Source organism: Triticum urartu, chromosome 1A (assembly GCF_056163025.1).
Source record: "Triticum urartu cultivar PI428250 chromosome 1A, HENAU_Tu73, whole genome shotgun sequence".
NCBI lineage: Eukaryota > Viridiplantae > Streptophyta > Magnoliopsida > Poales > Poaceae > Triticum > Triticum urartu.
The window spans coordinates 193,892,641-194,036,819 of NC_141873.1; the positions used below are offsets into that span (position 1 = coordinate 193,892,641).

The window sequence follows — 144,179 nt, forward strand, 5'->3', positions numbered from 1 at the left end:
AGGTAAGTCTTACCGGATCGAAGTGCTTCCCGTGTCTAGATCGTGTCCATATCGGTGTCCCTGTGCTATGGAGTTCCGCTTCGTCATCGTTCCGCTGCCACGTAGTTATCATGATCGAGGCCCCTTCATGTTCATTAAATAATGTACATATTGTTCAGCCGCACCGTGTGTGCCGCTTGGCCTCGCTACTTGATGTAATATCGAACCTATGTTTCTGCTAGCATCAATAAAGCGGTTGTTTTTTGTACCAAGTTATTGTGTGTTGCCAGAACACTTGATCTTTGGGCTGGCAATGCAAGGTAAACCGGTTGCTCTGAGCCGGGGTGCCACAAGCTTCCCGAGGAGGTTCAGGCTTTGGCTCCTGGTGCATAGAAGAAATGGATATCATTCGCGTAGTGTTTGGTTGTCTTGTCAACTATGTAATAACCGGTATACTTCATGATGTTTTAAGTGTGGCACAACATTTTACAAACTTTTTTCCATGATGAGAATGTGGTTGAACAGCTGTTTCACTTGTGTATGTTTTATCGGGAATTTGTTTTGGTTAAGTTTTATTTTTGCACTGAAGTCTTATACACTAGTTGAACTGGAACACTTTTTTCCAAGTGCATTACGAGTTGTTGCTGAAAAGGTGATATTTATTTTATTTTCATCTGTCCCAACCTATGTTGGACCTTTGTAGTTTCTGTAACCTCTTTTCTTGTACTTATGGTATAGTTATGTGAGTACTGAATTGTAATTTCATACAACATAAGGCCTTTAAAATTTGGTGTCACAATAGTATTTGTGGATCCAGCATGAGTGGAGTGACGCTTCCTTGTTATGTAGAACTGATGCCATAAAATGTATTAGAACTGAAGTTTTTTTGGGATTGAAATTATTTATGACGAAATTGCTACATGATCTCTAGCCAGATTTTATATAAATATAAGAAATTTAGCAAAATTGAGAGCCAAATATTTGTTTGAACTTCTTGCATTTTAGTAGTTGAACTTCATAGTGAAAGTTAAAGCACTGGTTTAAATTAGCTACATTTAACAGATAGCCCTATTAAGTTCATAATTATTCTTGTAGCATACATAGTTGAACTTCAAAGTATCATTGTTTTTGTAGAATATTTTTAATCCTTTTATCTGTGCTGAAGTGGTAAATTTATTTTATTTTTATATTTGAATTTAGAATCATTTTGCCTGCAAACATGTATTTGAACGTTCCTATATTCAGTTTTCGAACTTTTTGTATTAGTTTTTATTTTCTTTGCCACTCGCTATGGTTTATTCAGCGGGCCTTATGGGGTGGGGTGAGGAGACTTTGGAGAGGAGGGAGTAGCAGTCATATTGGGCCCTTTTCCAGCCCAAATGGCCCGTGCGTGCGACTATGGACTATTGGTTGTGCGTGCGCTCTGAGTTTAGTCCCACCTCGCTAGCCGAGGGGGCTCTTGACCGGTTTATAAGCATTGTCGTGCCTTACCTGTCGAACTCCTCTGTATACTGACCTAGGCGCTTATACACGGTGCTCGCTCTCTATTCCATGACCTGTGGGCCCTTGACGGCTGGCCCGCACAGTCTCAATTACTATGGATTCGCCAATGGTTCTGCCGTGGGCTCGAGTCCAAGTGTATCCTCCTGCGCATGGTTGGCCTATCCATGGGCGGTCATCATTTTTTTAGTTGTTTGAACCTAGCACCTCACTGGTCAATGTGGACTTATGCTTCTATGTTTGTTCTTGTGAATTTTTGTCCTTGGTTGAACTGTAATCTTTCTGATTGAGTCTTGGCCTTCTTTTTCAAGGAATTGTTTGGTATCATCATAGTACTTGCCGTATAAACTAAGTTGTACTAAGATTTCAATTGTACTAGCACTGTGATCATTTTGTTTTCTATTGTTAGAAACTAGTACCTCATTGGTCAATTTGGAATGGTGCTTCTGTTGTGGTTCTTGTGTTTTTTCTCCTTGGTCGAATTGATATCTTTTTGATTTAGTTTTGGCCTTCTTTTTTCTAGGTTGTGGTTATTCTCAAGGCATTATTTGGTATCATCATAGTACTTGCTGTATAAACTAGGTTGTACTGAGATTTCAATTGTACTAGCACTATAATTCTTAGTGTGTCACTATTTTAGGGAATGCGAACTAACGCTTCCCGTTCCTTCTTATTTTTGTAGAATGGATGTACTATGTGTTCAAGTGTACCAGTACTTTCACTCCTACTATGCTAGTGACTATGAAATACGTACTGATGGTTCTTGGTTTTTCCTGTTGCAGTACTTAGTAATTTTCTAACGATTATAAGCATGATATTGTTAGTACTGAATGTTGTCCTCGGGTGCAACTTAGTCTTTTTAGTGTTCTTCTGAAACTAAAAACTAATTTTTAGTGTGATAGTACTACCGTACAGGACAAAGCTGTACTGAGCGTCCAAGGCTACTATATGTTGTTGTTCTTAGCCTGCCACTATTTTGTGAAAATATCCATGTGTGATTTGTTGTTCCATGACTAGTGCTGCATAGCAGCCACAAAGTTTCATTCATAACCTACTTCAACTTCAAATGATGGATAAACAAAATAGGAAGCTAGAAAACTTGTTCGACGACACAAGTGAACGATGTACTTGATGACATAAGCAAACTTGTTCAACCCTAACACACATGACATAAGCAAGCTAGTTCAACCAAACAAAAGCAAACTACAAATTTGAAACAACAAGATAAAGGACAAGCACAAGCGCAAGCAACATGAAGGCAGACTTTGATGTCTCTTCATCCCGTGTAGTGGCAGTGGTAGTAGGGGTCGGCCTCCTACTCTTTTGAAATTTTCCAACATGTTATGATGTTGTCGATTATCTTCCATGACTTGTACGTGGCGTACGCATCTATTCATGCGTACTCGATGAGCTTGTCTAGCAGCGGGCTGATCCCCCATAGTTTGTGGTCTTCCTCCTTGTCGATCTTCTTCTTCATGCTTTTGTAGAATGGGTGGATGACGGTGGCTGCAACATCAGCCAATGAGTCGTACGCTTTTCCGGTGCCTAGAACTCTCCAGTTGCGCTGAATGTCGGTGAAGTTCTTGGGGTTGATCTCCAAACCAAACATCTTCAGCTTCTCTTTGTCACCTTCAATGCTGAAACTGGCAAATGTGTACAATTCCTGCTCCCGCAGGAACTCTTTGAGGCGCTTGGGCCTGCAAGGGGAGACACAGATTGAAGATTAGTGTTCTTTTTTGAAGATAATTCTTCTATTTTTTGGTTTACAAGTGATAATCCATGAGGTATATGCTTATATAGTATAAGTCATGGATGAATGTAGTTCAGAAACTTGTACACAAAGTTCTGTAATTAATTCAAGTACACCATGTTATTTTTCTTTTTTGGTATCTTCAGTGCTTCACCAAGTTCAAGAACCTATAACTAGAGTAAATGATCTATGTGTTGCTTACTTCAAGTTTAGTTTTCTTTTTGTTGAATAAAAGACCTATAGCAGTGCTTTACCAAGTTCTTACTTTATTTGTTGCTGCTGAAAATAACATCGGACCAGGTTCAGAAAATACTTTTGTACATCAAGTTTAGAAACATATTTTAATACATCAACTCTATAAACTACACTAGTGCATCAAGATAAGAAACTATGCTAGCACATCAAGTTTAGAAATTAATCTAGTGAAACAATTTCAGATGCTAATCCAGTGCATCAGTTTCAAAATATATTATAGTGCATCTACTTGAGAAACATGTACTCGTGCATCCACTTCACAAACTACAGTTGTTCATCTAGTTGGGAAACAAGTTTAATGAAATTTTTAGGGAGTAGTACTAATAGAACAGATGAATGAAGAGTAGTATGGATCACCATTTTGTGGCCGCTGCAATGTGGTACACCAAGCAGAGTTCCTCCACGCATAACTGCAGGACTGCTGCCATCTGGGGAGGTTCATCTTTTCTGGTAAACTCCACATCAACTCCGATGAAGCTAGAATACAAGCCACCGCCCTTCATCCTAAGCCTGCTCATCATCTCGTCAGCCTTGTCTGGTTCGCTGGTGCAGACGATCTCCGGCGTCTCCTTGCCGTGAAGCTCAACCCCTGTGAGGGTTCGGGTGTACTCGTGCTTCTTGTCGGGGACATGAACGTCGTCGAGGTTGCTGCTCTGGTCGGACGTCTCGCCACGATGATGCTTGGCAGACGGTTCCTCCGCCATTGCCCTCCTGGCGACTATGGGCTCGGAATAGAGATGTTTGTGGGTTGTTTGTAGTGTAGATGGAAGCGGCAATGGTGGTTTTTGGAGATGTGGCAGGGATGGACTCGATTTGGGGCTTTTGGAGGGCGTGGTTTGGGACGTGGGGGAGGCGGTTTTTCCCGGTTGTGGGGGTACTGGTCGTGGGGTCACCGTTGTAGTCCGTTGTGGCAACCGCCCGGTGGGTGGCATGGGTGGTGGCCTAGAAGAACCAACTGTCCAAGCCAAGGGTTTTTTACTGTGCACTGATCCGTCTTGTCAAGCTGTACTTATCAGCTGCTTATCCCACTTGCATGTCTCAGGGTCAGTGATGATGGCATTTTGTATTGTTTAAGTGACGTATACTTTGTTATGTTTTTAGTGTGGAGGATAAGTCTTATTTTTGCACTGAAGTCTTATACACTAGTTGATCTCAAAACTTTTTTCAGTGCACTACGAGTTGTTGCTCAAAACTGGGACTTATTTTATTTCCATCTGTCCAACCGAAGTTAGGCCTTTATAATTTTTGTACTCTCTTTTTAGTGTACTTATGGTTTAGTGTTGTGGGTACTGAATTGTAATGTCATACAGCGTAAGGTTTTGAAAATTGGTGTCATAGTGGTCTTCCGCTGCTCTCCGACTCCAGCCATGGCCATCCCACCTCCTCTGCCAGCTCCTCCGCTGTTCCGCCACCAGGCACCAACCCCCCCCCCCACACACACACACACCTATCTGCGCCATGCCGCCGCTCCTCACCCCTGCGGCGCTCGCGCAGGGCACCCTCCTTGCTCGCCATGACTCCGAGGTGAGCTCTTCCATCTCCCCGTCACCTCTGGCCAGCGTGTTCATCAACCAACACGTCCCCGTCGTGCTCTCCCTCAACCCGCCAAACTTCTCCCAATGGCGCACCCTCTTCAAGGTGCAGTTTCGGAAGTCCGGCGTCGTCGACCATATCACCGGGCCGCCGCGCCCCTCGGACGCTGCCTGGCTCTAGGACGACGCTCATGTCATCTCGTAGCTCTACAACCGCATCATCCCCGAGGTCTTCGGGTTGGTTCATCAGCGCGGTGCCACGACGGCCGCCGTGTGGGAGTCGATCTGCGCGCTGTTCCTCGAGAACCGTGAACACCAGCTGGTACTTCTCACCACGGAGTTTCACCAGATCAAGTAGGGTTCCTCATCCATCCTCTCCTACTTCGCCGGGCTCAAGGAGTGTGCAGATCGTCTCTCCGACCTCAGCGAGCGCGTCACCGACCATGACCAGGTTCTGAACATGATCCGTGGCCTCCACCCCCGCTATCGATATGCGGTTCCCATCCTCACCCTGCTCCAGTGCCGCGCCTTCCTTCTTCTTGAAGAGAGCCGCAACACTGAAGAGACACAGCCCGACATCGCCCTCCACGTCGGGCGTGCGCCCACACCTACACCCGCGGGCGGTGGCGGCTCCGGCGATCACAGCAACCGCTCCAACGGGGGCGGGCACGGAGGTGGCCGCTACAGAGGAAGGGGGAGGGGCACCAGCTCCGGTGGTGGCCAGCCGTCCAAACACGGCAGGGGCAGTACGCCCCCTCGCCCTGCTGCTCCAAGCTTGATGCCCTGGACGGGCATGGTCCATGCCTGGCCCATGCCGTGGCGCCCACATGCTCCCGGTGCCAGCATCCTCGGCCCGCGCCCTGGAGGTGTTGCACCTTTTGTGGGCATGGCGGCTCATCCTTGGAACCCACCCCGCCTGCTCGTGCGCCTCCGGCCTACTGGCAGCCCGGTGTCGTTCCTCCCCTCCCGCTCTACGGTGCCACAAACGCGCCCAGTGGCATCCAGGCACCAGCGTGGGATCAAGCAACTCTCGTCCATGCCCTCAACAACATGAGCCTACGGCAGGGCCAAGCCTCCACCTCCGGCGGGGAATGGGTCCTTGACTCCGGCGCTTCCTCCCACGTGGCTGCTTCTCCGAGTATGCTTTCCTCATCTCGTCGTTGTTCTTTACTTGACATTGTAGTTGGCAATGGTGGCACTATGGCGGTCACGCACACTGGTCGTCTCCATCTACCCACCGCAACCCAACCCCTCACTCTCAACAACGTTCTAGTCTCCCCACATCTCATCAAAAATCTCATCTCCGTTAAGACCCTAGCCCGTGAAAACCCAGTTAATGTTGAATTTGCCGATTGTGGTTTCTCTATCAAGGACCGAAGAATGAAGGAGGTGATCCTCCGCTCTGACTCGCCGGATGACATGTACCCACTGCACCCATCCCCGCCGACCCGTCATCACCAAGCCTTCACTGCCACATCGCGCGACGTCTAGCATCGTCGCCTCGGCCACCTTGGCGATGACGCTCTGGACACCACTCTCCGGCGTGCGTCCATCACCTTGGATGCTGCTCATACTACCTGCACTGCATGTCATCTAGGCAAAAGCCATAGACTACCTTTTAGTTCTTCGGATCATGTTTCATATTCTCCCTTTCAGCTTGTACATTGTGACATGTGGACCTCTCCTGTACTCAGTATTTCTGGATATCAGTACTATCTCGTGGTTGTGGATGATTACAGTCATTTTATGTTGACATTCCCGCTTAAACACAAAAATGAGGTCCTGCCCAGACTACGCCAGTTCATCACATTAGTGTGCCGCCACTTCAGCCTGCCCGTCCTCACCATACAAACTAATAATGGCTGTGAATTTGATAACAATGCCTCTCGCCAACTCTTCTCATCCCTGGGCATCGTTCTCCGCATGTCTTGCCCATACACCTCACCCCAAAATGGTCAAGCCGAGCGTGCTCTATGGACACTTAACGACATCTCACACTCTCTCCTCATACATGCATCCATGCCCTACCCGTACTGGCCAGAGGCTCTCCAAACCGCCACTTTTCTGCTCAATCGTCGACCCTGCCGGCCGCGGCACAACCAGCCGCCATTCTTCTTGCTCTATGGCATCCATCCGGACTACTCCGCTTTGCGATTCTTCGGATGCCTGTGCTTCCCAAACCTCACGGCCACCTCGTCACACAAACTAGCCCCCTGATCTGCTCCTTATGTTTTCCTTGGTTATTCACAGGACCACAAGGGCTACCGGTGCCTGAATCATGTCACCGGACGCGTGGTCATCTCGCGCCATGTTGCGTTCAACGAGTCCACCTTCCTGTTCCAACAGCAAAACATGATCGATACCACCCCCCAATCCCACCCTGATTTGGTCGATCTCATGCCCCCCGTCGAAATCCCTCGTCGAGCGCACAGTAGCCGACCCCGGAAGCCCATGATGAACCACATCCCAACACCTTCCTTGGTCCCTGATGCGGCATCCACTTCCACGCCTGACCAACCTGTCCCGGCAGCCCTGACGCCTACCAGCAGCCCAACCCCGACCATCGCTCCCACACACGCGCAACCCGTCGTCGCAGCCGACCCTACGGCCTCACTTGATGACGCGCCCTCTTCCCAGCCACCAGCGGCCGCTCGCTGCCAGGCACCACCACCCCTTCCCACCCACCAGATGATCACACACGCCCAAGCAGGGCACTTCTTCCCAAACCCTAAATATCACCAATCTCTTCTCGCGGCCACGGACACCTCTGTCTCCCCCGTCCCCAAGACTGTGTGTGCTACCTTACGTGATCTGAATTGGCTAGCTGCAATGCAGGTTGAGTATGTGGCGCTAATGCAGAACCGGACATGGAGTCTCGTTCCTCGATCGCGTGGCGCCAACATTGTCACTGGGAAGTGGCTCTTCCGTCACAAGTTCAAAGCAGATGGGAGCCTGGAACACTACAAGGCGAGATGGGTGGTCCGTGGGTTCTCTCAACGCCCCGGGGTGGACTTCGATGAGACCTTCTCGCCGGTGGTCAAGGCGGCCACCATTCGCATCGTCCTATCCATCGCTGCCGCGCACAACTAGCTGGTGCACCATATGGACGTGAACAACGCATTCCAGCATGGTCACCGCACCAAGCGCGTCTACTGCCAGCAGCCCATTGGGTTCGTCAACGCCAGCCACCCCGACCATGTCTGCCTCCTTGAAAAATTTCTCTATGGCATCAAGCAAGCGCCGCGGGCCTGGTTCGCGTGGTTCGTCGCCTTCGTCCGCACCATCGGCTTTCGCGACTGCCGCTCTAACCCATCGCTATTCGTCCTACACAGTGGCGATGGCGTGGCCTACCCGCTCCTGTACATCGATGACATCGTCCTCGCGGCTTCCTCATCAACGCTCCTTCATCACCTCCAACAGCAGCTGTCCGCGGAGTTCTCCATGAAAGACCTTGGGCCATTGCACTACTTCCTGGGCATCGCCGTGACCAGGGACGCTCGTGGCTTCTTCCTCTCACAGCGAGGCTACACCGAGGAGCTTCTGGAGTGCGCCAACATGCTCACAAGCAAGCATGTATCGACCCCCGTCGACACGCACTCCAAGCTCTCAGCCACAGCCGGCTCGCCAGTGACCGATGCGTCGGAGTATCGCAGTCTTGTGGGTGCACTGCAATACCTCACGATGATGCGGGAAGACATCGCCTACGCCGTTCAGCAGTGCTGCCCCATCATGCATGATCCACGCGCCGCCCACCTTGCTCTGGTGAAGCGCATGCTCCGTTACCTCCGCGGCACCACCGACCACGGGCTACACCTGCATCGCTCGCCGTCGCTCGACCTGGTCGCATACTCGGATGCCGACTGGGCCGGCTGCCCCGACATGCGGCGCTCCACTTCCGGCTACGCCGTGTTCCTCGGTGACTCCCTGGTCTCCTGGTCGAGCAAACGCCAGGCCATAGTCTCACGCTCCAGCGCGGAAGCCGAGTACCACGCCATCGCCAATGCGGTCGCGAAGTGCTGCTGGCTCTGGCAACTCCTCGGTGAGCTACGCGTCCCGTTACCCAAGGCCACGATGGTTTTCTGCGACAACATCTCCTCCGTGTACATGGCGGCCAACCCCATTCATCACCGGCGCACGAAACACATCGAACTCGACATCCACTTTGTCCGTGAAAAGGTGGCGTTGGGCAAGTTCCGTGTTCTCCACGTCCCAACCAAGCAGCAGTTCACCGACGTCCTGACAAAGGGACTCCCCACGCTAGCGTTTCAAGACTTCAAGTCCAGCTTGTGCATCCGGTGGACAGCTTCGGCTGGGTGTTGACAGTCTCTTAGCGCTCTACGTGCATGCCCACGTCTCATCCATGCATGGGCACGTACCTGCCCACGTTCTCCCTCTCTGCGCACATCGTACCTCTCCTCTCTCTGTCCAACTGCGCCATTGCGCACGGCTGTAGCCTGTAGTTATATACAGAGGAATAGCATATTGACACTTGTGGTACCTTGTCGTATCTCTCTCACTCACAACCACCACCTCAGATCCAGCCACCACCGCCTGCCCCGCAAGCTGCCACCGAGGATCCGGTAACCACTGCTACCTCCGTGCGGTGCCGGCGAGGATCTGGTAACCACGACCGTCGACGCACGCGGATCTGCCTAGGGCCGGCAAGCCCCACTCTCCCAATCCCCTGTCCACGCTCCCTACAGTGGTCTCTGCTTCACAGCACTATGACTTCTCTGCGCTAACGCCGCCAGTGGCTCAACGCCATATTGCTCGGCCTCCTGTTCTCCACCACTAGCTACCGGCATCCTGCCGGCCCCAATCCACGTTGGTGCACCAATCCTGAAGGACGCCCGTCCTCCTGGGATTTGTCTAGTGTAGCTTCGAGCACCAAGGCGGCCCATGCACCATCCAACAGTGACCTTCGTGCAGTCCAACCTCGTCTCCGCGTGCAGTGCCTCCTCGTCCACTCGCTCGTGTAGATCTTTCGCAGGACACCGGTTGCGTGCTACTCGGCTCTACACCGGCTGCGGGACACCGCAAAGATTTTTTCTACACTGCCTCCCCTACCGACGACCTCTTCCCACACCAGAAACGGTGAACCCTCTCCGGCTAAGTGCTCTCTCTCCCATAAAACAAGAAGTTCATGTAAAAATGTTGCAAAGGTTCAGGTACACCAAAGAATATAGAAAAAATGTTTAACCATATATGGGACTTGATGCTCTTCCTGTATGTGCATATAGATGAGTTCTCAGGTACATCAGACGTGCTCCTACATGTGGATGTGTTTCTCATGTGAAAATGTGCTAACTGAATTTAACAATCTTGATAAAACTGCAGGGGTGTGCATGTGTGTGTGTGTGTCTAATTTACTGTAAAATTTCTCATTTTCCCCTTTACAACCATTCAGATGTTCATAGATGTTGCATGAAGTTCTACAACAACTATACGCCAAAGTCCTACTACGGCTATGCACTTTTCTTCATGGTGGTTTGCATTCCTTGTTGTTGCTGGATACTGGACGTGTGTGCTTATGGGCTTGCTGGACGTGTGCTGGCTAGCGTCATGCTCTAGAGAGCAGAACAAAGTTGACCTTCCATGCCAAGAATTTAAATATGTTCTACTATTGCCATTCATCTACAGTAGTTCATGTCCCACATGTATGGTTTTCGTTTGCTGAATCTACACAAGAGATGTTGAGTATTCTTGCTTTAATATTGCTAATTCCATGAATCCTTACTTAATCTTTATACTAAATCTGAAAGAATTACTGCCTGAAGCAAAACAAACACTTTCAGTTCAGAATTATGTATCCCTTGTTGCCCAGCACACACAACTTGCTTCCCAAACCTGAATTCTCGATCACACATATTCAAAGCTCAATGTGGTTATTTCCAAAAAATATCAATTTGTTACTTGAAAAAATATGTGAGTTGGGACACCGTTTGTGTACTGTAAAAACAAAAATAAAAAATGAACAAAAACATGGTTGAGGAGAAGTTCATAATGAAGGAAATATGCCCTAGAGGCAATAATAAAGTTATTATTTATTTCCTTATATCATGATAAATGTTTATTATTCATGCTAGAATTGTATTAACCGGAAACATAATACTTGTGTAAATACATAGACAAACAAAGTGTCACTAGTATGCCTCTACTTGACTAGCTCGTTAATCGAAGATGGTTATGTTTCCTAACCATAAACAAAAGAGTTGTTATTTGATTAACGGGATCACATCATTAGGAGAATGATGTGATTGACATGACCCATTCCATTAGCTTAGCACCCGATCGTTTAGTATGTTGCTATTGCTTTCTTCATGACTTATACATGTTCCTATGACTATGAGATTATGCAACTCCCGTTTGCCAGAGGAACACTTTGTGTGCTACCAAACGTCACAACGTAACTGGGTGATTATAAAGGAGCTCTAAAGGTGTATCCAAAGGTACATGTTGGGTTTGCGTATTTCGAGATTAGGATTTGTCACTCCGATTGTCGGAGAGGTATCTCTGGGCCCTCTCGGTAATGCACATCACATAAGCCTTGCAAGCATTGCAACTAATGAGTTAGTTGTGAGATGATGTATTACGGAACGAGTAAAGAGACTTGCCGGTAACGAGATTGAACTAGGTATGGGATACCGACGATCGAATCTCGGGCAAGTAACATACCGATGACAAAGGGAACAACGTATGTTGTTATGCGATCTGACCGATAAAGATCTTCGTAGAATATGTAGGAGCCAATATGGGCATCCAGGTCCCGCTATTGGTTATTGACCGGAGATGTGTCTCGGTCATGTCTACATTGTTCTCGAACTGTAGGGTCCGCACACTTAAGGTTTCGATGATAGTTATATTATGAGTTTATGAGTTTTGATGTACCGAAGGAGTTCGGAGTCCCGGATGAGATCGGGGACATGACGAGGAGTCTCGAAATGGTCGAGATGTAAAGATCGATATATTGGACGACTATATTCGGACTTCGGAAAGGTTCCGAGTGATTCGGGTATTTTTCGGAGTACCGGAGAGTTACGGGAATTCGCCGGGAGAAGTATTGGGCCTTATTGGGCCATACGAGAAAGAGAGAGGGGCTGCCTAGGGCAGGCCACGCGCGCCCCCAAGGCCTAGTCCGAATTGGACTAGGGGGAGGGGCGCAGCCCCTTCCTTGTTTCCTACTCCTACTACATGGAAGGACTCCTAGTTGGACTAGGAAAGGGGAATCCTACTCCCGGTGGGAGTAGGACTCCCCTAGGCGCGCCATAGAGAGGGTCGGCCCTCCCCTCCTCCACTCCTTTATATACGGGGGCAGGGGGCACCCCATAGACACACAAGTTGATCTTCGTGATTGTTCCTTAGCCGTGTGCGGTGCCCCCTCCACCATATTCCACCTCGGTCATATTGTAGCGGTGCTTAGGCGAAGCCCTGCGACGATAGAAGATCAAGATCGTCACCACGCCATCGTGCTGACGGAACTCCTCCCCGACGCTTTGTTGGATCGGAGCCCGGGGATCGTCATCGAGCTGAACGTGTGCCAAGAACTCGGAGGTGCCGGAGTAACGGTGCTTGGATCGGTCGGATCGTGAAGACGTACGACTACATCAACCGCGTTGTCACAACGCTTCCGCTGTCGGTCTACAAGGGTACGTAGATCACACTCTCCCCTCTCGTTGCTATGCATCACCATGATCTTGCGTGTGTGTAGGAAATTTTTTGAAATTACTACGTTCCCCAACACATAATGTGTGTTGTGCGTTGTTCAAAATGTTCATTTTGGAAAAAACACTAATCTAGGAGAAGTTTATACTTCTATACTACGACTATTGCTTGCTTCCCTAGCAAAAAAACATTGCAAAATTTTGCATTGTTCCATAGAGGGCTTGGGGCGTACACCAACGACTTCATATGCTTGTTCAATTTTGGTAAAATTTCACACATCGCATCCTTCATGTATATTATCTACAGAACGATCATATGTACATGCAAAAAAACTATTCTTATAAGTCCTTGATGCGAAACTTTTTTTCTGGAAAAAGCAACACAATCAACTCTTGGAATTTTATATATATAAAAACACAAATGACTTTAAGAAAATAAACAATTGACAAGTTTACAAAAAACTACACAACTTTACAAAAACAAAATAACCAACCCCAACCCCCCCCCCCAATTTAAAAAAATAAAACAAGAAGTTCAAGTTGAAACGACAACATGATTCAAAGTTTATTAAAAAAATCGTTTCTAAAAAACTAAAACTAAGAAGTTCAAATTGAAATACCAAGAAAGTCCAAAATTTAAAAATACACAAGTTCACTATTAATCAAAAACATAAAAAAAATCATTTCCACAAAAAACCTTGAATTTCAAATTAAAAACGGAGTGGCTCAATGTTTATTAAAAAACTAGGATTTTTCCATCACTAAAAGAAATAAAACTAAGAATTCCAAAATAAAAAAAGAGGATCAGGTCAATGATTATACAAAATTCAGATTTCCTCATTATTAAAAAATGTGATAAGAAGTTCAAAATAAAAAATGTAGTAGTCTGATATTATATTTTAAAACTCGAATTTTTCCGGTTACTAAAGAATAAAACCAATAAGTTCAATTCAAAATAACAAAGAAATTCAATTGGAAAAAGCATAGTAGTTTGATATTTATTTAAATACTCAGTTTTTTTTGATTACTAAAGAAAAAAACCAACAAGTTCAATTCAAAATAACGAAGAAGTTCGATGTTTCTACCAAAACTATAATTTTCACATTTCTAAAAAATGCACAAATAAGTTCAAATAAGAAAGTTAGAGTGGTTCGATGTCTATAAAAAACTCTACTTTTTTCGTTACTAAAGCGAAATAGAGAGAAGTTCAAATTAATCGTAGCCAGAAGTTCATGTACTACATGGTGTACATTTCGTATGAGAAAAAAATAAAAAGGCAAAGTCTAATTTTTTTTGCTAGAATTTCAAGTGGTCGGCCCAAGAAAATTCAAAAATTCTTGTGAGGGAGGTTGAACAAAAATACGTAACAGAAGTTTAAGGTGAAAAAAGTGGGAAGTTCAACTACTACACGGAATGCGTTTCAGAAAAGAATATAAGAACAGAAAACAAAAATCATAAAAAGGTTTGTTGCAAGAAGCTCACGTGCTCCTCCTAGCATAGTCAAAATTCATGTGCGAGACATCCATCATTCATTTACATGTTGAAAAAAGGCAAAAAAAACAATGTTGTATTGCCATTTTAAAAACTCCTCTCAAACCGCAACGAATTTATAACACATGTTTACATGAAAAACTTACTGCTATTCATAAGCTTTCCACCGGGTATATTATGTGCTACATTTCGATGAACGGTTTAAAATTTTCATGTATACCGTTAAAACACGCTTTTATGTATTAAAAAAATCTTATGTGTTGAAATAAGTTCATAGTGAAAACAACAAGAAGTTGAAGTACTCTAAGGAATGCATTTCCGGCGAGAATAAAAGTATAGAAAAATAAAAGCTTAAAAGGTTTGTTGAAAGAAGTTCAAGTGCTTTGTCCGAGGAAGTTCAAAAATTCTTGTGAGAGAGGTTCACCTTGTATTTCCATGTTTGAAAACACACACAAAATTGTTTTTTTTGTTTTAAAATAATTTTCTCAATCCATAAAGAAGTTCAGTTATTATTTGGAAGCAATTTGATTTCAAAAAGAAAATAAATCAAATTAAATGGAAAAAGTTCATGTACTACATGGTGTGTGTTCATGAGAAAAATGAATTAAAAGGCAAGGTCCAATTTTGTTGTTGTTATAAGTTCAAGTCCTCGGTTGGAGAAAGTTAAAAAAATATTGTGAGGTAGGTTTCTATAAAAGGAATATTATTTGTGTAACACTGGAGAATGGATGAGAAAAGTGCAAACAAAAATACGTCACAGAAGTTCAATGTGAAAACAGCAGGAAGTTCCACTACTACACTGAATGAATTTTAGATGAAAAACTTTTAACACCGTCACGAGTATGAAAAAATGATCACCACAAGAAAGTTGCGTGTTTACAACAGCTTTCCATCAGTATATCACTTGCTCAATTCCAGTGAGTGAATGGAGAGCTACGAGAAAAAAACCATGTGAAAAACAGAGTGAAGTTCAAGTAGACATGCTGAGAAGTCCAAGTTCTTCACGCGGTGCATTTTCGAAGAATCTGTTTTGCGATAAAGGTAGAACGCATGATCTCGCTGTTTTTAAAATTACTTGAAAACAGCTAGGAATCAGAGAAAACCATCAACATGAAAAAGTTTCGCATTTTCCGTAGCTTTTCAACAGTATATTATTTGCCCCATTCCGATAATGTTTGTAGAAATTACGGCCAAAATACATTTGTAGCCAGTTTCAAAATTGACTAAAAATCATAAGGAATTGTTAGAAACAATATATACCAAAACAATTGTATTTCCTCAAGCTTTCCAACTCCATATCATTTGTTGCATTCAGACGTACTGTTAAAACATTAGCTCGAACATACGAACTCGGTTGAACTTGTACCATTTTCTAAATTACTCTTAAACTGTTCAAATTTAGAAAACAAATTCAACATGAAAAAGTAGCGCATTTTCATAAGCTTTCCAACACCATATCATTTGCCTCAATTGGATTAGCCGTTTAGAAATGACATCAAAAATACAAACTCGGTTGTTCGGTTTGCAAAATTTTACGATTTTCCAAATTACTCTGTAACCATAGGGAATTAGAGAAATTTTCAACATGTGGAAGAAGTGTTTTTGCGGCAGCTTTCCAACGCCATATTATTTGCCTCATTCCGATAAACGGTTTAGAAATACGATCGAAAATACGATTCACGTTTTTTGTATGAAGAAAAAACGGTTTTCAAAACTGCTCTTAAACCGCTTACATTTTGCCAAAAATTTAACTTGGGTCATGATACTCGTGTCCATAGCTTTCCAACAGTATATCGCAAGCCCCATTTGGGCAATGTTTGCGGAAGTTCAACCTAGCACTGGGGGAAGTTCAACGTACTACTGCCAGGGCAGGTCAGGTTGTGATCAGAATAATATTCTCTTCCCATGATCAGAGTAGTGTTTATATATATACATATATATATAGGTCCGCTAAACTAAGCATGCGCGCAGGATAATCTTAGCGTACGGTCCGGCCAACTGTGCAAGCACGCCTAATTAGCGCGACTCAACCAACCTCTCCGCTCGTCACTCTCCCACTCCCAGAGATCGCTTAATCAATCGTAATAATTGATCATAATGTAGTAAAAACAAAATCAGATGTGTTGCCCTTCATAGTAATATAAATTATTCTATTACCATCGTAGTGTAATAAGTTTACGATGCTACGTTCGAACCACAACCAATTCACTGGTCGGTAATGCAAATTATTTTGTTACCATATCCTAAACCAATTTTACTACCAAAATTTAGGGAGTGTAGGTGGTAACGCAAATTCTATTTACCATATCCTCAACCCATTTTACTACCAACAATTACAGAGCGTAGTTGGTAACACAAGTAATTGTTTTATCATATCCCCAACCTGTTTTATTATAAACAATTAGGCAGCATAGTTGGTAATAAAAATTATTCTATTATCACATACTCAACCCGTCTTACTACCAACAATTAGAAAGCGTAGTCCCACAAGAAAACAATTAGAAAGCATAGTTGGTAACGTAATTTACCCTATTACCATATCCTCAACCTGTTTTACTACCACCAATTAGGAAGTGTAGTTGCGGGACGTAGGTGTGCCTGTGGGATGGTAATGAAATAAATTGCATTACTATTTCTGCAGTTAGTTTTACCCTCATTCTTTAACGGGAGAGGAGACCTATTCGTGCGGAGCGACCGCGCCTAATTAGGACCAGCGCGCGGGATAAAGAATTCTACACTCTCGCTCAGTTTAGCGCTATATCTGATGCATGTCTTCTCTTTTTTCATCTAGAACTTATGCATCTACATTAGAAGTACTCCTAGTTTCTGTATCATTGAACTTACTGTGTAACAAGTTGATATTTTTTTCAACAACAGTCTTTTACTCGTTTGAACTGACGCAACTACACGACATGTACTATTAGAAATAACAACAAACAACTTGCAGTGGTAGCTGAACCTTATTTAAAGCGTAGTAGCTACTTGGACTGATGCATAAGTGTATGTTTTTTGACTAGAACTGAAGCTAGTATATTAGAGGTACTGACAGTAACCTCGACATCCAAATCGTGCATAAAGTGGCAGGTGTGTAATGAATTGATGCAAGCATTTGCAATTACTATCAGCTTCTACATCATAGGAAAATGTGTCACTGATGCAGCACATATGTAGTACTAATGAATCAAATAGTCTAACATGTAGGCAGGGCATAGTGTGTGCAATTTTTAAATTGAATCTTTTGCATAGCAGGAACTGATGAATTGACACAGACGTGGTATTTTTCTTCAGGCAAACCCAGATCTAAAAACATTCTTCGAACTGATCGTTTGTGCTTCAGTAGCAATCAGGCAGATTAAATTTTGAGGAAAATTAGTGTGGGAAGGAGACATCACCTGCAGTGGCATGTTCTTGGATCTGACGTGTTCTTCTTCCTCTCGTTCGCGGCGTACTGGCATAATCTTGGAAGGCGGCGCCATTGATGCAGGCAAGGAGCTTGGGGAGACGATGGCGCTCCTGCTTGTGGTGGAGCTCCGGCGACGAGGTCCGGAGAGGCAGCGACTGGTGGCGGAGATCACGGATCCGTCGAAGGAGCTCCTGCGAGGGGGGAGGCTGGTGGCGGAGATCATGGATCCGTCGAAGGAGCTTCGGCGAGGGGGGGCGGGGATCATGGCACCGTCGAAGGAGCTCCGGCAAGGGGGAGGCGAGGATCACAGCCCCGGTGAGGCCTTGTTTGGCACACTGGGATCAAAGGGGTTTTTAGTGGATTTTCCCCGTTGGGCTTAAAATCCCCTAAAAGCCCAAGAGTACCGTTTGGCGCACTTGGCTTCAACCGGGTCAGCCTCGAATATCCCATCTGTTCCCCCGATCCACGGGGCTTCCAGCATCGAGGGGTACCTCGCGGCTCGCACGCCTGATGCGAAAGAGAGACAAGACGCGGCCGCGGTCACAAGAGACGGCGAGAACTGCGCGAGCCGCCGTCGCCGCTAACGCCGTCGGATGCCTGCTTCCTCTTCTTCCTAGGGAAAGTTGGCCTTCTCCCCCGAGGTACACCCCCCCCCCCCCCCCTCCATATTCGTCTAGGGTTTCTCAATATGGCCGTCGGCGTCCGCCATTCGCCTCGTCCTCCCCGGCGAGCTTGCCAAGCACACCATCCCCGAGAGCTACCACCAGCTCCTCTCCCCTTTCCAGCACAATCGCTGTGAGAGACCCTCCCTGTTGTTCCTCTGCCTGCTTCCCCATCACATTCCACCTCCCCCTATTTGAAGTTAGTTGCTGCTAGATCTGGACTACTATTCAAGACAACTCCAACCCTTTTTTGATGTCATTTATCTATGCCTTAAAATTATACATGTAGATGCTCAAGTAGGATCTCTACCTTTCTGTACTGATTTTATACTCCATAGTAAAAAAAATCCCATTATTATTAGCATATAGTACATATCTGATAACAAAGTAACAAAATACAGCCAACCATTTTGTATTAGATATTGACAATTGGATGTAGTGCAGAAATGTGAGTAGAGAATCATTTTGCTGCACATAAGTTTCATTGGTATAACATCAATCTGATTAATTTTGGCACTATGTGCTAAAAATATATCTACATTGTCCTGTGTTAGATGTTGATGAAATTCAAAACTGGTCGAAGTTAACTGTTACTGGTGTGATTTGCTAAGATGAGTAAAATACATGCAGACAAGAGCTAGAAATCAATTTCTCATCTGAGATGACTAGTTGTAGTATATTTATGTGGTTGCTAACTGAGCATATGCATGCACATGTCTGAACTGAGAATATAATTAAGCTCTTATTCCTGATTAGCTTAGAACAAACATTTATGATGCTCTTTGTTATAATGTAATAGCGAGCTCTTTGTTATCTTACATGTTCATCAAACTTCAAGAAGAGAGTGCGGTCATGTGGCTTTGGAGCGAAATGGATGAGTTGCCTACCTAGAAGAGGTATTTTGATCTGGTTCATAATGTTCTTGCTTGCTTGGTCTTGTTCTTAAGCTCATATTCCTGATTAGCTAGAAATCAATTTCTCATCTCCGAACTGAGAATATACATAAGCTCCTATTCCTGATTAGCTTGGAACAAACATGTTTTTCTTGTGAATGAATGCTTTGTATGCATACTAATTTGAATAAAGGGCAAATAGTAGGAAGAAACTAAACCATAATGTTGGGCAATCAGCAAGAAAGTAATTGTAGTGTTTTTGTTAGAGAAATAGATACACTTTGGTACTGAACAATCATACTAAATCAAAATTTGTAGTTGTATATATGATCTATACATATAAATTTTTAGTTTTGAGATGTACATAGATATGATCTGTACATATATATGATCCGCAGTGTATATGCAAAGAGTTTCTGTCAACCTTCTGTAGTGTATATATGGTATGTACGTATAAATTTTTAGTTGTGAGTTTCCAGTGCTAGTACTCGATGTGAGATATCTATGTGACCTGATGCTAGAGCTTGCTTTTCTCTGTTTGCATCAAGTTAAATCTGGCTCAAGTACATCACATATAAATTTTGTTATACTTTTTGACAAAGGAGAGTGAGTCCATCTGTTTTAGATCATGAAGTATAAGAAACGGGCTCCATGCCATATTTCCCCCCTGTTACTTTTCTTTCTTGAGAAAGTATTTGAAGTACTCTTGTAGCTGTGAATTGTTTGACTGGTATGTCTAATGTTTTGATTGAGTTGCTACTTTCAGGGATGCGATGGAACTGAAGTGATGCATGCCTGTCGTTGCGAAACTGAAACTATGCTGGGAAGCAGAAACCGAATTTAAGTGATGTTTGTGTTGCACCCTAGGTGTCGTTGGTACATGCTGATGCATGCCTGTGTTTGACATATGATGTTTAAACTATGATCTGATCGTGTTGTATGGCCTTTGATGTTCTTAGTTTAGATGCCATTGATCTTAAAGATTATGATTTGTTGCTTTTAGTAGTACTTGATGATATGGCCACTGATGCTTCAGCCTGTTCAATAGTAAAGATCGGATTTTTACCAGTGTGTTGTTGAAGTTCATGTTTAAAATGGACCAAATTTGTCCCTACATGCCAAACACTCATATATGGATAGATGGGGAAGGGGCTTGGGAGGCGGAAGTGGATTTGAGGGGATTTGGTGCGGGGAGGGGTTCACCAAATCCCCAATAATCCCCAGCCCCATTGGGGCTTGAAAACCCTTCCTGCCTAACAAGGCATGAGGCCTTGTTTGGCACATTGCGATCACAGGGGTTTTTAGTGGATTTCCCCGTCAGGCTTAAAGCCCCTAAAAGCCCAAGAGTACCGTTTGGCACACTGGGTTTCAACTGGGTTAGCCCTGAATATCCCATCCGTTCCTCCGCGGTCCACGAGGCTTTCCAGCATCGAGGGGTACCTCGCGGCTCGCACGCCTCGTGCGAAAGAGAGACGAGACGCGGCCATGGGTTTCGTAGTGTGGGTCCAGTCTACTACCTCCGCAGAGTGTTTATTAAATCTATCGATAGCCGCATCCTCAGTTATGGACACAGCTCGTAAGTAGATCACACCATGGATCAACATGATTAAGTAATCTTGCACACTAAACTTATATGCTTGGCACTGATTATGTGATGGGATTTGTGAGACCATGAAGATGGTCGTTATCGTCGGAACCAAAGTGTTGGTTCGTCTGTGATCCGGGAGTGATCACCGTATGATGATCTTGGTTACGAGGTAACCCGTTTGGTAAGAGAGTCCGAGGGACTCGGTGCACAAGTTTTATTCACTACATCAGTAGTATGTTATTGCATTCCATTTAAATTGATTAATTGGCATGATATTGTTTGCCATTATGCTTATGCTTGTTGTGAGCTTGCAAGTACATTCAATGTACTGACCTGGCGTGTCATGCCAGATTTCAGGAAAGTCTTACCGGATCGAAGTGCTTCCCGTGTCTAGATCGTGTCCACATCGGTGTCCCTGTGCTATGGAGTTCCGCTTCGTCATCGTTCCGCTGTCGCGTAGTTATCGTGATCGAGGCCCCTTCATGTTCATTAAATAATGTACATATTGTTCAGCCGCACCGTGTGTGCTGCTTGGCCTCGCTACTTGATGTAATATTGAACCTATGTTTCTGCTAGCATCAATAAAGTGGTTGTTTTTTGTACCAAGTTGTTGTGTGTTGCCAGAAGACTTGATCTCTGGGCTGGCAATGCAAGGTAAACTGGTTGCTCTAAGCCGGGGTGCCACAAGCTTCCCGAGGAGGTTCAAGCTTTGGCTCTTGGTGCATAGAAGAAATGGTTATCATTTGCATAGTGAATGGGATACTTGTGTGATTTATGTCTTGAAAGCATTGTAGGCTTTGTATGTAGTGTTTGGGTGTCTTGTCAACTATGTAATAACCGGTATACTTTGTGATGTTTTTAAGTGTGGCACAACGTTTTACAAACTTTTTTCCATGATGAGAATGTGGTTGAACAGCTGTTTCACTTGTGTATGTTTTATCGGGAATTTGTTTTGGTTAAGTTTTATTTTTGCACTGAAGTCTTATATACTAGTTGAACTGAAACACTTTTTTCCAAGTGCATTACGAGTTGTTGCTGAAAAGGTGACATTTATTTTATTTTCATCGGTCCCAACCTAAGTTGGACCTTTATAGTTTATGTACCCTCTTTTCTTGTACTTATGGTATAGTTCTGTGAGTACCAAATTGTAATTTCATACAGCATAAGGCTTTTAAAATTTGGTGTCACAATAGTATTTGTGGATCTAGCATGAGTGGAGTGATGCTTCCTTGTATAAGAAATTTAGCAAAATTGAGAGCTAAATATTTGTTTGAACTTCTTGCATTCTAGTAGTTCAACTTCATAGTAAAAGTTAAAGCACTGGTTAAATTAGCTACATTTAACAGATAGCCCTATTAAGTTCATAATTATTTTTGTAGCATATATAGTTGAACTTCAAAGTATATTTGTTTTTGTAGCATATTTTTAATCCTTTTATCTGTGCTGAAGAGGTAAATTTATTTTATTTTTGTATTTGAATTTAGAATTATTTTGCGTGCAAACATGTATTTGAGCGTTTCTATATTAAGTTTTTGAACTTTTTTGTACTAGTTTATATTTTCTTTGGCACACGCTCTGGTTTATTCAGCGGGCCTTATGGGGTGGGGCGAGGAGAGTTTGGAGAGGAGGGAGTAGTAGTCGTATTGGGCCCTTTTTTGCCCAAATAGCCCGTGCACATGACTGTGGACTGCTGGCTGTGCAAGTGCTCTAAGTTTAGTCCCACCTCGCTAGCCGAGGGGGCTCTCGACCGGTTTATAAGCATTGTTGTTCCTTGCCTGTTGAACTCCTCTATATACTAACCTGGGCGCTTATACACGGCGCTCGCTCTCTATTCCATGACCTGTTGGCCCTTGACGGCTGGCCCGCATAGTCTCGATTACTATGGATTCGCCAATGGTTCCGTCATGGGCTTGAGTCCAAGTGTATCCTCCTGTGCATGGTTGGCCTGTCCATGGGTGGTCATCATTTTTTTGGTTGTTTGAAACTAGTACCTCACTGGTTAATGTGGACTGATGCTTCTGTTGTTTGTTCTTGTGATTTTTTGTCCTTGATTGAACTGTAATCTTTTTGATTGAGTCTTGGCCTTCTTTTTCAAGGCATTATTTGGTATCATCATAGCACTTACCATATAAACTAAGTTGTACTGAGATTTCAATTGTACTAGCACCGTGATCATTTTGTTTTGTATTGTTTGAAACTAGTACCTCATTGGTCAATTTGGACTGGTTCTTCTGTTGTGGTTCTTGTGTTTTTTCTCCTTGGTCGAACTAATTTCTTTTTGATTTAGTTTTGGCCTTCTTTTTTCTAGGTTGTGGTTATTCTCAAGGCATTATTTGGTATCATCATAGTACTTGTCGTATAAACTAGGTTGTACTGAGATTTCAATTGTACTAGCACTATTATTCTTAGTGTGTCACTGTTTTAGGGAATGCGAACTGACACTTCCCGTTCCTTTTTATTTTTGTAAAATGGATGTACTATGTGTTCAAGTGTACCAGTACTTCCACACCTAGTATGCTAGTGACTATGAAATACGTACTGATGGTTCTTGGTTTTTCCTGTTGTAGTACTTAGTAATTTTCTAATGACTATAAGCATGATGCTGTTAGTACTGAATGTTGTCCTCGGCTGCAACTTAGTATTTTTAGTGTTCTTCTGAAACTAAAAACTAATTTTTAGTGTGATAGTACTACCATATAGGACAAAGTTGCACTGAGCGTCCAAGGCTACTATTTGTTGTTGTTTTTAGTCTGCCACTATTTTGTGAAAATATCCATCTGTGATTTGTTGCTCCATGACTAGTGTTGCATAGCAGCCACAAAGTTTCATTCACAACTTACTTCAACTTCAAATGATGGATAAACAAAATAGAAAGCTATCAAACTTGTTCAATGACACAAGCGAACGATGTACTTGATTACATAAGCAAACTTGTTCAACCCTGACACACATGACATAAGAAAGCTGGTTCAACCTAACAAAAGCAAACTACAAATTTGAAACAACAAGTTAAAGGACAAGCATAAGCGCAAGCAACACGAAGGCAGACTTTGATGTCTCTTCATCTCGCGTAGTGGCAGTGGTAGTATGGGTCAGCCTCCTCCTCTTTTGAAATTTCCCAACCTGTTATGATGTTGTCAATTATCTTCCATGACTTGTATGTGGCGTACACTTCTATTCCTGTGTACTCGATGAGCTTGTATGGGAGCGGGCTGATCCCCCACAGTTTGTGGTCTTCCTCCTTATCTATCTTCTTCTTCATGCTTTTGTAGAATGGGTGGATGCCACTGGCTGCTGTTGGGGAACGTAGTAATTTCAAAAAAATTCCTACGCACACGCAAGATCATGGTGATGCATAGCAACGAGGGGAGAGTGTGATCTACGTACCCTTGTAGATCGACAACGGAAGCGTTTAGTTGATGTAGTCGTACGTCTCCACGGCCCGACCAATCAAGCACCGAAACTACGGCACCTCCGAGTTCTAGCACACGTTCAGCTCGATGACGATCCCCGGACTCCGATCCAGCAAAGTGTCGGGGAAGAGTTCCGTCAGCACGACGGCGTGGTGACGATCTTGATGCACTACCGTCGCAGGGCTTCGCCTAAGCACCGCTACAATATTATCGAGGACTATGGTGGAAGGGGGCACCGCACACGGCTAAGAGTATGATCACATGGATCAACTTGTGTGTCTCTGGGGTGCCCCTGCCTCCGTATATAAAGGACCAAGGGGGGGAGGCCGGCCTGCCATCATAGGGCGCGCCAGGAGGAGTCCTACTCCCTCCGGGAGTAGGACTTCTCCCCCAATCCTAGTTGGAATAGGATTCGCGAGGTGGGAAAAGAGAGAGAGAGAAGGAAGGGGGCGCCGGCCACCTCTCTCCTTGTCCTATTCGGACTAGGGGGGAGGGGCGCGCGGCCCAGCTCTGGCCGCCTCTCCTCTTCTTCCACTAAGGCCCATTAAGGCCCATGTACCTCCCGGGGGGTTCCGGTAACCTCCCGGTACTCCGGTAAAATCCCGATTTCACCCGGAACACTTCTGATATCCAAATATAGGCTTCCAATATATCAATCTTTATGTCTCGACCATTTCGAGACTCCTCGTCATGTCCGTGATCACATCCGGGACTCCGAACAAACTTCGGTACATCAAAATGCATAAACTCATAATATAACTGTCATCGTAACCTTAAGCGTGCGGACCCTACGGGTTCGAGAACAATGTAGACATGACCGAGACACGTCTCCGGTCAATAACCAATAGCGGAACCTGGATGCTCATATTGGCTCCTACATATTCTACGAAGATCTTTATCGGTCAGACTGCATAACAACATACGTTGTTCCCTTTGTCATCGGTATGTTACTTGCCCGAGATTCGATCGTCGGTATTCCAATACCTAGTTCAATCTCGTTACCGACAAGTCTCTTTACTCGTTCTGTAATACATCATCCCGCAACTAACTCATTAGTTGCAATGCTTGCAAGGCTTAAGTGATGTGCATTACCGAGAGGGCCCAGAGATACCTCTCCGACAATCGGAGTGACAAATCCTAATCTCGAAATACGCCAACCCAACATGTACCTTTGGAGACACCTGTAGAGCTCCTTTATAATCACCCAGTTACGTCGTGACGTTTGGTAGCACACAAAGTGTTCCTCTGGTAAACGGGAGTTGCATAATCTCATAGTCATAGGAACATGTATAAGTCATGAAGAAAGGAATAGCAACATACTAAACGATCGGGTGCTAAGCTAATGGAATGGGTCATGTCAATTAGATCATTCACTTAATGATGTGATCCCATTAATCAAATAACAACTCCTTGTTCATGGTTAGGAAACATAACCATCTTTGATTAACGAGCTAGTCAAGTAGAGGCATACTAGTGACACTTTGTTTGTCTATGTATTCACACATGTATTATGTTTCCGGTTAATACAATTCTAGCATGAATAATAAACATTTATCATGATATAAGGAAATAAATAATAACTTTATTATTGCCTCTAGGGCATATTTCCTTAAGTCTCCCACTTGCACTAGAGTCAATAATCTAGATCACATCGCCATGTGATTTAACATCAATAGTTCACATCTTTATGTGATTGGTTCACATCTCCATGTGACTAACACCCAAAGGGTTTACTAGATTCAATAATCTAGTTCATATCGCTATGTGATTAAGACCAAAAAAGTGATCATGTTTTGCTTGTGAGAGAAGTTTAGTCAACGGGTCTGCCACATTCAGATCCGCATGTATTTTGCAAATTTTTATGTCAACAATGCTCTGCATGGATCTACTCTAGCTAATTGCTCCCACTTTCAATATGTATCCAGATTGAGACTTAGAGTCATCTGGATCAGTGTCAAAACTTGCATCGACGTAACCCTTTACGACAAACCTTTTGTCACCTCCGTAATCGAGAAACATATCCTTATTCTAGTAAGGATAATTTTGACCGCTGTCCATTGATCTACTCCTAGATCACTATTGTACTCCCTCTCTTAACACAGTGTATGGTATACAATAGATCTGGTACACAGCATGGCATACTTTATAGAACCTATGACTGAGGCATAGGGAATGATTTTCATTCTCTTTCTATCTTCTGCCGTGGTCGGGCTTTGAGTCTTACTCAACTTCACACCTTGTAACACAGGCAAGAAACCTTTTCTTTGACTGTTCCATTTTGAACTACTTCAAAATCTTGTCAAGGTATGTACTCATTGAAAAAACTTATCAAGCATCTTGATCTATCTCTATAGATCTTGATACTCAATATGTAAGCAGCTTCACCGAGGTCTTTCTTTGAAAAACTCCTTTCAAACATTCCTTTATGCTTTGCAGAATAATTCTACATTATATCCGATCAACAATATGTCTTTCACATATACTTTATCAGAAATGTTGTAGTGCTCCCACTCACTTTCTTGTAAATACAGGCTTCACCGCAAGTCTGTATAAAACTATATGCTTTGATCAACTTATCAAAGCGTATATTCCAACTCCGAGATGTTTGCACCAGTCCATAGATGAATCGCTGGAGCTTGCACATTTTGTTAGCTCCCCTTGGATCGACAAAACCTTCCGGTTGCATCATATACAACTCTTCTTTAATAAATCCATTAAGGAATGCAGTTTTGTTTATCCATTTGCCGGATTTCATAAAATGCGGCAATTGCTAACATGATTCGGACAGACTTAAGCATAGATACGAGTGAGAAACTCTCATCGTAGTCAACACCTCGAACTTGTCGAAAACCTTTTTGCGACAATTCTAGCTTTGTAGATAGTAACACTACTATCAGCGTCCGTCTTTCTCTTGAAGATCCATTTATTTTCTATGGCTTGCCGATCATCGGGCAAATCCATCAAAGTCCATACTTTGTTCTCATACATGGATCATATCTCAGATTTCATGGCCTCAAACCATTTCGCCGAATCTGGGCTCATCATCGCTTCCTCATAGTTCGCAAGTTCGTCATGGTCAAGTAACATGACCTCCAGAATAGGATTACCGTACCACTCTGGTGCGGATCTCACTCTGGTTTACGTACGAGATTAGATAGTAACTTGATCTGAAGTTACATGATCATCATCATTAGCTTCCTCACTAATTGGTGTAGTAGTCACAGGAACAGATTTCTGTGATGAACTACTTTCCAATAAGGGAGCAGGTACAGTTACCTCATCAAGTTCTCTACTTTCCTCCCACTCACTTCTTTCGAGAGAAGCTCCTTCTCTAGAAAGGATCCATTCTTAGCAACAAATGTCTTGCCTTCGGATCTGTGATAGAAGGTGTACCCAACTTTCTCCTTTGGGTATCCTATGAAGACATATTTCTCCGATTTGAGTTTGAGCTTATCGAGATGAAACTTTTTCACATAAGCATCGCAACTCCAAACTTTAAGAAACGACAGCTTAGGTTTCTTGCCAAACCATAGTTCACATGGTGTCGTCTCAACGGATTTAGATGGTGCCCTATTTAACGTGAATGCAGCTGTCTCTAATGCATAACCCCAAAACGATAGTGGTAGATCGGTAAGAGACATCATAGATTGCACTATATCTAATAAAGTACGGTTATGACGTTCGGACACACCATTACACTATGGTGTTCCAGGTGGCGTGAGTAGTGAAACTATTTCACATTGTTTTAATTGAAGGCCAAACTCGTAACTCAAATATTTTACCTCTGCGATCATATCATAGAAACTTTTATTTTCTTGTCACGATGATTTTCCACTTCACTCTGAAATTCTTTGAACTTTTCAAATGTTTCAGACTTATGTTTCATCAAGTAGATATACCCATATCTGCTCAAATCATCTATGAAGATTAGAAAATAATGATACCTGCCACGAGCCTATTCATCGGACCACATACATCAGTATGTATGATTTCCAACAAATCTGTCGCTCGCTCCATTATTCCGGAGAACGGAGTCTTAGTCATCTTTGCCCATGAGGCATGGTTCGTAAGCATCAACTGATTCATAATCAAGTGATTCCAAAATCCCATCAGCATGGAGTTTCTTCATGCGCTTTACACCAATATGACCTAAACGGCAGTGCCACAAATAAGTTGCACTATCATTATTAACTTTGCTTCTTTTGGCTTCAATATCATGAATATGTGTATTACTACGATCGAGATCCAATGAACCATTTTCATTGGGTGTGTAACCATATAAGGTTTTATTCATGTAAACAGAACAACAATTTATTCTCTTACTTAAATGAATAACCATATTGCAATAAACATGATCAAATCATATTTATGCTCAACACAAACACCAAATAACACTTATTTAGGTTCAACACTAATCCCGAAAGTATAGGGAGTGTGCGATGATGATCATGTCAATCTTGGAACCACTTCCAACACACATCGTCACTTCACCCTTAACTAGTCTCTGTTTATTCTGCAACTCCCGTTTCGAGTTACTAATCTTAGCAACTGAACTAGTATCAAATACTGAGGGGTTTCTATAAACACTAGTAAAGTACACATCAATAACATTTATATCAAATATACTTATGTTCACTTTGCCATCCTTCTTATCCGCCAATCACTTGGGGTAGTTCCGCTTCCAGTGACCAGTCCCTTTGCAGTAGAAGCACTTAGTCTCAGGCTTAGGATCAGACTTGGGCTTCTTCACTTGAGCAGCAACTTGCTTGCTGTTCTTTTTGAAGTTCCCCTTCTTCCCTCTGCCCTTTTCTTGAAACTAGTGGTCTTGTCTACCTTCAACACTTGATGTTTTTCTCGATTTCTACCTTCATCAATTTCCGCATTACGAAGAGCTTGGGAATCGTTTCCGTTATCCCTTGCATATCATAGTTCATCACGAAGTTATACTAACTTGGTGATGGTGACTAGAGAATTCTGTCAATCACTATCTTATCTGGAAGATTAACTCCCACTTGATTCAAGCGATTGTAGTACTCAGACAATCTGGGCACATGCTCACTAGTTGAGCGATTCTCCTCCATCTTTTAGCTATAGAACTTGTTGGAGACTTCATATCTCTCAACTCGGGTATTTGCTTGAAATATTAACTTCAACTCCTGGAACATCTCATATGGTCCATGACGTTCAAAACGTCTTTGAAGTCCCGATTCTAAGTTGTTAAGCATGGTGCACTAAACTATCAAGTAGTCATCATATTGAGCTAGCCAAACGTTCATAACGTCTGCATCTGCTCCTGCAATAGGCCCGTCACCTAGCGGTGCATCAAGGACATAATTCTTCTGTGCAGCAATGAGGATAAACCTCAGATCATGGATCCAATCCGTATCATTGCTACTAACATCTTTCAACACAATTTTCTCTAGGAACATATCAAAATAAACACAGGGAAGCAACAACGCGAGCTATTGATCTACAACATGATTTGCAAAATACTACCAGGACTAAGTTCATGATAAATTTAAGTTCAATTAATCATATTACTTAAGAACTCCCACTTAGATAGACATCCCTCTAATCCTCTAAGTGATTACGTGATCCAAATCAACTAAACCATGTCCGATCATCACGTGAGATGGAGTAGTTTCATTGGTGAACATCACTATGTTGATCATATCTACTATACGATTCACGCTCGACCTTTCGGTCTCTGTGTTTCGAGGCCATATCTGTATATGCTTGGCTCGTCAAGTATAACCTGAGTATTCCGCGTGTGCAACTGTTTTGCACCCGTTGTATTTGAACGTAGAGCCTATCACACCCGATCATCACGTGGTGTCTCAGCACGAAGAACTTTCGCAACAGTGCATACTCAGGGAGAACACTTCTTGATAATTAGTGAGAGATCATCTTATAATGCTACCGTCAATCAAAGCAAGATAAGATGCATAAAAGATAAACATCACATGCAATCAATATAAGTGATATGATATGGCCATCATCTTGTGCTTGTGATCTCCATCTCCGAAGCACCGTCGTGATCACCATCGTCACCGGCGCGACACCTTGATCTCCATCGTAGCATCGTTGTCGTCTCGCCAATCTTTTGCTTCCACGACTATCGCTACCGCTTAGTGATAAAGTAAAGCATTACAGCGCGATTGCATTGCATACAATAAAGCGACAACCATATGGCTCCTGGCAGTTGCCGATAACACGGTTACAAAACATGATCATCTCATACAATAAAATTTAGCATCATGTCTTGACCATATCACATCACAACATGCCCTGCAAAAACAAGTTAGACGTCCTCTACTTTGTTGTTGCAAGTTTTACGTGGCTGCTACGGGCTTAAGCAAGAACCAATCTTACCTACGCATCAAAACCACAACGATAGTTTGTCAAGTTGGTGCTGTTTTAACCTTCGCAAGGACCGGGCGTAGCCACACTCGGTTCAACTAAAGTTGGAGAAACTGTCACCCGCAAGCCACCTATGTGCAAAGCACGTCGGGAGAACCGGTCTCGCGTAAGCGTACGCGTAATGTCGGTCCGGGCCGCTTCGTCCAACAATACCGCCGAACCAAAGTATGACATGCTGGTAAGCAGTATGACTTATATTGCCCACAACTCGCTTGTGTTCTACTTGTGCATATAACATCAACACATAAAACCTAGGCTCGGATGCCACTGTTGGGGAACGTAGTAATTTCAAAAAATTTCTTACGCACACGCAAGATCATGGTGATGCATAGCAATGAGGGGAGAGTGTGATCTACGTACCCTTGTAGATCGACAACGGAAGCGTTTAGTTGATGTAGTCGTACGTCTCCACGGCCCGACCGATCAAGCACCGAAACTACGGCACCTCCGAGTTCTAGCACACGTTCAGCTCGATGACGATCCCCGGACTCCGATCCAGCAAAGTGTCGGGGAAGAGTTCCGTCAGCACGACGGCGTGGTGACGATCTTGATGCACTACCGTCGCAGGGCTTCGCCTAAGCACCGCTACAATATTATCGAGGACTATGGTGGAAGGGGGCACCGCACACGGCTAAGAGTATGATCACGTGGATCAACTTGTGTGTCTCTGGGGTGCCCGTGCCTTCGTATATAAAGGACCAAGGGGGGAGGCCGGCCGGCCATCATAGGGCGCGCCAGGAGGAGTCCTACTCCCTCCGGGAGTAGGACTTCTCCCCCAATCCTAGTTGGAATAGGATTCGCGATGTGGGAAAAGAGAGAGAGAGAAGGAAGGGGGCGCCGGCCACCTCTCTCCTTGTCCTATTCGGACTAGGGGGAGGGGCGCGCGGCCCAGCTCTGGCCGCCTCTCCTCTTCTTCCACTAAGGCCCATTAAGGCCCATGTACCTCCCGGGGGTTCCGGTAACCTCCCGGTACTCCGGTAAAATCCCGATTTCACCCGGAACACTTCCGATATCCAAATATAGGCTTCCAATATATCAATCTTTATGTCTCGACCATTTCGAGACTCCTCGTCATGTCCGTGATCACATCCGGGACTCCGAACAAACTTTGGTACATCAAAATGCATAAACTCATAATATAACTGTCATCGTAACCTTAAGTGTGCGGACCCTATGGGTTCGAGAACAATGTAGACATGACCGAGACACGTCTCCGGTCAATAACCAATAGCGGAACCTGGATGCTCATATTGGCTCCTACATATTCTACGAAGGTCTTTATCGGTCAGACCGCATAACAACATACGTTGTTCCCTTTGTCATCGGTATGTTACTTGCCCGAGATTCGATCGTCGGTATTCCAATACCTAGTTCAATCTCGTTACCAGCAAGTCTCTTTACTCGTTCTATAATACATCATCCCGCAACTAACTCATTAGTTGCAATGTTTGCAAGGCTTAAGTGATGTGCATTACCGAGAGGGCCCAGAGATACCTCTCCGACAATCGGAGTGACAAATCCTAATCTCGAAATACGCCAACCCAACATGTACCTTTGGAGACACCTGCAGAGCTCCTTTATAATCACCCAGTTACGTTGTGACGTTTGGTAGCACACAAAGTGTTCCTCCGGCACACGGGAGTTGCATAATCTCATAGTCATAGGAACATGTATAAGTCATGAAGAAAGCAATAGCAACATACTAAACGATCGGGTGCTAAGCTAATGGAATGGGTCATGTCAATCAGATCATTCAACTAATGATGTGATCCCGTTAATCAAATAACAACTCTTTGTCCATGGTTAGGAAACATAACCATCTTTGATTAATGAGCTAGTCAAGTAGAGGCATACTAGTGACACTCTGTTTGTCTATGTATTCACACATGTATTATGTTTCCGGTTAATACAACTCTAGCATGAATAATAAACATTTATCATGATATAAGGAAATAAATAATAACTTTATTATTGTCTCTAGGGCATATTTCCTTCAGCTGCAACATTAGCCAAGGAGTCGTACTCTTTTCCGATGCGTAGAATTCTCCAGTTGCGCTGAATGTCGGTGAAGTTCTTGGGGTTGATCTCCAAACCAGACATCTTCAACTTCTCTTTTGTCACCTTCAATGCTGAAATCGGCAAATGTGTACAATTTCTACTCCTGCAGGAATTCTTTGAGGCACTTGGGCCTGCAAGGGGGAGACACATATTGAAGATTAGTGCTCTTTTTTGAAGATTTAATCCTTCTGTTTTTTGGTTTACAAGTTATAATCCATGAGGTAGATGCTTATATAGTATAAGTCATGGATGAATGTAGTTCAGAAACTAGTACACAAAGTTTTGAAATTAAATTCAAGTACATCATGTTATTTTTCTTTTTTGGTATCTTCAGTGCTTCACCAAATGCTTCACCAATTTCAAGAACCTATAACCAGAGTAAATGATCTATGTGCTGCTTACTTCAAGTTTAGTTTTCTTTTTTTTGAATAAAAGACCTATACCAGTGCTTGACCAAGTTCTTACTTTACTTTTTGCTGCTGAAAATAACATCAGACCAGGTTCAGAAAATACTTTTGTACATCAAGTTTAGAAACATCTTTTAATAGATCAACTATATAAACTACACTAGTGCATCAAGCTTAGAAACTATGCTAGTACATCAAGTTCAGAAATTAATCTGGTGAAACAATTTCAGATGCTAATCCAGTGCATCAGTTTCAAATTATATTATAGCGCATCTACTTGAGAAACATGTACTCGTGCATCCAGTTCACAAACTACAGTAGTTCATCTAGTTGGGAAACAAGTTTAATGAAATTTTTAGGGAGTAGTACTAATAAAACATATGAATGAAGAGTAGTATGGATCACCATTTTGTGGCCGCTGCAATGTGGTACACCAAGCAGAGTTCCTCCACGCATAACTGCAGGACTGCTGCCATCTGGGGAGGTTCATATTTTTTGGTAAACTCCACATCAATTTCGATGAAGCTAGGATACAAGCCGTCGCGCTTCATCCTGAGCCTGCTCATCTTCTCGTCAGCCTTGTCTGGTTCACTGGTGCAGACGATCTCCGGTGTCTCCTTGCCGTGGAGCTCAACCCCTGTGTGGGTCCGGGTGTACTCGCGCTTCTTGTCGGGGACGTGAACGTCGTCGAGGTTGCTGCTCTGGTCGGACGTCTTGCCACGATGACGCTTGGCAGACGGTTCCTCCGCCATTGCCCTCCTGGCGACTGTGGGCTCGGAACAGAAGTTTGTAGTGGAGATGGAAGCAGCAATGGTGGTTTTTGGAGATGTGGCAGGGATGGAGTCGATTTGGGGCTTTTGGAGGGCGTGGTTTGGGACGTGGGGGAGGCGGTTCTTCCCGGTCATGGGGGTACTGGTCGTGGGGTCACCGTTGTAGTTCGTCGTGGCAACTGCCCAGTGGGTGGCGCGGGTGGTAGCCTGGAAGAACCAACTGTCCAAGCCAAGGGTTTTTTACTGTCGCACTGATCCGTGTTGTTAAGCTATACTTATCAGGTGTTTATCCCACTTGCATGTCTCAGGGTCAGTGATGATGGCATTTTGTATTGTTTAAGTGACATATACTTTGTTATGTTTTTAGTGTGGAGGATAAGTCTTATTTTTGCACTGTAGTCTTATACACTAGTTGATATCAAAACTTTTTTTACTGCACTGTGAGTTATTGCTCAAAACTAGGACTTATTTTATTTTCATCTGTCCCAACCTAAGTTAGGCCTTTATAGTTTTTGTACTCTCTTTTTAGTGTACTTATGGTTTAGTGCTGTGGGTACTGAATTGTAATTTCATACAGCGTAAGGTTTTGAAAATTGGTGTCACAATGGTGTGTGGATGTAGCGTGAGTGGCCTGACCCTTCCTGGTTTTGTAGTACTGATGTCATATGTATGTTTGAACTGAGTTTTTTTGGGATGTAGATTATTTACGACAAAATCGTTAGTTGAGCTCTAGTCAGATTTTATATAAATAAGAAATTTAGCATAATTGACAAACAATATCTATTTGAACTTCTTGCATTTTAGTAGTTGAACTTGAAAGCAATATTTAATTCGCTGGTTTAAATTATGTACATTTAACAGATAGCCTATTAAGTTCTCCGCTTTTCAAAGTTTTGTTGTTTTTATATCATATTTTTTCCATTTTTATCATCTATGGTGCAGAGCTAAAATTATTTTTATTTTTGTATTTAAAGTTATTTCCTGCGAACAAGTATTTGAACCTTTTTATTTCCAGTTTTCGAACATTTTTTTGTAGTTTATATTTCTTTGCCTCGCGCTCTGCTTTATTCAATTGGCCTTATGGGTGGGGTGTTTGGAGAAGATGGAGGCTATTGGGCCCTTTTTCGGCCCAAATGGCCCGTGCGGGCGATTTGAGGACTGTTGGATGTGCGTGTGCTCTGGGTTTAGTCCCACCTCGCTAAGCGAGGGGGCTCTCGATCTGTTTATAAGCGCTGTGGAGTCTTACTGGTCGAACTCCTCTGGATACTTACCTGAGCGCTTATACACGACGCTCGCTCCCTCTCATGACCTGTGAGCCCTGGTTGGTTGGCCCTGTGTTGTGCCGATTACTAGGGATTCGCCAACGGTTCCGTTGTGGGCTCGAGCTCAAGTATCTAGCTGTGTCAGGGCTTGCCTGTCTTCGGGCGGTCAATTTTTAATTTTTTTTGGGTTTGAATCTAATACTTGACTCCACCAGTAATGTGGACTGATACTTTTTGTTGTAGTTCTTGTGAGTTTTGTGGAAGTGTTATCTTTCCATTGAGTTTTTGCCTTCTTTTTGTGTTTGTTTTTGTGATTATTCTCAAGGGTCTTCTGGTATCATTTTTAGCACTATAGTACTTGCATGTAAACTAAGTTGTACTGAGAGTTCATTCATAGTAGCACTTATGTGCTTAGTCTGACATTTATTTCCTTGAGGGATTGCGAACTAATGCTTCTTTGTACTTTTTATTGTAGTAAATATGTACTATCCGTTCAAGTGTACTAGTACTATCATTCTTAGTCTGCAAGTGACCAATATAAGTGTGTGCTGATGCTTCTTAACTTTTTCTGTTGTAGTACTTGTTAATTTTCTAGCAGCTACATATGGATGAGAATAGTACATGAAGTACTAAGATTTTTTGCTTCAACTTTTGAAGCGTTGTTAAGCAACTCAAATTGTACTGATTGTTTTCAAATACTGATCTACAATAAGAGTTTAAATTTTCTTTAACAAATTTTTGCTGAGTTACTGGTTGATAGTAGTGTTGACGTTACATAAATCCAGATCAATTTTTTCAAATATATTTGTGACTGCATTCAAAAGGTTTATCAAATGGTTTATGTAATAATGTCACTGGTCCAGCAGGCACAAATCACAAATTATATCTTAACTATAGTACTGATCGAGAAATCGATGATAAAGCTAAATAAGTTTTGGTAACGATAGTGTTTCTGATATGATTCCTCATTGTGTACCGAGGCAACCAAGAGTACAAGCTTATTTTTGAGTTGATGCAACAGCATAACCACTATGGATTCTTCAATCTTGAGCTCCTTCTAACTGGCCCCGAATGTTGTCCCTTGTTGGCGTCCTTTCCTGCTTGAGCCTTGGCAGCTTCATCGTCAGTTTCATTTTCCTCGTCCCTGATACTGTCATCTTCATTGTCTTCATCTGATTGGTTGTCATTCTTGTCAAACTCTTCTTCCTCATACTCTTCTTTTGATTTCTTGGAACTTTGGACCTTGCCCTATTTCTGTTCAGCGCCACTGACCTCCTTGCCCACTTTGCATGTGCAGGCATTATGTCTGTCGGTCCCCCACACTTGCTGCAAGTGTAGCTGTTACGTGAGTCGTCTCCATTGGTAGAAACCTGGGCGGCTCCAATCTACTTCTACAGCTTTTGCTTGTTGATAGTGGCATATGTGTGCTATGGGCATGTGTGGTAATTATGATTGGTCACCACGTTGCCGAATCCGCATGCCCTTATCCCGAGAGGTTTGCCATTCGGGCTGAATTCCACGCGTCTGATGGGGCGTGGCGGCTTTTTGGCTGCTGCTTTTGCTGCTTTCGCTGCTTGCGTCTTATTATCCCCCCCTTGTGTTTGAGAATATGGGTGGTTTAATTACCCTTTCCTGCTGCTGCTGGTAGGATGTCCTGTTTTCATGTCGTTCGCCTACAGCACCGTCAAGCTCATGATCTTGCACGTGAGCATGTTGTTGCTCTTGAGTGTGCACATGGGCAAGCTCTGGTTGCTGTTGCTCCTCTTCCTCGTTGTCGTATGGGTCAATAGCTCCCAGATGGTTCATCTCGGATAAGATTGTAGCAATATCCTGCTCAATGGCTTCGTTGTCCGCGACATTGTCATTTTCAGCAGAATGCATGGCGTCGAGTTCTTGGTCAAGTCTTTCCATGATGACATGTGTCCTCGCCATTTTCTCATGGCTTCTCAAGCTTTTTCTGTGCACCCTCATGTTCAGCTGCAGCAGTGCGCTTTCAATGCTGTATTGGGAGGCCTTGTTTGACGCTACTGTCCTCAAGTCATTTCTGTTGAATGTTGGCTGGATGTTCGGGTGTTTGGTGTATCTCCTGAGGATGTATTTCTCTGGAACACTGTCAGCCTTAATTATATGCATCATGCATAGGACATGCAGGCAGAAAATACCTATTTTTTGAAAGAGGTGCATGTTTTCTGTCATTTCATTCGAACAAAAACTTTGCAAAAATAAGTACTACAGTATGTAACATCTTTTTTAGACCTCGCCTTTGTGGTCCCACAGCTTGCACTTGCAGTCAAATATTTCTCCCACGGGGTCTGCAACCACCTGGAACGCGTGCTGAGACCACGCAAACAGTTTTTGCGGTTTGTTGTAGCGCACAAGGTACTTTCTGGGCTCTTCCGTCTCTGTCACCGTGAAGAGGGTGCTCAGTTTTAGCCTTTTTCTGATCTTGCTGTACACAGCTCATGAGTAAAGCTTTGCCATCTGACTGTCAAACCCATAGAAGGTCAGCGTGTTTTGTTCCTTCTGCGCAAGCAAGAGTCATGAACAAATTATTAGTTTTCTCACAGCAAAAACTTGTCTAACTAAGAAAGATTTACTTTAGTAAGCACGTTATTTTGTCTTACGACAGGTGATAGAGCTATACCCGGTTACCTATTGTCTCCTAGTTCTCTGTCTGCCTCCTGGTTTTGACGCAGGAGTTTACCTGGCTGACAAACCGGTGCAGGTTTTGTCTCTCACTTACGAAGTTCTTCTTGAACACATAGTTCATGCTCTCACTCCGTTGTGTGGATGTCATTTTGGCACAGAAAATTTCTTTGAAGTAAGCCGATATCCATTTCTCGTGCTCGTTCCACATTGCCACCATCGTGGCATCATCATGGAGGTTGTACTTATCCATGAGTGCTTTCCAGGCAGCCTCAAACTCAGTTGGCATGAGGGGCTAGTTGAGGATTGCTGTGAATTCATCGTTAAACTCTTCGTGGAGGTTGTATAGGTATGCGAGGTGTTCCCTGTACTTCTTCATAATGTGCCAGCGGCATAGCTTATGTACCGTGTCCCCGAAAGCATCTGGGATCGCCAAAGCCATTGCCGGGCACTGGTCTTGTAATGAGAAAAGAGACGTGGAGTGGTCAGCGGATGGTAGTGCATATATACAAATAGAACCGACACAATAATTTTACTATGTTATTTTCCTTTGGGGGTGGCGGTTGTACCTATGAGGATGCATGAAGGAGCCTTCCCTCTCATGCACCTTCAAAATGCTTTTGAACAACCATGTGAATGAATCTGCATCCTCATCTATTATCAGGGCGAAAGCAAAGAATGTAGTCTGTAAGTGGTTGTTAGTACCCACAAACACCCCAAGTGCCATATGGTACTTGTTGGTCTTATATGTGGTTTCAAACGTTACGCAGTCACCAAAGTCTTGATATGCCCCTCGGCAACTTGCGTTCGCCCAGAATATGTTCTTCACTCTGTCGGACTCATCAAGTTGTATGTCGCAGAAGAATTCCTTGTTTATCGCTTTCATCTCCCTAAATAAGTTGACAGTCTTTAGGACATCGTCCACATCATCCATCCTTGAATTCTTTGCTTTGTTGCATATTAAAAGTAAACAGTCATTCAAAAATGCATGTTGAACTGGCATTAGGTCATGCGTTGCGTAATATGTTTGTACTGACAGAGGAAAAAAGATGGAGGGGGTTTATGGGAGGAGAACAAGTTTGTACTTACATGTTAATCAAGTCTTTGGCATTCATTTCGGGGAAGTAGCTACCGGGGTCATCGCCGCGCAGTATGCTCATGATTTGCGCGTGTTCAGTGCCTTTGAGCCACGGGTACTTGATGTACTCCAAGATTGTTTTGTCAAAGTTTTTGTGGGAGTGCAAGAAGACAAGCATTTGGGGGAGAGCTGTAGCCTGTGGTTGTGTTCCCAGATTATCTCTTTTACGACAAGTGTTCCATCATTTTCCCTCTTCAGCCTCATTTTAGCCCCGCAATTAGTCCTGGTTGTGGTCTTGTTCCGCTGTCTATTTGCTTCTGACACCTTCGATTCATAGACTCCATAGCACGTGCAATAAAGGTAGACTTGGTGTTAACCTTGGAGTCTTCCCTGACAACAAACCCGCGTGCTTTGCATAGACGTTGTAGAAGTTCTTTGCTTCTTTGAAAGTTTCAAAGGGCATCTCTAGCCTTGGCAGAACGTAAGCTTCAATGTTAGGTGGCTGCACGCAACAGTGAGCAAACAAAAACACAGTGATGAAAATGTTAGATGGGGTGGTCACAGTACTAGGGTATGGACTGTGGTTGTATGTTTTTTCTGAATGGATACTTACATGTGTATAGCTCCGCGCTACATCCGGTGTTTGCTGTTCACCCTGGTGTATGGGCGCGGGTGGTGTCACCCTCGGCACATGCAGCAATGTTGATGAAGCTCTCCGTCTCTCATTGTACGGTCGTCTTCCCTGAGATTCACTAGTAGGTTGCTCCTGTCTATATGGCTCATATCTTCTACTTTGCACCCTGCTAGAGTGGCAAACATTCCTGTCTCTTTGGCCTCGTCTTCCCGTCGCAACCGCTTTTGTAGCACAGATGATTGATGTTGATGGAGCGACGGGTGGAAGCCTGAGTGTCCTTGCCTTTCTGCTTGCGCTAGGGAAGGAAAATATTTGTTGTTGGGGACATTGTTGACCTTGTTGCACCCCAGCAGTGGCAAAGCTTGTATTCCTAGATATTGGTGTCTGCTGCATAGAAGAACCAGTCTGTGCTTCTCATGATTCTGGTGTAGCTTGAAATCTGCATGTATTGTTGAAGTATCCAGGTGCTATTTCTGGTGTTACCCAGCCAGGCGGTGCCTCATATCTTCTTGGCTCATCAAACCCTCCCTACGTGTGCCACCTTGCATGTTTCTGGAATGACATTCAATAGTTTTGGGATTAATCTTTTCTGCATTTTCTCATATACATGATATGGGTAACATGTCATGCACTGAAGGTAACGTACAAGTTGAACTTGCATCGCTAGGCGTTATTAAACTTTGTTGTCTATTTTGTATCTGATATAGTTTCAGTCGAACTGATGAATGGACATGTTCAGCACTGATGCATCTGTTATGCACAGGTTTTTTTAATCTTTTTTTCCTATAACTGATGCATAAACATTTGGTGCACTGCTTGTAAACTGAACATTGAACTTCGGAACAGTATGCATAGTTATATATATATAATAGCACTATTCTAATCCTAGGATTAGAATAGTTATTTGGATCACAGCTCCCTATAAGGGCCCGGCAGGGTTCCTCCGAAAATCGCTGAAACAAAAAGAAAAGGCCGATTCTAAAACTACCACCCCATCCCCGATCCCCCACCCCCTGCACCACCCAGGCACCCACCCCCAACTGTCGAGGCGCCAACATCCCGCCCCTAACCAGAGACGCCCTCGTGGCCCCGCCACCGCCCGTCGCCAACACCACCCCGCCACTGACCGCCGCCGCCACCGCCCCGCCACCGACCGCTTCCGTCGCCGCCGCCCCATCCCCAACAAGAGACGCCGTCGCCAGCTACCCAACTCGCCACCACCTCGGATCCAGCCACCATCGCCTGCCCCGCAAGCCGCCACCGAGGATCCGGTAACCACTGCTACCTTCGTGTGGCGCCGGCGAGGATCCGGTAACCACGACCATCGACGCGCGTGGATCCGCCTAGGGCCGATGAGCCCCACTCTCCCAATCCCTTGTCCACACTCCCTACAGTGGCCTCTGCTTCACAACACTATGTCTTCTCCGCACTAACGCCGCCAGTGGCTCAACGCCATCTTGTCCGGCCTCCTGTTCTCCAGCGTCCTGTCGGCCCCAATCCACGTTGTTGCACCAGTCCTGCATGACGCTCGTCCTCCTGGGCTTTGTCTAGTGCAGCTTCGAGCGCCGAGGCGGCCCATGCACCGTCCAATACCGACCATCGTGCAGTCCAACCTCGTCTCCGCGTGCAGTGCCTCCTCGCCTGCTCGCTCATATAGATCCTTCGCAGGACACCGGCTGCGTGCTACTCGGCTCTACACCGGCTGTGGGACACCACAAAGATTTTTTCTACACTGCCTCCCCTACCGATGACCTCTTCTGGCATTAGAAACGGTGAACCCTCTCCGGCTAAGTGCTCTCTCTCCCATAAAACAAGAAGTTTATGTAAAAATGTTGCAAAGGTTCAGGTACACCAAAGAATATAGAAAAAATGTTTAACCGTATATGAGACTTGATGCTCTTCCTGTAGGTGCATATATATGAGTTCTCAGGTACATCAGACGTGCTCCTACATGTGGATGTGTTGCTCATGTGAAAATGTGCTAACTGAATTTAACAATCTTGATAAAACTGCAGGGGTGTGCATGTGTGTGTCTAATTTACTGGAAAATTTCTCATTTTCCCCTTTACAACCATTCAGATGTTCATAGACGTTGCATGAAGTTCTACAACAACTATACGCCAAAGTCCTACTACAGCTATGCACTTTTCTTCGCGGTGGTTTGCATTCCTTGCTGTTGCTGGATACTAGACATGTGTGCTTATGGGCTTGTTGGACGTGTGTTGGCTAGCGTCACGCTCTGGAGAGTAGAACAAAGTTGACCTTCCATGCCAAGAATTTAAATATGTTCTACTATTGTCATTCATCTACGGTAGTTCAAGTCCCACATGTATGGTTTTCGTTGGCTGAATCTACACAAGCGATGTTGAGTATTCTTGCTTTAATATTGCTAATTCCATGAATCCTTACTGAATCTTTATACTAAATCTGAAAGAAATATTGCCTAAAGCAAAACAAACACTTTCGGTTCAGAATTATGTATCCCTTGTTGCCCAACACACACAACTTGCTTCCCAAACCTGAATTTTCGATCAGACATATTCATAGCTCAATGTGGTTCTTTCCAAAAATATCAATTTGTCACTTGAAAAAATATATGAGTTGGGACACCGTTTGTGTACTGTAAAAACAAAAATAAAAAATGAACAAAAAGATGGTTGAGGAGAAGTTCATAATGCGTGTTGTGAGTTGTTCAAAATGTTCATTTTGGAAAAAACACTAATATGGGAGAAGCTTATACTTCAATATTACGACTATTGCTTGCTTCCCTAGAAAAAAAAACATTGCAAAATTTTGCATTGTTCCATAGAGTGCTTGGGGCGTACACCAACGACTTCATATGCTCGTTCAATTTTGGTAAAATTTCACACATCGCATCCTTCATGTATATTATCTACAGAACGATCATATGTGCATTCAAAAAACTATTCTTATATATCCTTGATGCGATTTTTTTTGGAAAAAGCAACAAAATCAACTCTTGGAAGTTAATATATAAAAAAGCAAAAACGACTTTAACAAAAATAAACAATTGAAAAGTTTACAAAAAAACAACACAACTTTACAAAAACAAAATAACCAACCCCACCCCTCAATTAAAAAAATAAAACAAGAAGTTCAAATTGAAACGACGACGTGATTCGAAGTTTATTAAAAAAATGTTTCTAAAAAACTAAAAACTAAGAAGTTCAAATTGAAATACCAAGAAAGTCCAAAATTTAAAAATACACAAGTTCACTATTAATCAAAAATAGATTTTTTTTCATTTCCACAAAAAGCCTTGAATTTCAAATTAAAAAAACAGAGTGGCTCGATGTTTATTTAAAAACTAGGATTTTTTTCCATCACTAAAAGAAATAAAACTAAGAAGTCCAAAATAAAAAAGAGGATGAGGTCGATGGTTATACAAAATTCAGATTTCCTCATTATTAAAAAATGGGACAAGAAGTTCAAAATAAAAAAATGTAGTAGTTTGATATTATATTTGAGAACTCAGATTTTTCTGGTTACTAAAGAATAAAACCAATAAGTTCAATTCAAAATAACGAAGAAATTCAATTGGAAAAAGCATAGCAGTTTGATATTTATTCAAATACTCAGTTTTTTCTGATTACTAAATAAAAAAAACCAATAATTTCAATTTGAAGTAACGAAGAAGTTCAATGTTTCTAACAAAACTATAATTTTCACATTTCTAAAAAATACACAAAGAAGTTAAAGTAAGAAAGTTAGAGTGGTTCGTTGTCTATAAAAAACTCTACTTTTTCCGTTACTAAAGCGAAATAGAGAGAAGTTCAAATTGATAGTAGCCAGAAGTTCATGTACTTCATGGTGCGCATTCCGTATGAGAAAAAAATAAAAAGGAAAAGTCTAATTTTTTTGCTAGAAGTTCAAGTGGTCGGCCCGAGAAAATTCAAAAATTCTTGTGAGGGAGGTTGAATAAAAATACGTAACAGAAGTTTAAGGTGAAAACAGCGGGAAGTTCAACTACTGCATGGAATGCGTTTCAGATAAGAATATAAGAATAGAAAACAAAAATCATAAAAAGGTTGGTTGCAAGAAGTTCACGTGCTCCTCCTAGCATAGTCAAAATTCATGTGTGAGACGATTGTCGTTCATTTACATGTTGAAAAAAAGGCAAAAAACAATGTTGTATTGCCATTTTAAAAACTCCTCTCAAACCGCAACGAATTTGTAACACATGTTTACATGAAAAACTTACTGGTATTCATAAGCTTTCCATCGGGTATATTATGTGCTACATTTCGATGAACATTTTAAATTTTTCATGTATACCGTTAAAAACACGTTTTTATGTATTAAAAAAATTCTTATGTGTTGAAACAAGTTCATAGTGAAAACAACGAGAAGTTGAAGTACTCTAAGGAATGCATTTCAGGTGAGAATAAAAGTATAGAATAATAAAAGCTTAAAAGGTTTGTTGAAAGAACTTCAAGTGCTCTGTCCAAGGAAGTTCAAAAATTCTTGTGAGAGAGGTTCACCTTGTATTTCCATGTTCAAAAACACACACAATATTATTTTTTTCATTTTACAATAATTTTCTCAATCCACAAACAAGTTCAGTTATTATTTGGGAGTAATTTGATTTCAAAAAGAAAATAAAAAATTTAATTTGTAAAAATGGAAAAAGTTCATGTACTACATGTTGTGTGTTCATCAGAAAAATGAATTAAAAGGCACGGTCCAATTTTGTTGTTGTTGTAAGTTCAAGTCCTCGGTCGGAGAAAGTTAAAAAAATTTATTATGAGAGAGGTTTGTACAAAAGGAATATCATTTGTGTAATACTGACGAATGGATGAGAAAATTGCAATTAAAAATACGTCACAGAAGTTCAACGTGAGAAAAGTAGGAAGTTTAACTACTACACTGAATGAATTTTAGATGAAAAACTTTTAACACCGTCGGGAATATGAAAAAATGATCAACATAAGAAAGTTGCGTATTTACAACAGCTTTTGATACGTCTCCGTCGTATCTATAATTTTTTATTGTTCCATGCCAATATTATACAACTTTCATATACTTTTGACAACTTTTTATACTATTTTTGGGGACTAACATATTGATCCACTGCCCAGTGCCAGTTCTTGTTTGTTGCATGTTTTTTGTTTCGCAGAAAATCCATATCAAACGGAGTCCAAACGGGATAAAAACTTATGGAGATTTTTTTTGGAATATATGTGACTTTTGCAAAAAAGAATCAACGCGAGACGATGCCTAAGGGGGCCAGGAGGTAGGGGGCGCGCCCCTGGGGTGGGGCGCGCCCCTGGCCCTCGTGGCCACCCCGCAAGGTGGTTGGTGCCCTTCTTTCGACGCAAGAAAGCCAATATCCGGATAGAAATCGTGTTAAAATTTCAGCCCAATCGGAGTTACGGATCTCCGGGAATATAAGAAATGATGAAAGGCCAGAATCTGGAACGCAGAAACAGAGAGAGACAGAGAGACAGATCCAATCTTGGAGGGGCTCTCGCCCCTCCGCCGCGATGGAGGCCATGGACCAGAGAGGAAACCCTTCTCCCATCTAGGGAGAAGGTCAAGGAAGAAGAATAAGAAGGGGGCCCTCTCCCCCTCTCCCGGTGGCGCTGGAACGCCGCCGGGGCCATCATCGTGTGACGGCGATCTACACCAACACCTCCGTCATCTTCACCAACATCTTCATCACCTTCCCCCATCTATCTACAGCGGTCCACTCTCCTGCAACCCGATGTACCCTCTACTTGAACATGGTGATTTATGCTTCATATTATTATCCAATGATGTGTTGCCATCCTATGATGTCTAAGTAGATTTTCGTTGTCCTATCGGTAATTGGTGAATTGATATGATTGGTTTAATTTTCTTGTGGTTATGTTGTTGTCCTTTGGTGCCCATCATATGAGTACGTGCGTGGATCACACCATAGGGTTAGTTGTATGTTGATAGGACTATGTATTGGAGGGCAAGAATGACAGAAGCTTCAACCTAGCATAGAAATTGATGCATACGGGATTGAAGGGGGACCAATATATCTTAATGCTATGGTTGAGTTTTATCTTAATGAACGTTAGTAGTTGCGGATGCTTGCTAATAGTTCCAATCATAAGTGCATAGAATTCCAAGTCAGGGATGACATGCTAGCAGTGGCCTCTCCCACATAAAACTTGCTATAGATCTAGTAAAGTAGTCAATTGCTTAGGGACAATTTCGCAACTCCTACCACCACTTTTCCACGCTCGCTATACTAACTTTATTGCTTCTTTACCTAAAACAGCCCCTAGTTTTTATTTACGTGCTCTTTATATTCTTGCAAACCTATCCTGTTACACCTACAAAGTACTTCTAGTTTTATACTTGTTCTAGGTAAAGCGAACATCAAGCGTCCATAGAGTTGTGTCGTTGGTCGGTAAAACTTGAGGGAATATTTGTTCTACCTTTAGCTCCTCATTGGGTTTGACACTCTTACTTATCGAAAGAGGCTACAATTGATCCCGTATACTTGTGGGTTATCGAAAGAGGCTACACCAATGGTTGAAGAACCACTCAAAATCTATCACACTGCTGAAGCTTTTTACTTGGATCATCTTCGATCCCATGTTCTCGTGCTGAAACCCCAACTAGCTTAGTTGAGGGCAAATCTTTAGATGAGCATGCTTGTTATGTGCGACACCGCTTATCTCAAAAAGGGAAACTTTGACTGGATCAAATTCATCATTTGCAATGCTATGCTTGGAATTTATGTGAAATATATGATTTTACTTGTTGTTCTGAAGACCCTAAGAAACACCTTCCCTACCAATGTGAGTTTAGTGATAATGGAATCGTATCTTCGTATGCTAAGGGTGTTTATAATTACTATGATGGTCAACAAGTTGAAAAATTTGTTGCTTTTAAGGGTGCTTATGAAATTGCTTCTTTGATTGGAAAGTATGATGCTACTCTTTACAAATCTGAAAATTTTGCCATACTTAAATATTGTTATGATAATTATGCTTTTGTTGCCTATGTCAAACCATATATTGAGGACTCCTCCGCTATCCAAGAAGAGACTGATATTTTGCAGGAGTCTATGGAAGAAGGAATTGATGAAACTGTGGGCTCACTGGATGAAAAAGATGATGAGGAGAGCGAAGAACAAAAGGAGGAAGAGCGGATTAGCTACCCATTCCCACCTTCTAATGAGAGTAACTCTTCAACTCATACATTGATTAATTTCCCTTCGTGCTTACCGAAGGATGATTGCTATGATGATTGTTATGATCCCGTTGATTCTTTTGAAATATCCCTTTTTGATGATGCTCGCTATGCTTGTGGCCAAGATGTATGCTTATGGAGATGAACTTGCTATAGTTCCTTATGTTAAACATGAAATTGTTGCTATTGCACCCACGCATGATAGTCCTATTATCTTTTTGAATTCTCCCGACTACACTATATCGGAGAAGTTTGCACTTATTAAGGATTATATTGATGGGTGGCCTTTTACCGTTGCACATGATAATTTTGACGAATATTATATGGATGTGCTTGCTGCTCCTACTTGCAATTATTATGAGTGAGGAACTAAATCTTCGCCTCTCCATGTTTCCAATATGATAAAATTGCAAGAAACTGTTTATACTATGCATTGGCCTTTACTATGTGTGCGTGAATTGTTCTTTTATGACATGCCGATGCATAGGAAGAGAGTTAGACTTCGTTGTTGCATGATTTATGTTACTTTGTGCTCACTGCTAAATCACAAATCATTGTTAATTAAAATTTGATTTGATATACCTTGGGATCCAGGTGGATCCATTACTTGAGCACTATATGCCTAGCTTAATAGATTTAAAGAAAGCGTTGCCAGGGAGACAACCCGGAAGTTTTAGAGAGTCATTTATTTCTGTTGTGTTAAAAATAAAAATAATGTGCAAAGATTTGCCTTTAGGATGTTTACATTGCTTGTTGGTTTGTGCGGTGCAAGACACAAACTTTGCCTGTAGTGCGCGATTTTACATTTTTTTTACTAGAATGTCAAACGGTTCTGAAACTTTTTGCACTGTCTTTATATACAAATTGTTTATTTTTCCTAATTGTTTCAGAATTTTTGGAGTAACAGAAGTATGGTGAATGTTCAGATTACTACAGACTGTCCTGTTTAAGACAGATTTTGTTTTTAATGCATAGTTTGCTTGTTTTGATGAAACTATCGATTTCTATCAATAAGCCATGGAAAAGTTATATTACACTAGCTACAATGCAAAAACAAAATATGAATTGGGTTGCAACAGTACTTAGAGTAGTGATTTGCTTTATTATACTAAAGGATCTTACCGAGCTTTCTGTTGAGTTTTGTGTGGATGAAGTGTTCAAAGATCGAGGAAGTCTCGATGTGAGGAGAAGGAGGAGAGACAAGAGCTGAAGCTTGGGGATGCCCAAGGCACCCCAAGTAAATATTCAAGGAGACTCAAGCGTCTAAGCTTGGGGATGCCCCGAAAGGCATCCCATCTTTCTTCAACAAGTATCGTTATGTTTTCGGATTCGTTTCGTTCATGCGATATGTGCAAATCTTGGAGCGTCTTTTGCATTTAGTTTTCACTTTTCTTTTATGAACCATGCTGGTATGAGATAGTCCTTGGTTGATTTATAAAATGATCATCGCACTTCACTTATATTTTTTGAGTATGGCTTTATAGAATGATTCATGTGCTTCACTTATATCATTTGGAGTTTGGATTGCATGTTTCTCTTCACATAGAAAACCGCCATTTGTAGAATGCTCTTTTGCTTCACTTATATTTGTTAGAGCACGGGATATCTTTTGTAGAAAGAATTAAACTCTCTTGCTTCACTTATATCCATTTAGAGAGATGACAGGAATTGGTCATTCACATGGTTAGTCATAAAATCCTACATAAAACTTGTAGATCACTGAATATGATATGTTTGATTTCTTGCAATAGTTTTGCAATATAAAGGTGGTGATATTAGAGTCGTGCTAGTTGAGTAATTGTGAAATTGAGAAATACTTGTGTTAAGGTTTGCAAGTCCCGTAGCATGCATGTATGGTAACCGTTGTGTGACAAATTTGAAGCATGAGGTGTTTCTTTGATTGCCTTCCTTATCAGTGGCGGTCGGGGAAGAGCGATTGTCTTTTCCTACCAATCTATCCCCCTAGGAGCATGCACATAATGCTTGGTTTTGATGACTTGTAGATTTTTGCAATAAGTACCCAAGGATCAAGGCCAAGCGTGTGCGGAAGCGACGACGGAAGAAGACGGAGACAACTCCCAGGACCCGGACATCCGGTCCTAGCTCGGACATCCGGCCCTGGCCCGGACATCTAGCCCCTGAAGATGTCAACAACAACAACAGCCCTGCAGTCGAAGTGCTACAGGCCCCGGACATCCGGCGTCAGCCCCGGACATCCAGCGCCTCGCCAACACCGGACATCCAGCCTCGCCCCTGAAAATCCGGACAAGTCAATCCAGATAGCACCACGACCAGCCCCGTTAGCCCGGACATCGAGTCTGCCAGCCCGGACATCTGGCTCCCCGTGAAGCCCCGGACATTCGGCCCTCCCTGCCTGCGTGCAGTTTTTCTGGGCCGAGGCCCATGTACCCCTTCGCCCCTTAGACTATATATACATTCCCTCCACCTACGTTTTAGGGTTAGCGTTGTGTTAGCTCATATGTGAGATAGAGCTTCGCTCATCCATCCGGATCTACTCCATTGTGAGGGACCGTCACCTCTTCGGAGAAGATCCACCTTGGATTCAAGACCCCTTCATGGGAAGACCCCTCAAGACCTCCTCACAGAGAAGAACTAGTTACCACTTGTATCGTCCTTTATTGGATTCAGATCATGTATCTCTTTGTGTTTCGAGGATCTAGCATATGTGTGACCGAATCTTGTTGGTTTGAGTGATTCTCTCGTGTTTCCCCTTGTGTTCTTCGTGTTCCTCGTTGGGATCCGCTCCTTTCGTGAAAGATCGGCCATCTAGGGTTCCACCCTACAACATCTTGGTATCATGAGCCACGTTGATCACGTATTTGGAGCCCCTACCCCTCTTTTTCTTGCTTGATTTTGTTGTGTTCTTCCCCAATTTCGAAAATACCCACCAAAAATAGCCCCCAATTTTTTTTGTGATTTGTTCGTTTGATGAAGTTTGTTGATTTTGATCCATGGATTTGCTTGGTTTCGAGTGGATCTAGCATCTCACCAAGTTTCCCCACCTCCATCCACGAAATCCATCAAATTTTGCCCCCAAAATCATCAATTTTCGCCCCCAATTCGAAAATTTCCGCCCCAAACGAGATCCGGAATCGTCGGGTCGGACATTCGGGCCTCAGGCCAGACATCCGAGCCATCGGGCTGGACATCCGGGCCCCAAGCCGGACATACGGCTCCTGGAGCATAAAATCCGCACGGTTCTGGACATCAGCCCCCGGATATCCGGCCCCCGACCCCGGATGTCCGACCCCAGGCATTTCAGCCTTCGGTGTTTCATCGTTTTGACCATAACTAATTCATCCGGAGTATGTTTTTGACGTTCTTTAGCTCATTTTGAAGCTCGTGACATCCCCCATCCCATAAAAATACTACCATCATGTTTTGACTCCATCAATTTTTTGGAACTTTGGCATCTTTGCCTAGGGCTTCCACCATAACTTCCGCAAAACCACCATAGCCTTCCGCAACCTAACCCATATTCATCCCCTGTAATGCCCCGAGACCGATGTGCCAGGTGTCCTCCAGTTATTCGCTATTGTTACCTTGTCAATGCTTGCGTGTCATGCATCTCATATCATGTCATCATGTGCATCACATTTGCATACATGTTTGTCTCATGCATCCGAGCATTTTCCCCGTTGTCCGTTTCTCAATTCAACACTCCTATGTCCTCCGGCGCCCCCTTTTACCTCGTTTCATGAGTGGCCGAAAAAAATTCTCGGAATGGGATGAAACTTGGCGTGCGGTCTTATTATAGTGTAGACAGAGCACCTGTCAAGTTTCGTCGCATTCGGAGCTCGTTTGATAGCCAACTGTTATATATATAGCGGCACCGTTGCCAGTATTTTCGTCGGACGTTTTCAGTCTTCGGAAACCCGTGTCGGGCTGCAGTTCTTTTCTCTCCTCTCAGTCCAACCCTTCTACACAGCCCGAGTCCAGCCCACTAAACCCCCCTCTGACCGGAATTGTTCGATTATGATCGGAGGGCTCCGAAACCCCCCTAACCCTAGCCCCTTCTCTATATATATACACCTTCCCTAGCCCATTTTTGGACAAACCTAGCCTAAACCTACCCCCTACCTCTAGCCAGCCGCAATCCCCACCTCCTCCTCAAATTCCGTGCACATCCAGCCTCCCACCGCCACTTGGCGCCGCCGCCGCGCCCCGGACCAATCCGGGCGTGCCACGTCGCCCCTGGCCGTCTCCAGCCACCCCTGGGCCGCCATGTGGCGTCGCCACCTCACCCCAGCGCTCCCCACTGCCGCCGGCCCTGCGAGCCCTGCCGCGGCCCACCTGAGCCCATCTGGGGCTCGGGACAGCCCCCGCGTCGCCTCCCGCTCCCTTGTCCCCGAGCTCCAGGGGAGGGAGCTCCCGCACCAGGCCCCGTCGGCGTCCTCGCCGGAGCAGCAACGAGCTCCACCAGGTCGACCCCGTCCCTCTCCTCTCCCTTTTCTCTCTCTTCTCTTTTTCTCTCCCTGACCTCTCTGCGCTTCCACGTGGTCAGCGCCGCCACCAGGGCTCCCTCGCCGACGCCCACGACGAACCGCCGTTGGATCCGGCCGGAATGGACCCGGCGCGACCAGATCCGGCCATCTCCATGTCCCCGCGACCTCCCCGCCGTTGCTGCGCCCTCGCCGGCGTGCGCCGTCGCTGTTGTCTCTGCCTTTCAGTTCGTGCGGGCACGAGGAGGAAGAGCGCCTCTCGTGTGGGCCCCGCGTGGGCCGATGCGCCCCAAGGCCCAGCTCCCGGCCCAGTCGCCCGTCCTGCTGTTTCCACCACCTTGGGCAAAGGCCCACTGGGTGAGAACCCCGCTGTGCACTGTTGGCCCAGTCCGATTTGGCCCGCCTCTGTTTTTTTTCAGAACTACAATTTGTCTATTTTTCCAGAGGAGAGCATTTTTGCAGGAAAACCCTTGTGGATCATGCATATAATAACTCATGAACCGTGCATCGGATCTAAATAAGTTATATATGAAACTTGCTTAGAATTTTGTCTAGATTCGTAATATCCAACTTTCATCTATGTTTGAAATGTTAAAAATGCTGTTTGATTAAAGTTGCTCCTATGTCATGTTAAAATGCTTTAATTCATAACTAAATAACCGTAGCTCGGATTTAAACAAACTTTATATGTAAATGGGGTAGAAAAATGCCTAGTTTAACATGGTGGAATCACTTTGCATGTTTAGCAACTATAAAATATGGTTTAGGGCAGAACAGTACCAAATCTATAATATGCTCATGAGGAGTTTCCGGATTTGTTGTTCGATGTTCCGGCCTCATTTAAACTTGCCTAGATAGGTAGTTTTATTGTGCTTCACCCTCTTGCCATGTTAATAAACATTTAATCTTGTTGGGTACATAAACGAGAGAGAACTAAATAAGTCATGTGGTGTTTTCTTCAATATGCAACTTCGTTGCATAATGAGCTCCACTTAATTTGTAGGATTGTTTGTGCATTTTGCCATGCCATGCCATGTATCATTAAACTGGACATACATCATACTTGGTTGTGCATCATGCCATGTCCATGTGTGGTTTGTTTACTATGTTGTGTGCTTCTGTCCGGTGTTTTCTTCTTCGGGTTGGTTCCGGTAACGTCGCGTTTGTGAGGACCCGTTCGTCTCTGTCCGTTTGTCTTCTTCATGGACTCGTTCTTCTTCCTTGCGGGATCTCAGGCAAGATGACCATACCCTCGAAATCACTTCTATCTTTGCTTGCTAGTTGCTTGCTCTTTTGCTATGCCTATGCCGCGATACCTACCACTTGCTTATCATGCCTCCCATATTGTTGAGCCAAGCCTCTAACCCACCTTGTCCTATCAAACCGTTGTTTGGCTATGTTACCGCTTTGCTCAGCCCCTCTTATAGCGTTGTTAGTTGCAGGTGAAGATTGGAGCTTGTTCCGTGTTGGAACATGGATATATTTTGTTGGGATATCACAATATCTCTTATTTAATTAATGCATCTATATACTTGGTAAAGGGTGGAAGGCTCGGCCTTATCCCTGGTGTTTTGTTCCACTCTTGCCGCCCTAGTTTCCGTCATATCGGTGTTATGTTCCCGGATTTTGCGTTCCTCACGCGGTTGGGTTATAATGGGAACCCCTTGACAGTTCGCTTTGAATAAAACTCCTCCAGCAAGGCCCAACCTTGGTTTTACCATTCGCCACCTAGCCTTTTTCCCTTGGGAGTCGCGCATCCCGAGGGTCATCTTATTTTAACCCCCCCGGGCCAGTGCTTGTCTAAGTGTTGGTCCGAACTAGAGTCCTTTGCAGCGCCACCTCAGGGAAACTTGAGGGCTGGTTTTAGTTGTACGGAGCGCTCATCCGGTGTTGCCCTGAGAACGAGATATGTGCAGCTCCTATCAGGATGTCGGCGCATCGGGCGGTCTTGCTGGACTTGTTTTACCATTGTCGAGGATGTCTTGAAGAACCGGGATACCGATTCTGATCGGAATGTCTCGGGAGGAGGTCTATTCCTTCATTGACCGTGAGAGCTTGTCATGGGCTAAGTTGGGACACCCCTGCAGGGTTTTGAACTTTCGAAAGCCGTGCCCGCGGTTATGGGCAGATGGGAATTTGTTAACATCCGGTTGTAGAAAACCTGAAGTTTGACCTTAATTAAAATGCATCAACCGCGTGTGTAACCGTGAAGGTCTCTTTCCGGCGGAGTCCGGGAAGTGAACATGGTGTTGGAGTTATGCTTGACGTAGGTTGTTTTAGGATCACTTCTTGATCATACTTTCACGACCGTGCTTTGCCTTCTCTTCTCGCTCTTATTTGCGTATGTTAGCCACCATATACGCTAGTCGCTTGCTGCTGCTCCACCTCATACCTTTACCTTACCCATAAGCTTAAATAGTCTTGATCGCGAGGGTGTGAGATTGCTGAGTCCCCGTGGCTCACAGATACTTCCAAAACCAGCTTGCAGGTGCCGATGATGCCATTCCAGGTGATGCAACCAAGCTCAGGAGGAGCTCGATGAAGATCTTGTCCTTTTTGTCGTTTCGTTCTAGTTGATCAGTAGTGGAGCCCAGTTGGGGCCGACCGGGGACCTTGTCGCATTTGGGGTTCTTCTTTTATTTTGGTTCCATAGTCGGACCTTGATTGTATTTGGATGTTGTAATTCTTTATTCATGTATTGTGTGAAGTGGCGATTGTAAGCCAACTATGTATCTTTTCCCCTATTGTATTACATGGGTTGTTTGCGAAGATTACCTCACTTGCGACATTGCTTTCAATGCGGTTATGCCTCTAAGTCGTGCTTCGACACGTGGGAGATATAGCCGCATCGAGGGCGTTACATCCCCATAGCATTTGAGGTTGTTTGAGTTGTGATTTGAGTCCTCTAAGGTGTTTCGGCTACTTAGGGACGATTGCTTCTTCATCAACGACCACCACCACTTCCGCATAGGCTTACCCACCATACACTTCCACCACCCCAACTTAACCCAATTTTGTTTGTGTTGTGAGTTGTGTCTCCTAAGGTGTTTAGGCTACTTAGGGACCATGCTTCCAACTCCGACACCGTGTATAGTCTACCACCTTACCCTCCACTTCCGCATTGCGTCTCAAAACCCATCATTGCATTTCTGCAATCCCATTGAGCTTCCGCAACCACCACCGCATTCCCGCTACCTAACATTTGACATTTGAGATTTTGAGTTCGCGGTTTTTCCTTTCCTAAGGTGTTTCGGCTACTTAGGGATGAGTCTCCATCATCTTGGTATCTACATCAAGAACACCGCCACTCATCATCGCCACGGACGGTAACCTCCATATCATCTTGGTATTGTGGTATCCCTCCATTGTATATTCTTGCCATTGCATTGATAACCCCTAGCCCATTTTGCGTCACTTACCTATCGAGACTAGCCATTTGAGTATTGCCAGCAACGTTACTTGTGCACATTAGTGATCTACACCATCCATTGCATGCATACCATATCATATTGGTATCATATCATCCATTGTGTCACAAGATTGTTCCCGTATATATCCAATTGCTATCTTGGTTTGTGCATTTCGCATTGTGGCCATATAAAAAAAATAAGCTTTTAAGCAAAGAAAAAGAGAGCAAAGAAGCTTGTAAGCAATAGCCATAGCATCATACCACATTGCATATAAGATCATCTTGGATCATCTTGAGAGGAACATCGGGAACCATATATACATAGCATAATTGGGATAGAAGTTGTTGCATTTTTGTCTTCTATAGGTTATGCACAAGTGTCATATCCGCCTATTGAGAAATCGTGCTAGCGTCTCCCTAGAGTTGTGCAACACGAGCATTTTCCGTGGATTCCACATTTTGAGCTCATTCCTTGGTTGCACGACCCCATTTATCTATCTATGTGTGTGTTTCCGTGTGCCACATATTTCTATTGGTCTGCTTGTTTCACTTGCGAATTTGTGAATCTTTTTCAACATTATTGACTCTTGCTAACATTTTGCATCAAATTTTTGGGCCACTATCCTCACCGAGCTCCACTATAAGCCTTACTTGTGTAGGTGTGAGAAATTGACGAGATCGGTACCAATTGTGCTATTTCCTTGTTACATCATTGAGTGATCATTGATCCATTTTCAACATCGGTCAAGGTACATTTGGTATAGTTCTTCTCTTTCTCCCACTCATATTTGCTCGAGTCTTGTGATGGATAGGTAAGGCATTTCATCTCCGGTCTTCGACAACAACGACGGCGTGAACAACTCCAACACCAACACTCCCCACTTTGGACTAAAACGAGCAATGCATGTCATCGACAACATCACCACCAACTTACGACATTCCAAATCTAGGAGAAGGGACTACTTCAACAACAAGTTTTCCGTACAAAAGGAGGAGCAAGATGCAAAGATGGAGGAGATTCGGACCTTGTTGATCAAACGTTCTTCCCCTTCATCATCCTCAAGGCGGCGACGTTCAAGTAACAAGTCTTCGGAGCGCCAAAATGATGCAAGCGCAAGTCGTCCATGTCCACATCTGCATGGCGACCACCATCACGTTCGTGATACACATCGTCATGAAGGGCAAGTCACCGACAAGCAACATGTGCACGACGACGACGAACGGCATCTACTATGAGCTCAAGCACGACAACGACACCATCATCATGAAGATGCTCCACAAGCGCAAATGCACAAGTCCCAACAAGCCCTACTTCACGCCAAGGCCAAGCTTCAAGAGCACAAAGGAAGACCGCGAGACAAGCACCACCAAGAGGACGCTACGGCTACTACCACCACCACTTTGGCATCTTCGCCAAGTGATATCAAGGCATCTTCGCCTTTGGACGTATGACATCTTCGCCTACTTCCCACGAGTACGCCTACATCGACATCTTCACAAACGAGGCGACCACCTACAAGCGAGGGCGACACTTCCATCTTCGGAAGCCCCTCAAGGAAGATGGCCGAGCATGGGAAATTATCATCGGTCATGGAGACGAGCTACGAGGTGCCACATCATATGGGCCTCCAACAACAAGACGGCGACAAGAAGGTCGAGCAAGGGCCATCCCCTTCGACCACGACGACAAGCATGAACCTCTTCAACAACATGAAGACGACGCCCATATTGGACTCATACTCCGAGTCAAGCTACGAGACCGCACATGAGACCTTATCTTTGGTCTTAGAGGAGAGTGATGATGTGCCATCTTCAGCCTTCATGCATGACTACGACTACGACATGAATGAGCATGGAGACATTTGCACCTACATCTCTCCGACACCCACATATGACAAGATGCCCCAATTGCCATGTGAGGAGAACCACCACCACATGAGTGAGATGAGTGACTCCACCATATGTGACCTTGAGTGCATTTCCTATAAGAGGATGAGTGTGACCACCACTAGCCCCACACTTGAGAGCATGCCACACATCCTATGTGAGGTTGAGAGCCATTTGTGTGACTCCACCAACCATACGAGTGAGAGCATCCAAGAGGGAGTGAGTGAGCCACAACACTTAGTGAGTGAGGTAGTTGGCACGGCACGTGACGCCACTATGATTTCTAACGACTTAACCTTCTACACCGAGTGTGTTTTCTTTGGTGCTAGGTCTCCTACATGACGACATGCCTATCCTCAACGAGCCCATACCTCCAATGGAGACGACGATGACCATGGTGGACGATGATGCACCCCCACATGGTTCCATCAAGATGAATATGAACACGACTGGGTCTTCGCCACCTCACCTACAACACATGAGCGATGCTCCAAAGGTAAAATAGGTGATGGTGCTTCACTTGTCCCACTAGTGGACTATCTTGCAAATGATTGCTTGCATGATGATGATCACCTTATGGATTCATCTCATACTATGTCATGTTTCGATATGCCACCCATTTATGATGAATATGATGATGAGCATGTTGAATTGCCTAGTTGTGATGCTATGCACCATAGGATATCATGTGAAAATTCTATTGGTCACTTCATGTTTGACAGTCCATTGAACTTGTCATATGCTATGAGTGAGATCTCCCATATTGCATCATTCCAATCTCAACATAGTCACTATACATGCCCCATAAAAATAAATCCCATTTGCACTTATGGCATAGATGACGAGACGATGGTCATTGGATTTTGTTTTCCATGCGATGATATTGCCATGCTTCCATTACATGATTTGCGCAATTCATCTACTATGCCATGCCATGATCACAATGTTCCAAATATGCATTGTTTTGGATATTGTCAATATTCTCTATGTGATGTTTACATTAATGCTCATGAGGAGACCCCCATAGTTTCCTCATACATATTAAGAGATGTTGATGCATTCCATACTTTGCACGATTCCCATGATTGTTTGCACCATATGCATTCCATGAATAACAATGCTCTACATAATTCTCATGATGCATTACACAATTTGAGTCTCCATTATGCTATACATAATAACAAACCTCTCATGATGGATGACATGTTTCTATATCATGCATCTCATTTATTTGAGCATTGGATATTTTGTTCTAACTAACACATTCACGTATGCATCATGATGGATGATGTGTACATATACCACGCACACACAATTTTCCCTTTGCCTTTGTTTTGTGTAGGTACTTATGAACACTCGTCAACCTCACAATCCCATGAGTTGACGAAACGAGCTCTTGAGAGCAACGACGAATTGGGATCTCGTGGATTGTCCTTCCCACCGTTCTCTTCGCGCAACGACTACGCGTATCTATTCTACTTGGCTCTCACACGGCTATGGCCTATATATCACTTGTTACTTTATGCCCATTGTATCTTTTTCACTTTGCATGTTACGTCTCCGTCGTATCTATAATTTTTGATTGTTCCATGCCAATATTATACAACTTTCATATACTTTTGGCAACTTCTTATACTATTTTTGGGGACTAACATATTGATCCAGTGCCCAGTGCCAGTTCCTGTTTGTTGCATGTTTTTTGTTTCGCAGAAAATCCATATCAAACGAAGTCCAAACGGGATAAAAACTTATAGAGATTTTTTTGGAATATATGTGATTTTTGGGAGGAAGAATCAACGCGAGACGATGCCCGAGGGGGCCACGAGGCAGGGGCGCGCCCCGAGGGGATGGGCACGCCCCTGGCCCTCGTGGCCACCCCGTAAGGCAGTAGGTGCCCTTCTTTCGCCGCAAGAAAGCCAATATCCGGATAGAAATCGTGTTAAAATTTCAGCCCAATCGGAGTTACGGATCTTCGGGAATATAAGAAACAGTGAAAGGCCAAAATCTAGAACGCAGAAACAGTGAGAGACAGAGAGACAGATCCAATCTCGGAGGGGATCTCGCCCCTCCATCGCCATGGAGGCCATAGACCAGAGGGGAAACCCTTCTCCCATCTAGGGAGAAGGTCAAGGAAGAAGAAGAAGAAGGGGGTCCCTCTCCCCCTCTCTCCCGGTGGCGTCGGAACGCCGCTGGGGCCATCATCCTGTGACGGCGATCTACACCAACACCTCCGTAATCTTCACCAACATCTTCATCACCCTCCTCCATCTATCTACAGTGGTCCACTCTCCCGCAACCCGCTGTACCCTCTACTTGAACATGGTGCTTTATGCTTCATATTATTATCCAATGATGTGTTGCCATCGTATGATGTCTGAGTAGATTTTCGTTGTCCTATCGGTAATTGGTGAATTGCTATGATTGGTTTAATTTGCTTGTGGTTATGTTGTTGTCCTTTGGTGCCCATCATATGAGCGCGCGTGTGGATCACACCATAGGGTTAGTTGTATGTTGATAGGACTATGTATTGGAGGGCAAGAGTGACAGAAGCTTCAACCTAGCATAGAAATTGATGCATACATGATTGAAGGGGGACCAATATATCTTAATGCTATGGTTGGGTTTTACCTTAATGAACGTTAGTAGTTGCGGATGCTTGCTAATAGTTCCAATCATAAGTGCATAGAATTCCAAGTCAGGGATGACATGCTAGCAGTGTCCTCTCCCACATAAAACTTGCTATCGGTCGAGTAACATGGTCAATTGCTTAGGGAAAATTTCGAAACTCCTACCACCACTTTTCCACACTCGCTATACTAACTTCATTGCTTCTTTACCTAAAACAGCCCCTAGTTTTTATTTGCGTGCTCTTTATATTCTTGCAAACCTATCCCGTTACACCTACAAAGTAATTCTAGTTTTATACTTGTTCTAGGTAAAGCAAACGTCAAGCGTGCTTAGAGTCGTATCGGTGGTCGATAAAACTTGAGGGAATATTTGTTCTACCTTTAGCTCCTTGTTGGGTTCGACACTCTTACTTATCGAAAGAGGCTACAATTGATCCCCTATACTTGTGGGTTATCAGCTTTCCATCGGTATACCACTTGCTCAATTCCAATGAGTGGATGGAGAGCTACGAGCACAAAAAGCATGTGAAAAACAGAGTGAAGTTCAAGTAGACATACCGAGAAGTTCAAGTTCTTCACGCGGTGCATTTTCGAAGAATCTGTTTCGCGATAAAGGTAGAACGCATGATCTTGGTGTTTTCAAAATTACTTGAAAACGGCTAGGAATTAGAGAAAACCATCAACATGAAAAAGTTTCGCATTTTCCGTAGCTTTTCAATGGTATATTATTTGCCCCATTCCGATAAAGTTTGTAGAAATTGCGGCCAAAATACGTTTGTAGCTATTTTCAAAATTGACTAAAAATCGTATGGAATTGTTAGAAACAATATATACCAAAAAATTGCATTTCCTCAAGCTTTCCAACTCCATATCATTTGCTGCATTCGGATGTACGGTTAAAAAATTAGCTCGAAAATACAAACTCGGTGGAACTTGTACCGTTTTCTAAATTACTCTTAAACTATTCAAAATTAGAAAAAACTTTCAACATGAAAAAGTAGCGCATTTTCATAACCTTTCCAACGCCATATCATTTGCCTCAATTGGATTAGCCGTTTAGAAATGACATTGAAAATACGAACTCGGTTGTTCGGTTTGCGAAATTTTACAATTTCCAAATTACTCTGTAACCATAGGGAATTAGAGAAATTTTCAACATGTGGAAGGAGCGGTTTTGCGGTAGCTTTCCAACGCCATATTATTTCCCTCATTCCAATAAACGGTTTAGAAATGTGATCGAAAATACATTCATGTTTTTGTATGAAGAAAAAACGGTTCTCAAAACTGCTCTTAAACTACTTGCATTTTGCCAAAATTTTAACTTGGGTCATGATACTCGTGTCCATAGCTTTCCAACGGCATATCGCAAGCTCCATTTGGGCAATGTTTGTGGAAGTTCAACCTAGCACTGGGGGAAGTTCAACGTACTACTACCGGGGCAGGTCAGGTTGTGATCAGAATAATAATCTAATCCCGTGATCAGAATATATATATATATATATATATTAGAAGTACTCCTAGTTTCTGTATCACTGAACTTACTGTGTAACAAATTTATATTTTTTTTTCAACAACAGTCTTTAACTCGAACTGACACAACTACACGACATGTACTATTAGAAATAACAACATACAACTTGCAGTGGTAGCTGAACCTTATATAAAGCATAGTAGCTACTTGGACTGATGCATAAGTTTATGTTTTTTGACTGGAACTGAAGCTAGTATATTGACACTACGTGCTAAAAATATAGCAGGCAATGTCTTGTGTTAGATGTTGATGAAATTCAAAACTGGTCGAAGTTAACTGTTACTGGTGTGATTTGCTAAGATGAGTAAAATACATGCAGACAAGAGTTGGAAATCAATTTCTCATCTGAGATGACTAGTTGTAGTATATTTATGTGCTTGCTAACTGAGCATATGCATGCACATGTCTGAACTGAAAATATACTTAAGCTCTTATTCCTGATTAGCTTAGAACAAACATTTATGATGCTTTTTGTTATAATGTAATAGCAAGATCTTAGTTATCTCACATGTTCCTTGAACTTCAAAAAGAGAGTGCGACCATGTGGCTTCGGAGCGAAATGGATGAGTTGCCTACCTAGAAGAGGTATTTTGATCTGGTTCATAATGTTCTTGCTTGCTTGGTCTTGTTCTTAAGCTCCTATTCGTGATTAGCTAGAAATCAATTTCTCATCTCCGAACTGACAATATACATAAGCTCCTATTCCTGGTTAGCTTGGAACAAACATGTTTTTCTTGTGAATGAATGCTTTGTCTACATACTAATTTGAATAAAGGGCAAATAACAGGAAGAAACTGAACCATACTGTTGGGCAATCAGCAAGAAAGTAATTGTAGTGTTTTTGTTAGAGAAATAGATACACTTTGGTAGTGAACAATCATACTAAATCTAAATTTTTAGTTGTATATATAATCTGTACATATAAATTTTTAGTTTTGATCTGTACATATATTGATCTGTAGTATATATGCAAAGAGTTTCTGTCAACCTTTCTCTGCAGTGTATATATGGTATGTACGTATAAATTTTTAGTTGTGAGTTTCCAGTGCTAGTACTCGATGTGAGATATCTATGTGACCTGATGCTAGAGTTTGATTTTCTCTGTTTGCTTCAAGTTAGATCTGTTTGCATCAAGTTAGATCTGGCTCAAGTACATCACATATAAATTTTGTTATACTTTTTGACAAAGGAGAGCGAGTCCATCGGTTTTAGATCATGAAGTATAAGAAACAGACTCCATGCCATATTTCCCCCCTGTTTCTTTTCTTTCTTGAGAAAGTATTTGTAACATCCCAAAATTCTAAATTTTGGAATGTTAAATTAAATAATTAATTATGATTGTTTGTTTGATTGTTGTGTGATTGATTGTGATTGAGTGGAAATTGAAACTTTTTGAAAGTTGAATGAGAGGGAATAAAAGGACTTCCCCAAAAGATTCATCTTGCATTTTGATCTTCGTGAATTCAAATTCATCACAAAACCCTAGAATGAAGATAATATGACTTCTTCCATCTAAAGAAATGAAAATGGGTTTTGAAAAAAAATTGAATTCCATTTGAAAAATAGTCCAACTGAGAAACTTTATGCCACTCAAGGATTTTTATGAGAGAAGATAATTGGACTTCTTCAAAATATATGAAATAGAGTGGGAAGCGATGAGCAACACTTTTGAATTTCATTTGGTTCACTTTTGAAAACTTTTCCATTTTGAGTTTCAAAATCATTTCCATGAAACAAAGAGAATGGGAAATATGACTCCTTCAAATATCAACAAGGAAAAATGGAAATGGATAATGAAACCAATAGAAGCATTTTAAAAATATTTTAAAACATATGCATATCATATTTTATTGCATTTTGGAGTTTTTGGAAAGATTCAAATAATATTTTCCACTCAAGAAAAACGAATGAGAGGGGATAAGATGACATCCTCAAATTGTAAAAGAGTTGGAAATTTCATTTGTTATTAGTTAGAGTTTTAGAGTTTATTTGGTACTTATTTTATTTGCAAAAAGTGCATTAATTGCCTTAGGAAAATATTTCCAAAATGTTCTGTGCTTAAATTAATGTTCACTATGTTATCTATTATTAGTGACTTTATAAATTAATATGGTATTTTTTTTATAAATTTGTTTGGAGTTGTTTTGTCCTCAAAATGTTTTCTAAAAAAACAACAACACCGCCTGGACCGAAACAGAGTTCGGCCCAGGAGCGCGACGCACGGCCCAGCCGGCCTTTCGGCTCACGCCGCAGCTCCCGCGCCCGATTTCCCTCGACACCGGTCGCCCGCTGCCCTCTTCCTCTCCCTCTGTCCCGCTGCCAGGTGGGGACCGCTCCCCAGCTCATCCCCATCCTCCCGCTCGCCCCGCTCGGATGAGTACTACACCGCGCTCCCGCAACCACCGCCGCGCCCAGCTCAGGATAGAGCTTATCCCGCTGCTCCCCGAGCCCCTAGCAACGCCTATATAAAGGCCAGGAACCCCTCTTCTCACCTGGCTGTCCCTCTCACCCTCTCGACGCCTCTAGCCGTTGCCATCATCGTGTGCATCTCGCCGGAGTTCGCGCAGTACACCAGAGCGCCGCCGCCTTCGCTCCGCTCCGTCCAGACGCCGCCGCCGACCTCCACCACCACCATTAGGGATGCCTCGTCTAGCCGCACCGTCTCGTCCACTTACCCACCGCCGAGGACCGCCGCAGTCGATCGCACGACGACACCCAAGCTCACCAGAGCAACGGAGCTCCGCCGCCATCGCCTTGCTCCGTTCTGGCCACCCCGACACCCCGCGCTACCACCACACGGTCGCCCTCGACACGCTGGACCCCGCCGCCTCCTTCCCCGCGGCTGGAACCCGTCGGAGCCGCCGCCCCGCCGACGACGACGCCGCCGCCGTTGCCCTCTGTGAGCCGTCCCTTCCCTTGTTCAAATTAGATTAGTTTTTTTTCATTTGAACCGGTGAGGTTAACCGCGGTTTTAATTAAACCGTGCGGTTTTAGTTAAACCGATCCCTAGTTTATTTTATTAACTACCGTGTACTGTTTACGTTAATTGCCAAGCGTTCTCCCTATAAGCCAAGCAGCGAACAGTTTTCAGCCAGCCACGGACCGCCACGTGGCAAGGGACCTAGATGCAGTAACTTTTATCACAGATTAGCCCCCGAACTTAGAATAGTCATAACTCTTTAACCGTAAGTCCAAATTAGATGAAACCAGTGGCAAAGTATTCGTCATGTTTAGATCTATCCAGTGGCATCATTTTTGTAAACTTTTGTCAGATTCAAACTTGAAATTATTCAGATTTAAATTCAAACTTCAAATGGCCATATCTCCTAAACCGTAGCTCAGTTTGAGTTGATTCTTTTTGCATCGTGTCAGTATAGCCAAACCCTATCACTTGGACCAATCTCATGGCACTTTTCACACACTAGGATTTGTCCATGATAGTTTCACTTATATGCCTTGTATGCACTATAGTTCACATCACAATTTTGAACCGTATTTCACACGTTGCTTTTGCACTTAGTATTTTTTTTTAATAGTTAAGTGTGTTGTGTGTTCATTTGGATTTTTCGAGTCTTTTCATGTTGCATGTTATTTGGTTCTCCGAAATGATTGCTTATGTGAATGCAATGTTTGACTTTATAGATTTTCATCGGAGAGTGACGAATAGTTCTATTAAGTAAATTTCTAAGAGCGATATAATCTTCATCAACTATTACCAGGAAGTTCACATTTGACCATACTTTTAATTGCCTATGTTTTTATATGCACTTAGTCCTTTGTGGTAGGATTGCATGGTAGGAATCTTATGTCGGATGGCTATGCATTTACCTAGTAGTTCATTTGAGGTAGGTCTGCACCATACAACCTTGTCACGACCGTGTAAGTTTATTTCTGCCTCGCAAATTTAGACGTGGATTGGGAAGTGTTCATGGTGAGACTTGAGTGACAAAGTAGTAATCAGGACCAAGACTTAAATGAACTTCTTGGGCAAAAATTGGTTTGAATGGTGGCGAAGTATGCATGGGAAATGTCGGATTTCGGGTTCCGGCAGACCCTTGAGGTTCGAACACTGGGGTGCGCGCGGAGATTTCGCCCCCTACCTACCTGCACCCCTCCGCTATGCTAGGATCTAAACTCAGGAAAGAACAACACAAGAGACATAGGGTTTATACTGGTTCGGGCCACTGTTGTGGTGTAATACCCTACTCCAGTGTGTGGTGTGGTGGATTGCCTCTTGGGCTGATGATGATGAACAATACAAGGGAGAACAGCCTCGCGAGGGTCTGTTCTTGGCTGGGGCGATGAACTGCTCGGTGGAGTTCAGTCACCTTTCTCTCTCTCTCTCTCTCTCTCTGCTTTCCTCCAACTGACCGACCCTGATTTCGACCCCAGCTTGTTTCTGGGTTGGCTGATTCTCGATCCTCTCTACCCTGGGGTGGCTAGTCCTATTTATAGAGGCCCTGGTCCTCTCCCCAAATATTGAGCGGGAAGGGAGCCAACAATGGCGGGCTAATTTGAAGGGGGACAGCAAGTATCAGCTATCCTGACAAAAGCAGTCTTCGCCTGTGCAAAGCTCTGGTGATGACGCCGTCTTGGGCTCCACGGTGACCTCCATCTCGTAGTCCTCCTGGTCTTGGTCTCGTTGCACCGAAATGGCAACCTTTGCCTGATGCCTCGATACTCCGCGGCTGCGCTTGCCCCCTTTGCACCAAAGAGGGAAGGAGGACGCTGCGTGGGTTGGCACCCGCCTGGCGCCCTGAGTCGTCATGGCTTGCGTCACGAGCACCTCGTGAGGTACCCCGCCTTGATCTCTCCGCCTCCTCGTGAGCCAGCCTGACGAGGCCGTGCCTGAGGAAGCTCCACGTCGTCCGCCCCGCGAGGCTTGGCCCCTCGCGAGGGTCTTGGGTTTGTGTTGGTGAAGACGGGTCGTGTTGGGCCCCCCTTTGAGCCACGCCGCAGGCCGCAGGCAGGCAAGTCTAGGGACCCCCGTTCCCAGAACACCGACAGTAGCCCCCGGGCCCAAGGCGCGCCCGGGCTTGGCCGGGCAGGGAGGCGGAAGGGCAAGAGCGAAGCGCTGCGGGCCCTAACAGCCTGCGGCCTTGGGCACCGCGTGGCGGTTGATTGGACGTGGGCGGCACTGTTCCCCCACGCCCTCCTTATCTTGCGTCGTGCTAGGCGGACCCGTAGTCATACACAACCGTTCCCCTTTTATCGCTCGGGCGCCCTCTGTCCTTCCTCCGCTCGAACTCCGGTTTCTGTTTTCAACTCAATCTCGAACCTCCCTCCCCCCTTCCCATCGCCATGGCTCCGACGAAGAAGGGGAGAGGGAAGAAACCCGTGTCTCCGCCTTGCCCGCCGCCGTTGGCGGCCCCCGCCGAGGGCTTGGGCAAGGTCAGCTTGGCTCTGGCCACCATCTTCAATGAATGCGGGAGGACGACGGCCTGGCCCGCGTCCCACTTCTCCATCAACAGGACAGCCACCAAGGTCCTGTATCTTGCCGACGCCCTGTGGGCGGGTCTGGTTCCCCCCTTTTCCGATTTCTTCAACGCCGTGCTTTCCCACTATCAGATCCACATGATGCATCTGGGTCCTGAATCCATCACCCTCCTTTCGGTCTTCGCCTTTGTTTGCGAAGCTATGGTGGGCATCCCTCCTTCGATTGCCTTGCTGCGCCACTTCTTCTCATTGCATCTTGCCGACCCTACCCAATGTTGGGCTTACGTGAGCTTCGTTTCCGCGCCTGAGACGGCGGCCTCTGGGATTGACTTCAAGCTCCCCCTGCCCGCGGTTGGGTTCCGCGAGCGGTGGCTGTATGTGGACGCAGGGGTGCCCAGCCCCCTGCTATTGGAGCCGACCTCACCTGCCGTCCCCAATTCGGGTTGGGGCCAGGAGACGCTTGAGAGCCCCCGGCTCGTCTTCGTCTGGCGCCGCTTCGCGCTCTTGAGGTCGCTTGGCATGACAGCGCCCAAGGTGATGAAGGAGTTCCTGCTATGCCGCGTTGCTCCTCTTCAACGCCACTCTCGCCGGATGTGGGCCTTCCGTGGGCGCGAGGATCGTATGAGGCTCCAGGAAGAGGACCTGACTCTCGAGGTGCTGAGGACGGCGCTCTTGACCCTGGCTGGGGACCCCAACCCCGGCAGCGTCCGGCAGGGAGGGGCCTTGCTGTACCTCTGCCAGAGCAGGGGCGACTTTGTGAAGCAGATGCCTGTCTTTAATGAGTGGGGGCCATGCCCCGCCGGCCTTCAGGGGCCTCACGAGAACCCAGTGGTGGTGACTGCCCTTCCAGTCGGCCAAGGCGACTCATCCTCGAGTGGCGGAGCAGGGAGGCACGAGGCGCCAGAGGCCGAGGGGGCTCCCGGCGCGGTGACAGCGCCGGGCGAGGCTCATGAGGAAGCAGCTCTTGGGACCCGTGCCGCTGAGGCTGAGGGTGGCGAGCAGCTGCCCTCAGTGCCTGCGACTGGGGCCCCTGAGGCTCCAGCTGCGTCTCTTGGGGAGGCGATTGGCATGGTACATCAGGCAGGCGCCTCTGCCGCAGATCGCCTTGACGCTCCGTCTTCGTCGAAGGTTGATCCATGTGCCCAACTCTTGGGCCGTTTCCGCATGAACTTCGAGGCTCTCCGGAAGAGAAGGGAGGCCCTGGGCGACGATTACCCTTGTCGCCTGCTGAAGCGTAGGAAGTACTTCGCCACTGATGAGTAAGCCTTCTCCTTTCCTGGCTCCCGATCCTTCTGTTACTTGTACTGACCCTTGCTCCGCAGGCCCCTTCCAGTCGAGCTTGCGGAGACGGCTGAGGAGCCGTCCCCCTTGGCTTTGCCCCCTCCACCATCCTCGAGCGCTCCGAGCAGCAGAGCCCTTGTGGTGAGGGTGATCGAGGAGGCGAACCATCCCGAGGCGCACCATGGCCCCGCGCACCTCGCGATCCTCCTTCGCGGGCCTTCTCGTGGCATAGCCAGCCTGCCATGGGCCTCTCGCCTGGTCGTGAACTGCGATTGGCTGAGGCGCTTCCTGCGCTCTTCTCCTGAGGACGGGCTGGCCCCAGGCCGGGCTGCTGACGTGGCGTGCCCGGCCGTCGCGAGGGTGCCAGCCCCCAGCCCCCAGCCCGGAGGGGGAGAGCTGACTCGCGGCACCCGGCGCTTGCTTGGGGCGGATGATGGTGTGGAAGACGTGCTCGAGCGCGCTCGGGAGCGTCGCGCTCTCTGCCAAGGATTCCTTCGAAGGGCGGCTGACGCAGTGAGCCTGCTTGGTGAGGAGCTTGCTGATGAGGACGCACGCCTTGAGGCCGAGGGCCTGCGCCTGGCTGCAGAGAGGCGCGAGCTGGAGGGCGCCATCGCCCTTGCGCACCGTCAGCGTGATCTTGATGAAGCAGAGGCCAAGGCATCGTTTGTGGCCTCTCGGGAGGCCCGGTCTCGGGCCGCTGAGGAGGCTCGGGAAGCTGACCGGCGGCGAACGGCTGCGGAGGAGCGGGCTCGGGAGCTTCTGGCCTGGTGCCACTCGCTGGAGGAGCAGGTGGAGCTGCGCGAGGCAGCCCTCGCGTCGATGAAGGTGGCCTTTGGCGACTCGGCAGAGCTCCAGAAGCGTGAGGAGGCGCTGACACTGGAAGCCGCCGAACGTACCCGCGAGTACGAGCGTCTGGAGACGAGGGAGCGCTTGGTGACGCAGGCGGAGGATGATGTTGCTGCACAGGAAGCCCGCGTCCTGGAGGAGGTCGGACGTCGAGTGGCGATGGCGCATTTGAACCTCGAGCACGAGTTCGAAGAGAAGCTGGGGTTGATCCAGGCCGAAGCTGAAGGCAGGATTGCCGCCTTGAGGGCCAAGCTGGAGGAGGCGGCGCGGCGGGCCGATGCTTCCCGGGCCGCCCTTGAGGTGGCGCGAGGTGAGTTAGCCACCTCCCGGGCTGAGGTGCTCCGTCCTCGCCAGCGGGTGGAGGAGGCTGAGGCCGTCGCGCGTCAGAATGCGGACGAGATACGTCAGCGGCGGATCTTGGAGCATGAGCACGGCCCCATGCTCACCACTCTCCGGGAGAGAGCCAACGCGGCCTTGGGCAACATCTGCGAGGAGGCCGTCGGCGAGCCACAAGCAGTCAACTACGCGGGCAATCTCCAGTTCTTCACTGATGTGGTGACGTAGCTGGAGGCGCGGTCGACCAGGGCTGACAAGTTGGTGGAGGAGAGGAGCCGCGCCTTGCTCAGGCGCGCCTTTTCCCGCGTCTTCAGTCACCTCCGGAACATGGATCCCCATTTTGATTTTGATGCCGCCATCGCCCCAGTCCCCCAGGCTGTCCGAGGCGACCTGGCGCACTAGGTGAAGGACAATGTGGACGCTCTTATCAGGGCCTTCGCCTCAGACAACGATGATGCGATCGTGGCGGCCGACGAGGGCGGTGCGATGGGCGGCCCTGACGCCGCTGGCGGCGACGCGGACAGCGATGGCGAGTCAAGCGACGCCAGCAACGGCTCAGGTGGTGCTCCTGAGGACGCATTGGGGGATTCGTCTGACTGACTGTATATCGTTCCTGCTTCCTTACCCTGCATGAATAGAACTCAGGTTTTGGCCTGATGACTGTGAGAGAATTTTGGAGGGGGGGGCTCATGTAAAACTTGTGTTTATCGTATCAGTAGAAGCTACATCGCCCATGCGCCCACGCCAAGTGGCTGGCTTAAGCGACGCGCTTGTCGGCTAGTATACCTTTGTTCCGCGTTGGCCCTGAGGCAGCCCGCGGGGGGTTGTGGTGTCCTGAGTGTCCCCTGATTGAATCCGTAGGATCTGCAGTAAAACACCCTCCTGAGAGGATGCGGCGGCGGCAGTCTGGGCTGCGCGCAAGCTAGGCCTGACCCGGCTCGCGAGGGGCTCGCGAGGGGAGGCGGCTGAGGCGGAGTGGTAACCAAAATGCGAGAAATCGCTCGAACGAGACTAAGCACCCCTTCCCCGAACACACGCAAAATCTCAAATTCGAATCCAACTTGAATTCAGTGGGGGAAAGCGACAACCAAGGGGAAGAGCAACGAAAGCAAACAAAAGGCCGCGTCCGGCACCTAGTCTAGTCTTGGACGTCTTCTCACCAGCGCGGAGCTAAGTGCTGCCACTGGACGTGGGAGGGAGCCCCAGGGCCTGAGGCCGGCACCCCTGAGACTCCGGGGCGTGTACAACCCCACTCATTATTACGTGAGTGTCATGGGGCGGCGAGCTTCACAGGCACTGGGCCTTCTTCGCAGGTACTGGCCTTGCTTCATATCGCCAAATGAGGGCCCCGCCTTGCGCCACACTCTAGTGCCATCAACAACGACCGAAAACCAGGACGCCGCCGATGGGGTAGAGCGGTCGCCAACGGTTCCCCCGACGACCACGGGTCCTCCGCCGGGGGCAGGCCCTGTGGCACCTCCCTAGCGGAGGGCCTACCTCCTGAGAACACCCTGCTCTGAACGCCGCGGTGGTGATGTCGAATCCTTGCCCCTCTCCTGCAACCCCCTGCGCCCTCCTCCCGAGGGGTAGGAGGCTGTGGGAGCGGGGCAGCTGCCCGCTGTGGCAACCTGCACCTCCTGCGATCCATGGTTAGCGTATGCCTGCTGAAGAATTAGCGGTACCTGATAATTGTTGCTTCCAGCGTGCCCAGTGGGACCGTCCCGAGACTCCTGGAAGGGCTCAGCTTCTGGCGCCTCGTCCCCCCGGCTTGGGCTGAGGAGCGAGCCTGGTTCGCCCTCGTGTGAGTGTCCTTGGTCCATCATAAGGGGCACGTATTCCTCCGGCGCCACCACCCCGAAGACCACGCCGTAGTGCTCTGCGCGCCACGCGGTCCTGCCTGACGCGCCTACCGTGGGGTGGCAGTGCGGCTGTCCACTGGGGCCGCGGGTCGCGTCGAGCCCTTCTTCTTCGCGGACCAGGAGCGGGGGCTGCGCCGCCGCCGGTCCGGTGCTGACAGCCTCGCTGGTGTTGGAGTAGCCTTGGAGCCCGCGGGCGCGCGCGGGGCCCCCGCGCGGGCCGCCCTGGGTTGGAGATGGGAGCTCGGTGCAGAAGGGGTGAGCCCCCGAGGCGGCGAAGCCCAGGAGCTCTGCCACCCGCTCCAGCAGCACGTCGCGGCCGCCCTCCAGCAGTCTGCACTGCAGCAGCTCTCGGGCCACCGTGAGCGCGGCCCTCGAGTTCGCTTGCTCCCGGCGGGCGTACGGTGTCGTGGTCGCGGCGTGATTGGAGGCCCTTGCTGCCGACCGCGCTTGCCGCGTGTGAGAGCTATCGAAGTCTGTCCGCGTCGCCCGCGGCCCGCAGCGCCCTGCGGACCGCGAGCTGCCTGGGGCACGGGGTCGCCTGAGGCGAGAGGCTCTGCGTGGGCGGGCCATGCCGCCCATGGGTCTGGGTTGCCCTCCTGGTCGCCGGGCATGGTGATGACGACGCGACGGGGCACAGAGCGGTGGAAGACGAATTCCAGTGCACCCCTACCTGGCGCGCCAAATGTTGGATTTCGGGTTCCGGCAGACCCTTGAGGTTCGAACACTGGGGTGCGCGCAGAGATTTCGCCCCCTACCTACTTGCACCCCTCCGCCATGCTAGGATCTAAACTCAGGAAAGAACAACACAAGAGACACAGGGTTTATACTGGTTCGGGCCACCGTTGTGGTGTAATACCCTACTCCAGTGTGTGGTGTGGTGGATTGCCTCTTGGGCTGATGATGATGAACAATGCAAGGGAGAACAGCCTCGCGAGGGTCTGTTCTTGGCTGGGGCGATGAACTGCTCGGTGGAGTTCAGTCACCTTTTTCTCTCCCTCTCTCTCTGCTTTCCTCCAATTGACCGACCCTGATTTCGACCCCAGCTTGTTTCTGGGTTGGCTGATTCTCGATCCTCTCTACCCTGGGGGTGGCTAGTCCTATTTATAGAGGCCCTGGTCCTCTCCCCAAATATTGAGCGGGAAGGGAGCCAACAATGGCGGGCTAATTTGAAGGGGGACAGCAAGTATCAGCTATCCTGACAAAAGCAGTCTTCGCCTGTGCAAAGCTCTGGTGATGACGCCGTCTTGGGCTCCACGGTGACCTCCGTCTCGTAGTCCTCCTGGTCTTGGTCTCGTTGCACCGAAATGGCAACCTTTGCCTGATGCCTCGGTACTCCGCGGCTGCGCTTGCCCCCTTCGCACCAAAGAGGGAAGGAGGACGCTGCGCGGGCTGGCACCCGCCTGGCGCCCTGAGTCGTCATGGCTTGCGTCATGGGCACCTCGTGAGGTACCCCGCCTTGATCTCTCCGCCTCCTCGTGAGCCAGCCTAACGAGGCCGTGCCTGAGGAAGCTCCGCGTCGTCCACCCCGCGAGGCTTGGCCCCTCGCGAGGGTCTTGGGTTTGTGTTGGTGAAGACGGGCCGTGCTGGGCCCCCCTTTGAGCCATGCCGCAGGCCGCAGGCAGGCAAGTCTGGGGACCCCCGTTCCCAGAACGCCGACAGGAAATCCATGGTGGTGCACCACTAGTGGTCCGTCCGCCTAGGCTCAAAGGGATCAAACATTGTTAGTGTGATCTCTTCCGGCATAGGCTAGCAGATGTAGAATGAGAAGGTGTACCGGCCTATCCGTGGGTTAAGAGGAAATACTTTCGAAAGACTATGTCTCGGTCATCCTGTTCTCAAACGCCAGGCAGTGCGAGAACTTCAAGGGAGGCGATCGAGTCTTGTGGGGAAAAGTGCACAAACCTCTTCAGACTGTTAAAACATAATTGATTAGCTGTGTCCCCGGTTACGGACAACTTGAGCATCTAGCAGTGAAAATGATGCGAGATCTCATCACTCTTAATTTAAACAGTTGGGTTTTAAAAAAAACTTTGGGAATGGATTGAGTTGGGTTTGCCAAATCATCCTATGTTATACTATAGTGGTAGAATAATATGTTTTCTTCACGCGAAAAACTAGCTTTATGCAAAAACTAAACTTAGAGCTTTCCACCAGCCAAATTGCATGTACAAATAGGTTCATTATTCTTATGATGTGACTTTCCATTACATTCAATGTACTGACCTACAGGGCTGTAACGCCTTATGTTGCAAGAATTTTTACGACAAGTAAGAGTTACGTTGTAGGGTTACGGTCTACACTCAACTTGCCGTTGGCGTTGATGGGAATCCACACCCGTTTGATTGTTTCCGCTGAGACTTATGAGGTATATATCAGTTTTACGTTATTTATACATGTGATTGCACTTTGATATATACATTGATGTACTGTGTGTGCCAGCATACCGATCCAGGGATGGCACAGATACACAGAGACTTGACCATTTGAGGTCGGGTCGCTACAGTATTTGAAGTACTCTTGTACCTGTGAATTGTTTGACTCGTATGTCTAATGTTCTGATTGACTTGCTGCTTTCAGGGATGCGACGGAACTGAAGTGATGCATGTGCGTCGGCGTCGTTGCGAAACTGAAACTATGCCAGGAAGCAGAAACCAAATTTAAGTGATATTTGTGTTGCACCCTAGGTGTTGTTGGTACATGCTGATGCATGCCTGTGTTTGACATATGATGTTTAAACTATGATCTGATCGTGTTGTATGGCCTTTGATGTTCTTAGTTTAGATGCCATTGATCTTAAAGATTATGATTTGTTGGTTTTAGTAGTACTTGATGATATGGCCACTGATGCTTCAGCATGTTCAGTAGTAAAGATCGGATTTTTATCGGTGTGTTGTTGAAGTTCATGTTAAAAATGGACCAAATTTGTCCCTGCATGCCAAACGCTCATATATGGATAGATGTGGAAGGGGCTTGGGAGGCGGAAGGGGATTTGGTGCGGGGGAGGGGTTCACCAAATCCCCAATAATCCTCAGCCCCTTTGGGGCTTTGTAGGATCGAAAGTATGTCTAGAGAGAGGTGATTAGACTACTTGACCAAATAAAAATCTAGAATTTTTCCAGTTTTAAGTCTTGGCAGATTTTAGCAACTTAGCACAATTCAAGTAATCAATCTACACATGCAATTCTAAGAGTATAGCAGCAGAATGTAAAACAATTGCATATAAAGGTAAAGGGAGGAGTTTGGAGAAAGTAAACGCAATGTAGACGCGGAGATTTTTGGTGTGGTTCCGATAGGTGGTGCTATCGTACATCCATGTTGATGGAGACTTCAACCCACGAAGGATAACGGTTGCGTGAGTCCACGGAGGGCTCCACCCACGAAGGGTCCACGAAAAAGCAACCTTGTCTATCCCACCATGGCCATCGCCCACGAAGGACTTGCCTCACTAGGGTAGATCTTCACGAAGTAGGCGATCTCCTTGCCTGTACAAACTCCTTGGTTCAACTCCACAATCTTGACTGAGGCTCCCAAGTGACACCTAACCAATCTAGGAGACACCACTCTCCAAAATGTAATAGATGGTGTGTTGATGATGGACTCCTTGCTATTGTGCTTTAAATGGTAGTCTCCCCAACACTCAACTCTCTTTCATAGGATTGGATTTGGTAGAAAGATGATTTGAGTGGAAAGCAACTTGGGGAAGGCTAGAGATCAAGATTTATGTGGTTGGAATGGAATATCTTGACCTCAACACAAGTGTAGGTGGTTCTCTCTCAGAAAATGTATGTTAGAAGTGTAGGCATGTTCTGATGGCTCTCTCCACGAATGAAGAGTGGGTGGAGAGGTATATATAGCGTCCACACAAAATCTAACCGTTACACACAAATCACCAAACTCGGTGGGACTGAATTATAAAACTCGGTCAGACCGATTTAGTTCAAAATGTGAGCGTTAAGGTTTTTGGTGGGACCGGCATGTCAACTCGGTGGGACTGATTCCATTAGGGTTAGGGCATAACGTAATCTCGGTGAGACCGATTACACAAACTCGGTGGGACCGATTTTGGTAATAGACAAACAGAGAGTTGGTCAGGCAAACTCGGTGGGACCGATTCGCTCATCTCGATTAGACCAAAATGTTACAAAGGGGAAACAGAGAGTTTGCATTGCAATCTCGGTGGGACCGATCGCTCATCTTGGTTGGACCGAAACGTTAGGAAGAGAAACAGAGAGGTTGCAATCCCATCTCGATGAGACCGTGAAAGTGCAACTATCCCTAGGTGGTTTTGGTAATTCATAACAACATATAGCTCATTGAGCTAATGCTATTCCAAGATGATTATTTCAGGAAAGCTCAATGATTGGCATGGCATGGATGTGAAAGTGGAACCCTCAAAATGCTAAAGACAAAGGATTGGCTCAAGCTCAAAAGCTCAAGACTCTTCATTTTATATTTTAGTGATCCAAGATCACATTGAGTCTTTAGGAAAAGCCAATACTATCAAGGAGGGATGAGGTGTTGCTTAATGAGCCTCTTGCTTCATGTGCTTAGTGATATGCTCCAAAACCCTCAACTACTTTTCCATATCCACATATGACCTAAACCCTAAGACAAACTCGGTCCTGCCGATTCTTCCTATCCGGCGCCACCGAGTTTCACTTGTCATTAGCCACTGCCAAACCCTAGCAATTCGGTTCTACCGATAAGGATCTCGGTCTCACCGAGATGGGGTTGCAAACTCTCTGTTTCCCTTTCGTAACTTTTCGGTCTTACCGAAAGAGCGAATCGGTCCCACCGAGATTGCAATGTAAACTCAGTGTTTCCCCTTTGTAACTTTTCGGTCTCACCGAGTTCCACTCGGTCTCACCGAAAGAGCAAATCGGTCCCACCAAGTTTGCCTGACCAACTCTCTGGTTAGCTAATTACCAAATTCGGTCTCACCGAGTTTGTGTAATCGGTCTAACCGAGATTACGTTATGCCCAAACCCTAACCATATCGGTCCTACCGAGTTGCATGTCAGTCCCACCGAAAATCACTAACGGTCACTAGGTTTACATTTTCGGTCCGACCGAGCTTATTGATTCGGTCCCACCGAGATTGGAAAACTGTGTAACGGTTGGATTTTGTGTGGAGGCTATATATACCCCTCCACCTCCTCCTCATTCGATGAGAGAGCCATCAGAACACACACACCATTCCAACTCATATGTTCTGAGAGAGAACCACCTACTCATGTGTTGAGACCAAGACATTCCATTCCTATCATATGAATCTTGATCTCTAGCCTTCCCAAGTTGCTTTCCACTCAAACCTTCTTTCCACCAAATCCAAATCCTATGAGAGAGAGTTGAGTGTTGGGGAGACTATCATTTGAAGCACAAGAGCAAGGAGTTCATTACCTACACACCATTTGTTACTTCTTGGAGAGTGGTGTCTCCTAGATTGGCTAGGTGTCACTTGGGAGCCTCCGACAAGATTGTGGAGTTGAACCAAGGAGTTTGTAAGGGCAAGGAGATCGCCTACTTCGTGAAGATCTACCGCTAGTGAGGCAAGTCCTGTGTGGGCGATGGCCATGGTGGGATAGACAAGGTTGCTTCTTCGTGGACCCTTTGTGGGTGGTTGCTTCTTCGTGGACCCTTCGTGGGTGGAGCTCTGTGTGGACTCGCGCAACCGTTGCCCTTGGGTGGAGCCCTGTGTGGACTCGCGCAACCGTTACCCTTCGTGGGTTAAAGTCTCCATCAACGTGGATGTAGGATAGCACCACCTATCCGAACCACGGGAAAAACATCCGTGTCTCCAATTGCGTTTGAATTCTCCAAACCCTTCCCTTTACATTCTTGCAAGTTGCATGCTTTACTTTCCGCTGCCTATATACTCTTTGCATGCTTGCTTAAATTATGTGATGATTGCTTGACTTGTCCTAAAATAGCTAAAATCTGCCAAGAACTAAAATTGGGAAAAGGTTAAGTTTTTATTTGATCAAGTAGTCTAATCACCCCCCCTCTAGACATACTTTCGATCCTACAGACCGAAATCCCTATCGGTGAGACCGAAGTGACTAGGATTTATGGCAGTGGCTATGTCAAGTGAACTCGGTGGCGCCGGATAGAAGATTTTGGTGGGGCCGAGTTTGACTTTTGGTTTGGGACATATGTGGATATGAGAAAGTAGTTGAGGATTTTTGGAGCATATCACTAAGCATTTCGAGTAAGTAACTCATTAAGCAACACCTCACCCCCTTCTAATAGTGTTGTCTTTTCCTATGGACTCAATGTGATCTTGGATCACTAAAAGTAAAATGTAGAGTCTTGTGCTTTGAGCTTGAGCCAATCTTTTGTCCTTAGCATTTTGAGGGGTTTACTTTCTAATTCATGCCATGCCAATCATTGAGCTTCCCTGAAATATTTATTTTAAAATAGCATTAGCTCAATGAGCTATATGTTGTTACGAATTACCAAAGTCACCCAGGGATAGTTGCACTTTCAGACTTGAAAACTCATTCATGTTGAGGCCTTGTTTGGCACACCGGGGTCAAAGGGGTTTTTAGTGGATTTTCCCCGTCGGGCTTAAAAGACCCTAAAAGCCCAAGAGTACCGTTTGGCGCACTGGGCTCCAACCGGGTCAGCCCCGAATATCCCATCCGTTCCTCCCCGATCCATGGGGCTTCCTAGCACCGAGGGGTACCTCGCGGCTCACACGCCTCGTGCGAAAGAGAGACGAGACGCGGCCGCGGTCACAAGAGACGGCCAGAACCGCGCGGCGCCGCCGTCGCCGCCGCCGTCGCTGCTAACTCCGTCGGATGCCTGCTTCCTCTTCTTCCTAGGGAAAGTTGGCCTTCTCCCTCGAGGCACACCCCCCCTCCATCTTCATCTAGGGTTTCTCAATATGGCCGCCGCCGATCCGCCGTTCGCCTCGTCCTCCCCTGCGAGCTCGCCAAGCACACCGTCCCTGATAGCCACGCTCCTCTCCCCTTTCCAGTACCACCGCTGTGAGAGGCCCTCCCTGTTGTTCCTCTGCCTGCTTCCCCATCACATTCGTCCTCCCCCTATTTGAAGTTAGTTGCTGCTAGATCTGGACTACTATTCAAGACAACTCCAACCCTTTTTTGATGTCATTTATGTGTGCCTTAAAATTATACATGTAGATGCTCAAGTAGGATCTCTACCTTCCGGTACTGATTTTATACTCCATAGTAAAAAAATCCCATTATTATTAGCATATAGTACATATCTGATAACAAAGTAACAAAATACAGCCAACCATTTTGTGTTAGATATTGATAATTGGATGTAGTGCAGAAATGTGAGGAGAGAATCATTTTGCTGCACATAAGTTTCATTGGTATATCATCAGTCTGATTAATTTTGACACTATGTGCTAAAAATATAGCAGGGAATGTCTTGTGTTAGATGTTGATGAAATTCAAAACTGGTCGAAGTTAACTGTTACTGGTGTGATTTGCTAAGATGAGTAAAATGCATGCAGACACGAGCTGGAAATCAATTTCTCATCTGAGATGACTAGTTGTAGTATATTTATGTGGTTGCTAACTGATTTTATGCATGCACATGTCTGAACTAAGAATATACTTAAGCTCTTATTCCTGATTAGCTTAGAACAAACATTTATGATGCTCTTTGTTATAATGTAATAGCGAGCTCTTTCTTATCTTACATGTTCATCAATCTTCAAGAAGAGAGTGCGGTCATGTGGCTTCGGAGCGAAATGGATGAGTTGCCTACCTAGAAGAGGTATTTTGATCTGGTTCATAATGTTCTTGCTTGCTTGGTCTTGTTCTTAAGCTCCTATTCCTGATTAGCTAGAAATCAATTTCTCATCTCCGAACTGAGAATATACATAAGCTCATGTTCCTGATTAGCTTGGAACAAACATGTTTTTCTTGTGAATATGCTTTGTCTGCATACTAATTTGAATAAAGGGCAAATAACAGGAAGAAACTGAACCATACTGTTGGGCAATCAGCAAGAAAGTAATTGTAGTGTTTTTGTTAGAGAAATAGATACACTTTGGTAGTGAACAATCATACTAAATCAAATTTTTTAGTTGTATATATGTTTTGTGCATATAAATTTTTAGTTTTGATCTGTACATATATATGATCTGCAGTGTATATGCAAAGAGTTTCTGTCAACCTTTCTCTGCAGTGTATATATGGTCTGTACGTATAAATTTTTAGTCGTGAGTTTTCAGTGCTAGTACTTGATGTGAGATATCTATGTGACCTAATGATAGAGCTTGCTTTTCTCTGTTTGCATCAAGTTAAATCTGGCTCAAGTACATCACATATAAATTTTGTTATACTTTTTGACAAAGGAGAGCGAGTCCATCTGTTTCAGATCATGAAGTATAAGAAACAGACTCCATGCCATATTTCCCCCCTGTTCCTTTTCTTTCTTGCGAAAGTATTTGAAGTACTCTTGTAGTTGTGAATTGTTTGACTGGTATGTCTAATGTTCTGATTGACTTGCTGCTTTCAGGGATGCGATGGAACTGAAGTGATGCATGTGTGTCAGCGTCGTTGCGAAACTGAAACTATGCTGGGAAGCAGAAACCGAATTTAAGTGATGTTTGTGTTGCACCCTAGGTGTTGTTGGTACATGCTGATGCATGCCTGTGTTTGACATATGATGTTTAAACTATGATTTGATCGTGTTGTATGGCCTTTGATGTTCTTAGTTTAGACACCATTGATCTTAAAGATTATGATTTGTTGGTTTTAGTAGTACTTGATGATATGGCCACTGATGCTTCAGCCTGTACAGTAGTAAAGATCGGATTTATCAGTGTGTTGTTGAAAGTTCATGTTAAAAATGGACCAAATTTGTCCCTGCATGCCAAACACTCATATATGAATAGATGGGGAAGGGGCTTGGGAGGCGGAAGGGGATTTGGTGCCGGGGAGGGGTTCACCAAATCCTCAATAATCCCCAGCCCCTTTGGGGCTTGTAAACCCTTCGTGCCAAACAAGGCCTGAAGTAGCCCCGGCGAGGGAGGGAGGCAAGAGGCGGGGATCACGGCCCCGTCATTGCTTTGCCAGCGAGGAAGGGGACGGCGGCGGTGGATCCGTCGGCGGCCAGTCACGGCACCGCGGGCTCCCTCGCTTCGGCAGACGCCGTCGCTCGCTCGCCCACGACGGCTGCCTTCGGCAAAAGGAGGTGGGTTAGGTTCGGGCTGGGTCGGGGAGATTCTATGGTGTATGCGCGTCGCGCCCTTATAGGGTTGGAGGGTAACATAATATTATTCTGTTACTAGTAACAGAAAAGCATATAAAAACGTATGGATCATTTATATAAAGGGGTTGAAGACACTTTGTTTTGTGTGATGCGATTTCATTATTCCATCTTATAGACCATTCTTTAGTCTTGAGAGGACCCAGTGGATATTCAGTGGGTATGGGTATCCATCGGGTTTGGACATGGACACAATTTTTCATCCGTGGATTTTTTCATGGGCGGGCAAAGACTGTCTTCATGAATATGGATATGGATTCCATATTGTTCAACCCGATCCAAACCCGATCCATTGCCATCCTTAGTGATAGCTCATTTTGGAGATAGAGCTTTGCTCATCCACTTGATACTTTCTCCTTCGGAGACCGCGACCTCTACGGAGAAGATCCCCAAAGTGGATTCAAGACCCCTCACGGGAAGACCCCTCAAGACCTCCTCACGGAGAAGAACTGCCGCCTCTTGTATCGTCCTTTGTTGCATTTGGATCTTGTATCACCCTTTATGTTCATGGATCCAGCACATGTGTGATCGTTCCCGTTGATTTGAGTGTTTTTCCTCGTGTTTTCCCTCGCGTTCTTTGTGTTCTTCGTAGGATTCCCTCCATTTCGTGAAAGATCAGCCTTAGGGTTTCCACCCTACATCAATTTGCCTCTTATCAGTTGTGCCTGCTATTGTGCTGCTAATGTGGTGCACATTTAAATGGGGTGAGCAGAACACAAACGTATATGCAACCAAACAGTTGTGGTTTGCATCTGCTCAACCCTTAAGCACATATGCAGGAAACCAAACACCCACCCTAAAGTGCTTTTTTTTTCTCGAATACGCACGAGAGAGTGTATCATTCATTAGAGAAGAAAGGGTACGAAACCCATGTCCACCATTACAAGGTTATTTACAAGCGGATTTCCCGCCTACCCTCCGACTACCAACGGTAACTACTCGCTCACATCCCACGCAACTGGAGCTACCTCAAACCCTATGTTATCCTCCTTAAAGAGACCCGCTTTCGCCCAAAGTTGTCCTTCCCCGTGAATCCACTGCATGGAGCGTTGAAACGACGGCGTTGCTCCATTAAACACCACGTCGTTCCTATGTTTCCAGATTGTCCACATGACCAACAGACATTTAGCTCTGTGCGCTTTTCGGTTAGCCGAGGCATCCTCCTGCCACAAACACCATTGCTCAAGCGATTCCCCATGTTTGGGTTGGAGCTCCACCTTGTTAGCAAGTCTGCTCACCGCCAGCCAAATCTGTTTCGCAAAGCTACATTCCAACATCAGGTGCTGCATAGTCTCTTGTTGCTGATCACACATGGGGCAGGCTGCTTGGTGAGGTAGGCCGCGCCGTGCAAGCCTATCCGACGTCCAACATCTATCCTTTAGGGCTAGCCAACTGAAAAAACGACACCGTAGCGGTGCCTTGGATTGCCAGGTGAAGTCCGTAGTTGGTGAAACTTGCCATCCGGAGAACCTCGCCGCATAGAGTCTGGAGTTTCATCATCGAGTGTAATGCTTGAAACGCAAGTCCACAGGAGGAGGTATTGATCCAGGGCCTCCAGTGACAGTTCTATGCCAACATGCAGTGCCCAACTGCCATCCCGCAACACCTCCGCCACCAACTTAGATTGCCGCACACGTTTTGGAACCCGACCGTATATTATTGGTGCTATATCTCTGACTCGCCCGCCCATGATCCATCTATCCTTCCAGAAAAGAGTAGCTTTCCCATCTCCAGGGGCCTTTTTTTGCTGGTAGGACGACTTTTCAACTATCTACAAAAATAAGGTTTGCCCGGCTCCAATAAGAGAGGGGTTGACAGTGGCATGTCTTTGGCTCACTCTAGTGCTTGTAGTTGTCGGTAAGTGGTCCAAAGATATGTTTGTAATTTTGGTTACCTCTCATGTTCTATGTACTTCCATAAATGACCATGAATAGATTGGAAGTTTCTCTAAAAAATCGATGCAATGAAGGCAACCAAACAACATGCAAAATGTTGGTTTTTTGCTTGTTTTTGCTCAGGCTGGGTTGAGATGGCTTTGAAATGCAGGTACTGTTGGAGAAGGCAATCAAACACACCCCATTTAGATCCAATCTTCGTTTTGTCTGTGTGTGTTCGTATGTTTACAAGTTTGATCCTTTCTATCTACAACTCTTCATCGAAGATGGTTACTGCTCTTTGGTCCTATGGGACCTTTTTTGCGGGTAAGCCTTATGGGGCCTTTTTTTGCGGGTCGGACACTTTCCAACTATCTACAGAAATAAGGTTTGCCAGGCTCCAATAAGAGAGGGGTTGACAGTGGCATGCCTTTGGCTCACTCTAGTGCTTGTAGCTGTCGTTAAGTGGTCCAAAGCTATGTTTGTAATTTTGGTTACCTCATGTTCTATGTACTTCCATAAATGACCATGAATAGATTGTAAGTTTCTCTAAAAAAACAAGAAAATCATGTGCTAACGCTTCAAGGAGGAAAAAGGGTAAAAGCTGGCATTGTTTCCCAGTTTCTCCAGGGGTTGCATGTGGTACAACCAATCTAAAAATTGTTTAGAACGTGATAGATCTAAGAAAAAGCATATATAGAATATCAATCTTGGAGGGAACTCATGCTATGATTTGACTGGAGAAAACAACACAACAAGCTAATTAGATCTTAATCAGCAGTTATCCCTAAATTTCCGTGTGAAGCCCTCACAATTCAGTTTATCTTACACCAAGAATAGAGAGAGAAATTTACATTTATGAACATGTGGAGACAGCTTTGGATACAAACTGTTCGCAGAGACATCATCAGCATGCCCCAAAAGGTAGGCCAACAGCAACTCATGTCTGTCGCCTCTTCTTACCACTTTCGGTACCTAAAATAAAGCTTCTCTGGTGTATATCTCACCGTATACCTAAAACTGTACAAAGCTTGCATCTGTACTGGCGTTTGATAGCTAGGGGTGCTGAGGAGTGCGTGGAGAGCAAGGCATTCTTACAGGGGAGAACACCACAGTAAGGGGCGCGTGATCTGAGAGGCTGTAGTTCTCAGGCCACATGCCCTTCTCAACTTCTGGGGGGAACAGAACAGCTTCCTTCACAGTGAAGCCAAAGGTCTCGTCGTTCGGCTCAAATGTGACGATGCTTCCTTCAGCGACGTCGATTTCAGTATCATCCTCCTCTTCTTGGTTGTAGCATTTTGGGCTCCAGATACACCGCTTCAAGTGTTTAAGAAACAATATTAACTGGAGATTCTGAGTAGAATAATTCCACGTTTGAGAAATATTTTTAAACATTAGAGATAGGACAACATTGGCCATTTGGCATTTAGATTTGAGGTGGTCATGAACTTAAATCGCAATGATTTCAGTTTTCTTTGTCATTGCAATTTTACTCTGAGGTAACTGATAAAGAGCATACTGGCTGTAAAAAAACATGTCCAAGCAAAGCTGATACACAAAGTATTCCCAATACTGTAAGAAATTTCAGGCTATTTGCAGTCATCTGCCATTAAATTTTAGATCCATCCTAGGCATTAGAGATGTGTTCACCGAGAACATGCTCTGCCATAAGTTTCCAAGGCCGGTCTGACCTTATGGAACTTCAAATTTCTGTTGAACCCAAATTTTAATCACATGGCATGTGCTGCTACGAGTTACCAATTGGCCATTAATATTTTTTACGTTCTAAATCTTGTTGACATCATTGTTTATTTTGTTATACTTGCATTGTTATGTACGCAAGGGGTTACATGGACTTGGAGTTGTAATTGGTGTGGATAGGTATGAGTCATGTAGGAGTCGGACATGTTATATCCTAGACCTCTTATATATCGAGGGGCACCACACGTCGTAACCTATGACGACTTGATAGCAGCAGGTATGCGGGGGAGCCGACGACCTATGCCAGCGCCCGGGCGGCGGGTGTTGCGGTATCTTGAGGATGAGCGCCCATAGTCATTGCCCCGGGGATGTAGGCATATCGGTTAATCTCGTTAACAAATATCGTGCCTTGTTGTGTCGTCTATGATCTTGCTTTAGCGTTTTATTTTAACAAGTGGTATCATGAGCAAGGTTGCGAGAACACTATGCGGAAGATCATCTTGAGGTATGAGGATCATGCTCGACGGGTGCCGGGACCGTTCGATTGGCGCAAGGTTGAGCATGGCGGCGATCGCGGATGCCGTCGGTGGTGTCAGCCACTTAGGGCAGGAGGCCTGGACCGTTCGATGGGCTGTGGTCGGTAAGGATCGGCTAGACGTGGCGATCGGACCGGCGTAGTGGTTGTTGAAGACGTTGCGGAGGCGACAGATTCGGCTCGCGATCAGGCCGACGGCCAAACGTGGAGGACGGCCGGATAGATCAGAGTGTGAGAGCATCGAGATGATGTGCTTGGTGTTGTACAAGGGCGGCGGCGCGGCACTTGGACGATTGTGTCAGCGATGCGGGTAGCCAGGGTATGAAATGTCTCGTGCATAGGCGATGTGCTAGGTGGCGACTGTTTCAGCAAGGTTGGCGTGCTGTGAGTACACGCGACAGGGCAAGTTACAGATCGTTGGCGAAGAACCAAGATCGGAACAAGGCGAAGCTATCGTCAAGATCAGCGGCAGAATTTTCTGAGGAACGTGGATAGATGAAAGGAAAGGTTATGGCGTGAGGCTGCGTATGCGACTTCATGTCGTGTGGCAGCTGGTCTCCTTGGATGAGGTGCACCGCACAAAGAAAGGAAATCGTATCGGCGCAGGAGTTCAGGGGATTAACACACAGCCAGCCAATCTACAAGGTGATACATGTGTGCGTGTATACGTGTTTGGTCCAGGGAACAAAGCCTGCTGCTGCTTGCGATTAGCAAAAGGGAAAAAAGAAAAAAGGATACTTGTGCGTGCATGATGGTCCGTTCGAGATTGGATATGGTGCAAACTATAACAGGCTGTGACTCTATTTCCGTGTATAGGAAGAAAAAGATGGAGCCCAGGTGATCCAGCGTAAGTAAAAGGCTGGAGAAGGGAGGCAGCAAAGTGCACACAAAAATCAATATGCAGATTCAGGAAAAAGGTGGACCGGTCTAGTTTTCGGCGAGAGCTAGTTTGACCAGCCACGGTGATTTCTGAAGGGTAGATAGGGTGTGGTGCAAGTCAGGGTTCTTGGTAGATCATGTACTGCGGCGTGGCTTCAGACAAAGAATATGGGATCAATGATCTTTTTCGTGAGGAAGTCGCAGAGGAAAACAAGGGCGGTAAGATCGGCGGCAACAGGTCGGTTAGATCGCAGCTCGGCATGGCGCCAGGGTTCACCAAGTTTGATGTGGAGAAATTCGATGGCACGGGTAACTTCGGTCTATGGCAGACAAGAGTCAAGGATCTTCTGGCGCAGCAGGGAATCTTGAAGGGTTTGCAGGAGACGAAGCCGGCCAAGGTTGACGACGATGTGTGGGAGGATATGCAAGTGCAGGTGGCCGCTACCATACGGCTTTGTCTTGCGGATCAGGTCGTGTATAATGTCATGGATGAAGATTCTCCTAAGAGAATTTGGGACAAGTTGGCAAGTCGTTCTATGTCCAAGTCAGCGACCAATAAGCTGTATTTGAAGGAAAAGTTATATGGGTTGAAGATGCAGGAGGGATTGGATCTTGTAGAGCATGTGAATGCCTTTAATTAGTTGGTCACAGATCTAGCGTGTCTGGATGTGAAGACTGATGACGAGGATAAGGCACTACTTCTTGTTCCGTTGCCACCGTCCTATGAAGTCAACCGTCAATAATGAGGACATCGCTGCAGCGTTGCTTGGACATGAGTTGATGAAACAAAAGAATGCCGCTGAAAAGGAGAGTACTGAAGGTTTGGGGTTGGCAGTTAAAGGTTATCAGCTCAGGAAGGGACAAGAGACGGAGAAGAAAAGGAAGAAAAAGGCGCAGTGCTACAGATGCAAGGAGTGGGGACATATAAAGAGGAAATGCCCAGAACTGAAGGGTGGGGAAGTGATAACCTGGCTACTCATGGTGATGACTCGAACAGCAGTACTGATGCCCTCGTAGTATTAGACATACGGTCAACAAAAACTGAAGTGTGGATGTTGGATTCAGCTTGCTCTTCTCATGCGACGCCCAACATGGAGTGGTTCTCTTCGTACAAGTCTAGTGAGTTTGGTTTGATTTAGCCTATGTTGGCGATGACACAGGTTATCGTGCTGCTGGAGTAGGTGACATCAAAGTCAAGATGTTTGACGGAGTTGGGCAGATGCTTCGAGGAGTCAGGCATGTGGCAAGGCTAAGAAGGAATCAAATTTCGCTTGGTGTTCTTCATGCTGGTGGTATGGAATTCCGTTGTGATCGGGATAAGAAGACCATGAAAATCATGGAAGATGGGGTAATCGTGATGATAGGAGAGAGGACGGCTTTGCATCTTTACAAGTTGCAAGGGAGCACTATTGCAGGTGGAACCATGAAGAGTGGAGCTGTAGGAGTAGCGGTGGAGTCCCACAGTGGCGGCGGGTCTGACCCATCGGGTAGCTCTCAGTAAGCTACAAATAAGACAAAGCAAGTCTGGAATACATGGAGGTTCGAGCATGGATGACTTCTAGGTGGTGGAGAATATTCGCCAAGGTGGAGTTTGTTATACTTGTGTCGAATATTATGTACGCAAGGGATCACATGGACATGGAGTTGTAATTGGTGGATAGGTACAAGTCGTGTAAGTGTCGGACACGTTATGTCCTATGCCTCTTATATCGAGAGGCACCACAAGTTGTAACCTATGACAACTTGATAGCAGTAGGTACACAGGGGAGCCGACGGCTTGTGCCGACGCTCGGGCAGTGTTGACGCACAAAAGTGGCACAGTCATAAAAGTAGCTTAGCCTCTATCAAGACTAATTCAAACTTATGATTGAAAGCCACCTCCGGATAGCTCTCTTCAAGGAGATCAAGATGGATACGAAGATGGTCCGAAATGGAGCTCGGATGCAAAAGTTGTGACAATTGCAGAGATGATCTTGTGGACATCAGATTATAAAATGGCCAGAAACTCGATTAAGATGGCCTCTGATAGAAAATGTTTCAACACGAAAGTTATGCGTCTCGTCGAAAGAGTTGATTTTGATATAAAAATCGTCTTAATCCAAGGTCGTATGCAACCTGTATGCAACCTATGGAGGCAAAACAAGGTCAGAAACAGAAGCTGCAGAGTCATTTCGGACCGACCGAGTTGATTTGACTCGGTGAGACCGAGTTGATCCAAAAAATTAGAGAAGGTTGGCAACGTTCACTCGGTGGGACCGAAGCAAACCAATCAGTGAGACCGAGTTGATCCGGAAAATTAGAGAAGGTTGGCAACGTTCACTCGGTGGGACCGAAGCAAACCAATCAGTGAGACCGAGTTGATCCGAAAAATTAGAGAAGGTTGGCAACGTTCACTCGGTGGGACCGAAGCAAACCAATCAGTGAGACCGAGTTGATCCGGAAAATTACAGAAGGTTGGCAACGTTCACTCGGTGGGACCGAAACAAACCACTCGGTGGCTCCGAGTTGATCCAGAAAATTGCCAAAGATTCCTATCCGAGTTAGGTTTGGGTTTTTGACGTTTTGGACGGACTTTTTAGTCCTTCTCTTGTACGGGAAGTCCAGCCGCCTCATAAATAGATCAGAGGTGATGGCCGATTGAACAACACGCAATCAACAAATCAATATACTACTTTTTACCCTAGTTTTTACATCTCTCCCTTGTTCTTTCTCTCTCGTTATTCGTTCGTTCTTCATGTTGAAGGGCAGCGATCCTCGAGGCTCTAGGGGCGAGCAAATCGACCTAGGGCGGCCCATAGCCGCCGCGTGTCCAGACGGGGTCCCTCTCGGGCGCGTGGGGTTTCGGGTCCTCAAAAGCACCCGCCGGTTTGCTTGCATACCGCGCTTCCGGATGGGTCCCCTTCGACGTGAGCTGCGGTGCATCACTCTCGGCGTTGGAGGTACACGGTGACATGTTCGTGTGCGAACACAATTTTTAGCGACTCCGCTAGGGACGAAAGATCAAGAATCATTATCAACCATGTCGGATCTCCCCAAGCCCACAGAAGTTAGCACCGATAACATCATTAAGCCCGATCTTGATGAACTATCGGATGAACATCGCCAAGCCTACGAAGCGCTCAAGAAACAGCTTGAGGAGGATTTTGAGGCGCTAAAGAGGAAGCGCGAGGAGCAGGATTTGGAGGCGTTTCTTGCAAATTTCAAGAAGGACCATCAAGGCAACATTACTCCGGTTGGAAACGTCAATTTTCCTCCTCTCACTGATGAACAAGATGAAATCACTGTGAGTAAAGTTTTTTCTCCAAAGCAAGTGGCTGTGATTGAAAGTCTTGTTAGCAAGGGTAATGTGATGACATACAATTCTTTCATAGCATGTGCTAATGCTCAGAAAACTATTCCTCCGTCATCTAGTGGCACTGTTGGTATATCTAAAAACCCTAGTCAAACTTTACCTATTTCATCGGCACCTCCTATGCAACAACAATATAATATGTTGTTGAATTTTTACCCTAGTCAAACCAATCATCTTGTGGCTACACCGACATATCCTAGTCCTATTATGAGTGTGCCCAATTCGGCGTCAACGCCGAATCACTTTGTCACACCACCCATAGGCACAAGCATGTTTGGTCTTCCGCCGAATTATGGTTCGACGCCCATCCCACAAATTGCACCACCAGCTAGTACTCATGTTGCTCCTATGTCATTGCCACGAGCATCTTCATCTACCTCAGATCCAATTTTAGTGAAATTAAGGGAGGATTTGATTTGCATAAGATGTTTATAGAAACTTCCGGAAACGAGCCGAAAGTAAAGAGTTGTGTGTACCAAAAGCCTTATCCTGAACACTTTGATGCAGATTTGTACCCTCAAGGTTACGAGGTTCCTGATTTTGTTAAATTTAGTGGAGAGGGCACGAAAACGACATGGGAGCATGTTAGTCAGTATCTAGCGCAGTTAGGTGAAGCAGGTTCCATAGAAGAATTGAAAGTGCGTTTATTTTCCTTATCTTTAACTGGCACCGCATTTTCATGGTTTGTTGCTTTACCACATGGTTCAATTCTCTTATGGTCACAATTAGAGCAAAAGTTTCATGATCACTTTTATAGCAGTGATAATGAGCTTAAGTTGTCACATCTTAACATCGGTTAGGCAAAAACATGATGAATCGATCACCGATTATGTCAAGAGATTGAGAGATATAAAAAACCGATGTTATAGCTTAGTGATAACTCAGAGAGACTTGGCAGGTCTTGTTCTTAATGGTTTAAAAACTCACATTAAAGAGAGGCTAGAAAGTTATGAGTTTTTGAATATTAACCAAGTCTTACAAAAAGTTTTGGCTCAAGAGAGTCGAAGTAAAGAGGTTCATAAGTCTACAACCGATCATCCTAGAATGCATATGCTTGAATACAATGATGATAATTCGAACGATGAGGTTGATGTCTATACTACTGAGTTTGTTTGGTCCTCAAAGGCCAAACCCTATACATGCAATGCTCTTAAGCCGATTCGCAAGAATCTGATGAGGAGATGAAGTTTACTTTTGATATGATAAAATATTTGATGCTCTCTTGCAAGATAAGATGATTAGAATATCACACACCATACCGCCGTTTGATGAGCTGAAACGGCGTGCTTATTGCAAGTACCATAATTCATTTTCTCATGCTACTACCGATTGTAATGTTTTTCGACGACAGATACAATCGGCCATTAATGAAGGACGGTTGAATTTTGCTGAGATGCAAGTTGATAAACAACCCTTCCCGATAAACACCATGGACTTGGAGGAAAAGAAAATGTTAATTCGGCCTAGCATAGCCAAATCTGCTAATAAAGATAATGTTGTTATTGGTGAACCCAAGAAAGGCAAGGAGGGTGACAAAGTCTTGGGAAGAGAGGTTGTGCTTGATAAACAACCTGATGGCAAGGAAGTATTGAAGATCACCATAAAAAATCCTGCACTCGGGGGGCAACCACAGGTACAAGAAGATACTCATGTTAAATTTATCAAGCCCAAGAATGCAGAAATTGGCAAGTGGGAAAAGAGTGAAGCTAAGCGCAAGCGAATCAAGCCAACTTTTGATATGTTGCTATCCAAATATGCAAGTCAAGCGGCCGGTTCTAGCTCTAATCAGCCATCACATTCAAAGCGTTCAAGATCGCCTCCGAAGCAAGAGTTTCGACGCTATGCAAGGCCATATGGGTCATGGGCACCGACACCATGGATGTCACAACCCCCCTATGCGCTATATTATATGAGAGGCTTCAATGGAGGATGGGGGCAGCCCCCAATGGCTCCTTATGCTTTTCATATGGGGTGGGCAGCACCTAGAAGGCCTGTTCGCGAGAGGCTTTATTATCCCACACAAGGCCGTTCGAGCCATGGTGCTAATCGGCCAACAAAAAATTCTCCAAGCAAGGTCAGTAAAAAGGGTTCCATGGCTAATGATCATGAGGCCAGCACAAGCAAGGCCACACCTAGGGATCCCAAATACACTCAACCTCAGTGGTGTCCTCCCGGTTTAACTAAGACCATGAAAAGGAGATTACAAACGCATGAGGAACCACGAGAAGGTAGAGCGCAAAGAAGAGAAGCAAATGGACGAATTGTTCAATGAAATTCGGCCCATGGCACTCACGAAACAAGTATGGAGGCCTAAACAAAAAGAAAATGCAGATGCTTCTACATTGGCTATAGCAACACCTACACCACCAAAAGAGGATGATGCAACCCCTATTACATCGCCCATGCCACCTGAAACATCCCCTTCAGTTGAGGAAACTTCTGTTAGGGAAATATGCAACTTGATATTATTAGGAGGCCAAAGCCATCATATATACATGTACAAGAGAATGCCAAGAGGCTAGAATACAAAAGGCCAAGGGCCATGCTCAATATAACTCTAACACCCCCCCTCAAACTCATGGTGGATCCACAACACTGAGTTTGGAGAGGTGAAATCCATGTTGTGCTCTAGTCTGGGCCTTCGTGAAGAAGTCTGCTAGTTGTAACTCAGAAGGCACATGCTGAAGACCAATAACATGATCCTGCACAGCGGCGCGCACAAAGAAAGTATCAACACCAATATGCTTGGTAAGCTCATGCTTCACCAGGTCTCGCGCAATACTGATAGCACCTGTACTGTCTGACAAGAGGGTGGTAGGTGTAGTAACAGAAACACCAAAATCCTCCAGTAACCATCGTAACCAAGTCACCTCTGTCGTCAGAAGAGCCATAGCTCGCAACTCGGCCTCTGCACTCGAACGAGAAACTGCAGTCTGTTTCTTAGTCTTCCAGGCAATGAGAGAACCACCAAGAAAAACACAGTAAGCAGAAAGTGAACGGCGGTCCGAAGGATCACTAGCCCATGTAGCATCTGAATAGGCCTGGAGCTGTAATGAGCTAGAACGGGGGGAAAAGAGACGACGAGAGATCGTGCCACGAAGATATCGTAGAACACGAAGAAGGTGGCTATAGTGGACTGAAGTGGGAGCAGAAACAAACTGACTCAGAATATGGACAGGATAGGAGATATCCGGACGTGTGACAGCAAGATAGACAAGACTCCCAACAAGATGACGATAACGCGTCGGATCAGACAAGGGCTCACCATCAGAAGCACGAAGATTAAGATTGAGCTCCATAGGAGTCTCAACAGTGCGCTCATCACTAAGAGCCGCACGAGTAAGAAGATCATGGATATACTTTTCTTGGGAAATAAAAAAGCCAGCAGAGGTGGACGAAACCTCAATCCCAAGAAAATAACGAAGAGGACCAAGATCAGACATAAGGAACTGCTCACTTAGGCGGGCCTTGACAAAGGCAATGTACTCAGAATCGTCGCCAGTGATGATCATGTCATCAACATACAGAAGAAGAAGAGTCCTACCACGAGAAGAAAGGCGAACAAACAATGCTGGATCATGAGCACTAGGCAAAAAACCAGCGGCAGTCACCACAGAGGCAAAGCGCTCAAACCAGGCACGGGGGGCTTGCTTAAGGCCATAAAGAGAGCGACGAAGACGACAAACCATGCCATCAGGAACAGAATACCCAGGTGGTGGCTGCATATAAACCTCCTCACGCAACTCACCATTTAGAAAGGCATTCTTCACATCAAGCTGAGACACGGACCAATGGCGAACAGAGGCCACGGCAAGAAGTGTACGAACAGTGGTCATATGGGCCACGGGAGCAAAAGTCTCATCGTAATCACGACCATGCTCTTGCTGGAAGCCATGAGCCACAAGACGAGCTTTATAATGCTCAAGAGAACCATCAGAGCGAGTCTTCATCTTATAGACCCACTTACAAGTGATGGGACGAACACCGGGAGGAAGAGAAACCAGATCCCATGTGCCGGTGCGCTCAAGGGCAGCAATCTCCTCTGCCATCGCAAACTGCCATTCAAGATGCACAATAGCATCTCGATAAGAAGTCGGCTCAAGAACGGTTGAAAGACCATAGCGAGAAGGAGAATATCGGTCAAGGGGCGGACAAGGCCGAGAACGAAGACCATAAGTCGGTTGAGAGGAGGAAGATGACACACCAGAAGTAGTGGGCACATCAGTAGACTCATCCACAATACGTGGACAGCGAGTATAATGAAAAGGAAAGGAGGGAAGAGGTGGAATCACTGGAGACGTGGACGGGGAATGTATCGATGAAGGTGGAGAAGGGGGATATATTGGTGATGAAGGTGCAGAAGGTGAAGATAGCGATGATGAAGGTGGCGAGTCATGTGATGAGGGAGGAGAAGAAACCGTAGGAGAGGACGGCGTCGAATCTGCAACAGCGGGACAAAGAGTAGGAATACTGGGCACAGATGGAGGTGTATCCGGAAACGTAAGAAAAGAGATATCCTCTGTGGAAAAGGCCGAGGAGGATGGACGCCGGTAGAAGGGACGAGACTCATCAAAGGTCACATCCTGAGAAATACGCATCCGACGACCGATGGGATCCCAACACCGATAGCCCTTATGCTCATCACTGTATCCGAGAAAGACACACTCAACAGACTGAGCAGTCAGTTTGGTGCGTTCACGAGGGGCAAGCAAAACATAGCAAACGCAACCAAACAAGCGAAGCACCGAATAATCAGGAGAACGACCAGAAAGGCGCTCGAGAGGAATCCTGCCCTGTAAAGCAGCAGATGGCTGAATGTTAATGAGATATGTGGAAGTGGTAACAGCCTCAGCCCAGAAGTGAGGAGGAAGAGAGGCAGCGATCATCATCGCGCGTGCCGTCTCAAGAAGGTGACGATGCTTGCGCTCAGCCACACCATTCTGAGCATGAGCACCAGGGCAAGAGAACCGAGGAAGGGTACCTTGCTCAGCAAGGAATCCTCGCAGTGCATGGGAGATATACTCACCAGCTGAATCTGCGCGAAAAACACGAATAGGAGTGGAAAACTGAGTTTGAACCATGGCAGCAAAATTTTGTATATAGATAAGACCTCACTACGAGAAGACATGAAATATATCCAAGTGTACCGTGAAAAATCGTCTATAAAGATAATATAGTAGCGGTGACCCCCTTTTGAAGCAAAGGGAGCCGGACCCCAAACATCAGAGTGAACAAGGTCAAAAGGGCGCTCGGACATCGACTCACTGTGAGGATACAGTAGTTGAATCTGCTTACCAAGCCTACAACCCATACAATCCAACAAAGCATTACCGGACACAGACCCCAGAACACCGCGCTGAACCAAAGATGAGAGACGAGAACCACATAAATGTCCAAGACGGTGATGCCACTGCTGAAAAGAGCTAGTAGATGCAGCGACAGGGGCTATGGGACTGGCAGCGGTGGCAGCGGAAGGAAGACGTAGCCAGTCAAGCTCCCAGAGACCATCAGAGCGTCGAGGGCCAGCACCAAGTAGAGCGCCCGTGCGACGATCCTGGACAGAACACGAATCAAAGTCGAGGATAACCCTACAACTAGAGTCAACAATCTGACCACCAGATATGAGTTGCATGGTAAGTCGAGGAACATGAGCGACAGAGGGAACATGAAATGAAGAAGTGGTAAGAGTGCCTCGACTAGCTACTTGGAGGGGAGTGCCATCAGCCGTAAGAACGCGAACAGGAGACTCAACAGGTTGAACGGAAGTCAAAGTGGAAGTATCATATGTCATATGAAAAGATGCTCCGGTATCAAGAATCCATGGGGATGTACCTGAATGAGTAGAAGGTGGTTTCTCAATGCCAGAAGAGTCGGCCACGGAACATGCAGAACTTGTCGGTGAAGAATCCCAAGTAGCAAGCAGAGATTTCAGCTGCGCAATCTCACACGAAGACAAGGACACGGCGGAAGAGGTCGAGGTAGAAACACCTGCCGATAATAAGCGGTCTCCACCACCCGTAGAAGCCGCATGTAGAGTCAACCGAGAGTGGCGAGTCGACGTAGAGCCATACGTGGAAACCACTTGGTGAGTCGACACAGAGCGATCCCCGCCGTGCGCGGAAGCCGCGGGAGGAGTCGATGTAGAGCGGCCAACAACACCGGCGGAAGTCGCAAAATGTGTCGAAGTAGAGCGACAACCACCATCTTCAAACGGGCGAGCACCAAGCACCGAGAGAAGGCGCATGTGCGAGACAGCATCAATGTATGGAACACCGTCAAAAAACATCGAGCGGCGATGAAGAGGTGTACCCGACAAAAGCATTTTACCAGTTTTTTTTACTTTTTTTTCTCTTTTTTTTTACTCAAAACTCCAATCCAATAGACCACGCCCGAAACAGGGCCACAGTGTCAACAGCAGCAAAGGCCCGAAACGTGTCCCGAGTTGCCACGCACAGCATAACACACGAAGCGGCCTCGACACGAATGGAGGCGGCGGTTGACTGGTGTTCACGGACGGACGGGCGGAAGAGGCAGATGCGAAGCCTGCAGGGGTCGCCGGCGGCACTGAAGAACCAGCACGCGAAAAACGGGCGAGTCCGATGGGCGAGATGGAGCGAAGCCGGCGGCGGCCGGAGGAGCAGCGCCGGATAGGCAGCGGGCGGCGGCCTGATCACCGGCGACGGCGGAGGGCCTTCTCGGGGGCGGCCTGGCAGGGAGGAAGGGCCGGCGCCCTGGGTGGGGTGAGCCGGATGAGGTGTTGTTTGCGCAGGGAATCAGATACCCGCGATCTCCTTGGTACTCCCGATCTTCCCTTGACCCTTGATCTCTTCTTCTCTCCCTTCGATCTGGTTGTGGCGTGGTGAAGAGAAGTGGCTAGATGTGGTAGCGTGAGAAGTGGTGGTGTGATGTGGTGGTGTTGGGGCTGGATCGAGCAGGTTGGTGCACCAGCGGACAGCCACGGGGAAGGAGTGGCTGCCGGCAGGGAAGAAGACAGCGACGGCCAAGAGTACCTGTGGACGCAAGATGGGATCGGAGGAAGCACGAGTTGCGCGTGCGGAAAAAACCTAAAGCTCTAATACCATGTTAGGGAAATATGCAACTTGATATTATTAGGAGGCCAAAGCCATCATATATACATGTACAAGAGAATGCCAAGAGGCTAGAATACAAAAGGCCAAGGGCCATGCTCAATATAAACAACTTCAGGTCCAATATACACATTGGGAGATGAAGATGAGATGGTGGATTACGAATCTACGCCGGTTCGGGAAGGTATGGATATTAATATGGTGTATTACTTACCTACCGAGTTGGGTGCTATAGGTGAAGGAGAGGTGGCCCAGCTGGATTTTGGTCCTAAGAACGCTATCTTCGAGAAGCCAAAAGAACCGGTGAAACACTTGAAGCTATTGTACCTCAAAGGTCATATTAATGGATCGTCGGTTGCTAGGATGCTCGTTGATGGTGGTGTTGTGGTAAATCTTATGCCCTATTCGGTCTTCAAAAAGTTGGGGTTAGATAATAATGCATTGGTGAAGACCAATATGGTACTTAACGGAATTAAGGGTAAAGAAAAGACAGAGGCCAAAGGTGTGATGTGCATGGAACTCAATGTGGGAAGCAAAACTTTGGCCACTACATTCTTCATCGCCGAGGTGCAAGGTAACTATAATGTTATATTAGGCCGCAACTGGGTCAACAGTGAGGTAGAAATCATTCACACGGATAATTCGGCTTGTGTTGCTTTGGCCGATGCATCAGTGGATTGGAATCATCCCGATGTTACTTGCTTAACAGGGCGTGACCTCTCGGAATTTGATTTCCTTAGTGCCACAAGGAACGGGTTCATTCCCATCTCTTTAAAGCCGATTGGTGGTAATCGGCTCCAAGGTATCATGTAAACAAGAAGTTAAAATCAATGGCCGATATAGAATTATCGCCCTAAGCATGAACATGGCCAATATAGATTTATCGCCCTAAGCACATATAAATGGCCGATGGAGTGTTGACATCGTCCTTAGAAAAAACACAATATAGGTTATTTTTCGGCACGCTAGCTTTGCCAAAAAAACAGGGGGGCATGTGTTGACGCTCAAAAGTGGCACAGTCATAAAAGTAGCTTAGGCTATATCAAGACTAAATTCAAACTTATGATTGAAAGTCACCTCCGGATAGCTCTCTTCAAGGAGATCAAGATGGATACGAAGATGGTCCGAAACGGAGCTCGGATGCAAAAGTTGTGACAATTGCAGAGATGATCTTGTGGACATCAGATTATATAGTGGCCAGAAACTCGATTAAGATGGCCTCTGATGGAAAATGTTTCAACACAAAAGTTGTGCGTCTCATCGAAACGGTTGATTTTGATATAAAAATCGCCTTAATCCGAGGTTGTATGCAACCTATGGAGGCAAAACAATGTCAGAAACAGAAGCTGCAGAGTCATTTCGGACCGACCGAGTTGATTTGACTCGGTGAGACCGAGTTGATCTGGAAAATTAGAGGAGGTTGGCAACGTTCACTCGGTGGGACCGAAGCAAACCAATCAGTGAGACCGAGTTGATCCGAAAAATTACAGAAGGTTGGCAACGTTCACTCGGAGGGACCGAAACGAACCACTCAGTGGCTCCGAGTTGATCTGGAAAATTGCCAAAGACTCCTGTCCAAGTTAGGTTAGGGTTTTTGACATTTTGGACGGACTTTTTAGTCTTTTTCTTGTACGGGAAGTCCAGCCGCCTCATAAATAGATGGGAGGTGACGGCCGATTGAACAACACACAATCGACATATCAATATACTACTTTTTACCCTAGTTTTTACATCTCTCCCTTGTTCTTTCTCCCGTTCTCCATTCATTCTTCATGTTGAAGGGCAGCGATCCTCGAGGCTCTAGGGCGAGCAAATCAACCTAGGGCAGCCCATAGCCGCCGCGCGTCCAGACGGGGTCCCTCCCGGGCGCATGGGGTTTCGGGTCCTCAGAAGCACCCGTCGGATTGCTTGCATACCGTGCTTCCGGACGGGTCTCCTTCGATGTGAGCTGCGGTGCATCACCCTCGGTATTGGAGGTACACGGTGACGTGTTCATGTGCGAACAGGCGGCCGGTGTTGCGGTATCTTGGGGAGGAGCGCCCGTAGTCATTGCCCCGGGGATGTAGCGTGAATCTTGTTAACAAATAGCATGCCTCGGTGTGTCGTCTATAATCTTGCATTAGCATTTTATTCTACATATTCAAATTTTGAAACCAAGATATCTTTCCATGTGACATGAATCCCCCCAACCCCCACCACCACCCACCCAAAAAGAAAAGACACGCACAAGTAATTACCTGAAATTCTTTGTAGTCAACAGCACCATTCCCATCGTGGTCAACTTCACTCCATAGATCTTCCATTTCTTCAGAATTTACACGATCGGGGTGGACCATTCCTAACTGCATTTATTGTAGCATTAGAAAAAGTATTTTCTAAAGTACTCCCTCTGTCCTATAATGTAAGACATTTTTTACACTACTGTAGTGTCAAAAAACGTCTTACATAGTGGGACGGAGGGAGTAAGTGTTTTCTACATAGCACACACATAGTGTCCTTAATACCTGACAAAGTGCCTGGCAGAAGCTTGAATATGTGATACGATCATCTGAACTGTCAGCTTTGAGAAGTGCAAATGCATTCTCCTCCGGAAGGGATGCAACTTGGAGAAGAAGATACTGAAAAGAGAACAGTTTAGACTTTCAGAGTTAAGAGACAACGAACGTAATACTATTTTAGCTATAGTATGCCTTTTTTTAATTAATGACACAGTGTTGATCATGTTTGCTTACCTTGATAATACCAAAGACAGCTTCATTCCAGCTAGTTTTCAGGGGCTTCCTGCACTTGTCTGGATTCAGAAGCCATATAAAATCAACTCCACAGATGTTCCCTCTATGATTCCGATGACTCACCCACTATACTCAAGAAGAGGTAAAGGAGGAGAAAATTAGAATACAATGCAACCATACATACATATTAAGCGTTGCTGGGCTATCAAGCATTAGTAGTAAAACAGAATTGTCCTGTTACCTTGTGTGCATCTTCTTCGCTGTCACTGTACTGATGAGCAGTGTCATATGATGAAACAAATCCTTGTGAACGAAGAAATTTGTAAACTTGGCCGCGCTTACTTCCATTCCAATCACTATAATATGAATGCCCTGATCATATGTTAATATTTCACTCTGATATTCATAGAAGAACGTAAAAAATAGCATGTTTACTGCATACTCACCCACATAAGATGATAGGCATTGGACCAAGTTTATGCTCTTCCTGGTAAGCTTCTATGTACTGAAGGATCTTATATACCTACCATGGACACGGCAGTCAATTGTTACATACCATGCTGAAATATTGGCAGGCTGAATGATTAAGTGTACAACATACTAATCATACCTGCTTCAGTCGAACTATTGAAAGGCTGTGATCGTGGGGAAACACCAAATGAGTGTTCACGATGAGGCTCTGCTGCTGGACATAGCTGCTGCTCCGATTTTGCAAGAAAGGTATGGCTGACTCAACATGCAATAGCTGAGCAACTCGATCTCCAAAATCATTGAAAAGAAGCTCCCGGTGGTTCAAGACACAGAAGTAATTCCTATGTACAGCAGTTAGAAGACCTGGGTGGGGAATATACAATTTGAGTGAAAATTTGCAGACTGATCCCAGTAGCATTCTGTAACAACGCTATAGTTAAGAAATTGAATGTGCTTTCTCCGATAAATTCCAGAACAAAACAGCCAATCATGGCTACTGACAGATATTGCATGTATCAGTATCGAAGGCATTGAACATAACAGCTTACAAGTAATATTTATAGCAATCTCAGAACAAACAACCATTTGGATGGAGCAGGCAAAATAGACGGTGGTGGCTAAAAGGAACAACACACGTCAACTTACTTAATCCATACCACAAGATACTTTGTCATAATACTACCTGAAATGGGCGAGAGAGAGAGAGAGAGAGAGAGAGAGAGAGAGAGAGAGAGCTCACCATCTCCGCGGTTATTTGTGCGGGCTAGCTTGAACAGCGTATAATTCGCATCACCGAGCCGCTTCTCGTACATGTTTACTAGCTCATCATTCCCCAACCACACCTCCTGACACAATACCAAGACAACCTATCAATCACATCCTTGCGCAAACATCCATGGAAGTGAATAATCGGTCAATCCCCCTCACCTGGAGGCAGATGATGGAGGAGCGATCGCCGAGGAGGCGGTCGATGATTTTCTCATTCCTGCTAAACCAGTTGGCCCTGTTCTGGCTCTCCCTGCCATTCTGTGCCCAATGCCCACGGACACGTTACTTTACCGATCCAACAAAATACCGGCGGCAACTCCTCCCAACACAAGATGAAACAAGTGGATTCCAAGGGGAGGGAAAAGGGTAAGATCCAGCTCACCTCAGAATCCATGCGCTTGTAGATCGGCGCGAGGATGTTGAAGGTGGTGCATGAGACGGAGCGCTCGTCGCGCGCTTGCAGCAGCGGCGGCGGCCGCAGCCGCTGGCGGGCCTGCTGCTGCCGCCTGGCGCCAGCCTCCCTGCGCTGCTTCTTCGTCTGCACCAACCACACCGATCTCAGCAACTCAACTCACCGACACGCGCTAGAGGAAATGGACATGCCCACCAGCAAAGGTTAATTTAATTTCTCACCATCGCGATTTCAGGCGGAACCGAGGGAACGGGCGGGAAGCAACGGCGACGACGAGGAGGCGCTAGACCGGTGGGTGGTGGTCGCGTGGCCTCGTCGGGTTAGCTCCTGCTGTCCTTGCGATTTGCGGCTGCGACGAGTTGGAGAGGAGAGGAATGAAGACTGCCCAAGATGTGTTGCTGGCCTCAGCGTTGGCGTCTCGCCTTGCCTTTTAAATAGCTCGAAAAGGCTTCTGAGTACGGAAGTCGCTTTGGAGCAGGTGCATTACGAGCACCTTCTTTTTCAAGTTTGAAAATGTTACGTAGGTAGTAATTTTCATGGTTCAAAAAATTCAGATTTATTTATGGTACCAGCTTTTTTGTGTAGCGTTATTATTGAACGAAATTTAACATGTGCTTCCTTCATTCCAAAATAATTAAAATTACCCGCAAAAAAAATTAAAGTATTGTCCTAAGTCAAACATTTTAAAGTTTGATTCGGTCTCTAGAAAATTTTGCTAAGATCTACCATATCAAATACAACTACATATAATATGAAAATACATTTTATAATGGATCTAATAAAGCAAAAAAATTTATTTGTAGATGTTGATATATTTTTGTATAGAACTGGTCAAGCTTACTGAAGTTTGACTTAAGACAAATCCGGAACTTCAATTATTTCGAAACAGAGGGAGTACCTAGAGAACATCCATATATACTTGTGTTAAAAATATAGCATTATTTGAGTTGTTTAAAGTAATGTGCTCCATTGCCCCCGTGCGCCAAAAGTCCGAGTTGCTCGATTTATTATGGACTTTGCTATATGGCCAACGGTAGAGATGAGGCAAGTGCAAGGTACATAAGATTGTGCGTTATGTTCAAATAGTCACAAAGTTGCAAACTACAAAAAAAGATTGTTCAAAAATCACGCTAATGATTCATTGTTAGTCACTCGGTCGTCTTCTGTTGTCTGCATGATAACGTGGGAACTGGCGTGGTGTGGGACTGCTCGCAATGGTGAAAGGGCTTCGAACCGTTGCTCGCGAAGTGTTTTTGCCAAAAAGAAAAACTTCAATAGATCTTTTATTACGGAAAAGGTCACTCTTAAGTTACTTAGCTCCCACGAATTACTGCTACCTCATGCATCTGGGCTAACGTTCTAACTGTGTGTACGATTTTTACTCTTTGTGGGGCCCACCTGCCAAATGATGTGTGGCTTCTTTCCAGCGTTTTCGGCATTGTGTGTCGGTTGCGGCTATGCTTGGGAAGTGGGGATGGGGGCCGATGTGGCTGGCTTTGATGTGCGCCAACCGCTCGCCCTCTCTAGCCAGGATCATCCCTCCTCTTCTCCCCCGAATCTCGATCCTCCTTCGCGTGCCACCACCATGAGCGTTCCTTCATCGATCCCTTTGTAGCCAGATGCACCTCCGCCTCTCGTCATGCCGCCACCTCCCCGCCTCCTCTGCGATGTCGCATTGTACCACACCTGATTCAAAGCATCCTTCGGTCATCCCCATGGTCATTCCATCATCACCCCAAACACCAAGTGGACCGATGACAAGAGCGTGTGCAAGAGCTATCGAAACTGAGGTTGCCTTATTGAGCTTTTGATGTAGGGTGGAACCCCAATTGATGATATGTTCCCACTTCGAGGGGTAAAGGGGGAAATCAACAAGAACAACAAGAGGAATTACTCAAATAAAACCCAAATCACACATCCACCAGAATAGCATACATGAGACCCACAAGTATGAGATGAACAATCAAGAGAAAATAGCACATTGGTAAGGTCCTTCCCAAATCCAAAGGAGATGAAGTCTTGATAATAGTCTTCTCCACAAGGGAGGTCTTGATATCCACTTAGGGATCTTCTCCTAAGAGATCTTGGTCTCCAAGAGGAGGGGAAGATGAGCAAAGCTCTCTCTAGATAATATCAATATACTTTGCTAACCCCACTTCATCCAAGTGAAGGGGTATATATAGTCTAGGGGAGAGAGGGGGATAAATGGGTCCAAACCAGAGTGGCTGCACACAGGCAGTTCTGAACGTCCGGAGGTTACCAGTCATCCGGTGGCTCACGAGCATCCGGTTGTCAGGAGGACATCGGATGTCCGGGGCTCGGACATCTAGAAGGATTCCTTCTTCCGCTATTTTAGTACTAGACTAGTGGCACCGGAGTTTCGGAGGAGGGCCGTCGTTCAGTTGCTGGAGGATGTCAGACGTCCAGTACTTGCCGGTCGTCCGACCGCTGTAGGGTTCGTCGGCTGGGCCATCTGGCTGATTGATCCTTAGGGCGCCGAACGTCTGATAAGGACCGGTCATCCGGTGGCTGTAGCTGGCCGTCAGCTCCTTCTCTTGCTTCTCGTGCTTAGCGTCCTCACTATCTTGTCCGTTGTTCATAGTGGCTCCATGGCCATCCTCGAAGTACATGATCACACGCAGCGTCTCCTCTTGAGGTAGTAGCCATGTCTCCCATGCGGAGTGTGTAAGCTCAGAGAAGTGCGAGTTCACCTCGATTTCAATGGCCCTTGCACGAGCTCTAGTCATTGGTTCACTTGGTGTCTTGGGAGATGAGGGTACGTCCATGGGGATGACTGTAGGATGCTCCGCATCATCTCCCCCCTCTCGGGAAGACTCGACCTCGGATCATTAACTCCATCACAATGGAAGGCAGATAGGTCTTTGACGTTGAAGATGTAGCTCACGATGTACTTGTCGCGCGGGAGATCAATCTTGTAGGCATAGTTATTGTAGCGAGCTAGCACCTCGAATGGTCCATCAACACGAGGTGGGAGCTTGGACTTGCGCTCATTGGGGAAACGTTCTTTGCATGGTGTACGCACACAAGGTCCTCGGGGTTGAACACCATGGGGTGCTTGTTGATGTTGCGCTTGGTAGCGAGGTGGTGCACTTGATTCTCGATCGTCCGGCATGTCTCTTCATGCACCTTCTTGAGGTAACTTGCTCTTCTACTCATGTCCATGTTGGTTCGCTCTTCTAGTGGTAGAGGAAGGATGTCCAACGGTGACAACGGGTTGAAGCCGTAGACGACCTTGAAGGGGACTTGCCAGTTGTCGAGTGTCGTGCTCGATTGTAGGTGTATTCGGCTATGGGCAAGCATTCTTCCCATTACTTGATGTTCTTCTTGATCAAGACGGGGAGGAGTGTAGAGAGAGTCCGATTGGTGACCTTCATTTGCCCGTTGGTTTGTGGGTGGTATGTTGATGAGAAAAGTAGCTTGATTCCGATCTTGGCGCATGGTGTCTTAAAGTAACTTAGGAACTTGACATCGCGGTCCGACACAATCGTCTTGGGCACTTCATGCAATCGCAAGATTTCCCTACAAAAGAGATTTGCAACATCTGAAGCATCGTTTGTCTTGTTGCAAGGAATGAAATGTGCTATCTTAGAGAAACGGTCCACAAAAAATGAATCTTTACCATTTGGGGTTCTAGCCAAACCAAGCACATAGTCCATACTAAATATCTTCCCATGGGTGGTGCAGAATAGGAAGTGGCATATGTAAGCCATGAGATTGAGCTTGGGACTTAGCTTTGCGACATTTGATGCACCTGTTAGTGTAGCGTGCGACGTCGTGAAACATCTTTGGCCAAAAGTTGTTCTTGGAGAGTATGGTGAAGGTCTTGTCGCGGCCGAAGTGTCCCACAAGTCCTCCATCATGAGCTTCTTGCAAAAGCAACAAACGAAGAGAAGACTCGGGTATACAAAGTTTGTTAGTCTGATAAGATAGCCATCCTTGAGATAACACCGCTCCCAAGAAATTTTAGCTTGCCAATTGGCACAAGGAATCACAAACGAAGTACCATGCGCATACAAGTCTTTAATGTGCTCAAATCTAGTAAGATTCAATTCAAGTTGAGCAACTAACATGTACTTGAGGGAAAGAGCATCTGACATGTTGTTTATTCAACTTGGTTTGACCTTTAAGGTAATTAAGCGTTTCATGATCCGTATGTAGGACAAATTCATGAGACTGAAGATAATGCTCCCAAACACGCAAAACCCTTACCAAAGCATACAACTCTTTGTCATAGATGGGATAATTAAGTTGTGCGCCGGAAAGTTCCTCACTAAAATAAGCAATGAGTCGCTTCTCTTGCATCAACACGCCACCTATGCCATTACCACTAGTGTCGTAATGTTTTAATAGCGTCAATCATAGACTCGTCTACTTGAACACACTTAGAAGACACAACAAAGTCCAAGAAAACAAGCTTATCAACACCAAAAGTGCATTTTTCCATATTCACATAAAGATGCTCGTTTCATAGAACTTGCTAGACCTCTCGAAGATGTTTGACATGATCTTCTAGAGATTGGCTAAAGATAAGGATATCATCAAAGTATACCACAACACAAATGCAAATGTATTTTCGAAGGACATAATGCATGACTCGCATGAATGTGCTAGGTGCTTTGGATAAGGCCATAGGCATGACTAACCATTCATAAGCCAAATCTGGTTTCAAAAGCCGTTTTCCGTTCATCACCCTTTATATGCAAATTTGATAGTAGCCAATTTTAAGATCAATTTTGGATGATACCGTTGATAAACAACATCGACAAATACCAAATGTCAAACTGGTGGTAGCGGAAGGTGCAATGGTGGTGGACAATGGCTGGATATGCAGAAGAGAGTGGTGGTGGCAGCTGTCTTTTTTTAGTTTCGACAGGTGTAGTCGGATGATTCGGGAGAGGGTCCGGTTCATCCGGGAAATCTCTGGATCGTCCAGGACTTCGTCCGGATCGTCCGGGCAGGTCGTCCGTGGGGATTTGAGGCTCGGGAAGAACACGAAAATTTGGGTAAAGAGAAAAAATTGAGCGATTTTGGGGCGGGTTTCATGGTGGAGAATGTGGGGAATGCTAGATCCACTTGCAACACAATGAATCCATGGATCAAAATCAACAAAACATCCTCAAACCAACAAATGACAAAAAAAATTGGTATGGCTTTTTTGTGGGGATTTTCAAAATTGGCCAAAAACAAGCAAAATTAGGCTAGAAAGTGGGGGTAGGACTCCAAGATGTGAATCAACCTATGCTCTGATCCAAGATGATGTAGGGTGGAACCCTATTTCATGATCTTTCCACACTTGGAGGTAGGGAAAGGAGAAAATCAAGAGAAGAACACAAGAACAACACTCAATTGATCAAGATCTAATCACACATGTGCTAAATTCACATACACATAATGGATAGCAGCACTACAAAAAACACTTCCATGATGATACGTGTTTGTCACAGTAGGTCACGTTTTCTATCATGCATGTACATTCATGACGATTTTATGACAGAATCAAGATAGTCATACCTATGCTGTCGTAGAAGTGTTCCATGAAAATACTAAAATTATCATCACGGAAATGTCCATTTCCATGACAATAAAAGACGCGTCATGGAAGTTTTTTCGTCAAGGGTAACAGACATGTGGCATCCACCGCAATGGGTCGTCATTAAGTTATCGGGTTCCAGTTTGGATCCGGTAACCCGTTAACAGCCCGGACCAATGGGGATTTTCCATGTGTAAAATTCTCATTGGCCAAAGGAACCACATGTTAGCTCGGCGTTGGGACAAATGTCATCCATTCAATGGACGAGAGGCGCCTATGATACGTCGGCACGTGGCACGAACGAACAGTGTCCTTTTTATGTTTAAAAGGCCAGCCTGTTTGACTTGGTCAAAAGTTAGTGGGCCAGCCCATGGAAAGCCTGTTAATAACCTGTTCGCATATAGCCCATTTACGGCCTGGGAACCCACGACCCATTATGGCCTTTCCGAATTAGGCCAGTAGCGTCATATGGGTCGTCCAATATGATTCTTGCATGTTGTCAGTTTCGTCCCATGTATGAGGATGCAGAGCATCCTTCCATCATCCCCATGGACTCTACACCGACACATCAAGCACCACGTGGGCCTATGGCAAGAGCTCGAGCCCACACCATTGTAATCAAGGTGAACTCAATCCTACTTGAGATAAATATGGACATGAATGGAACTTGGTTGCTACCACACCAAAATATGCTACGTGTCATTAGGTACGAGGATGAACTCCAACAAGAGGTTAAGGAGTACCCCCAAGGCTGTTAGGACCCCGATCCTAAGTCACACCGATCTAGCATGTAACACATCATATCACTTTGCGGCCTCACGCACGGTAGTCCCACGGCTGCAGCCTTACCTTGGCTGGGAACTTTGCGCCTTTTGGCTCACGTATATGATTGTGTCGCTATCATCCATATGATAGAGAACCCGGGCCGACATGACTAGTCATAAACCCAAGGTGGCACAAACTTATAGGGACAGACATACGTAACCCAGCAATGAACGTGTCGGTCATCAATGTATGAACCCAAGTCATAGGAAGCTACAAGGACTTAAAGGAACAACGCATGACAATTCCCTGAAGGGACAAACACAGGAACAAAGAAGGATACATGCCGGACAACCTAAGTGTTCCGGAGCAGTAGCGAACTACCATGGCTCAGTGGAAGCACTAGGAGACATTTCCCCATAAGGGAGGCTTCCAAGAATAAACAACTAGGTGTTTGTGACGCCCCGAGGCCGTTGCGTCAGGTGTCTTCCAGTTTTTTGCTGTTGTTGCCTTGTCACTCGTTTGTTTGTTGCATCTTGCCATGTCATCATGTGCATTGCATCATCATGTTTTCAAAACTTGCATCCGTCCCGGCCCCCCGTTCCTTCCGTTGTTCGTTCTGAGCCCAGACACACTTGCACGCGCCGCGGCACGTCCGAAATATTATTTTATAAGTGCCCGGAAAATGTTCTCGGAATGGGTTCAAAGTTGGCATGTGGTGTTGTTATGTTGTTACTAGGCCGGCTGCCAAGTTTCATCGCATTCGGAGTCCGTTTGAGGCCCCAACAGATAACTATAGCCACAATATAGTCGGTCAAACGTCGGATGTTTTCGGTCTCCGGAAGTAGTTGCCGGGCTGCTTTACTTCCCTCTCATCTCAGCCCAAACCTCTCTAGCACAACCCACTAGCCCACCTATCAAACCCCCTCCGCTCCGGACCCTCCGATCGAGATCAAATGGCTCCGAAACGGCCTCAAACCCCTCCTAACCCTAATCCTAACCCCCCTTTCCTATTTAAACCTCCCTCTTGCCATTTTGGGCAGCAGCTAATCCCCCCTCCTCGAATTCAGCGCCCCCAAATCATCAGCCGCCGCCACCTCCAGCCTTCTCCTTCGATTCCGGCGCTCCCCACCTCCTCGCGGCCACTTGGCACGATGCCATTGGCCCGCTGCCACCTGAGCCGCCGCCCACAGCCTACTAGATCTCGCCATGTGCCCCCGGCACCCCCACTTCACCGTGGCCCGCTCAGGCCCGCGCAGGGCCCGCCCCGTGCTAGATTTGGGCCTGAGCCGTCCCGCCGCGCGCTCGAGCGCCCGCACCTCCAGCCTCCCGCGTGGACAACCCCGAGCTTCATCACCCGCGACCCGTCGCCTCCACCCCATCGCTCGCTGGAGACCAGGGTCACGGGAGGCCGCGACCACCTCTCCGACCACCAGGTCAACAGCGCTAGGCCTCTCCTCGTCCTCACCCCGTTTTCCCTGGTCCTCTCCAATCCCCGCGCCGCATCAGCTGCAGGACGCCGCTGCCATGGTCAACCATCACCGGAGATCCACATCGCCGTCGCCGTTGGCCGGATCCAGTCCCAGCGCATGGATCCATCCTTCCCCGTCGCGGATCTGGTCTCCTTCGCACGTCCCCGACCTTCCGGCGTCACGCCCGTTGCCACCAGGAGCGACGTCGCGCCGTGTCTCTCTTCAGAAAGCAGGAACCCTCAATCCATCGCACACACGCTCGTGGGCCAACGCCGTCCCGCGGCCCAGATCCCGTCGGCCCACTTTCCCTAGGCCCAGCAGCTCCTTCCCTTTGCCAGATCCAGCCCGACCTCCTCCAACCTTTGCATCGAATTGGGCCTTGCCACGGTGAGCAGTGCCCAGCCCCTCTCCTGTGCTTGTTGGGCTAAGTAGTTTCAGCCCGTGGACGTGTTTTTCCTTGGACGAATTTGCTAATTTTCTTTCACACGCATAATTACAGAATTTGCCATCATTTTAAAATGCTCACACCTAAATAACCATGCATCGGAATTAATTAAACTTTATATGAAAAATGCTTAGAATTTTGTCTAGTTTCATAATATGCTACTTTCATCCTAGTTAAAAAAACCTGTTGTTTGCATTAATTTGTTTAAATGCCATGTTAAAATGATTTATTTCATAACTAATTAACCGTAGCTCCGAATTTAATAAACTTTATATGTAAATGGGGTAGAAAAATTCCTAGTTTAACATGATGCACTTTGTTTTACTGTTTAACAACAATAAAATATGCTTTAGGACAGATCAGTACCAACCTTAAAATATGCACATGGGGATTTTCCGGAATTGTTGTTTGTTGTTCCGGCCTCATTTAAATTAGCCTAGATAGGTAGTTTTCTTATGATTCACCTCTTGCCATGTTTAACAACATTTCATATTGTTGGGTACATAACGGGAGAGAACTAAATAAATGTATGTGGTGTTTCGTCAATATGCAACTCATTGCATATTGAGCTCCACTTAATTTGTAGTATTGTTTGTGCACTTTGCCATGCCATGCCTCATTAAACCGGACATGCATCATACTTGGTTGTGCAGCATGCCATGTTTATGTGATGGTTGTTTACTATGTTGCTTGCTTCTTTCCGGGTTGCTTCTCTCGTTAGCTTCGGTTCCGTTCCGGAGTTGTGAGGATTCGTTCGACTACTTCCGTTTGTCTTTTTCATGGACTCGTTCTTCTTCCTTGTGGGATTTCAGGCAAGATGATCATACCCTCAAAATCACTTCTATCTTTGCTTGCTAGTTGTCCGTTCTATCTCTATGTCGCGCTACCTACCACTTGTTATATCATGCCTCCCATGTTGCCATGTCAAGCCTCTAACCCACCTTCCTAGCAAACCGTTGTTTGGCTATGTTATCGCTTTTGCTCAGCCTCTTATAGCGTTGCTAGTTGCAGGTGAAGTTGAAGTTTGTTCCATGTTGGAACATGGATATGTTGGGATATCACAATATCTCTTATTTAATTAATGCATCTATATACTTGGTAAAGGGTGGAAGGCTCGGCCTTATGCCTGGTGTTTTGTTCCACTCTTGTCGCCCTAGTTTCCATCATACCAGTGTTATGTTCCTTGATTTTGCGTTCCTTACGCGGTTGGGTGTTATGGGACCCCCTTGACAGTTCGCTTTGAATAAAACTCCTCCAGCAAGGCCCAACCTTGGTCCCGAGGGTCATCTTTATTTTAACCCCCTCGGGCCAGTGCTTCTCCAAGTGTTGGTCCGAACCGAGCCGCCTGCGGGGCCACCTCGGGGAAACTTGAGGTCTGGTTTTACTCGTAGCTTGTGTCATCCGGTGTCGCCCTGAGAACGAGATACGTGCAACTCCTATCGGGATTGTCGGCACATCAGGTGGCTTTGCTGGTCTTGTTTTACTGTAGTGACCCGACCCGAATGGATCAAGTCTCTATGCTTAAGTGTCATCCCTGGATCGGTATGCTGACACATACAATACTCGAGGATTTATAACAGAGGTAAATCACATGTATAAAGTAACGTAAATACTATTACCTCAATCCAAAATAGCGGAAGTAACAAAGTTGTGGATTCCCATCAACACCAATGGCAAAGTTGAGTGTAGAAATCGTAACCCTAACGTATCACTTACTTGTCGTAAGATATCCTACAACATGAGACGTTGCAGCCACAAAGGGTCAGTACATTGAATGTACTGGCAAATTCACACCATAGAGAATGATGAACAATGGCTATCACTATATGCATATATGGCTGGTGGAAAAGCTCTATGGTTATATGTTTTGTGAAAAGCCAATTTTTCCCTACTGCAAAGGAATAAATTTTATTTAACTATCATGGTGGTTGTTGAACATTGAGAATGGTTGACAACATTCTCAATCCCAATTAAGTAACATCATTAAACCCAACAAACTTAATTTAAAGTAACATGATGAGATTCACATGATAATCCAAGAACTAGATACTCAAATTGTCCATAACCGGGGACACGGCTAACCATGATTAGTTTATTACACTCTGTAGAGGTTTGCGCACTTTTCCCCACAAGACTCGATCGCCTCCGTTTGGTTTCTCGCACTACATGGTGTTTGAGAAGACGGATGACCGAGACATAGTCTTTCAGAAGCGCTAGCACCTTACGATCGGGTAGACCGTACCACCTACATCCCCTACATCTGCTAGTCTACCACTGTAAGAGTTCGGACGACTTAGTCAACTATGCTAGAGCCCATAATAGCTTGTGGCTGCACACAGAAGTTTCTAGTATGAATAGTCTCATGATCCCTTTGAGCCTGGGTGGTGAACCATAGGATGATCACACGGTAACCCCGGGATCTCCTAGGACAACACTGGTATATCCCCAGGTGTCCGGGCAAGTCCACTGGTATATCCCCAGGGTGCCCCAACCAATCCACCCAGATGTGTATTATAGTAGCCACCTTAAGTTAAACCTTAGTTAACAATAATCTCTCACATCTTTCATGAATACTCTCAAAACCCAATCCACGTCTACAAGCATAGCATGGCAATGTAAGCATAACGTAAAAGTAACTCCCAAGGTTCGAATGCAGGGCAATAGGTTCCTACCTCATCAACTACTTCCCAATACCCACATGTTATCAAATCCTAACCATGCAATGTTTGAGGGTTGAAACTAATGCATAAAACTGGGTGTTAAAGGGATATGATCAAAGTGTGAACTTGCCTGCAATGTTGATGAAGATGATTCGCACTCAAAAATCTTGATAGCTCTACTCGTCACACTCCGGTCAATCTATCGTAATCAAGCAATAGTAACCACACATAAGCAATCACTCAAAGATCGGAGAGAACAACGAAAACAGTTCGGAAAACGCTAAAACCAAGCAAATAACTCTTGCAATATAAAACATTTTCTAACAGTACCAAAATTATGTGAATTTGGTCTTATTAGAAAGTTTAGGTCAAGATTCGATTTGCAAAAAGAATCAACTCAAACGGAGCTACGAAACTCAAGTTATGATCAAACGAAGTTTGAATTCAAATCTGATCTAATTCAAATTTTAAACTTTTCAAAAACATGTTTGAGTTGGATTACTGGATAGAGGAGATCATAACGAAGACGTGGGCGTTGGTTTTGTTGGATTTGGACTAACGAGTAAAAAATTATAGTCATTTGAAAATCAGGGACTAATCTGTAAATAAAATCTTCACGGATGGGTCCCTGGCCGAGATTAACAGAAAAAAGAAAACACTAAATAACGAACGTTCACTAACTAGTTCTAAACAGAGAACGTTCTCTAAATAGATCTAACTAAAAAAACTAAACCATTTTTTTTAACGAAAACCGAAATCACCTAAAGGAAAATAAACCGGACAGGGCCGGTTTTATACCGGTTCGGGGCGGTTTGAAGAGAACCGGCGGTTCGCGGAGCGGATCGGACCGGCGAGCTCCGGCGAATGGCGGCGGACGGCTCCAGCGAGCGGGGCTACGCGGCGCGGGCGGCGCTGCAGGCGGCGGGGCAAGGCGACAGCGGCGGGAGGCGTCGCGGGCGGCGCAGGGCAGCGGTGCGGGCGGAGCAGTGGCGGCGGCGGGAGCTGCGGCGAGATGCGGCAGCGGCGAGGAGAGAGAAGGGAGAGGGGGCCGGGGTGGCCCGGTATTTAAGGAGGAGGGGTGGCCTCGGGAGGCGTGGGGAAGGGGCAAGGGAGGCGGGGCGGCGCCGGACTCCGGGGAGAGTCCCGGTCGGGGACGACGGGGAAGGCGGCGCGGAGCTGGGCCGACCCAGTCGGGATTTTTTTTAAAAAAACATTTTGAGACAAATAAAATAATAAAACAAATTAAAAGAAAATATTATATAGGCATATAATATACCAAAATTTTCAGAAAAAGATTTTTTACACGGTGAACATTTTTCTTGCATTAAATAAAATACACACAAATTCAGATAATTCAAAGAGTGCTACTGGTCTATTAAAATCCAACAAAATCTTAAAAAAACAAAATGATTTCAGATTTATTTCTCTCCAATTTTCTAATGTAGGGCATCATGTTACCCTATTTTCCATATATTTTATTTTTGGAGAAAAATAATTTGAATAGAACTCAAATAAATCCAAATTGAAAAATAATTCCAAAAGGACTTGAAATTGATCCTTTGAAACTCCCAACTCATATTTCATAATTTGAAGAAGTCATTTTATCTTCTCTCGTGAAAATCATTGAGTTGCATAAAGTTTCTGAATTGGAAATATTTTCCAAATGAAATTCAAATATTTTCAACACCCCATGTCATTTAAATAAATGGAAGAAGTCATGTCATCTTCTCTCCAGGGTTTTGTGATGAAAAGAATTTGAATTCTCGGGGATCAAAAGAAAAAGGTGAAAGTTTGGGAAAGTCCTTTTATTCCCTCTCATTTAACTTTCAAAAAGTTTTGAATTTCACTCACTTTCAGACAATCACTCAAACAATCAATCAAATCTATCTATTTGTTTATAACATTCCAAAATTTAGAATTTTGGGATGTTACAAACCTACCACCCTTAAAATGAATCTCGTCCTTGAGATTCGGAGGGGCTAGCAAGAAAAGGTTAGGGTTTGGGGGTCTCCTCAAAATCCATCGATCATCACAGGGGTCTGGGGTGCTACCACCCTTAGAAGCATGGTTACTATTCCATCAAAACTCATATACTCCATCCTTATTCTTGATAGTGTCGGTCTTCTCAGATCCTCGAGAAAATTCCTCCTCTGAGCTCTTCCGATAACGGCATAACCTTTTTCCTCAATTCTTTTGTCCTTTCCTCTTGGTAAGGTTATTCTGAGATTTGGTCTCCTTAGCTGACGGGTCTGGCGCCAATTCTAAATAACTATCGATATCTCATGGTGGTTAACAATTTATGGTTTCTCTTGCAGGAAATGGGTCTGGGTTGATCCTCACCGTATAACCTACGGTTGACAAAGCTGCCTTGTACAAAGGAAAAATACCTATACCATTCTAAGGCTTAAACAAGGTTTTGATCATCGGCGCTCTACTATAGGTAAGTCACTCAGATTTACCATCCCATATAGCAAGGCGAATAATGAGAGTAAGTCGGTATGGTGATCAATCCATCCCGCACCCAAATCATTACCATGTATACAGTTTAGCGAATCTCGCATACTAACACTCAGTCATCCTCACAAGCATTGCAGAATTTCTCTCGTCGACGAACCAAGTTCGGAATAATCCATTGATTCTGCAAGCCAAACAAACATCTATCGTTCCTTCACAACTCTCAGGTTTTGCGTCGCTCCTATAAAATCTTCCATCGATAAAATCGTAACTTCTTCCGGGGTTTTTCCTTCAGCAAGAGTGTGCTTACTTCTTGGCAGGTCCTGGGGCCTGTGGGTTATGGCCCATCTCATCACTTGTAGACCTTGAACTTTATCATCGGGCAACTTATCATTATTCCAACTTCCAACTTCCTAGTGTTCTTAAATCCATCCAATTGTATTGTCTTCCTTTCTTCTATTGGCACCAAACTAGGACATGATTACTCAGACTCATCATGGAGTTTCCCTTGATCCATATTTCCAACATCATACCTCCTTTATATCCAATAGTAATTTATCTCTTCATCCTCGTGGGATATCCCACATACCGAGATAAAAAAAACTTATACTTATGAAGTCCATATTCCACTTCGTGGAACATCATTATCCTGTCCAGGGTCAAGCGTTCTTACAAGGGAATATTGGCCATCTCTGCATGGCACTTCTTCGACTAGGAAACGTGAAACACGTCATGAACTCCTGACAGTCCTTCGGGTGACTCCAACTTGTAGGCCACTTCTCTCATACGCTCCAAAACTCGGTATGTCCTACAAATCTCGGGGCTAATTTTCCCTTAACTCCAAATTGTTTAATTCCTCGCAGAGGGAACACGCGAAGACATGCTCTATCTCCAATGTCATAGACTACCTCCTTGCGTTTTTAAGTCTGCATAACTCTTCTACCTGGACTAAGCTACCTTCAGTCTATCTCGAATCAACTTAACATTCTCTTCTGACTCCTTGACCACAGTTGGTCCAAACAACTGACGGTCTCCACTTCATCCCACATACTCTTGGGGCATCACACATATCGAGACAAAACTCGTATTTATTTTGTCCGAAATCCACTTAGTGGAGTATCCTTATCTTTTCCATGGGTCAAGGGTTCTTATAGGGTACTACCACCCTTAAAATGCACAAATCTTCCATAGACCATATTTCTCATATCCTCAAAAATGGTCAAAATTCTTCTTCATAGAGTAACAACTCATAAAATCCATATCAGTACCAATGATGCTAACTTTATTCACTCTCAATTGATTACAATCTCTCGCTTTTCCATTACATGTCTCAACTCAACACCTCAATATAAAAGAAAATGTTCTCACTTCTACAACTCCATTTCTTTTGTTGCAAACTCAACTATCTAGCACAAGTTTCCTTCTCCTTGGGGCATTCTCTGGCAAAGTGCCCTGCTCCATTACAACTAAAACATATTACTTCTGACAAGTATCGAGGTTTCCTTTTTGGGCAATTGTTGAGGTAGTGCCATGACTCCTTGCACCTGTAACAGGTGATACGACTCAGGTCCTTCCTGGAATCAAATTTGCTTCTCTTCCTAGACCTTTCCATGCCAATCATGGCTTCTATTTCTTGTGGTTCATATTCTACTTCCTCTGTCAGGAATTCTACTAGATCCCTATTCAAACAATTTTGGGAGATGTGTCCTTCTTCTCCACATGAATAGCAAGACTTAGTGCAGGGTTTACTCGAGTCCTCTTTAGGTGTGTCCTCCACATCTTCCTTCATCATGGGTTCTTCCAAAATTTCCATAAGGGCTCCTTTCATTTCTTCTTTCTTCTGCTGGATGGTTCGTTGTACCATGGGTTAAATGTGACACTGAGCAGGATAGTGGGTAGTCCCTTCACATAAGAAACAAGTAATCTGCCTAGTTGGGCATTCTTCAACTAGGTGACTTCCTTCACAATTTGGGCATTCATCCTTGTGTTCTTTATGGGTGTGTCCTATTTCTCCACAAATCTTGCACACGCAAGGTTTCTTCATATCCTTTCCATAAGGCTTCAACTTCTAGGACACAAGGTGAGATCTTTGCAGAGTCACCTTAAATTCTTTCCAAGTGGTTACTCCTTGCCATCCATTGATGGTTTGGTACATCCTCCACCAAGTAGCAGCACCTCTTTCAAAGCACTGAAGAGCATGCTGGGTCATATCCTTTCCGACTATAGGGTTATCCTTCATGTGATCCTCCATGTTCTGAATCCATCGGTCCGTCTCCAACTGACTCATCGGTCCAGAAAATACAAGCTCATCTTCATTCATCCTCTATTGGGTCCATGGGTTTGGGGTGAGATAAGAGAGATAGAGAGGGATGCACACAATACAAACAAAAGTTTTGAAAAAGATAGATTTTATTTGTGGCCGTCGGGAAAAACATCAAACAAATGACAACTCACAAACATCGCATCTAACATAGGTATATAACAGGGGTTTGGTCTTCCAAAGGTCAATAAATCTTCAACGTCTCCAAACTCTTCAAGTCTTGTTCATGCCTCCAATGGCTTCTTCCGATCATGCTTGTCTTTCTCAAGTTCTTTTGCCAGATCAACTCTGTTGACGCGAAGTCTCTCATGACGTCCTTTAATATTCTGGATTTGCGTTCCAAACTTCTGGTTCCAACATCCTTCACATGAACCATGGTCATACTGTCCTTCAGTTCCTGACAAATCTCCGGTATTTCAAGGTTGTAACTCCTCCAGCTTGGCTACTTTCAGCTTTTGGTTCCCGAGTTCTCCACGAAATGCTTCCTTGTCTAATACGGCTTCATGGAGCTCCACCTTAAACTTCTTGATGTACTACTCCAGATCCTGGTGATACACCGGCTAAGGTTAAAACTTCATCTTACTAATAGGTGCTCCATCAGCCTTCTTCCATCAAATCCATTCTGAAGAAATGCATCCTTAACTTAGCACAGTGACAATAGCATCAGCGGGCGATGACATCACGGATAACCGTGTTTCTGCTCTTGTCATTCCCATGAGCTATCATTCCATAGTTGATATCTCCTGCCTTAGGGTTTCGTTTGACAAAATTTCTAGTTCTCATGCTCCTTGTTTCAGTCTTTCTCCGATACACCTTGATCTCGGGTATTGACAACTTCCATAGTCTGCCAAGTTCCATAAGGGTAGCCTTCCTAGGTCATACAATTCTGGGAATTCTTCAGAGCCTTCAAATTCTCCTAGTCTTCGGAGTCTTCAACCATTGCAATTTCCATTATTCAGATGCACAGTAAAATCCTCTTCATTCCGAAATGGTCTTAGTTGTCCAATATCTTATACTTCTTGGAGTGGTATCATCAGTCGAATCTTCGTGTGGTCAAAAGGGGAAAAGGGGTATAGTCTCACTAAAGGGAATTTTTGAATAAGCTCAGAAGAGAAGAGAGGTAAAAGATCTCTTTGAAAGGGAAAGTTGTAGAGAAAAATCTTTGCTATGGGCTTGCCAGTTTCTAGGGTCACGTCCTACAGTCAACATGTGCTCTGATACCATCTTGTAGCGACCCAACCCGAATGGATCAAGTCTCTGTGCTTAAGTGCCATCCCTGGATTGGTATGCTAACACACACAGTACTCGAGGATTTATAACAGAGGTAAATCACATGTATAAAGTAATGTAAATACAATTACCTCAATCCAAAATAGCGGAAGTAACAAAGTTGTGCATTCCCATCAACACCAACGGCAAAGTTGAGTGTAGAAATCGTAACCCTAACGTATCACTTACTCGTCGTAAGATATCCTGCAACATGAGACGTTGCAGCCACAAAGGGTCAGTACATTGAATGTACTGGCAAATTCACACCATAGAGAATGATGAACAATGGCTATCACTACATGCATATATGGCTGGTGGAAAAGCTCTATGGTTATATATTTTTGCGAAAAGCCAATTTTTCCCTATTGCAAAGGAATAAATTTTATTTAATTATCATGGCGGTTGTTGAACATTGAGAATGGTTGACAGCATTCTCAATCCCAATTAAGTAACATCATTAAACCCAACAAACTTAATTTAAAGTAACATGATGAGATTCACATGATAATCCAAGAACTAGATACTCAAATTGTCCATAACCGGGGACACGGCTAACCATGATTAGTTTATTACACTCTGCAGAGGTTTGCGCACTTTTCCCCACAAGACTTGATCGCCTCCTTTTGTTTTCTCGCACTACATGGTGTTTGAGAAGACGGATGACCGAGACATAGTCTTTCAGAAGCGCTAGCACCTTACGATCGGGTAGACCGTACCACCTACATCCCCTACATCTGCTAGTCTACCACTGTAAGAGTTCGGACGACTTAGTCAACTATGCTAGAGCCCATAATAGCTTGTGGCTGCACACAGAAGTTTCTAGTATGAATAGTCTCATGATCCCTTTGAGCCTGGGTGGTGAACCATAGGATGATCACACGGTAACCCCGGGATCTCCTAGGACAACACTGGTATATCCCCAGGTGTCCGGGCAAGTCCACTGGTATATCCCCAGGGTGCCCCAACCAATCCACCCAGATGTGTATTATAGTAGCCACCTTAAGTTAAACCTTAGTTAACAATAATCTCTCACATCTTTCATGAATACTCTCAAAACCCAATCCACGTCTACGAGCATAGCATGGCAATGTAAGCATAACGTAAAAGTAACTCCCAAGGTTTGAATGCAGGGCAATAGGTTCCTACCTCATCAACCACTTCCCAATACCCACATGTTATCAATTCCTAACCATGCAATGTTTGAGGGTTGAAACTAATGCATAAAACTGGGTGTTAAAGGGATATGATCAAAGTGTGAACTTGCCTGCAATGTTGATGAAGATGATTCGCACTCAAAAATCTTGATAGCTCTACTCGTCACACTCCGGTCAATCTATCGTAATCAAGCAATAGTAACCACACATAAGCAATCACTCAAAGATCGGAGAGAACAACGAAAACAGTTCGGAAAACGCTACAACCAAGCAAATAACTCTTGCAACATAAAACATTTTCTAACAGTACCAAAATTATGTGAATTTGGCCTTATCAGAAAGTTTAGGTCAAGAGCTTCGATTTGCAAAAAGAATCAACTCAAACGGAGCTACGAAACTCAAGTTATGATCAAACGAAGTTTGAATTCAAATCTGATCTAATTCAAATTTTAAACTTTTCAGAAACATGTTTGAGTTGGATTACTGGATAGAGGAGATCATAACGAAGACGTCGGCGTTGGTTTCGTTGGATTTGGACTAACGAGTAAAAAGTTATAGTCATTTGAAAATCAGGGACTAATCTGTAAATAAAATCTTCACAGATGGGTCCCTGGCCGAGATTAACAGAAAAAAGAAAACACTAAATAACGAACGTTCACTAACTAGTTCTAAACAGAGAACGTTCTCTAAATAGATCTAACTAAAAAAACTAAACCGTTTTTTTTAACGAAAACCGAAATCACCTAAAGGAAAATAAACCGGACCTGGGTGGTTTTATACCGGTTCGGGGCGGTTCAAAGAGAACCGGCGGTTCACGGAGTGGATCGGACCGGCGAGCTCCGGCGAACGGCGGTGGACGGCTCCGGCGAGCGGGGCTACGCGGCGCGGGTGGCGCTGCAGGCGGCGGGGCAAGGCGACCGCGACGGGAGGCCTCGCGGGCGGAGCAGTGGCGGCGGCGCGGCAGTTGCGGCGAGATGCGGCAGCGGCGAGGAGAGAGAAGGGAGAGGGGGCCGGGGTGGCCCGGTATTTAAGGAGGAGGGGTGGCCTCGGGAGGCGTGGGGAAGGGGCAAGGGAGGCGGGGCGGCGTCGGACTCCGGGGAGAGTCCCGGTCGGGGACGACGGGGAAGGCGGCGCGGAGCTGGGCCTTGGCCTGGCTTCGGCTGGGCCGGCCCAGTCGGGATTTAAAAAAAAACATTTCGAGACAAATAAAATAATAAAACAAATTAAAAGAAAATATTATATAGGCATATAATATACCAAAATTTTCAGAAAAAGATTTTCTACACGGTGAACATTTTTCTTGCATTAAATAAAATACACACAAATTCAGATAATTCAAAGAGTGCTACTGGTCTATTAAAATCCAACAAAATCTTTTTAAAAAAAACCAAAATGATTTCAGATTTATTTCTCTCCAATTTTCTAATGTAGGGAATCATGTTACCCTATTTTCCATATATTTTATTTTTGGAGAAAAATAATTTGAATAAAACTCAAATAAGTCCAAATTGAAAATTAATTCCAAAAGGACTTGAAATTGATCCTTTGAAACTCCCAACTCATATTTCATAATTTGAAGAAGTCATTTTATCTTCTCTCGTGAAAATCATTGAGTTGCATAAAGTTTCTGAATTGGAAATATTTTCCAAATGAAATTCAAATATTTTCAACACCCCATGTCATTTAAATAAATGGAAGAAGTCATGTCATCTTCTCTCCAGGGTTTTGTGATGAAAAGAATTTGAATTCTCGGGGATCAAAAGAAAAAGGTGAAAGTTTGGGAAAGTCCTTTTATTCCCTCTCATTTAACTTTCAAAAAGTTTCGAATTTCACTCACTTTCAGACAATCACTCAAACAATCAATCAAATCTATCTATTTGTTTATAACATTCCAAAATTTAGAATTTTGGGATGTTACATTTACCATTGTTGAAATGTCTTGTAACCGGGATTCCGAGACTGATCGGGTCTTCCTGAGAGAAGGAATATCCTTCGTTGACCGTGAGAGCTTGTGATGGGCTAAGTTGGGACACCCCTACAGGGTATAAACTTTCGAGATCCGTGCCTGCGGTTATGTGGCAGATGGGAATTTGTTAATGTCCGGTTGTAGAGAACTTGACACTTAACTTGATTAAATGAATCAACCGCGTGTGTAGCCGTGATGGTCTCTTTTCGGCGGAGTCCGGGAAGTGAACACAGTCTTGTGTTATGCTTGAACATAAGTAGTTTCAGGATCACTTCTAGCTTCCCGGCCATTGTGTTGCTTCTCTTCTCGCTCTTATTTGCGTATGTTAGCCACCATATATGCTTAGTGCTTGCTGCAGCTCCACCTCATTACCTTACCCTACCCATAAGCTTAAATAGTCATGATCTCACGGGTGTGAGATTGCTGAGTCCTCGTGACTCACAGATACTTCCAAACAGTTGCAGGTGCCGTTGATACCAGTGCAGGTGATGCAACCGCGATCAAGTGGGAGCTTGATGAAGATCTTAGTCGTTGTCTTGTGTCTTTTCCGGATGATCAGTAGTGGTGCCTAGTTGGGACGATCGGGGATCTAGCATTTGGGGTTGTCTTATTTTATTTTGGTTCCATAGTCGGACCCTTATTGTATTCTTGATGATGTATGTTTAACTTGTTATTTTTGTGAAGTGGCGATTGTAAGCGAACTCTTTATCCCATTCTTATTCAGTACATGGGACTGTGTGAAGATTACCCCTCTTGTGACAAAACTACCATGCGGCTATGCCTCTAAGTCGTGCCCCGACACGTGGGAGATATAGCCACATTGTGGGTGTTACAAGTTGGTACTCAGAGCCATCCCCGACTTAGGAGCCCCCTGCTTGATCGAACCGCTGACGTTGTTGAGTCTAGAACAAAATGTTTTGAGTCTTAGTATTATATATATCGGAGAGTAGGATTCTTTTTACTCCTCAGTCCCTTCATCGCTCTGGTGAGGACTCCTGACGTAGAAGTTTTGACTCTCCTCTCCTCAAATTTGATAATTTTTTTAGGATCACGCGGGTATCTTGGAATCATTCCGATAGTCTTGTGACGAGAACATTGTTCTTGGTGCGTCCTGACATTTAGGGGTTGTGGCAGTGTCCCAGGGAGTTGAGCTCCGAGATGTTGTCGTCACAATTTTATCGTTGCAGTTCTGGAATACCTGAGTTCACCGACATCAAAAATCTCTTTTATGTAGTTGTTGGTGAGATAACCTCGACGCCACCCAGTACTGGGGCAGGAGTTCGGGAGTATTGCCATAACTTGTATAATGGATGCTTTTTGAAGGTTGAGGTAAACGATTTCCAAAGGTTTCTTGGTTATGTGTTGAAGGATGGATACAACTGGATGTAGGGATTGTTAGAATTGGGTGAGATATATTGCTTCCTCTGTATCCCCAACACCTGATTGCATAACCAGAAAGTTTCGGAAGTTTATAAGTGGGAATTCAAGTATCTCGTAGGATATGTTTCCAACAGACACATGATATGATATGGGATCTATCATATGTTTGTTTTGGCTTATTTTGCAAGCCAATCCTTTGTTTTGTTTTTGTTTTGAGTTGTGGTATTCGAGTTGCTTCAATGTCAAGTGTTGATTCCATACCTTCCCTAAGCATATTTCTATGTGAATACTAATCCTTCATGATAATCAAGATTTTCATGTCAATCCTTTTCAACCGGCGTGATTCTCTTCAAGATGATCCTATTTTTTTTCCATCCGCAAGATCAACTCAAAGTCTTCTCAACGTCATTTGTTTCATCCGTCCCAAGTTGCCTTTGTTTTCCCGCCCTCCCACCCTTTTCCTTCAAGGAATCAGATGTCTTAATCAAGTATCCTTTTATTAATGGGAAGTGTCTCCATTCTTTTCCGTCAATGTTTTTACCCGGTGGTTCTCACGAAGATGCTCTACAAGTTCATCATTCATCATTTTTTTCTTCTCTGGTGGATTTAATTCAAGCTTTGTTGATCATATCCTTTCCTCGTTTCAAATGTTTTCTCATACCGGTGCACCTCTTAATTATACACTTCTCACTATTCAATTGTTCCTGGGTGATGAAGATATCTCAGGAGATTCGTGTTTTCCACTCTGCATTCGTTCAAGCTCTTTCGAGCATGTTATCTCATTCAAGCCATTTAATTCAACTGGTGCAATCTCGCTTTAAAAGTTTTTCAATGGTGTATCTTTTGAGTGGGCCCTAACCCACAGGTCTTTTCCCAGGATCTTACCTGAATCTTCTAATTTTCTCGGAATTACTATCAAATTCTTTTCAAAGTGTGACGTAAGAATGAATTGTCATCAGTCATATGTCTTTCTCCAAGATCCTTCAATTTCTTTCATTGTTGGTTCAACCTTTCTGATTTTCATTCCGGAGTGCCTCAATAATTCATGGTGGTGTTTCCCATCGTCATTCTCTGCATTGGAATACTGAAGAAGAGTTCCTCTTAAATCCTTACCCGTTCTTTCAAAGATTCACGATTCTAGCTTGATGCTTTCCTCTCATAATTGTTTTTGATTATGAGCATTCTTTTTACCCTTCCGGAGCAATTCAGGAGTCTTTTCAGTTTGATTCTCCGGAGCCCATAATCTCAGAATTATTCATTCTCAGCTTTCAGCTATTGTTCTCCAAATCTTACCGGTGCATCATTCGAGTATTCTCTAATCAGTTCATGATCTCTATGTTCTCTCGTATCTGAATTCCCTAAAGTATCTTCATTCGTTTTCTAATTCTTCCTGGTGATTCGTGCTTTTTCTTGCGACCTTCTTTTATCTATCCGGAGTTCTTCGAGAGTTTCTTCATGGTGGTTCGTCAAGGATTCCTTTCATTCTTTAATTGTCCCCAAGATTTCTCTCGAAGTTATGATCCGCCAAGCTATACTCTAAAATAAACATGGTGTTCAACACATGTCTTGTTTTGAGGAGTTCAAGCATTCATCATCTTGCATTCCGAAGTGCAATTCTTTCATATCCCATCTTTTGAGGTGGTGTTATGTCATTGTTGATAATTTTTCCTTCGTGTTTCATGATTCACAAGTTGTCCAGAGGACATATTCTAAATCCATCATTTTCTCTTTGTTCAAAAGACCTTTTCAACCAATCAATCTTTTTGTTGGAGTTATATTGGGTTATATTTCACCTAAAGCTTTTCCCTAAGGATTGTTGCTATTTATGGTGCTTATAAATGACCCAGGTTCTTCATTTATCCTCTCGGTGGAATAAGTTTCTCGTCTCCTTGTTGATATCAATCCAATCTATTGTTTCCGTTAGTGGCAGAATTTCACCTCATAGTTTTGAGAAGTTTTCCATAAGCCCACTACAAGCTTATTCATTTCGTTGTTGGTTCCCCAACAACTCCATTATAACCTGGAAGGGTGCTCTCCAAACTCATTTGTGGCAGAAGCTGGCATTTTCTTCTCCGTTGTTTTCATTCCACTCTTTTGTTCCAGAGGTAGTGTGTTGTTGATTTTGTCAAGTATCCTCTCATCTTGTCAAGTTCATGTTCAATTCCTTCCATTTATAGTCGGAGTGCTGTCCAAATTATATCATCCTTATTCCTTCTCTATCCTGTTTTAACTAGAGTGTTGTGTCTATCATTCCTCTTCTAGCCGGAGTCTCATCCAAGTGCTTTCATTTTGCCAAGTTCATATTTTTGCCTTCCATTTCCAACCGGAGAGTTGTCGTAATTGATCCTTATCGTTCCTTGTACATCTCGTTTCTACCAGAGTGCTTGCATGTACTTCTTGTCCATTGCAACCCTTTTTCTTATGTCTTTCAACCTACAAGGTTTTCGCAATGTTCCTTGTTCCTTTTTTCTAACTGAGTGTTTTCAACTTTGTTCATCTTTGTTGTATTCTTTCTTTCAATTTGTTCAACCTCACAAGGTTCTTTGGTTTCACTCATTTGTCAAAGAAGCAACTTAGTTTTACCTCTTCTCTTTCTCTTCCATTTCCCTCCGGTGCCATCCTAGATCTCGGGACGAGATCCTCTTGTAGTGGTGGAGAGTTGTGACGCCCCGAGACCGTTGCGCCAGGTGTCTTCCAGTTTTTCGTTGTTGTTGCCTTGTCACTCGTTTGTTTGTTGCATCTTTCCATGTCATCATGTGCATTGCATCATCATGTTTTCAAAACTTGCATCCGTCCCGGCCTCCCCGTTCCTTCCATTGTCCGTTCTGAGCCTAGACACACTTGCACGCGCCCGCGGCACGTCCGAAATATTATTTTGTAAGTGGCCGAAAAATGTTCTCATAATGGGTTTAAAGTTGGCATGCGGTGTTGTTATGTTGTCAGTAGGCCGCCCGCCAAGTTTCATCGCATTCGGAGTCTGTTTGATGCCCCAGCGGATAACTATAGAGACAATATAGTCGGTCAAACATCGGACGTTTTCGGTCTCCGTAAGCAGTTGCCGGGCTGCTTTACTTCCCTCTCATCTCAGCCCAACCTCTCTAGCACAGCCCACTAGCCCAGCTATCAAACCCCCCTCCGCTCCGGACCCTCCGATCACGATCGAATGGCTCCGAAACGGCCTCAAACCCCTCCTAAACCTAATTCTAACCCCCTTTCCTATTTAAACCCCCCCTTGCCATTTTGGGCAGCAGCTAATCCCCCCTCCTTGAATTCAACGCCCCCAAATCATTAGCCGCCGCCACCTCCAGCCTTGTCCTTCGATTCCGGCGCTACCCACCTCCTCGTGGCCACTTGGCGCGATGCCATTGGCCCGCCGCCACCTGAGCCGCCGCCCACAGCCTACCAGATCTCGCCATGTGCCCCCGGCGCCCCCACTTCACCGCGGCCCGCTCAGGCCCGCGCAGGGCCCACCCCGGGCCAGATCTGGGCTTGAGCCGTCCCGCCACAAGCCCGAGCGCCCGCACCTCCAGCCTCCTGCGTGTACAACCCCGAGCTTCATCGCCCGCGACCCGCGGCCTCCACCCCGTCGCTCGCCGGAGACCAGGGTCGCCGAAGGCCGCGACCACCTCTCCGACCAGCAGGTCAACAGCGCCGGGCCTCTCCTCGTCCTCACCCTATTTTCCCTGGTCCTCTCTAATCCCCGCGCCGCATCAGCTGCAGGACGCCGCCGCCATGGTCAACCGTCAACGGAGGTCCACATCGCCGCCGCCGTTGGCCGAATCCAGTCCCAACGCATGGATCCATCCTTCCCCGTCGCGGATCCGGTCTCCTTCGCACATCCCCGACCTTCAAGCGTCACGCCCGTTGCCGCCGGGAGCGACGTCGCGCCATGTCTCTGTTCGGAAAGCAGGAACCCTCAATCCATCGCACGCACACTCGTGGGCCAGCGCCGCCCTGTGGCCCAAATCCCGTCGGCCCACTTTCCCTAGGCCCAGCAGCTCCTTCCCTTTGCCAGATCCAGTCCGGCCTCCTCCAGCCTCTGCATCGAACTGGGCCTGGCCATGGTGAGCAGCGCCCAGCCCCACTCCTGTGCTTGCTGAGCTAGGCAGTTTCAGCCAGTGGACGTGTTTTTCCTTGGACGAATTTGTTAATTTTCCTTCACATGCATAATTACAGAATTTGCCATCATTTTAAAATGCTCACACGTAAATAACCATGCATCGGAATTAATTAACTTTATATGAAAAATGCTTAGAATTTTGTCTAGTTTCATAATATGCTACTTTAATAATATGCTACTTTCATCCTTGTTAAAAAAATTTAACTTGCTATTTGCATTAATTTGTTTAAATGCCATGTTAAAATGATTTATTTCATAACTAATTAACCGTAGCTCCGAATTTAATAAACTTTATATGTAAATGGGGTAGAAAAATGCCTAGTTTAACATGATGCACTTTGTTTTACTGTTTAACAACAATAAAATATGCTTTAGGACATATCAGTACCAACCTTAAAATATGCACATCGGGATTTTCCGGAATTGTTGTTTGTTGTTCCGACCTCATTTAAACTAGCCTAGATAGGTAGTTTTCTTATGCTTCACCTCTTGCCATATTTAACAACAATTAATATTGTTGGGTACATAATGGGAGAGAAATAAATAAATGTATGTGGTGTTTCATCAATACGCAACTCGTTGCATATTGAGCTCCACTTAATTTGTAGTATTTTTTGTGCACTTTGCCATGCCATGCCTCATTAAATCGGACATGCATCATACTTGGTTGTGCATCATGCCATGTTTATGTGATGGTTGTTTACTATCTTGCTTGCTTCTTTCCGGGTTGCTTCTCTCGTTAGCTTCAGTTTTGTTCCGGAGTTGTGAGGATTCGTTCGACTACGTCTGTTTTTCTTATTCATGGACTCGTTCTTCTTCCTTGCGAGATTTCAGGCAAGATGATCATACCCTCGAAATCACTTCTATCTTTGCTTGCTAGTTGTCCATTCTATCGCTATGTCGCGCTACCTACCACTTGTTATATCATGCCTCCCATGTTGCCATGTCAAGCCTCTAACCCACCTCCCTAGCAAACTGTTGTTTGGCTATGTTACCGCTTTTGCTCAGCCCCTCTTATAGCGTTGCTAGTTGCAGGTGAAGTTGAAGTTTGTTCCATGTTGGAACATGGATATGTTAGGATATCACAATATCTCTTATTTAATTAATGCATCTTGATACGTCTCCATCGTATCTACTTTTCCAAACACTTTTGCCCTTGTTTTGGACTCTAACTTGCATGATTTGAATGGAACTAACCCGGACTAACGCTGTTTTCAGCAGAATTACCATGGTGTTATTTATGTGCAGAACCAAAAGTTCTCGGAATGACCTGAAACTTCACGGAACATCTTCTCAGAAATAATAAAAAATCCTTGCAAAAGATGAAGACCAGGGGGCCCACACCCTAGCCACGAGGGTGGGGGCGCGCCTGCCCCCCTAGGGTGCGCCACCTACCTCGTGGGCCCCCTGGAGCTCCTCCAACCTCGACTCCAACTCTATATATTTGCTTTTGGAGAGAAAAAAATCAAGGAGAAGGATTCATTGCATTTTACGATATGGAGCCGCCGCAAGCCCGAAAACCTCTCGGGAGGGCTGATCTGGAGTCCGTTCGGGGCTTCGGAGAGGGGAATCCGTCGCCATCGTCATCATCAACCTTCCTCCATCACCAATTTCATGATGCTCACCGTCGTGCGTGAGTAATTCCATCGTAGGCTTGCTGGACGGTGATGGGTTAGATGAGATTTATCAAGTAATGGAGTTAGTTTTGTTAGGGTTTGATCCCTATTATCCACTATGTTCTGAGATTGATGTTGCTATGACTTTGCTATGCTTAATGCTTGTCACTAGGGCCCGAGTGCCATGATTTCAGATCTGAAACTATTATGTTTTCATCAATATATGAGAGTTCTTGATCCTATCTTGCAAGTCTATAGTCACCTATTATGTGTTATGATCCGTTAACCCCGAAGTGACAATAATCGGGATACTTACCGGTGATGACCGTAGTTTGAGGAGTTCATGTATTCACTATGTGTTCATGCTTTGTTCCGGCACTCTACTAAAAGGAGGCCTTAATATCCCTTAGTTTCTGCTAGGAACCCGCTGCCACGGGAGGGTAGGACAAAAGATGTCATGCAAGTTCTTTTCCATAAGCACGTATGACTATATTCGGAATACATGCCTACATTACATTGATGAATTGGAGCTAGTTCTGTGTCACCTTAGGTTATGACTGTTACATGATGAACCACATCCGGCATAATTCTCTATCACCAATCCATTGCCTACGAGCTTTCCATATATTGTTCTTCTCTTATTTACTTTTCTGCTGCTATTGCTATCATCACTACAAAATACCAAAAACACTACTTTTGCTACCATTACCTTTTGCTAACGTTACCACTACTATCATATTACTTTGCTACTAAATACTTTGCTGCAGATACTAAGTTATCCAGGTGTGGATGAATTGACAACTCAACTGCTAATACTTGAGAATATTCTTTGGGTCCCCTTGTGTCGAATCAATAAATTTGGGTTGAATACTCTAACCTCGAAAACTGTTGTGATCCCCTACACTTGTGGGTTATCAAGACTATTTTCTGGCGCCGTTGCTGGGGAGCATAGCTCTATTCTTTGAGTCACTTGGGATTTATATCATCTTATCATTATGAAGAACTTGAGAGATCCAAAAACCAAGATTTATCCCTCAACTACGAGGGAAGGTAAGGAACTGCTGATGACCCACAAGTATAGGGGATCTATCGTAGTCCTTTCGATAAGTAAGAGTGTCGAACCCAACGAGGAGCAGAAGGAAATGATAAGCGGTTTCCAGCAAGGTATTCTCTGCAAGTACTGAAATAAGTGGTAACAGATAGTTTTATGATAAGATAATTTGTAACGAGCAACAAGTAACAAAAGTAAATAAGGTGCAGCAAGGTGGCCCAATCCTTCTTGTAGCAAAGGACAAGCCTGGACAAACTCTTATATGATGTAAAGCGCTCCCGAGGACACATGGGAATATCGTCAAGCTAGTTTTCATCATGTTCATATGATTCGTGTTCAGTACTTTGATAATTTGGTATGTGGGTGGACCGGTGCTTGGGTATTGCCCTTACTTGGACAAGCATCCCACTTATGATTAACCTCTATTGCAAGCATCCGCAACTACAACAAAAGTATTAAGGTAAACCTAACCATAGCATGAAACATATGGATCCAAATCAGCCCCTTACGAAGCAACGCATAAACTAGGGTTTAAGCTTCTGTCACTCTAGCAACCCATCATCAACTTATTACTCCCCAATGCCTTCCTCTAGGCCCAAACAATGGTGAAGTGTCATGTAGTCGATGTTCACATAACACCACTAGAGGAGAGACAACATACATCTTATCAAAATATCGAACGAATACCAAATTCACATCACTACTAATAGCAAGACTTCTCCCATGTCCTCAGGAACAAAAGTAACTACTCACAAAGCATAAACATGTTCATAATCAGAGGGGTATTAATATGTATATAGGATCTGAACATATGATCTTCCACCAATTAAGCCAACTAGCATCAACTACAAGGAGTAATTAACACTGCTAGCAACCTACTAGCACCAATCCCGGACTTGGAGACAAGAATTGGATACAAGAGATGAACTAGGGTTTTGAGATGAGATGGTGCTGATGAAGATGTTGATGGAGATTGCCCTCTCCCGATGAGAGGAGCGTTGGTGATGACGATGGCGATGACTTCCCCCTCCGGGAGGGAAGTTTCCCCGGCAGAACAGCTCCGCCAGAGCCCTAGATTGGTTCCGCCTCGTGGCGGCGGAGTTTCATCCGAGAAGATGGCTTATGATTTTTTTCCCATCGAAAGACTTCATATAGAAGAAGATGGCCACCAGAGGGCCACCAGGGGCCCACGAGGTAGGGGGACGCGCCCAGGGGGGCAGGGCGTGCCCCCACCCTCGTGGGCAGGGTGTGCCCCCCCTGGTGAAGTTCTTGCTCTTAGTATTTTTTATATATTTAGAAAACATCTTCCGTGAAGTTTCAGGACTTCCGGAGCTGTGCAGAATAGGTCTCTAATATTTTCTCCTTTTCTAGCCCAGAATCCTAGCTGCCGGCATTCTCCCTCTTTATGTAAACCTTGTAAAATAAGAGAGAATAGGCATAAGTATTGTGACATAATGTGTAATAACAACCCATAATGCAATAAATATTGATATAAAAGCATGATGCAAAATGGACGTATCAACTACCCCAAGCTTAGACCTCGCTTGTCCTCAAGCGAAAAGCTGAAATCAAAAAATATGTCCACATGTTTAGAGATAGAGGTGTCGATAAAAATAAAATACGGACATGAGGACATCATGATCATTCTTAGAACAACAACTTATATAATTCTTGTCATATAATCTCTAATGCTAGAGTAATAATTCAATCACAATATCAAGTATGAATCGTAAACTTCATTGAAAACTAACAAACTATAATCTCAGTCATTGAAGCAATTGCAATTTATCATAACATACGAAAGAGTCAATGTATAAGAGCTTTTCAGCAAGTCCACATACTCAACTATCATATAATCTTTCACAATTGCGGACACTCACGCAATACTTATGGGTATGGAGTTTTAATCGGACACAGAGAAAGATAGGGGCTTATAGTTTTGCCTCCCAACGTTTTACCTCAAGGGTAATGTCAACAGTAATAGTTCATGAAAACTCACATCCAATTAGCCATATATACCAGGATCTTTCCAACATATTGTGCTTCCAAAGGATAAAGTGTAAAAAGGAAGGGTGAAAATCACCATGACTCTTATGCAATGTAGGAGATAAAAGTAAAAGATAGGCCCTTCGCAGAGGGAAGCAGAGGTTGTCATGCGCTTTTATGGTTGGATGCACAAAATCTTAATGCGAAAGAACGTCACTTTATATTGCCACTTGTGATATGGACCTTTATTATGCAGTCTGTCGCTTTTATTACTTCCATATCAGACAATCGTATAAAGCTTATTTCCTCCACACCAATCAATCATACATATTTAGAGAGCAATTTTTATTGCTTGCACCGATGACAACTTACTTGATGGATCTTACTCAATCCATAGGTAGTTATGATGGACTCTTATGACAAGACTGGTTTAAGGGTATTTGGAAGCACAAGTAGTATCTCTACTTGGTGCAATGAATTTGGCTAGCATGAGGGGGAAGGGCAAGCTCATCATGTTGGAAGATCCAAGACAATATAATTCATCTCAGAACCCTTGTCCAACGTCAACTCTTTAGCATGTCATATTTTAATGAGTGCTCACAATCATAAAAGATGTCCAAGATAGTATATCTATATGTGAAGAACTCTCTTTCTTTATTACTTCCTATTAATTGCAATGATGACCAAAACAATGCTTGTCAACTCTCAACAACTTTTATTCATCATACTTTTTCTATGTGAGCTCATTACTCTCCATGAGATTCACATGATCTCTTTGTTTCTTTTTATTTCTTTCTCTTTTCTTTTAATCACTTAGGATCATGGCAAAATAATCAAGCCCTTGACTCAACACTAATCTTTATTATATAGCTCACGGACTCGATTACATAGAAGGATAATAAAGCAAAACTCACAACTAGATCACACTAAGAACTTTTATTCTACTAGATCAGGGTATTACCAAAAGGATCGAACTAAGAAAAATGGTAAAGATAAAAGTGATGGTGATACGATACCGGGGCACTCCCCCAAGATTGGCAGTTGCCAAGTGGAGTGCCCATACCCATGTGATTATGTCTCCTTTGTTGGTGAAGAAGGTGGAGTTGTTGATGATGGATAGTCGCACATCGAGCGTAGGAGGTCTTCTAACTTGCGGATAATGCCCTTGAGTGCGATGATATGCTCCTTCAACAAAATATTTTCACGTGTGAGATACTTATTTTGTATATGAGCTAACTCAATCATCTTGAAAGCTTCGATTTCTGTTGGGGTAAGAAGATTGTGATCCAGTTGAAGGGTGTCTTCTGTTGCCAGAACTTGGTCCTCCATGGCCTTCTTGATCCCTCCATCCTTGTTGATCCCCATAGGTTCTTTTCTCTTCAGCTCTATCTTCATTAGCCAAGCATCGTTGCCCTCATGGTTGGAGGAGGAGGGAGACAACATAGTTCCTGGCCTTGACAACCCTGACAGAAAACAGCTTGAAACAAAGACAGGAGATTTTTGCGTGATACGGGAGTCAAAACCCCCGGGAGATTATATAATGAATTTTTACCGACAAAAATACGTGTCGTGTACGAAAATGGAATTCGGAGAGCACACGAGGTGCCCATGAGGTAGGGGGGCGCGCCCAGTAGGGTAGGGCGCGCCCTCCACCCTCGTGGAGCCCTCGTGTCCTTCCTAGACTGCTGCTTATTTTTCTAAATATTCCAAAACGGAGAAATATTGCCTTAAAAACTGTTTTGGAGTTGGTTTACTTACCGTACCACATACGTATTCCTTTTCGGAGTCTGAAACGTTCCAGAAAGTGTCCCTTATGTATTCCTCCGGGGTTACGGTTTCAATAACATTGGTTTCAACATTTATGGGATTACCTGAGATATAGTGTTTGATTCTTCGACCGTTCACCACCTTCGGATTTGTGCCTTCAAAATTGTTGATTTTTATGGCACCGGAACGGTAGACCTCCTCGATAACGTAAGGAACTTCCCATTTAGAGAGAAGTTTTCCTGCAAAAAATCTTAAACAAGAGTTGTATAGCAATACATAATCACCTACATTAAACTCACACTTTTGTATCCTTTTGTCATGCCATATTTTAACTTTTTCTTTAAACAACTTGGCATTTTCGTAGGCTTGGGTTCTCCATTGATCAAGTGAGCTAATATCAAATAACCTCTTCTCACCAGCAAGTTTAAAATCATAATTAAGTTCTTCAATAGCCCAATAAGCCTTGTGTTCTAGTTCGAGAGGTAAGTGACATGCTTTTCCATAGACCATTTTATACGGAGACATACCCACAGGATTTTTATATGCAGTTCTATAGGCCCATAATGCATCATCAAGTTTCTTGGACCAATTCTTTCTAGATCTATTAACAGTCTTTTGCAAAATTAATTTGAGTTCTCTATTGCTCTATTCTACTTGACCACTAGACTGAGGGTGATAAGGAGATGCAATTCTATGATTAACATCATATTAGCAAGCATTTTACGGAAAGCACCATGAATAAAATGTGAACCACCATCAATCATTAAATATCTAGGGACTCCAAATCTTGGAAAAATAACTTCTTTAAGCATTTTAATAGAAGTGTTATGATCAGCACTACTAGTTGGAATAGCTTCTACCCACTTAGTAACGTAATCAACAGTAACTAAAATATGTGTATAACCATTAGAGGAAGGAAAAGGTCCCATATAGTCAAAGCCCCAAACATAAAATGGTTCAATAACAAGTGAATAATTCATAGGCATTTCTTGACGTCTACTAATATTACCAATTCTTTGACATTCATCACAAGATAAGACAAACTTACGGGCATCCTTGAAGAGAGTAGGCCAATAAAAACCAGATTGTAGTACCTTATGTGTAGTTCTATCTCCAGCATGGTGTCCTCCATAAGCTTCAGAGTGACACTTGTGTAGGATCTGTTCCTGTTCATACTCAGGTACACAACGTCTAATAACACCATCTACTCCTTCTTTATAAAGATGTGGGTCATCCCAAAAGTAATGCCTCAAATCATAGAAGAACTTTTTCTTTTGCTGGTATGTGAAACTAGGTGGTATAAACTTAGCAACAATGTAATTAGCATAGTCAGCATACCATGGAGCAGTATGAGAAGCATTTATGACATTTAATTGCTCATCCGGAAAGCTATCATCAATAGGTAGTGGGTCATCAAGCACATTTTCTAACCTAGACAAGTTGTCTGCAACGGGGTTCTCAACTCCTTTTCTATCAACAATGTGCAAATCAAATTCTTGTAGCAAGAGAACCCATCTAATAAGTCTAGGTTTAGCATCTTTCTTTTCCATAAGATATTTAATAGCACCATGATCAGTGTGAATAGTTACTTTAGAATCAACAATATAAGGTCTAAACTTATCACAAGCAAACACAACTGCTAAGAATTCTTTTTCAGTAGTAGCATAACTTCTTTGAGCATTGTCTAGAGTTTTACTAGCATATTGGATAACATTTAGTTTCTTATCAACTCTTTGTCCTAGAACAACACCTACAGCATAATCACTAGCATCACACATAATTTCAAAGGGTAAATTCCAATCAGGTGGCTGGACAATAGGTGCAGAAATCAATGCTTTCTTAAGTATTTCAAATGCTTCTACACAATCATCATCAAAGACAAATGGTATATCTTTTTGTAATAAATTAGTCAGAGGCCGAGAGATTTTTGAGAAGTCCTTAATGAACCTCCTATAAAAACCGACATGACCAAGGAAACTTCTTATACCTTTGATGTCCTTGGGACATGGCATCTTTTCAATAGCATCAACCTTGGCTTTATCAACTTCAATACCTCTTTCAGAAACTTTATGCCCCAAGACAATACCTTCATTAACCATAAAGTGGCACTTTTCCCAATTCAAGACAAGATTAGTTTCTTCACATCTCTGCAAAACTCGATCAAGGTTGCTCAAGCAATCATCAAAAGAAGATCCATAGACGGAAAAGTCGTCTATGAAAACCTCACAAATCTTTTCACAAAAGTCAGAGAATATAGCCATCATGCATCTTTGAAAGGTAGCAGGTGCATTACATAAACCAAAAGGCATATGTCTATAAGCAAAAGTACCAAAAGGGCATGTAAAAGTAGTCTTTGATTGATCTTTGGCTGGCACAGGTATTTGAGAGAAACCAGAATAACCATCTAGAAAACAAAAATGTGTATGTTTGGACAATCTTTCTAGCATTTGATCGATAAAAGGTAAGGGGTAATGATCCTTTTTAGTAGCCTTATTTAATTTGTGGAAATCAATTACCATCCTATAACCTGTAATAATTCTTTGAGGAATCAATTCATCTTTATCATTAGGAACAATAGTAATACCTCCCTTCTTAGGGACACAATGGACAGGGCTTACCCACTGACTATCAGCAACGGGATAAATTATACCTGCCTCAAGGAGCTTTTGTATCTCCTTTCTTACCACTTCTTTCATTTTAGGATTCAGCCGGCATTGATGATCACGAACTGGTTTAGCATATTCTTCCAAATTAATTTTATGTTGACATAGAGTGGGACTAATGCCCTTAAGATCATCAAGAGTATACCCAATAGCAGCACGATGCTTCTTCAAAGTTTTCAATAATCTCTCTTCCTCATGCTCTGAAAGGTTAGCACTAATAATGACAGGATATATCTTTTTCTCATCAAGATAAGCATATTTAAGAGTATCAGGTAACGGTTTAAGCTCAAACACGGGATCACCCTTGGGTGGAGGAGGATCCCCTAGGATTTCAATAGGTAAATTGTTTTTCAGAATAGGTTCCTGTTTAAAAAATACTTCATCTAATTCCCTTCTTTCATTCATAAACATATCATTTTCATGGTCTAGCAAATATTGTTCTAAAGGATCACTAGGAGGTACGACAATAGAAGCAAGACCAATAATTTCATCCTTACTAGGTAATTCTTCTTCACGGTGTTGTCTAGTAAATTTACAAAAAATAAATTCATGAGTCATATCATCTAAACCGATAGTAACAACATCTCTTTTGCAATCTAAGGTAGCATTAACAGTGTTTAAGAAGGGTCTACCAAATATAATGGGACAAAAGCTATCTTGTGGGGAACCAAGAACAAGAAAATCAACAGGATATTTAGTTTTCCCACACAAGACTTCAACATCTCTAACAATTCCCATTGGTGAAATAGTATCTCTATTGGCAAGTTTAATTGTAACATCAATATCTTTTAACTCAACAGGTGCAATATCATGCATAATTTCCCTATAAAGGCTAATAGGTATTGCACTAGCACTGGCACCCATATCACATAAGCCATGATAACAATGATATCCTATTTTAACAGAAATAGCATGCATGCCTACCACAGGTCTAGGTTTATCTTTATCACGAGGTTTAGCAATTCTAGCAGTTTCATCACAGAAATAAATAACATGCCCATCAATATTATAAGACAAGAGATCTTTAATGATAGCAATATTAGGTTCAACTTTAACTTGCTCAGGAGGTGTATATGTTTTAATATTGCTTTTATGAACCACAGCTGAAGCTTTAGCATGATCCTTTATCCTAACAGGGAAAGGTGGTTTCTCAACATAAGAAGTAGGAACAATAGGATCATTATAAGTGATAGTCTTTTCTTCAACTTTAATAGGTGCGGCTACTTTTACTTCTATGGGAGGATGATATTTAAACCACTTCTCCTTGGGGAGATCAACATAAGCAGCAAAAGATTCATAGAAAGAAGCTACTATCTCAGAGTCAAGTCCATATTTAGTGCTAAATTTACGAAAAATATTGGTATCCATAAAAGATTTAACACAATCAAAACTAGGTGTCATACCTGACTCCTTACCATTGTCGAGGTCCCAATCTTCAGAGTTGCGTTTAATTCTTTCCAATAAATCCCATTTGAATTCAATAGTCTTCATCATAAAAGAGCCAGCACAAGAAGTATCAAGCATGGTGCGATTGTTACCAGAAAGCCGAGCATAAATTTTTTGAATAATCATTTCTCTTGAGAGCTCATGATTGGGGCATGAATATAACATTGATTTAAGCCCCCCAAGCTTGAGCTATGCTTTCTCCTTCGCGAGGCCAAAAATTATATATATAATTGCGATCACAATGAACAAGATGCATAGGATAAAACTTCTGATGAAATTCCAATTTCAATCGTTTATAATTCCAAGACCTCATATCATCACATAGCCTATACCATGTCGATGCATCTCCCCTCAAAGATAAAGGGAAGACCTTCTTCTTAACAACATCTCCGGGTACACCTGCAAGCTTAAATAATCCACAAACTTCATCCACATATATCATATGTTCATCAGGATGTTTTGTTCCATCTCCTAAAAAAGGATTAGCTAGCAGTTTTTCTATCATACCCGAAGGAACTTCAAAGCAAGCATTTTCATTTTCATTTTCATTTTCAGTAGGTTCAGTAGATTGAGGAGCAACTCTTTGCTCTACTGGTCGGGGTGAAGATACCACGAACAAGCCCCTCAGAGGATTACTTTCCATAGTAACAAGTGACAGTAAATTTCAGCACACTATATAAATTTTTTCCTTACCAAATTCCACCTACCAAAGGCGCTTCACTCCCCAACAACGGTGCCAGAAAAGAGTCTTGATGACCCAAAAGTATAGGGGATCTATCGTAGTCCTTTCGATAAGTAAGAGTGTCGAACCCAACGAGGAGCAGAAGGAAATGATAAGCGGTTTCCAGCAAGGTATTCTCTGCAAGTACTGAAATAAGTGGTAACAGATAGTTTTGTGATAAGATAATTTGTAATGAGCAACAAGTAACAAAAGTAAATAAGGTGCAGCAAGGTGGCCCAATCCTTTTTGTAGCAAAGGACAAGCCTGGACAAACTCTTATATGATGTAAAGCGCTCCCGAGGACACATGGGAATATCGTCAAGCTAGTTTTCATCATGTTCATATGATTCGTGTTCAGTACTTTGATAATTTGGTATGTGGGTGGACCGGTGCTTGGGTACTGCCCTTACTTGGACAAGCATCCCACTTATGATTAACCTCTATTGCAAGCATCCGCAACTACAACAAAAGTATTAAGGTAAACCTAACCATAGCATGAAACATATGGATCCAAATCAGCCCCTTACGAAGCAACGCATAAACTAGGGTTTAAGCTTCTGTCACTCTAGCAACCCATCATCAACTTATTACTCCCCAATGCCTTCCTCTAGGCCCTAACAATGGTGAAGTGTCATGTAGTCGATGTTCACATAACACCACTAGAGGAGAGACAACATACATCTTATCAAAATATCGAACGAATACCAAATTCACATCACTACTAATAGCAAGACTTCTCCCATGTCCTCAGGAACAAAAGTAACTACTCACAAAGCATAAACATGTTCATAATCAGAGGGGTATTAATATGTATATAGGATCTGAACATATGATCTTCCACCAATTAAACCAACTAGCATCAACTACAAGGAGTAATTAACACTACCAGCAACCTACTAGCACCAATCCCGGACTTGGAGACAAGAATTGGATACAAGAGATGAACTAGGGTTTTGAGATGAGATGGTGCTGATGAAGATGTTGATGGAGATTGCCCTCTCCCGATGAGAGGAGCGTTGCTACTGATGATGGCGATGATTTCCCCCTTTGGGAGGGAAGTTTCCCCGGCAGAATAGCTCCGCTAGAGCCCTAGATTGGTTCCGCCAAGGTTCCGCCTCGTGGCGGCGGAGTTTCGTCCGAGAAGATGGCTTATGATTTTTTCCCATCGAAAGACTCCATATAGCAGAAGATGGCCACCGGAGGGCCACCAAGGGGCCCGCGAGGTAGGGGGCGCGCCCAGGGGGGTAGGGCGCGTACCCACCCTCGTGGGAAGGGTGTGGCCCCCCTGGTGAAGTTCTTGCTCTCAGTATTTTTTATATATTTGGAAAACATCTTCCGTGAAGTTTCAGGACTTTTGGAGCTGTGTAGAATAGGTCTCTAATATTTGCTCCTTTTCCAGCCCAGAATCCCAGTTGCCGGCATTCTCCCTCTTTATGTAAACCTTGTAAAATAAGAGAGAATATGCATAAGTATTGTGACATAATATGTAATAACAGCCCATAATGCAATAAATATTGATATAAAAGCATGATGTAAAATTGACGTATCAACTGCCATCTAGCTCTGCACTTGATTCACTTTCTGTTTTGAGTAAGCTCGTGACACCTAAACCTGCTTCTGCTATTTGTTTTGATATGTCGCATGTTATTGATGATGCCACTTCTGCTATGCATGATACTTATGATGAAACTACTTCTATGCTTGATACTACTGTGCCACTTGGTGAATTTCTTGATGAACAACTTGCTAGGGTTAGAGAGAGTGAAAATATTGAATCTGATAATAATGATGAAAGTGATGATGAAGACTCTTCCCCTAATAAATATGAATTGCCTGTTATTCCTGAGGGTTATGTTTTTGAAAAAGAAGCTGCTTTAGCTATTTTAACTTGCAAAGATAGATACGAGCTCAAGAGGTTATTAGCTAAATGGAAGCAGCAATATCTTAATGCTAGAATGAAACCTGACCCTGCTTTTGCTACTTCACCTATCTGTGTTACTGATAAGGATTATGAATTCTCTGTTGATCCTGATATAATTACTTTGGTTGAATCTGATCCTTTTCATGGCTATGAATCTGAAACTGTTGTGGCACATCTTACTAAATTAAATGATATAGCCACCCTGTTCACTAATGATGAGAGAACTCGCTACTTTTATATCCTTAAAATATTTCCGTTCTCATTAAAGTGTGATGCTAAGATATGGTTTAATACTCTTGATCCTAGTTGTGTGCGTAGTCCCCAGGATATGATTTATTACTTCTCTGCTAAATATTTCCCTGCTCATAAGAAACAAGCTGCTTTGAGGGATATATATATAATTTTGTGCAAATTGAAGAAGAGAGTCTCCCACAAGTTTGGGGGAGGCTTCTCAAGTTACTTAATGCTTTGCCTGATCATCCTCTTAAGAAAAATGAAATACTTGATATCTTTTATAATGGACTAACCGATGCTTCCAAAGATTACCTGGATAGTTGTGCTGGTTCTGTTTTCAGGGAAAGAACACCGGATGAAGCTGAAATTCTATTGAATAATATGTTGACAAATGAAAATAATTGGACACTTCCTGAGCCTATTCCTAAACCAACTCCGAAGAAAAGAGGTGTTCTATTTCTCAGTCCTGAAGATATGCAAGAGGCAAAGAAATCCATGAAAGAAAAGGGTATTAAAGCTGAAGATGTTAAGAATTTACCTCCTATTGAAGAAATACACGGTCTTATTACCGCCCGTTGAAGAAACATATGATCTTGATAACCCAACACAAGTAGTAAAGGTAAATTCTCTCTATAGATATGATAAAGCTGAAATCCCATTTACTAAGTTTGCTAGCCCATGTTTAGATGAGTTTGATAAATTAATGGTTAAGCAAGAAGACTTTAATGCTTATTTTGGTAGACAATTGAAATACAATTCAAATATGCTTGAACACTTGGGTGATTATATGGCTAATGTCAAAGGTGAACTTAAACTTATTAGTAAACATGCTTCTATGGTTACTACTCAAGTAGAACAAGTACTTAAAGCTCAAAATGATTTGCTCAATGAACTGAATAGTACGAATAATGATTTTGCTGTTAGAGTGGCTACTAGAACTGGTAGAATGACTCAGGAACCTCTATATCCTGAAGGCCACCCTAAGAGAATTGAGCAAGATTCTCAGAGAAATAATATAGATGCACCTAGTCCTTCTAAAAGGAAGAAAAAGAAAAATGATAGGACTTTGCATGCTTCTAGTGAAACTATTGCTGAAACACCTGAGAATCCAAATGATATTTCTATTTCTGATGCTGAAACACAATCTGGTAATGAACCTGAAACTAGTGATAATGTAAATGATAATGTTCATGATGATGCTCAACCTAGCAATGATAATGATATAGAAATTGAACCTGCTGTTGATGTTGATAACCCACAATCAAAGAATCAACGTTATGATAAGAAAGACTTTGTTGCTAGGAAACATGGTAAAGAAAGAGAACCATGGGTTCAGAATCCATGGCTTTTCCTCCCAAACCATCCAAGAAAAAGGATGATGAGGATTTTGAGCGCTTTGCTAAAATGATTAGACCTATCTGTTTGCATATGCGATTAACCGATATGCTTAAAATGAATCCTTATGCTAAGTACATGAAATATATTGTTACAAATAAAAGAAAGATACCGAAAGCTGAAATTTCCACCATGCTTGCTAATTATACTTTTAAGGGTGGAATACCAAAGAAACTTGGAGATCCAGGAGTACCCACTATACCATGCTCCATTAAAAGAAACTATGTTAAAACTGCTTTATGTGATCTTGGAGTCGGTGTTAGTGTTATGCCTCTATCTTTATATCGTAGACTTGATTTGAATAAGTTGACACCTACTGAAATATCTTTGCAAATGGCTCATAAATCAACTACTATACCTGTCGGTATTTGTGAGGATGTGCTTGTTGTAGTTGCAAATGTTACTATTTTAATAGACTTTGTTATTCTTGTTATTCCCGAGGACAATAGTATGTCTATTATTCTTGGAAGACCCTTTTTGAATACTAAAGGGGCTTTTATTGATTGCACTAAAGGCAATGTCACTTTTCATGTTAATGGTAATGAGCATACGGTACACTTTCCGAGGAAACAACCTCAAGTTCATAGTATCATCTCTATTGGAAAAATTCCATCGATTATATTTGGAGGTTTTGAATTTCCTCTCCCTACTGTCAAGAAGAAATATGATATTCTTATTATTGGGGATGTGCATATCCCCTTTGAGGTAACATAGTGTTATTCGAAATTTCTCCGGTTCCATGTTATTCGGAATGAGTTCGTTAACAAGACTTGATCAACCTTGTTAGTGGATTCCTTTTGATGAGCATGAGATGGATGAAACTAGAAGGCACAACTCTCTGTACCCTCCTTTTACTTCCTATTATTTATATTAAATAAAATAAAAATAAGTATTTTCCTTCTATTATCTGAATTATCCGTGCAATATAAAAATACCCCAAAAATAAAAGTTCTCCAAATGCCCTGAAATTTAAATATGATTTTTTTGGAATATTTGAGAATATTTGGCACTGAGAACACAACATGGGGGCATCCACCTCGCCACGAGGGTGGAGGGCGCGCCCCCTGCCTCGTGGTCCCACGGTGGCCCTCCTCCACTTATTCCTGCACCCACACACTTATTCTTACTCCCACAAACACGAATATCCAGCTCAAGCACGAGTTCTAGCTCATTTTGCTGCGATTTTCGATCTCCTTGCTCAAAGCACCTCTCACAAAACTGCTTTGGGGGATTGTTCCTTGGTATGTGACTCCTCCATTGGTACAATTAGTTTTTGTTCTAGTGCTTTATTCATTGCAAATTTGTGCTGCCTAGGTGACCTTGTTCTTGAGCTTGCATGTCAAATTTATGTGGTTCCAAGTAGTTTTGATGCATGATATAGGCTCTAGGCACTTGTAGGAGTAGTTGCTATCAATTTTGTTGAGTTTGGTTTACTTTTACTTGAAGTTACTAAAAATTTCAGAAATTTTTCAGAGGAAGAAATATGCTTAGGAAAATGTTCCAAGGTGGTTCTTCAAGGAAGCAAGGACCCAGGCTTCCAATGCGTGATGCTGATGAAGAGCCACCAAGAGACGCTCCAGTGCGTCCTTGTGAATGGCCTTCGGAAAACTTTATGGATCGAACGGGAATTAAGGAAGAATTTAACGCATATTTGCGTAATGCTGATCTTGTGAGCTTCAAGGAAGAAAAGTGCCGCCAATACCACTTTCTCACTAGTTCCTTTGTGAGGAGGTTTGAATTTTCATCTTCATGTAATTCCCCAACTGTCCTGTTTGATCTTTATGAAAAATCTTATACTATGGACTTAGAGGATTTTACCGCTGCTTGCAAACTTCCACAATGGGGTAGTATCAGGGAACCTCGAAAATCTGAATTTAGAGATTTTCTTGCTAGTATAACTGTGGGGGAATCTAGAGATATAACACAAGCTACCATAGGGAGCATTCACTTTCCTGCTATACATTATTTTGCTCTCTTCATAGGTAGATGCATTAATGGTAAAGATGAAGCATGTCATATGTGTGTGCCTGACCTCAGTATTCTTAGGAGTGCTGTGTTAGGAGACAAATCTTAAAATTTGGGAGCCATTGTTGCACGTAGGTTGCATCTTAATAGATTTAATGGAGATTTCTTTGGTGGAATTTATGCAACCCTCTTAGCTGATTTTCTTGGTATAACCATACATGAAGATGATATTGAGTTGCCTCCTGCTTATTTGGATTATGAGGCTATGGTTCACCACCAGTTTGTCGAGAGGAATGAATCACCTCTCCAGTATCGCTTAATCTTTGACAAACGCCGTGCTGTCTGTATTACTCTCCCTGCTCCTGCCTTCTTTGATTATCAGGCAAAAGGAAGATATGTTATTACCAGAGAGGAGGCAAATGAGTACGAGAGGAGGGCGGAGGCCGCTCGTCGCCACGCTGCAGCTCAGGAGGCGATAGCCACTGCATCGCAGTACGACCCCAACTATTATTATGGATATCCGCCAGGCCAGCCGTGGCCATAGACCAACTTAGGCCAAAAGCCTAAGCTTGGGGGAGTACGTATTTCCCACCGACATTACATTCATGTTCACACACTCATTGCTAGATGTCGGTGCTCATAATTTTTCATTGTATCATCCATGCTAGTTTATTTCCTTTTTTATGCTTTCTTCTTGTGTGTTTAATAAACCTTAAGAAACACAAAAAAGTTGTAGTTTTTAATTAGTTTACTTTCCATGCTTGTAGTAGTAATTAAAAAGAAAACCCAAAAAGATTTCCTGTTCTTCTTTTGCTTGTTGGGAGCTTTCCCTTGTAAATAGTTTTATTTCTTTTCTTTTCTTTGGGGGTCGATAGGAGAAGACCATAATTAAATTGTTGAAGTGGCTCTTATATGCATTATTGTCAATCTGACAAAAGAGCCCATATTGCCTTGTCTTCTCCTGTTTATTGAATGCTTGCAGATTCCAGCTTAGTCCAATGCACATGCACTCTTATTATTATCCACATCGTTCGGTCGTGCAAGTGAAAGGCAATTATGACGATATATGATGGACTGATTGAGATGAGAAAAGCTGGTATGAACTCGACCTCTCTTGTTTTTGTAAATATGATTAGTTCATCATTCCTGATTCAGCCTATTATGAATAAACATGTTTGCAATGACAACTAGAGATCATAGTTTTTGTGCCATGCTTAATTAGCTAGGAGCTTATAATGGTTTACCTTGCGTGCCAACATGCTACTAAAATGGTTGTGATGTGGTATGATATGGTGGTATACTCCTCTGAATGATTTAAGTGACTTGACTTGGCACATGTTCACGCATGTAGTTGAAACAAGATCAACATAGCCTTCACGATATTTATGTTCATGGTGGATTATATCCTACTCATGCTTGCATTCGGTGTTGATTAACTTTAATGCATGTTCATGACTATTGTCGCTCTCTAGCTGGTCGCTTCCCAGTCTTTTGCTAGCCTTCACCTGTACTAAGCTGCCGTTCAAGTAAATTTGTATGTGCCAAACTCTAAACCTTCAAATAAATATCCTGTTTTGTATGCTCGAATAGCTCATGTATCAACTAGGGCTGTCCGTATCTTCCATGTTAGGCGGGTTATTCTCAAGAGGAGTGGACTCTGCTCCTCACTCATGACAAAATGGCTGGTCACCGGGATGCCCAGTCCCATGCTTTATGCAAACTAAATCAAAATAATCGCAAACAAAACCCCCTGGGACTCTTGTTAGTTGGAGGCACTCGTTGTTTCGAGCAAGCCATGGATTGATGCTTGTTGGTGGAGGGGGAGTATAAACTTTACCATTCTGTTTGGGAACTGCCTATAATGTGTGTAGCATGGAAGATATCGCCATCTCTTGGTTGTTATGTTGACAATGAAAGTATACCGCTCAAAATATTATTCACCTCTATTTTAAAACTGAGCTCTGGCACCTCTACAAATCCATGCTTCCCTCCGTGAAGGGCCTATCTATTTACTTTTATGTTGAATCATCCTCCTCTTATTAAAAAGCACCAGTTGGAGAGCACCACTGTCATTTGCATTCATTACTGTTAGTTTACATTGAGTATGACTTGACTGGATTTCTTTTACCATGAATTACAATGTCTAGTCAGTCCTTGATCTTTAAATGTGCTGTGCATTTATGTTTTTCGGTCTCAGAAAGGGCTAGCAAGATACCATCTTGTTATATCATATTATGATTGTTTTGAGAAAGTGTTGTCATCCGAGATTTATTATTATTGCTCGCTAGTTGGTTATGCCATTGATATGAGTAAACATGAGACCTAAGCTTTATTGTGAATATGGTTAGTTCATAATCTTTGCTGAAAACTTGAATGCTGGCTCTACATATTTACAACAAGAGCAAACAAAGTTTGTAAAAGTTTTTGTTTATCACTTTCAGTTTATCAACTGAATTGCTTGAGAACAAGCAAAGGTTTAAGCTTGGGGGAGTTGATACGTCTCTGTGGTATCTACTTTTCCATACACGT

At 44.5% G+C, this 144,179-nt stretch overlaps 2 protein-coding genes and 2 long non-coding RNA genes across 11 annotated transcripts; 2 read left to right on the top strand and 2 right to left on the bottom strand.

Moving 5' to 3' along the window:
* Positions 1-2,872: 2,872 nt before the first annotated feature.
* On the bottom strand, positions 2,873-4,188 carry LOC147990576 (uncharacterized). The gene is made up of 2 exons (XM_087538292.1): positions 3,842-4,188; positions 2,873-3,176 (listed from the first exon to the last, which is right to left on the bottom strand). Exons 1-2 carry the CDS (start codon positions 4,186-4,188, stop codon positions 2,873-2,875), a joined length of 651 nt encoding a protein of 216 aa, XP_087394418.1.
* Positions 4,189-17,970: 13,782 nt separating this feature from the next.
* Positions 17,971-20,194, top strand: LOC125554689 (uncharacterized). 2 transcript variants are annotated; one of them, XR_015599946.1, is made up of 3 exons: positions 17,971-18,212; positions 19,072-19,129; positions 19,893-20,194. It is a non-coding gene; the product is annotated as an uncharacterized LOC125554689 (long non-coding RNA). The 2 variants fall into 2 exon arrangements; XR_015599944.1 differs by having other exon boundaries at positions 17,989-18,212; positions 19,075-19,129.
* Positions 20,195-32,655: 12,461 nt separating this feature from the next.
* LOC125554660 (Calcium-binding endonuclease/exonuclease/phosphatase family) lies at positions 32,656-99,777 on the bottom strand. Of its 7 annotated transcripts, none has more exons than XM_087517227.1 (11): positions 99,554-99,777; positions 99,303-99,458; positions 99,080-99,178; positions 98,892-98,997; positions 98,292-98,515; positions 98,128-98,204; positions 97,923-98,037; positions 97,682-97,807; positions 97,454-97,567; positions 97,187-97,291; positions 32,656-32,736 (listed from the first exon to the last, which is right to left on the bottom strand). In XM_087517227.1, exons 1-11 carry the CDS (start codon positions 99,554-99,556, stop codon positions 32,671-32,673), a joined length of 1,191 nt encoding a protein of 396 aa, XP_087373353.1. In that variant the 5' UTR covers positions 99,557-99,777; the 3' UTR covers positions 32,656-32,670. The 7 variants fall into 7 exon arrangements, with proteins under 7 accessions (XP_087373353.1, XP_087373358.1, XP_087373343.1 ...); XM_087517232.1 differs by lacking the exon at positions 32,656-32,736 and adding an exon at positions 78,060-78,080; XM_087517217.1 differs by lacking the exon at positions 32,656-32,736 and adding an exon at positions 82,158-82,747 and having other exon boundaries at positions 98,892-98,994.
* LOC125554695 (uncharacterized) lies at positions 76,878-79,009 on the top strand. Its single transcript, XR_007304424.2, has 3 exons — positions 76,878-77,257; positions 77,963-78,020; positions 78,768-79,009. It is a non-coding gene; the product is annotated as an uncharacterized LOC125554695 (long non-coding RNA).
* Positions 99,778-144,179: the final 44,402 nt, after the last annotated feature.

Bases quoted from the DNA above. Each gene is read 5' to 3' on its own strand.
- LOC147990576 (XM_087538292.1), bottom strand. From the start codon at position 4,188: ATGGCGGAGGAACCGTCTGCCAAGCATCATCGTGGCGAGACGTCCGAC. The intron at 3,177-3,841 runs GTGATCCATACT...CTCCCCTTGCAG, and splicing joins ATTGCAGCGGCCACAAAATG to GCCCAAGCGCCTCAAAGAGT.
- LOC125554660 (XM_048718146.2), bottom strand. The intron at 98,998-99,079 runs GTGAGGGGGATT...GTATTGTGTCAG, and splicing joins CCTCCATCATCTGCCTCCAG to GAGGTGTGGTTGGGGAATGA. The intron at 97,292-97,453 runs GTATTAAGGACA...CAATAAATGCAG, and splicing joins TCTGCCAGGCACTTTGTCAG to TTAGGAATGGTCCACCCCGA.